The 144179-nt window shown below is 44.6% G+C and overlaps 2 protein-coding genes across 6 annotated transcripts; both read left to right on the top strand.

Annotated features, from left to right (window-relative positions):
- Window positions 1-13804: 13804 nt before the first annotated feature.
- LOC117046477 (translationally-controlled tumor protein homolog) lies at window positions 13805-14527 on the top strand. The gene is given in 2 exon segments (XM_033148359.1): window positions 13805-14252; window positions 14255-14527. Coding segments are annotated over 2 exon segments (519 nt in total). The 5' UTR covers window positions 13805-13853; the 3' UTR covers window positions 14375-14527.
- A 60650-nt stretch (window positions 14528-75177) lies between these two features.
- Window positions 75178-143520, top strand: NTF3 (neurotrophin 3). 5 transcript variants are annotated; one of them, XM_033148358.1, is made up of 2 exons: window positions 75178-75335; window positions 142638-143520. In XM_033148358.1, exon 2 carries the CDS (start codon window positions 142659-142661, stop codon window positions 143433-143435), a length of 777 nt encoding a protein of 258 aa, XP_033004249.1. In that variant the 5' UTR covers window positions 75178-75335; window positions 142638-142658; the 3' UTR covers window positions 143436-143520. The 5 variants fall into 5 exon arrangements, with proteins under 5 accessions (XP_033004249.1, XP_033004247.1, XP_033004246.1 ...); XM_033148356.1 differs by having other exon boundaries at window positions 75178-75339; XM_033148355.1 differs by lacking the exon at window positions 75178-75335 and adding an exon at window positions 77602-77735.
- The last annotated feature ends 659 nt before the right edge of the window (window positions 143521-144179 follow it).

Raw genomic sequence — 144179 nt, 5'->3', positions numbered from 1 at the left:
TTATAATAATTGCAGCAGAGTTAACAGCTTAGAGGCTGGGTCTACCCTATCCGTCCACCAACTGTTACAAGAAATCTGATGGTGTGTGGGGCACAGCACAAAACAAAAATAGCCTGCTCTTCCCCACCCCAAATCAGGGCATGAACTAGGGAATCTTTGATCTGTCTACAGCTGCACCCATGTGAAGAGCACCAGAACAGGCAGGATGGAGCTGCTGCCTTGGCATTTACATAGTATGAGGTCATGGATTGCCCTGCCTGCCCATTCAAACTGCCCACTGGACCCTCTTGCGTGTGAAGAACTACAAAACGGACTAGCCTGAAAAACGGAGTCTTTGTGAGTTCTGGTGTCGTCCTGTGCCCTTCGGTTTCTCATTTGGTTCTGTCTTCTGTCCTTGGATCAGTACCTGATTCAATGGACCACATTCTCTTAGATTGCTCTCTACACAGTAGACCTCGCCAACTGATGCTGAGCAAAACGTTGGACCTCCGGCCTATAACTCTCGAGAAGAAGTCAAATGAGGTTTCTCCTGGAAGATCGAGACAAAGATATCACTGCTTTAGTAGCTTCCTTTTTCGCCACAATTTGACCCGAAAAAGGTTCCCAATATCATCCTTTCAGGGAACAGATAGGGTATAGCAGAATATCTAAGTGCACACAATCACAGTGTGACCTTATGTCAGGAAACCCCCCCCCCTCCCCGCGGCTGGTAGGGTCACGGGAGCGTTTACAGTATAGAGAACCTCCTAAGCTGATTAGCAGTTCGTCCTCCCCCACCAGCACCGGAAGCGACCATTCCTCCAGCGGAGAGGGGGAGTTAGAGGCAGGAAGGCTGTGCAGGAGCTCTGAAAGGATGGCACAGCCTGAGTCCAGAGGGAAAGCGGGGAACGGGGTCAGGTTCCCACACTCCGAGGGCGCAGACGGGAAGGACGTGGCAGGGGGAGGCGTGGGTTTAGAATCCTGCGCCTCTTTTGCTGGACAAAGAACTGGAAGGATTCATTCCTGGACTCTACGGAGGGATGAGATGGACGTTTGATCTTTTGCTCCACTGTAAATAGCTGTGCACAATAAAGAACTTCGTTTTTAGAAGTTCTGCGTCTGGAGCTTTACTCATGAGCAACCTCTGAACGTCCTTACACCTAATAAACCCTGACAGCTTCACCCGTGTCCTTTTAATTATCCCAGTGATCTGAAATGGTTTATACTGTGATGCCAATAAAGGTATTTGATTTGATTTGACTCCTGTTTCACTGTAATTGTGATATGTGTTTTTTATTGGATTGTTTTGCACTCAGTATTTTGTTATAACAAAATAAATTTTTTTAAAAAAATTCCTTCCAGTAGCACCTTAGAGACCAACTAAGTTTGTTATTGGTATGAGCTTTTGTGTGCATGCACACGTCCTTTGTTATCTTAAAGAGATGGTCTCTAGAGACTTTAAATAATCTTCCAAGTGGGGGCAGCTACTTCTTGACTCGAGTCACAGTGGACATGGGTGCAAACATGCCAACACACACTCTCCCTTGTGCATGCACATCCTTCCACATGCACTTTTATCCAGACAGTAAAAGTTGCTGGTTGTGTTCGAGCAGAAACTGTTCTTAATACAAAATAAAATAAAAAATTCCTTCCAGTAGCACCTTAGAGACCAACTAAGTTTGTTCTTGGTATGAGCTTTCGTGTGCATGCACACTTCTTCAGATACCATGCACACAAAAGCTCATACCAAGAATAAACTTAGTTGGTCTCTAAGGTGCTACTGGAAGGATTTTTTTATTTTGTTTTGACTATGGCAGACCAACACGGCTACCTACCTGTTCTTAATACGTACGAGGAGATCTTTTGTGGGGTTAAGCAGTCTATTAAACACCATGTGCTTAAAAAGACAAGAATACTGTTCAGTTTACTAAGGCACTCATCTGCAGAAGCTAGTACTTAGCCATTCGGTCTATAACAAAGTAAACGAAATATACTAGACAGAAAGAAGCGTTTACCAATGTGTAATGGGGAAAGTGTCTGTGATTCTTAGGAAACAAAAGTGTCAGTAAGACTTCTCTCCATATTGACCTGCAAATGGTTGGAGGGTATGCCGAATGGTTTTTTTCCCCTTCCTCTCTTTAAAGAAATGCAGCTATCGAGTTCCAGATTTGGAGCAGTTCTGCCTTTAGCTTCAAATTCCTCAAGTAGCCTCAGAAGTCCGTATGTGTACTAATAGGGAATAAATTTAATGGTTATCAGATAACATGGTCACATTTATTCTCTCCCCCTTTGAAAGTTATTTTTTTTGTTTTTGTCACACGCGCAGATGGCTGAGCAGCAGAGCACCCTTCCAAGCCCAAGCAAAATGGCAAACTACATCTTCCAAAAGATTATTTTGTCCAGATGGAGAAAAGAAAGAATGGAGTGATGGATGCTGCCATGTGTGCCTTCGGATACGTCAAACTTGTAATCGGAGGAAATGATTTTACCATGTCCCCTTTCCTGAGTCATAGAGCTGGAAGGGACCTCAATGGTCATCTAGTTAATGCGTAGGCAAACTAAGGACCAGGGGCCGGATCTGGCCCAATCGCCTTCTAAAATCCGGCCTGCAGATGGTCCGGGAATCAGCATGTTTTTACATGAGTAGAATGTGTCCTTTTATTTAAAATGCATCTCTAGGTTATTTGTGGGGCCTGCCTGGTGTTTTTACATGAGTAGAATGTGTGTTTTTATTTAAAAGGCACCTCTGGGTTATTTTTAGGGCGTTGGAATTCATTCATTATTTTCCGAGCAGCGCACGGAAACGCCGTTTACCTTCCCGCCAGAGCGGTACCTATTTATCTAAAAAGAAACAGGAGCAAAGAGAAGGAAGAAGGGAGAAGGGAGAAAAATGGAAGAAGGAGAAAGAAAAAAAGGGGGGGAGAAAAAGATGAAAAGACTTCTGATTCTCTGTTTGTCAGCTAAATATAACAACTTATTCCAAGTACAGTATTCATTCAAATTGATATCCAACTATTCTATTTTCTATGAATCAATATTTTTTTTCAGTCTTGAAATCCAGATACTACAAGTTCATTTTCTCTTTCATGCAGAAAGTCCCTAAGAAGTTTCCAATCCTTAATCAGTAATGATTTTTCTCTGATTAAACACGTTAACTTTGCCATCTCAGCTAAGCCCAATAATTTTATCAACTGTCCCTCCACAGAAAATAGGACTGTATCTTCCCTTCTTTGTGCCTAGAACGATCTCGGCGCTGTAATCACATATTGAAATAATCTTCCATAGTCATTTTCCAATTGTGTATCCATTAATCCTGAAAGAAAAAAGCTCTGGCTTCAATCAGGTATTAACCTTTTCCTCAACCGTTCTTCATAAGGGAATGATTTAAGATGAAGAAATGGCAAGTGGGAGCAATGTTGCTGTGTAACCCTTTTCCTGGCTGGAGTTCCCTAACTCTTATGGAAAAGCAAATTGCCTTATTGTGTGTGTATGTGGCAAATAGAAGGGGAAGAAATGGAGGCAGTGAGAGATTTCACTTTCTTGGGTTCCATGATCACTGCAGGTGGTGACAGCAGTCACGAAATTAGAAGACGCCTGCTTCTTGGGAGGAAAGCAATGACAAACCTAGACAGCATCTTAAAAAGCAAAGACATCACCTTGCCGACAAAGGTCCGTATAGTTAAAGCTATGGTTTTCCCAGTAGTAATGTACGGAAGTGAGAGCTGGACCATAAAGAAGACTGATCGCTGATGCTTTTGAATTATGGTGCTGGAGGAGACTCTTGAGAGTCCCATGGACTGCAAGAAGATCAAATCTATCCATTCTCAAGGAAATCGGCCCTGGGTGCTCACTAGAAGGACAGATCCTGAAGTTGAGGCTCCAGTACTTTGGCCACCTCATGAGAAGAGAAGACTCCCTAGAAAAGACCCTGATGTTGGGAAAGATGGAGGGCACAAGGAGAAGGGGACGACAGAGGACGAGATGGTTGGTCAGTGTTCTTGAAGCTACTAACATGAGTTTGGCCAAACTGCGAGAGGCAGTGAAGGATAGGCGTGCCTGGCGTGCTCTGGTCCATGGGGTCACGAAGAGTCGGACACGACTGAACGACTGAACAACAACAACCCTTAAGCTGTACTGTGCAACTAGGGAAGCTGTTTTCAAAGCCTTATTGCTGCATGGGGAGTTGGTGAGGCGAGAAGGGAGTGAATGGAAAGGGAAAGGGAAAGAGAGAAGAGGGGAAATTTGGGGTGGCTGGGAGGAACCCCTTCCCCTGCTTCTGATTTACCAGAGAAGGAAACTTTACATATGGCATCTGCTGGGATAGCTCAACCGGTAGAGAATGAGACTCTTAACCTCAGGGTTGTGGGTTCGAGCCCCACGTTGGGCAAAATATTCCTGCAATTTCAGGGGGCTGGACTAGATGACCCTTGTGTTCCCTTCGAATTGTACAGTTGTATGATTCTACCCCATTGAGAGCTAACGTGTTAACTGGATTTAAGTGCTTTGGGTAAAATTTCCCAAAGTGAAAATATTTCAGAGAACCCCCTATTTAAGTAAATTAGTAATCCTTCTATTTTACATTTATATAGCCCTCTAATGTTGAATTACAGTGGCATCCCTAGGGAAAGGAACAGTATGTAAATCAATATTCCTGATTAATGTCATGAAAATGGACGTAAAAAGATGTCATTGGAGTGGGAATATCCCAAGCTAGAAGTGTCCCCGCTCCTCCCACAAGGCTGAATTAGAGCCTTTGGTGTCCATTAACTGACCTGACTAATGCTGAGCTGTAATAAAACATCTGGGAAATAATTTGAAAAAACCCTATTAATGGCCCCATTAATGTAAGTGAATTGGAGCTGCAGTCGTAAGTGCTGAAAGGGCTTTCCAAAAGTTTTCAAACACGCCAAGTGATAACTGTAGTGCGTTCTTTAGAGTTACAATGGAAATGTTTTTACAAAGGTCAAAACTTGTCTCCAAAAAGTTTCTCTTCAACTCCTGTTCCACCGACAGTTTCGTAATGTAGATAAATTAATATAATCAATTTATAACTTGGAGCTGAAGGGTTTATATAATATTAACTGACTACATGCAGTGGTTTGTTTTTTCTAAAAAAAAATGTTTAGGGGTACTCTCATTTTGACTCAAGAAAACCACCATTTTATAGTTCAAGTAGGGAAAAATAAATGCAGTAAATGGACAAAAGTACAAAGATTCACAAAATGTTTAGGGGTATGTGTACCCCTGTGTCCTCCCAGAAAAAAAGCACTGACTACATGTATTAACTAACCTACTTATTGGCACAACATTAAATTGAGGACAAATTAAAGAACAACTTCAAGATATCTTCAGTGCTCAAATGTACAACAAATGTTGCATTTGGGCTGTCTACCTGCCCCGCCAACTGATATGAAAAAAAATAATGATAAAGCCTTACTGTTCTTTTAAGTAGCAGCAGAGGCCTCGAACCAATAATGTACACTTGGGTCAAAATGCAAATACTGGTACACTAGATGTATTAAAGCATGGCAAAATGATATAGAAGAAATACTTAAAAATGAACAATGAGAGTCAATTTGCAACCAAAGATCAATTAAATCAGTATCAGCAAAAACAAAGGAAAACACTAATTGATGGGTGGTATTTAACTCCAAGGAAACTAGGTATAATATGCAACTTGGCTAGGCCATATAAAAGGTAACAGGACCCCTGAGCATTAGGTCCAGTTGCGGACGACTCTGGGGTTGCGGCGCTCATCTCGTATTACTGGCCGAGGGAGCTGGCGTACAGCTTCTGGGTCATGTGGCCAGCATGACTAAGTCACTTCTGGCAAACCAGAGCAGCGCACGGAAACGCCGTTTACCTTCCCGCCGGAGCGGTACCTATTTATCTACTTGCACTTTGATGTGCTTTCAAACTGCTAGGTGGGCAGGAGCTGGGACTGAGCAACGGGAACTCACCCCGTCGCGGGGATTCGAACTGCCGACCTTCTGATCGGCAAGCCCTAGGCTCTGTGGTTTAACCCACAGTGCCACCCACGTCCCTGGCTAGGCCATATAGATGAAGATAAAATTGTTCAGAGGCTGGTATGTATATTCAAATGGGCAGATATTGCCACGTGGTGCAAACCTTTTTGAGAGGTACTGACAGAATGTGACTAAACATTAGGACTCCCCTTCATTGGAGGTTTTTGAACAGAGGTCAGGTGGTCATCTGTTGGGGATTCTTTAGTTTTGCAGGGGGTCAGGCTAGATGACCCCTTGGGATTCCTTCCAGCTCAATGTGTCTATGATTCAATGTTAGAACTGTGGTTTCTGGCAGAATGGAAAGCATCTTTGGAGCAAACCAAAGAACTGCTGTTTTTGGATGGTTTCCCAACCCATCTGCTTCAAAAGTAAACTTTGAAGGGTGAGCTCCCCTTTGGGTTAAGGGTGGCACTATGGGTTAAACCACTGAACCTAGGGCTTGCCGATCAGAAGGTCGGCGGTTCGAATCCCCACAATGGGGTGAGCTCCCATTGCTCGGTCCCTGCTCCTGCCCACCTAGCAGTTCGAAAGCACGTCAAAAGTGCAAGTAGATAAATAGGTACCGCTCCAGCAGGAAGGTAAACGGCATTTCCGTGCGCTGCTCTGGTTCTCCAGAAGCGGCTTAGTCATCCTGGCCACATGACCCGGAAGCTGTACGCCAGCTCTCTCAGCCAGTAACGCGAGATGAGCACCGCAACCCCAGAGTCAGACACGACTGGACCTAACGGTCAGGGGTCCCTTTACCTTTAAAGAACTCTAGGGGGGAAAGTTCACCTGCTTTATGAGAATTGGCACATGCATATTCATCATTCAGTGTGCCTTTTCTCATTTCCTGCTGAGGAATTCTAGTTTGGTTTCACCAGACCTGCATCCACTCGTAGCACCAACCACTGTAGAGAGCCGCTTGCAGCTTCAACCACTCTGCGCAAATGGAGGCTAATAATGGGAGATGCCCTGAGGGTGCTCACAAGCATGACCATGGGGAAAATGGCACCAATCGAGTCCCTGGGGTGAAGAGATGTTCCACTGGGGACTGGAAAGGCTGCAGAGGGCATGGAAGGCATTGCCAATGGAGCGGGTGCGTGGATTTCCTTGAAACGTGCACAAAACCTCAACCCTTTTCAGGTCAAGCTGAAAGACGTCCATGCATCCTTAATGAAAACTCCGTACAATATATGCAAGGGGAGGGGGAAATCAGGAGAATTAATTGACTCGGAGAATATAATCACCAAACACTGCTGCTTGATTTTACAGTCTAGTCATGCAGTTCAAGCACTCAATGAGAAGTTCATCATGAGCAAGCAGTTAACAAGGAAGAACCTCTGATGGTTCACTTGCAAAGCAGTTGGCTTTGTACCTCATGTAGTCTCATAGGGGTCGATGAAGTCATAACCTCCAATATCTCTCTGAAGAAAATAGGGACGTCCCATTCCATAATGTTTATTTTAATATTTATACCCCACACATCTTACTGGGTTGCCTCAGCCACTCTGGGCAGCTTCTAACATATATAAAAACATAATAAAACATTAATTTTTTTTTAACTTCCTGTCAGATCTGCCTGGCGGTTGCCCACGAGTAACCAAGCATGAGTCCCAACTGTCTTTTAACAGTTTATTGGTGCAGACTATTTACAGTGTAGACAAACAGAAAAACATGACCGTCCTAGTCACTAGCAGAATCTGGGAGTGCCAGTTTCCGGCTGTGACCCCAACAAAGGAATTTTGGCATCCCCAGGCACCTCCTCCCCTGTCTCCTTTTGACCCTCCTGCACAACTGGGGCGACGGAAGTGGCATGCTCCCCTCTAAACGAATGTCGTGGAAAGCGCTGGGGGTCTCAGCATTTACCCATGTACTACCTAAAACCAAAGGGGCACATTAGTTGCCAGATGTGAAAGATGGGGGCAGAGCACCCTGGGTGCCAACCTGGGGGGAGGGTGACACTTAGCACCCCCCCACACTCCCAAGCTGCTGCCTGGCACCTGGGGCGCTCCGCCCCCATTGCCCCCCCTCGGCAGGCCACTGTGCCAGTGAATTTCACATCTGTCTGTGCTGCTGCTTGCGCGCTGCAGCCTTAAAAGTTGCCGCCACCGCACAGAAGGGGTGCCGGCTGCTTGCGCCCACGCACTCCACCCAAGATGCCGGGCGTGAGCGGCCGACATCCCTTTTGTGCGGGCGTGGCAGCGGCAACTTTTAAGGCTGCAGCACGCGAGCAGCAGTACAGACGCCTGCCGCCACCGCACGGAAGGAGTGCCGGCCGCTCGCGCCCAGCATCTTGGGTGGAGTGCGCATGTTCGCACATGCACACTCCACCCTGGATGCTGTGCATGCATCATGACATCACAACACATGCGTTGTGACATCAGGGAGCGCGCGCTAGGGAGCAGCGCACCGCCCCCAGGGGGTGCCCCGCGTTTGCTGCTCCGGGCGGCAAAGCGGCTCCCTACGCCACTGCACTGGCATTATTTTCAGCTCTCCTACCCCGCTATAAGGGCTGTTTGCTTACAAAGTTGGCTGGTCAGCTTGAAACACACATGCTTTAATTTGACATTCCAGCAAGAGAAGAGCTTATGAGGATAAGGGTGCCTGAGGATAGCTCTTCAAGCATTACGTAAGACGAGCAAATTTCTATGCTGAACCAGATAATTATGAACTTCTGTGACATTTCTAGAAATAGAAGATGTCTTGTTTTTATTCCCAGTCCTGCTCCAGAGAATCCTTAGAGCATGTTAGGGGGAGATGTGGAGTGGAGCCTAGGAGAAGCTGCCCTTGCTCCCAAGGGTTTCTCATCCAGCAAGATGGGGGTTGTTATTACTTTCCTTTGCTGGAACGGAGCGGATTGAATAAACTTTTCTGGCATTCACAATCAACTCTAGTGCCTTAAAGGGGTTTCCCACAAAAACCCAGTAGGCCAGAACTTGGTGGTTCTATCCATCCCTATCAATTTCTGGCTGCTGTAGGCCAGAAGGGCTGATCTGATGTATATGTTGCAGCATTGCTATCATATTGATAACTCCAGGATTCAAAGAGAGAGAAATAGCTTAAATACAATGAATTCCTTAAAGGAAGAGGAAAAGGAAGAAGTGGTACCTGAAGCTTCAAGCTATGCAGTTCCTTCGTGCCTACATGACCACTAGCCATTGCAACTAGGTTAAGGTAAAGGGACCCCTGACCATTAGGTCCAGTCGTGTCCGACTCTGGGGTTGTGGCACTCATGTTGCATTACTGGCCGAGGGAGCCGGCGTACAGCTTCCGGGTCATGAGGCCAGCATGACAAAGCCGCTTCTGGCGAACCAGAGCAACGCACAGAAACACCGTTTACCTTCCCGCTGGAGCGGTACCTATTTATCTACTTGCACTTTGACGTGCTTTCGAACTGCTAGGTGGGCAGGAGCTGGGACCAAGCAACGGGAGCTCACCCTGTCGTGGGGATTCGAACCGCCGACCTTCTGATCAGCAAGCCCTAGGCTCTGTGGTTTAACCCACATGACCACTAGCCATTGCAACTACAAAGTGCCTAAATCCACAGAGGAAATAAACATAACTCTGGAGGGCTGTTGTCTTTGTGCCCTGCATGCTGGCTTTCCAGCATGCATCAAGCTGACCACTGTCAGAAACTGCATGCTAGGCTAGATGTGCATTTGCTTAGCTTCGGCAAAGCAGTTTTTGTGGTTTTTCATGACTCATCATTGCCCCCTGCCCGATTAAAGGCTAGTTTCCAAATGTCACAACTAGAACATTTCTGAGAGTGAATTGCAGCTCAGCCACGAGGGTTCTCATTTGCATTATTACGTATCATCTGCTCTTGATTTCTGCTCATTTCAGTCCTTTTTAGCTATTCCATTAGTGCTAGATGGAGGTTTGGCATCACGGCTGAAAAATTCTCTCCTGACCTTTGTGCCACCACCAGAAGGTATGTGGTGAGGCCTCCATGCACGACCTCTGCAAGCAGGATGCTCCCTGAGCACATTCTTTATGTAGGCTGAGAGAACCGCTTCCCATCGCTTAAGCCATTCTCACCCACATTTGGCCTTAATATAATGCCTGGAGAGGGTTTTGATGACTCACAGCTGAATGTGTGAACTGATTCGGTTGAAAGGAATGTTTTGCTCCCAACAGTAGAAGATTGGCAGTTGAAGTTAATTGATTACATGGAACTCGCAGAACTGACCGCGAAACTCCGAGACCAGAGGGAGGAGAAGGTGCAAGGAGATTGGAAGAAATTTAAAGATTACCTGAAACAACGTGAAAAGTTGGACATTTGAAGTGCAATCAGTGTATATATTATGGCGATAGCTATACAACGTTAGATTAAAATGGTTTATATGAAGTTAAGATTGTGATTTATATATTAGAAGTTATGATTATGAATAAGTTTATAGAGATAGTAGAAGATGTTAATTGTAGACTAAGAATATTGGTAAATGATTGTTAAAATAGTTACAGAAGTTACTAAAGTAAATTAGAATTGAACGCAGAAGAGAGAACGTGAGGAAGTCCCCTAAGTAAGAATTGAAATAAGGTTATAATAATTAGATTTGTGTTCCGGTGTTTTTGTAGGGTGATAGGTATGTATTAGTGTTATTTGTTATTTGATTGTTGTTGTTTGTTTTATATGTTGGATGTATGTTTTGATTTGTTGTTTTGTGTGAAAACACCAATAAATTTTTATAAAAAAGAAAGAAAGGAATGTTTCTGAAGTAAGGGGAGAAGAAACTTCTGTCTGTGTCGGTGCATTCACACATGCAAACAATTTCCTGATGGCGCAGTAGTTGCGGTATGAATATGTGTGGATGCTAAATCTAAATGCTTGTTTCTTTGGATCTGCAGCCTTCTCATAGGCAGGCTTCCTTTTGCCTTCGAGTCCCTCTCTGTGTGAACATCTAGTTCAGGGGTCAGCAACCTTTTTCAGCTGTGGGCCGGTCCACCATCCGTCAGACTATGTGGTGGGCCGGGCTATATTTTGAAAATAATAATAAAAATGAACTAATTCCTATGCCCCACAAATAACCCAGAGATGCATTTTAAATAAAAAGACACGTTCTACTCATGTAAAAACACACTGATTCCCGGACCGTCCGTGGGCTGGATTGAGAAGGCGATTGGGCCGCATCCGGCCCACGGGCCTTAGGTTGCCTACCCCCGATCTAGTGTAAATGAAGAGGGGAAAGTGGAGGAGAGTCATTGCTAACGCAAACAACATTTCTGGCCAAATTTAGATACTGCATTTCAAAGTAAGTGAAGCAAGGCCTCCTTTAAGCTCCATATGTGGATTTGGGCCGAGAGTGGCAGGAAGAAATCTGCTTAATGGCTACCCTTGGCTTAAATCTCGTCTTGTTCCCTGAGCCTGAGGAGACTGAAGATGTGCTGTTCGGGACAAAAGCTCACACGTTATTCCTTTGTTTAGAAACATGTTCCTGAAGGAAAATACTAATAAAAACCAAGGCTGATGGCATCAACAACTTCCCAGCCAACTTTTGAGAACTATTACTCATGGGTTCTATTTATGCAATGGGTTTGCCTCTGCCTCTCAGCAATGTTTTCAATGTGTTGTTGTTCAGCTGGGACTTTGGAGGGGGCGCTAGTACCTCCTGCCAGCGGGAGGGAGAAACCAGGCTGCCATACAGGCTACGTAGGAAGAGAGGGAATCCGAAAGATGTGTTTGCAATTTGGGCTTAAGTAAGAGCACATTTTAGGATTTCATATGCTCTTAATTAAAACACACACACACACACACACACACCAGTTTAAAAGGGTGCTGTCTATGCTGTCGCCTGAGCAACTTGCCGCTTCGTGGCATATGAGGACAAATTTTGGAGCCAGCAATCAAAACATAACATGACAACATGAAGAATGTCGTCGACATCCAGTTGTACGAAGTAAATGAGAAATGTCCAAGACTTGGACCTTTAGTAAAAACAGGCTCTTTTTGTGGGGAGGTGTTTCCACTTTCCCTTGCCCTATAGTCCTCAGCCAGATCTCCGCCCCCCCTGCCCCCCTCAGTATGCAGGACAAGTACCGGGGATTCTGTGAATCTTGAGTGCAATGTATACAACTATGGGCAGATCCATAACATGCATTTAAAGCACCTTCTACCCATGATGTAAACAAAATCTGCTCCTTTTCCCTTATGGGGTATCCAAGAGCCCGTATAGAGTCCTTAAGTGGGTTCCCTATCGGTAGGAGAAAATAACAGAGGCCAACCAGAGAATATTGAGGAGCAAAGCAGCTAGTAAGCCTGATCTTTATTAAACTGTTGCAACAGGGTCCACCGCTCACCACATGCAGGAGAGAGGAGGGACCCAGAACCATGGTGTGCAAGCCCTTATATAGACTTTTGAAATTGCCCACCCTGTAGCTCAAGACCAAGGGATGCGGGTGGCACTGTGGGTTAAACCACAGGGAGCAGAACATGGTGCTGCTGATGTGACCACACTGTCCAGGGCTCCCTGTGCCTCACTCCCCTTCCCATAGTTTGTTTAGGGTACTGGTAATGGTGGTAATGGTAATGGCACAGTGCAGGTGGTGCTGTGGTCTAAACCACAGAGCCTAGGGCTTGCTGATCAGAAGGTCGGCGGTTCGAATACCCGTGACAGGGTGAGCTCCCATTGCTCGGTCCCAGCTCCTGCCCACCTAGCAGTTCGAAAGCACATCAAAGTGCAAGTAGATAAATAGGTACCGCTCCGGCGGGAAGGTAAATGGCGTTTCCATGCACTGCTCTGGTTCGCCAGAAGCGGCTTTGTCATGCTGGCCACATGACCCGGAAGCTATACGCCGGCTCCCTCGGCCAGTAATGCGAGACGAGCGCTGCAACCCCAGAGTCGGACACAACTGGGTCTAATGGTCAGGGGTCCCTTTACCTTTACCTTTAGCTCAAGACCAACCCCCCCAAACATCATACATACATCACAGAAGGAGGTGGTCTACATAGCTACAATTTCAATTAGGTAAAAGTAAAGGAACCCCTGACCATTAGGTCCAGTCGTGTCCGACTCTGGGGTTGTGGCGCTCATCTCACGTTACTGGCCGAGGGAGCCGGCGTACTGCTTCCGTACAATTACAATTACCAGCAACCAAACAAACTATGGTTCTCAGGATTGTTTTGGGGGGGGGGAGCCATGTGCTGAGTGTGCTTTGAATGTGCGGCATGGACTTGCCCTGTCGTCTGCTCCACATGTTATTCACCCGCTGTGATCTCCCACCGCTCAGAGAAAGTAGCTCAGCTGCAGAGGGAAAAACGGGGACTGAGGAGAAGGTGCTGGAGGAGCCAGCAGGTCAGAGGTCTTGCAGCTCTTCTTCGCTAGATGCTTGCTGTCAACAGAACATATTCTGTTGAAAAGCATGAAATGAATGTGAAAACTTTTTCTGTGGTGGCCCACAGACACCAGAAAGTTATCATCCATTGCTGCAGGTACGAGTAAAAAGAGAATTGGCCCAGCAGAAGGGCTTAGTCGTGGCCCAATACCTTGGTTTTCGAATAGCTTAGTTCTCGAAAGTTTTTGGCTCCCAAACGCCGCAAACCTGGAAGTGATTGTTCCTGTTTGCAAACTATTTTTGGAAGACGCACATCTGATGGGGCTTCTGTGGCTTCCGATTGGCTGTAGGAGCTTCCGGCAGCCAATCAGAAGCCGCGCTTTGGTTTCTGAACGTTTTGGAAGTCGAACGGATTTCCAGAATGGATTCCGTTCGACTTCCAAGGTACGACCGTACTTTGAAAGTGAAAACTGCGCTTTCTCCTCCTCGCTCCTTGCTCTCGCTGGGAGTCACTGCCGAGGCGCTCCGCTCCCCGAGGCCGCCCGCCTGCCCGCCTGCCCGCTTGACCCACCACCGCCCGACGACGCCTCAGCCATGATCATCTACCGGGACTGCATCAGCCAAGACGAGATGTTCTCGGACATCTACAAGGTCAAAGAAGTGGCCAGCGGACTCTGCCTGGAAGTGGAAGGGAAGATGGTGAGCAGGAAAGAAGGTGAAATAGATGATGCTTTAATTGGTGGAAATGCGTCGGCTGAAGGTCCAGATGGTGAAGGGTCAGAGGCTACCGTTGTCACCGGTGTTGACACTGTAATGAACCACCACCTTCAGGAAACAAGTTTCACTAAAGAGTCTTACAAGAAGTACATCAAGGACTACATGAAAGCAATCAAAGCAAGACTTGAGGAAACAAAGCCAGAGAGAGAAAAGCCATTTATGACTGGAGCAGCTGAACAAGTCAAACATATCCTTGCAAACTTCAAAAATTACCAGTTTTTTTTGTAGGCGAGAACATGAATCCAGATGGAATGGTGGCGTTGCTGGATTTCCATGAGGATGGTATCACTCCTTATATGATTTTCTTAAAGGATGGATTAGAAATGGAGAAATGTTAACAAGAGACCAACCCTTCTGGATCATCTATCATCATCATAATTGGCTGCTGTTCTTTATTCATCAACAAAACATCATGACTCAGCATTGTTTGAAAACTGGACTGATGCCATCTTGAGCTTAATTTGATTTATTTTGACCCTGAAATAATTGGAGTGGTGGCATTGGTTTTTAAAAACTTGTCATGTAGGCTGTCTAAAATAATAATTTAAAAACTCATTTAAACCCCCCCAAAAAGGTGAAAACCGCTACGCCTATTTCTTAACAATGACATTGTTGCATGTAAATTGAGCTCCAGACCCACACTCACAGTTATTACAGCTTGAGCTGTCATGGCACAAGTGGCCCTTGGGAAGAGAAGATGACCTTGTCACATGTTTGTAACAGAAGTGCTTGAATGCCCTCATTCACAAATAACAGTAAGAGCTGTTCGACAGTGGGATTTGCTGCCAAGGAGTGTGGTGGAGTCTCCTTCTTTGGAGGTCTTTAAGCAGAGGCTTGACAGCCATCTGTCAGGAATGCTTTGATGGTGTTTCCTGCTTGGCAGGGGGTTGGACTGGATGGCCCTTGTGGTCTCTTCCAACTCTATGATTCTATGATTCTACAAATGCATAAAGGTATTTCAAAGCTATCTGAGGCATGGAAATTCACTCAAAGTTCTTTAATCTCACTTAAATCTTTTTTCTTTTTTTTGCCAATGCAAACATATTTGGAGACGAACAAACAGAGAATGCCCCTTTTGTTGCTCTTAAGAAAAATAGCCAGTCACAACTACCACTAGTTTTTGCTGAGTTCCGGACATTTGGCACCAAGCACTGATTTTTCAGCATACTTTGTGGAGGATAATTTTGTGCCCTCGAGCTGTCACACTGCAAGCAAGCTTTTATTTATTTATTTGTTAGTTATGTATGTTGGGGGCATTGCATGGCAGCCCCCACACCTCACGATGATCCTATGAGGTAGGACAGGTCAAGAGATGTTGAGGGGCTCACAGAGGAAGAAGTGTGCATGCACACGAAAGCTCATACCAAGAACAAACTTAGTTGGTCTCTAAGGTGCTACTGGAAGGAATATTTTTATTTTTATTTTTATTTTATTTTTGACTATGGCAGACCAACACGACTACCTACCTGTAACTGGCTTCCTTAGTGTGTGTGGTCATGCATTGATTGGACACCCGTAAACTAGTTTCCTGTACTGCTTTAGGGTCTTTTATAATATCTATCCTACCAAGCATTTGCCAATTGCTGTGCCAATTGCTTTGAAAATGAATTTCTGCATCAAGGATAGGGAACCTGTGGCCCTCCAGATATTGCTGGATTGCAATATCCCTGACCGTTGCTTACGTTGACTGCGGCTGATGCGAATTGGGAGTCCAATGACACCTGGGGAGCCACAGACTCTCCACCTCGGTTTTAAATGCTTAATATACAGCGCAGGCCACCCGTTGAAATAGTTCTTGTCAGAGTCTTAGAAGGCTGGCCACTGCCTCCATTCTTGGGAGGTGCCATAACAGTTGTCTTAAATACAAGTATTTATTTTAACTGCCACAACAGTCCAGTGTTAATTCCTGAAAAAATAAATTTTCCAGAGGTGTGGAAAATGTGACTCATACACGACTCAGACTATTCAGCTATTTTGAAATTTTGAGATAAATATCAACACAATATAATGTTAAACAAAGCAATGTAATGTAATATAGTCCCGTGAGTATGTTTAGGCATAAATGAGACTTCAAGTATTTTGCCAGGAAAGCGTGCTAAACATCATTTGCGAAGAAGTATCAGCTAATTAAAGCCTAGTATACGAAATTCAAAAAAACTAAGATCATGGCCACTGGTCCCATCAGTTCCTTGCAAATAGAAGAGGAAGAAATGGAGGCAGTGAGAGATTTTACTTTCTTGGGCTCCATGATCACTGCAGATGGTGACAGCAGTCACGAAATTAAAAGACGCCTGCTTCTTGGGAGGAAAGCAATGACAAACCTAGACAGCATCTTAAAAAGCAGAGACATCACCTTGCCAACAAAGGTCCATATAGTTAAAGCTATTGACCTTAAAGAAGGCTGATCACCGAAGAATTGATGCTTTTGAATTATGGTGCTGGAGGAGACTCTTGAGAATCCCATGGACTGCAAAAAGATCAAACCGATCCATTCTCAAATAAATCAGCCCTGAGTGCTCACTGGAAGGACAGATCCTGAAGTTGAGGCTCCAGTACTTTGGCCACCTCATGAGAAGAGAAGACTTCCTGGAAAAGACCCTGATGTTGGGAAAGATGGAGGGCACAAGGAGAAGGGGACGACAGAGGATGAGATGGTTGGACAGTGTTCTCGAAGCGACTGGCATGAGTTTGGCCAAACTGCGGGAAGCAGTAGAGGATAGGGGTGCCTGGCGTGCTCTGGTCCATGGGGTCACGAAGAGTCGGACATGACTGAACGACTGAACAACAACAAAAATACGAAATTCTGGTTTCAAAATCCAAATATGCAATCCACTTGCTGATGTTCTGTGAACAGCTGGGCTTGTTGCGCCAACGTGATCCGCTTTCTGTTTCATTATTTGACTGCTTCTGGTTTGTCTAAAAGGCAAGTTCATTTCAAAATTACAGCTCTGCCTTTATGTGGATTCTTAATCCGATCGGCAAGGAAAGCTTCCATTAATGCTACAGGAGTTCTGGACAGGGTGTACTGTGCGCGAGCAAGATCTTTTATTTCCTTTCCAACCTTCTTTTAATGGGAGCCTAACTTCTCCATAAATGGCCAAAGTTGTTCTGAAGGAGATAAGGATCAAATATTTCCCCGGAGAATAGCCCAGAGAGAATGGACACAAACGGCAAACCTCAAAAGAAACTTACTTCAGAGAAGTCCACTGGCTTTCTGGGAGCCATGTGGAGGTGGCTGGGTTTGAGAGTTGCGACTTCAGAGCATAGATTAGAAAATTCAAAGTTTATAGAATATCTAGACAAGGTGTGTAAAACGTAAAATAATGACGAACACCTCATAGCGTGTAAGAACAGATATGGTACAATGAATAAAATCAAGATGACAGACATTATTAAAGAAAAAGAGAAGATATAAGAACGTGGAAGTGGGATAGTAAAAATTTGTAGAAATGTCAGAGCAAAATAAATTAAAATGAGATGAAATGAATTAAGTGTGAAAAACATAAAGGAATGATATAAGGAAGACATAATATGGAAGAAGGGAAGTCAACGAGATTGTAATTTATCTGTTATCTGTTATGTTTATGTTTGTGTTTAATCAAAATCAATAAAAACCATTAAAAAGAGGGGGGGAGAAAATTCAAGTCATTACTAAGAACAGGGGTAAGCAAGGGTTATTTTGCCTTGGCCGGATCGGTCCCGCGGAGATCCCTCCATGGGCCGGACCACGCTGCACTGGTTTAGCGCAGCGCGCGAGTGGGCAACTTGCTTCGGGGGTGGATTATGGGCTGGTCAGACGACCTCTGTGGGCCACTTCTGGCCCATGTGCCTTAGGTTGCTGACCCCTGTCTAAGAACAAGGGATTGATTAAAGGGTAGGTTCAAAAACTGTCACATTAAGCCTCCCTAAAATACAAAAAGGTGGTTTGACATTCCGAGCAGGTCCGTATCTGAACGAACTGTTTTTCAGGACTGGCATTGCTATCTCTCTCTAGCGTGGATGGGACTTCCAGGAGTAAATGTGCTGTCCAAACTTCTCCTCTAAGTTTGATGTTGATAATAATCAGGTACAAGACTTTCTAAGAAAGTGAAAAAAAATAGCTTGATAGTCTATGGTGGGGTAGGCAACACAGTGCCTTCCAGCCACAAAAGCAGGGCTGGCTGGGGAGCAGGGCTGGATGACCTGCTTCCTGGGGGCCTGCTGTGGAAAAGGAGGAACAGGATGCTCATGTGAGCATGCAAGAATTGCTGCCAATTGATTTCTCCACTCCCTGCATGCCAGCAGTGGAAGAAGAAAGCCTATACTTGTTTACACTTCCAGCAGTTCTTAGGATCCTTCTTAAATGTTTTAGAAAATTTGTTGGGTGTTAATGGCAGTGTTTTCCTAGGTGGAGGAGAACACACAGGAGCAGCCTGAGGTCTGGGTGAGATAAAAACCGCCCATGATTTGCCCCTTGGGTGCCCCAAAATCGGGGTGGCACGGAGCAATAAATCCACCAGCAAAATCTGTGCCTACCAGCCTCTAATTGCTGCTGTAAAAGCATCTGAAGGCCCCAGGTAGAGACCATGACCTCACCCTCATGTCTAATTCATATGATTATTCCGAAGTGTGAGTTTATTGCACAAGAAGAACCTTTATTGTTAAATATGAACACACTGACTAATGTAATACTGCTGTTTGGAACGCGAACCCTGTGATTACATTGTACCAGGCAAATAAAAATCTATTTATTAGATGAGGTATATATGTTTAATGTGCGGTACCATGCAATTATAGCAGATTCTACTTAAATAACTACAAATCATAAAAGCACACATGGCGCATGTAAATGAGGACGGTGTTATGCAGTAACCTGCCAAAATTAATATCCTATCAGGTGAAAAATCTGGGAATGCATTTTTGGCACTGTAATGAAGACATGAGACAATATTATTAAGTTTATTTAAACATATAAGGCTCTGCAACAGCCACAGATGCCACAACAGCATTAGGCTGGCCAGCCCCATGGTGCTCCTTTAGGGCCCCCTCCCAACTCAGCCCCCCCCTTCTCCTCAAGGTGAAACCCCCATGCCACCACCGAATGCTGAACCAACCGAGGCACCTGCAGCTGCTCTGCCACACTCACCTGGACCACATGCTTGAAGCTGCAGGTGGGCATGAAATGGGTTGGTGTCTCCACTCTCTCTCCTATCAAGGGCCCAAAGACACTGTGTGTCTGCATGCTCCTCTCTGCTTGAGTCGATATACAGGGCTCCCACTGTTATTCCTCTTCAGCCTCAATCCTGGTGCTCTCAGGTGAGGTAATTCCACACAGCGCCTCTTTTGAGGGGTTGCTGTTGTCAGGAAACGTCCTACTCACAAGTAGGACCTTGGCAGAGACACATGCCCAACTGGCATGTTCCCTCCCTCCTGGATGATCGTTCGGGAGCTTCTTAAGCATCCCTCAGCCCGAACATCACAACGACCGATGCCAGAAGACATCGGCACACTTTGGGATCCGCAGAGGTTTGCGCAGTTGCGTAACAGAACTCAGCAACTCAGCATTTAGGCTAATGTACTTTATTTACATATAAACACACATGGAGCTCCCTCTCTCTCTAGCATCAGGCAGCAAAGAAAAAGAAGAAAGGACAAAAGTCCCACTTCAGGGAACACAATAAGACAAACATCCTGTCTTCCGTCACTTCCCACTTCCCACTCTGTGGAATGAAAACATCGTCATGTGATAGACAACAAACCCATGACTGCACATGGGGAATGAATCTCCAACACCTGTATCCACTTCTGCCCCATTTTTGAAATGTACTGGAAGACCCTGGGTGAAACTTTCCATGCCATTACCTACCTCCACGCTTGCTTTAGATACCCAGGGAAAGGGCCCTGCATGACTCCTGCCTGCCGCAAGTTAGCTCCAATTTCTCTCCCTTCCTCCCACCACTCTGTCCATAATAATAATAATAATAATAATAATAATAATAATAATAATAATAATAATAATTTATACCCCGCATATCTGGCTGGGTTTCCCCAGCCACTCTGGGCGGCTTCCAACAAAATATTAAAATACAATAGTCCGTCAAACATTAAAAGCTTCCCTAAACTGGGCTGTCTTCAGATGTCTTCTAAAAGTCTGGTAGTTATTGTTCTCTTTGACACCTGGCGGGAGGGCGTTCCACAGGGCGGGTGCCACTACCGAGAAGGCCCTTTGCCTGGTCCCCTGTAACTTGGCTTCTCGCAGCAAGGGAACTGCCAGAAGGCCATCGGTGCTGGACCTCAGTGTCTGGGTGGAACGATGGGGGTGGAGATGCTCCTTCAGGTATACTGGGCCAAAGCCATTTAGGGTTTTAAAGGTCAGCACCAACACTTTGAATTGTGCTCAGAAACGTACTGGGAGCCAATGTAGGCCTCTCAAGACCAGTGTTATGTGGTCTAGGCGGCCGCTCCCAGTCACCAGTCTAGCTGTAGTTTGCGGGTCACCTTCAAAGGTAGCCCCACATAGAGTGCATTGCAGTAGTCCAAGTGGGAGATAACTAGAGCATGCACCACTCTGGCAAGAAAGTCTGCGGGCAGGTCTCAGCCTGCGTACCAGATGGAGCTGATAAACAGCTCCCCTGGACACAGAATTGACCTGCGCCTCCAAAATGACTCCCAGGCTGCACACCTGGTCCTTCAGGGGCACGGTTACCCCATTCAGGACCAGGGAGTCCTCCACACCTGCCCGCCTCCTATCCCCCCAAAATAGTACTTCTGTCTTGTCAGGATTCAACCTCAATCTGTTAGCCACCATCCATCCTCCAACCTTCTCCCAGTCACCAAGATGGGCTATCCTCTCTCTCCATACTTGTGGTTGCTCCTGTTCCTCCCCCTCTGCTGCCTTGCTAAGATTGAAGGCCTCCAAGGCCCCACCTCCTTCCGGGAAGGAATCTGGAAACTGCATCCCATGAGGAAGGAGTGAAACAGCTGGGTATACTTAGCCTGGAGAAGAGAAGATGAAGGGAGCATGTGATAACAATTTTCAAATACTGGTACTGTAATGGAAGAGCTCGTGCAGATGACGCAGACTTGTTTTTGGTTGCTCCAGAGGGCAGGAGCAGGGAGGATGGTTTCAGCCAAACTCTAGGAGAAAATCCCTAAAAATATGAACTGTTCAACAGTGAAACAGACCGTCCTGGGATGTGATAGACTCTCCTTCACTAGAGGTACGTAAGCAGAATCACACCTGACCACTGGTTATGCTGGCTGGGACTGAGGGGAGTTTGAGTCCAACATTTGCAGGTACCTTGTTGGCTACCCCTGCTCCATCGCTACACTTACTAGCAAAAACCAGGGAGTGTGCTTCTTTCTTGGAAAGTGATTGGGCAGAATAGTGCCTGCATACTTTGCTTTGTGTCTCTGTGTGGTATAGTGGTTAAGAGCGGTGGACTCGTTATCTGGGGAACCGGGTTCGCGTCTCCTCTCCTCCACATGCAGCTGCTGGGTGACCTTGGGCTAGTCACACTTCTCTGAAGTCTCTCAGCCCCACTCACCTCACAGAGTGTTTGTTGTGGGGGAGGAAGGGAAAGGAGAATGTGAGTCGCTTTGAGACTCCTTCGGGTAGTGAAAAGCGGGATATCAAATCCAAACTCTTCTTCTGGTTCTTGCAAGGGCAAGAAACATTCACACACACACACACACACACACACACACACACACACACAGCTAATGGTAAGACCTGGCCAACTAGGCAATATCGCAGTTCTAATCACAACTCTGTAAGCTGAACACAGCCCACCAGCTGTGTATTGTGGCCTGCAATGTGTTTGTCATGCTCTCCTCTTTTCGCAGTCCCAAGAAGGCAGTAAGTTTTATCAAATCCCTGGCAGGCTGCCACACATGACTGGTGATCCTGAAGGTATGCAGGCCTGACCTAACAAATCTCTCCCTAAGTCAACGGTGCTGTGAGTAAAGATGGGTGCATTCTTCTGGTTTTGATCTTGAAATAATTGTGGTTTTGCTGGATTAATTTCCCAGATGCCTGCTGAGCATCTGTTTTGCAACTTGTGCTGTCCAAATTGTCCTTCGCTCCAATCCGCTTGTGCTTCCAAGGTAACAGCTTTTGTTAGGCCCACTGCTAGAAGCTGCCTGCCAGTGCAGGACAGCACACCTGTGCACCTTGGTAGCTGCACTTGGCGAGGCATCACTGCTGCCCTGGTTGCCTTGCTAGCTAGAAGAAGGAGAGTATCTGGGCAGGAGGAAGGTATTGGTGCTTTACAGATGTGCTCTGGAACCACAGTGTATCCTTATTTCCCCCAAGGAATCTTCCTCTGAATAACGGAGCTTCAATTTTAACAGCAACTCTTCCTGTTGCCAAGCCACATGAAGTGTGCAGAGGGAATGTCGAAGAAATCTTCATTTCACTTTTTGAAAGAGCTCATTTTAAACCCATTTATCTTCAAGTGGGATAATACCAGACAAGTTTAAAATGCAGAAGCTGTTCATTTAAATAGTTGCGTGTTCAGACCCAGAGACCTCCCCCCTCCCCTAAATAAAGGCACATTTGACTCAAATTTTAGTTTTTGGTTTTTGGCAGAATTTAGGCCACAACTTTATTGATTACAGAAAAGGGAGTGGTTGCATAGGCTCTGGTTCGACTAGCTCCCTACACCCTTGCAGGTAGCGCTGACCCAGAGCTCTATCATTGGTCAACCAAGGGTGAACACCTAGATAGCGGAAAGCCGTGGTCCTGCTCTATCCGCCACCCAAATGTCCGTCCCCCCCCCCCGGACTCAGGCATGGGCACAACCCCCTCTCAGGGGTTGACCAAACCATTTGAGTCCCTGGATTCCTTTAACGGAATACCCTTCACATAGGGATGGCGAGACCGTTCTCCCATCCCTATCACCTGAACCAGAGCCTGTCCGCAACCTTACAAGTTGTGATGATTTGCTACGTTGCAGGCGAAACCCAATTGGCAACAGCCAATCAGCCAAGTGGGGAAAATTCCTGCCGTGCCCCTGTCCCAACGACAGACAACACACGACGCCATAGCTGTCAACTTTCCTTTTTTTTTTTGCAATGGGAAACGGCGCTGGAATAAGGGAATTTCCCACAAAAAATGGAAAGTTGACAGCTATTACGACCACATAGCAAGGTCAAGCACACAAGCCCTAAAAGTAGAGAGAGGTGGGTGGGTGTTCCGATGCACGCATCGAAAAAGAGGAAGCTCTGGGTCACGTGCATGGGCATTTATAGTTCCCCCCAACCTTTTAGCTTGTGTCCCATTGGTCAGATTGAACCCTCCATCAAGGGACCTACTGGTTGGGTGTTGTGGCTGTCAATCACTCCCACCCACAACACGGGGGATTAGGTTGCCAGGTCTCACCGCAATACGTGCCCTCTTTAAGGGAGGACCTGATTTGCCCATTTATCTTTTGTGCTGCCTTTCTTCGTCCATTCATAACATGCCCCTATTTTCATCTGTTCGGAGTTGGAGAGTGTGCTCCATCTGCTGCTACCTGTCTGTCCTCATTTAGGCTGCAAGTGTTTGACGGCAGGACTCTTAACGTTCCACAGAGTATACACGGTGCCTCCAGCACACCAGGGCCTTGCTGCCGTTCGGGGTCTTGTTTGGTTATGTCAGTGCTAGTCAAAATGCGAGCGGAGAGAAAAATATATAAACTTACAGCTTTTCTAAATTAGCAGGAGGTTTATGACATGCACAAGCTTGCAAGAACTCTAGAGGCCACTTATTTAGACATGCAAGGATATGTCAGCCATGGAAAAATTCCTCCGCAACTGAATAGCTAAATTCCTACATTCCGAACAACTTAAGGACATATATTACCTGCTTCTCCGACTTTTCACCCAGGAATTTTTCGGTGCTCCACAATGGGACGCAGACTTTGTTTTTAAAATGTTCAGAAGTTTAGGAGTTCATCTTCCATTAGTCAGCAAAGGTTTGCATAATGTTCAAAGCATGCTTGTTAACAACAAGGTCCTGTTGAATGTGAACAAGTGAGCTCAGAGAGGGATTTTGAAATAACAATTAATTAGGATCTACTTAAATCTGCAGAAGGACATCTAGTTCGAAAAGAAAAATAGGGAAAGAGGCTGAGATGTTCAACTATGGACACAGCTGCTATATCCACAGTGGAATGAGGAAGCTCAAAGGTCTGGGTGCAACCATTGTGGTTTCTTCCCAGTCCAGGAGCTGTGGATGTGTATCATAGAATCATAGAATCATAGAGTTGGAAGAAACCACAAGGGCCATCCAGTCCAACCCCCTGCCAAGCAGGAAACACCATCAAAGCATTCCTGACAGATGGCTGTCAAGCCTCCGCTTAAAGACCTCCAAAGAAGGAGATTTCACCACACTCCTTGGCAGCAAATTCCACTGTTGAACAGCTCTTACTGTCAGGAAGTTCTTCCTAATGTTTAGGTGGAATCTTCTTTCTTGTAGTTTGAATCCATTGCCCCGTGTCCGCTTCTCTGGAGCAGCAGAAAACAACCTTTCTCCCTCCTCTATATGACATCCTTTTATATATTTGAACATGGCTATCATATCACCCCTTAACCTTCTCTTCTCCAGGCTAAACATACCCAGCTCCCTAAGCCGTTCCTCATAAGGCATCGTTTCCAGGCCTTTGACCATTTTGGTTGCCCTCTTCTGGACACGTTCCAGCTTGTCAGTATCCTTCTTGAACTGTGGTGCCCAGAACTGGACACAGTATTCCAGGTGAGGTCTGACCAGAGCAGAATACAGTGGTACTATTACCTTCCTTGATCTAGACACTATACTCCTATTGATGCAGCCCAGAATTGCATTGGCTTTTTTAGCTGCTTCATCACACTGTTGACTCATGTCAAGTTTGTGGTCTACCAAGACTCCTAGATCCTTTTCACATGTACTGCTCTCAAGCCAGGTGATCAGGTCATCAGGCACTATTGTCATCAGGCACTATTGTCAAAAAGTGACAATAGTGCCTGATGACCTCGTAGATGAGGGGGGTGGATTATTCCCCTCACCACCAGGGCTGGATTTAGGTTTGATGAGGCCCTAAGCTACTGAAGGTAATGGGGCCCCTTAGATGTCCAGCTGTCATTTGTCAACAACAAATTGTCACTGCTTTTTGTGTTGAATATATGCTATACCTTATATGGAGACATATCATGCACGAGAATTGGGGTCTTCTGCTCATCACAGTGGGCCATGATACTGTCAGATGGTAAGAAGAGCTCTATGCTGTGGAAAGTCTAACCATGCTGGCTAGCCCAACTGCCATTCGATATGCTTGTCGAGTAGGCAACCCTTCCGTCTCCGTAACGTTATGCTGCAGGAATGTGTGATAAAAAATCCAAAAGCCCAAAGGAAGCTTCGAGTTCCTGTTTACATTTTGCTGGGGGTAGAGGGAATGTTCTTTGTACCAACAGCGCAGCCAAGGAATTCGACCTGGGAGATGCCAAACATGCATTTCTCGTGCATAACTCAACAAAACAGTGCCTCACCCTCCACACCCATATCACAAGCTAGTCAATAGATCTGCCAGCAATCAAGGCATCATTCAGCTATGGTGTGGTTGTGACACTAGGCATTCCCTTAGGAATGATTTCTATTCGATGCTGGAAAATGCCAGGAGCTCTGAACTGGAGTCGTTTTACTCCGAATGCTCCACAATGAATGGTGATGATGTGGGCATCAACGGTGGCATCATCCGTTGACAGCTCCTGATAGGTCTGGGCCGGATCCAACTTGGGAAAAACTTTTCCCTCTGACAGCTATGCCAGGAAATAGCTCGCCCTGAAACTGAATACAGTACTAATGTGAGGGGCTTTATTAATAGCACACTTATAAACACCACAAATATGAATGTTGGCTTTAGTGAGGTGACGGTGGAGCATCTTCCATGTCAGATGTGTCTGACTCAGAGATGCCTTACTCTGAGCAAATTATAGAACTATAGAGTTGGAAGGGACCCTGAGGGTCATCTAGTCCAACCCCCCACCATGGCAGAAACCACAGCTAAAATATCCATGAAGAAGAAGAAGAAGAGTTTGGATTTGATATCCCACTTTTCACTACCCGAAGGAGTCTCAAAGCGGCTAAAATTCTCCTTTCCCTTCCTCCCCCACAACAAACACTTTGTGAGGTGAGTGGGGCTGAGAGACTTCAAAGAAGTGTGACTAGCCCAAGGTCACCCAGCAGCTGCATATGGAGGAGCGGAGACACGAACCCAGTTCCCCAGATTACGAGTCTACCACTCTTAACCGCTACACCACACTGGCTCTCCAACATCTGTTTAAAAAACCTCAAATGGAGTAGAGGCCACCACCTTCCGACATAGTCTGTTGCACTGTCAAACAGTTCTTACCATCAGAAAGTTCTTCCTAGTGTTTAGTCGGAATTTCCTTTCTTGTCATTTGAATCCATGGGTTTGGGTCCTACCTTCTGGAGCAGCAGAAAGCAAGCTTGTACCATCTTCCATGTGACAGACCTTTAGATATTTTTTAAAAAATAAAAAAATAAAAAAATCCTTCCAGTAGCACCTTAGAGACCAACTAAGTTTGTTCTTGGTATGAGCTTTCGTGTGCATTGGCTGATAGGTGTGGAAAACCTGTAGACGATGTGGTAAACCCATTCCCACCACCCTTCTGAGTAATACCCCTCCCCACTCTCTCACTATATATAAGGGTCTGGTGACTTCTGTTTCAGTGTATCTGAAGAAGTGTGCATGCACACGAAAGCTCATACCAAGAACAAACTTAGTTGGTCTCTAAGGTGCTACTGGAAGGAATTTATTTATTTATTATTTTGTTTTGCTGTGTATCAAGACTGCGGTAAGCATATGTGTGCTTCCTTCAGTCTTCTACAGCTCTTCTGAGCTGAGGGATATGGAAGGAAGGAAGGAAGGAAGGAAGGAAGGAAGGAAGGAAGGAAGGAAGGAAGGAAGGAAGGAAGGAAGGGAAAACTGCAAGCAGCAGAATTGCATGTGGTAAATGTGGTAAACCCAGTAAGTCCACAATTTACTTGGGAGTTCTGTTCCAGGATCACACCTAAAGCCAAAATTGTGTGCAGTCAAAACACATTGGGTGCAATAGTTGGTCTCTACGGTGCTACTGGAAGGATTTTTATTTTTATTTTTTTATTTTGTTTTGACTATGGCAGACCAACATGGCTACCTACCTGTAACTAGATATGGTCTGCCACCTCCCAGTCTTCTCTTCTGCAGGTGGAACATGTCCATTTCCCTCAAGTGTTCCTCATTAAGGCTTTGGTTTCCAGATCCTTGACCACCTTGCTCATCCTTCTCTGCACATGTTCCAGCTTGTCAGTATCCTTCTTAAACTGTGGTGCCCAGAACTGGACCCAGTACTCCAGGTGTGATCACCAAGGCAGAACAGCATGTTACTTCTGTCGATCTGAACATTATACTTCTGTTAATGCATTCTAGAACAATATTAGCTTTTTTGGCTGCTGGATCACACTGTTCATAGAGCTGTAGAGTTGGAAGGGACCTCGAGGGTCCAACTGCCTGCAATGCAGGAATCATGTTGACTCATGCTAATTGAATTCAGCATCAATCTTTACTTGAGTACAAATGGGATATGGTGGGATTTCATCTGGATGTGGGCCATAACAGGATCCAGGAACAAATAAAAGAAGGGGCCCTTGTATTTCTCAAGACCCTTATCGAATAGACTTGAGCCCAGAGTGCAGTCAAATAATGTTACAACACTTGGGAACCCCAATACCCAGAGGCCAAACCAAGGAGAACGGGCTCCAGTATGCAATAAAATCCTGTGGAAAGTTTGGTAATAGACATCAGCTTCCCAGATAGATAGATTTGACTGGTACTGGATTTTCCTAGTAGCCAATACTTTTGGAGGGGAAAAGAACAAATTCTGGAAAGCTTTGCCTGCAAATTTTTAATCCTGGTGAAATAAGAGAAATGATAGAGAAATTGGCTTCAACTTCCAAATCTGCAGAGTGCTCAGGATAGTGACCATCACGCTTACTGTTTTTCACATTAGCAAAATACTGCAAAACCCTGGCTGAATGTGGTTTAATAATAATAATAATAATAATAATAATAATAATAATAATAATAATAATTTATACATACATACATACATACATACATACATACATACATACATATATACGACGCCCATCTGGCTGGGTTTCCCCAGCCGCTCTGGGCCACTTCCAGCAAAATATTAAAAATACACCACCTCTGTGTTGTCACATATAAGGTACAAGCAGGGTATATATAGTACTGCCACATATAGGAACAGCAGAGAATTTCCTTCCATCACATTCAAGATTTCACTTGTTCAATATACCCAAATTTCTGACTATTTTCAGCACTCTGGTGCAGCAGCCATGCTGTTCATGGGATCCCCCACAGCACATGGAGTTGCTTGCCTGGATCTGAATCCCCGAAACACCTTCACGGAGTGACAGGGTGTTGCATTGCGCCCTATGGATACCCAACAGCTGCAGACTGGAATTTTTAGCCACCTGGGCAAGGTGGGCTTCCTGCTTTCACGAGTCCTTGCTGCAGCTGCCTCAACAGCCAGAGCTTCTCCTAGTGCTTCTTGCCAGTTGTCTTTTCGAAAGCAGGCACTTGTGCAGGACCTCACCATTCATTCGTTCATTTTATTTGTATGCTGCTTTTCCACACAAACAACAATCACGCTCAAAGTAGCTGACAAGAAAGAATACGGGAAAACAAACACTGCAAGAACACACAGAGGATGGGGTATTCCCCCCCTCTCTCTCTCTCTCTCTCTCACACACACACACACAAACAAACAGAGGACCTGGGCTTGAGATCCTGTAACAAGCAAAAATATTATTACTATTACTACTACTATTTTATATCAATATTGGTCCTGTATACCTGAAGGAGCGTCTCCACCCCCATCTACAGGTGTTGGTCTGCCATAGTCAAAACAAAATAAAAAATTCTTTCCAGTAGCACCTTAGAGACCAACTAAGTTAGTTTTTGGTATGAGCTTTCGTGTGCATGCACACTTCTTAAGACACTCCATTTCAGTATATCTGAAGAAGTGTGCATGCACACGAAAGCTCATACCAAGAACAAACTTAGTTGGTCTCTAAGGTGCTACTGGAAAGAATTTTTTATTTTGTTTCCACCCCCATTGTTCAGCCCAGACACTGAGATCCAGCGCCGAGGGCCTTCTGGCGGTTCCCTCATTGCGAGAGGTGAGGTTACAGGGAACCAGATAGAGGGCCTTTTCGGTAGTGGCACCCACCCTGTGGAACATCCTGCCATCAGATGTCAAGGAAATAAGCAGCTATCCTATTTTTAAGAGACATCTGAAGGCAGCCCTGTTTAGGGACATTTTTAATATTTAATGCTGTATTGTTTTAACATTCATTTGGGAGCTGCCCAGAGTGGCTGGGGAAGCTCAGCCAGATGGGCGGGGTACAAATAATAAATATTATTATTATTATTATTATTATTATTATTATTATTATTACCTCGCCTTTTTCTCTGATGGAACTCAAGGCAAGTTACATATAAAAATGAGAACTGCTAAAAACATGGGGGAAACAATGAAACATTTTAAAAAGTAAAACTATATACACTTACATAAAATCTATTTAACCACATCAATGATTACAATAAAACAGCAGAGCAACAGCCCTTTCTTTAAAAGCAGTCAGTTCCCAAAAGCCTGTTGGAACAAAGAAGTCTTCAGCTGCCTGGCAGAAGGACAACAAGGAGGGAACCAGTCTAGTTTCTCTAGGGAGGGAATGCCAGAGTCTAGTAAATAGAGAAAAAGGCAAGGCCTGCAGACATGTGTTTCCTCTTTGGATTTCTGTTCTTGTTCTCTGAACTGTAATCAGTCCTTCCAAGTGCAACCCATTTCTTATGTGGATTCTTCCAAACTGGCTTTTCCCGGAATCTCTTCTGTTCCACTGGCTCTTCTCCACCATTGGCTTCTCCACCCCATATGGCCTTCTCAAGTTGGTATGGAGAGGGAACTTTTGGAATAGTCACGTAACCTGGTGGACAAAAGTTCTTTCCCATAATGCAGTGCCGGGCCGGGATATTTTGCTGCTATAGGCAAAACCCCCCAGCTCCTCCACCACCTCTTGGGCACTTATTGCTGGAGGTGCTTGCTGTCCCCTGCTTCTCTCTTCGCTCCTGGTCTGCCCCGAAGAGGGTGGCTGTCAGGAATGAGCCAGTTCCGAGCAAAGGTTTGCAGCCAGCTGCAGAAAGCAGCCAGGAACAGAGAAGCTTTGATATTAGTTAGACTGGGGGAGAGCCGACAGCTGCAGACTTCGGCTCTTCCTGACCTTGATGGGCCGGCTGATGAGGCAGTGGCCGAGAGCAGGCTGGAACACAGCCAGAGCTCTCCGGAAGGTCAAATAGGCAGGAACAGACACAGAGAGTTTATCGGAAACGGAAGGGGCTGGAGATGATCCATTCAGTCCAAGGAGTCGGCGAATGGGGGGGGGGGCTTCTAGACAGGAAGTCCAGATTGCTGACATCACAAATCTTGCCAGCTGGCTTATTTGTTCAGCCAAACCTGCTCTTTGCTTCTTAGCCCTGTTTGTAAGCAAAACTCATTCACACACACAAATGTAACGGTTTTGTTCTGGTTGCAATGCCGTAACTAAGGCTTGAACTATTTCTTATCCAAGTTGATAAGTTCTGCTCTGCAAAGCTCATAATTTAAGTTTTCAATCCAAATGGATTAAAAACACAGTTTGATTAACTTTTAAAAAGATAGAATAAAGGGATTCGATACATGTTTTTAAAAGCACAGTTTGTGACTATATCATAAGCATAAATGTCTCTAAGAAACATCAGTGTACTAGGTGGCCAAATGCACAAGTTAGCCCTAGTGCTTCTGCCTATTAGGGTTGCCAACTAAAGCCATGTTTAAAGATACAAGGTGCATTTTAATGGTGACAATAAGATGCACACTCCGAAACAGAACTGCGTTCCAATTTGCTTGTTAGTCTATTTGGTGCAGATCAGAAGAGCTCATTTCAAAATTCAGACAAAAAAAATCCCTCTGTCACCCCTATTAATGCATCTTACTTTTGAAACAGGAGCAGTAATTGAGAACTCAGAAATCTAGGAATAACTTCAGATGGAGAGAAGGCCACCTCCCTGCTTTGTCGCCCAAATACCTGCTGAAGTCAGATTTCAGCTTTTTAAAAGGCTACCTGTTGAATCAAGCTGGGGAAGTTCACAATATTCTGTTCCCATAGACAAAGAGCCTCCGATCAGACCGGGTGGCTGAATACAATTCTGAGAATGTCTGAATAAGTGCTCACTTGTGCAGTGCTTTTCATTGCTTTAGGAGAAAGCTCCAGTGTGTTTACTTACTTTCGAGTAAACATGCACATTATTAGGCAGCACAACATACTTAAATTTCTCCGGATAGTGTTCACTACCAATGCAGCTGACTGGAGCTTTTTCTTTTTATAGTTAGGAGATTCCTTAAAATGTGATTCAATTTATGAAAACTCGTACTAATGAAAAATTCACATTTTTTCCCCCAAATATTAATTAGCTGCTGTTGTTCTTTTTGCTCTCTTAGCCAAGCAATTTGAGAGCAGTCTGTAAAATGGAGGAATTAATTTCGAATATCTCATTGTTGCACTAAATTTGCCTACTCAGGAAGCAATTTCCTGGATGACAGCTTTTATCATGCAATAAAAATATATTAGATAGATTAGATATAGAATAATAAGACCAATGAATAAAGTTAACTAAAGATGCGGCAGTAATTTTTTCCCATGATAAAGGCACTATCAGAAAGGGAAATTCACCCAACCCCATACCAAATTCTGATAAATGGAAGTGAAAAAAAATATAAAAAAATATGCCTTAATATTTTTTCTAATCAAGGCACATTATATCTACATTGCATTGTGGTTGCGACAAGATAGCTGAACTGATGTGATGGTTTAGAATGTTCATAAAGATCCCAACTTCTCAGAAAACAGAATAGTGCAGTTCAGTTTCTACAAGAGAATGGGAATTTGCCAGTTTGGGATTAAAGCTTTCTAGATACAGTAGTTTTCTTTAGGACTAGGAAGGTAGGGAGATTATGGTACAAGGAAGGGTGAAGAAGGGGATATCAGTTAAGAGGAAAGAGCCTTTTAAAGACCTTCAAGGAAGGTCATGCATCTTGGGCAACCTGAGTGCAAGGTGTTAGAATTATTCAATTCTGAATCCCCTGAATTTCCTTGAGACATAGACTGGACTATGTGAACCATTGCCAGCCTAGTGGAATATTTGGTCTCTTCTGATGGAAGACCAGCAACCAGGGCTGGATTTAGGTTTGATGAGGCCCTAAGCTACTGAAGATAATGGGCCCCATTATATGTCCAGCTGTCTTTTGTCAACAACAAATTGTCACTGGTTTTTTTATGTTGAATATATGCTATATGGTAATTTATGGAGCTAATGAAGGGACCCAGGTGGCGCTGTGGGTTAAACCACAGAGTCTAGGGCTTGCTGATCAGAAGGTCGGCGGTTCGAATCCCTGCCACGGGGTGAGCTCCCGTTGCTCGGTCCCAGCTCCTGCCCACCTAGCAGTTTGAAAGCTCGTCAAAGTGCAAGTAGATAAATAGGGACCGCTCCAGCGGGAAGGTAAACGGCGTTTCCGTGCGCTGCTCTGGTTCGCCAGAAGTGGCTTTGTCATGCTGGTCACATGACCCGGAAGCTGTCTGCGGACAAACGCTGGCTCCCTCGGCCTATAGAGCGAGATGAGCGCCGCAATCCCAGAGTCAGACACAACTGGACCTGATGGTCAGGGGCCCCTTTACCTTTACCTTTATGGAGCTAATAGGTATTTAAAGCCATTTGCACATGCAAAATGTGGGCACCCTATATATAGAAATGAGCAAACCAGTGATATTTTAGGGAGCAGGCTAGCAGGCGGGGCAAAAGACTTACATCATAGGAGCCTATGCAACACAAAACACTGTTGCTATATGTAGGTTTTATTTTATTTGCTTTTTATCTTATATTTTGGAAATGTACATCCAATTTTCTTCCTTTAAATTTGGGGGGGGGGCACCCAAGAGAGTGGGGCCCTACGCTATAGCTTGTTTGGTGTGATGGCCTGGGAGTCAGACTCTGATGCTGAACCTGAGGGATCCCAGCCTGCACGGGATTCCCCGCCTCCAGAACCAGCTGAGCCGGGGCCAGGGCCAGGGCTTGAGCCTGAAGGATCCCCACCTGTGCTGGATCCCCAGGTGCAGGCATCAGCAGAGTCTGCTCTGGCTCCTGATGGGAGGGAGGACCCATTGCCTGCAGGTGCTCCACTCCCAGCCTCTTCAGAGGAAGCTGAGGCATCCCCTGGGTCCTGTAACCCACCATCCTCTCCTGAGCTACAGAGGCTCAGGGCAGAGAGGCGAAGGGAGTTAAGTGTCTGCAGGAGGAGTGCTCGCCTCCAGGCCCGGAGGAGAGGCGAGTCTCCGGAGGATCGGGACCGCCCTAAGCATAGGGCCAGATAAAAGCCAGCCAGACCCAGCCCAAGTTGCGTGAGCAACTTTGTTGCAAGCGTGTGCTCAACCTGCAACCTCGTGCCTTGGACTTTGACCTGCTCCCTGCCTTGCTCCCTGCCGGACTGACTTCCTTTGGACCCCTTGACCCAGGACTGGACTTGGACCTCGTTTTACGGACATACCCCTGGGGCCAGCACATTTAGCTTATACTGTACATAAAACCGGCATTGCCAGCAATGCCCTCAATCAAAATGGGTGAAAATAGAAAAAAAAAACTAACTCATAGTAGGGGAGCAGAGACATGGATTACAACCAGCAGAGCCCAAACAGAGACCTCCCTTGCACATTGGACAAGTGGCATTTGGGTACCTCTTGAATACCTTCCATTTTCAACAAGCCTTTTAATGGGGGGGGGGTTTAATCTGTATCTCTATTAGAATATAGATAGATAGATAGATAGATAGATAGATAGATAGATAGATAGATAGAATTGACTTTGATTGTTTTTGTATGTGGAATTGATGTCTATTATTGCAACAACAACAACAACAACAACAACATTTTTATTATTTATATGTTGACCATCCAACTGGGTTGCCCTAGCCACTCTGGGCAGTTGCCAACAAAATATTAAAAACACATGTATGGAATTGTTTTTAATTGTTTTGATTTTGTTGATGTTTCAATTGTGAAATTACTTTGAGATATTTTAATGGGAAGTGATTCATAAATGGAATATAAGAAAAGGGAAGGAAGGAAGGAAGGAAGGAAGGAAGGAAGGAAGGAAGGAAGGAAGGAAGGAAGGGAGACTGCCATTCTAGATCAGGAAGGCGGCAAGAGAATTTCAGGGTTTAGCAGCTGCCATGTGGAGAGATTCTGCTAGTAGATTTTCCCTAGCTCAGAAAGGTGGACTTTAGTGAATAAGATAAACATCAATTGTTTCATGTGAATTTATCTCATAATGCATCAGGGACTTCTTCCTGGATCATGACAAGAAAGTATTTAAAATAAAAAAGCATCTCCTTTTCCCTTCTTGTATCTGAATGGATCCTCTAGAGACATTTAATTAAATTCTGGCTATGACAGAACATTTCTTCACCAACTTTGGCTGGTTCATCTGCTGTAGCCTTTCCGGGATAGCGACAGCCCGGCTACAATGATCTATTCTCCGTTGGCCTCCAAGTTAGATTATTGTAATATATTACACACTGGGCTGCCCTTCAAAACAATTCAGAAGGAGAAGATTCAACTAGTACAGAACATGGCTGCTGGAATTCCGGCTGGTTAGCTCGATGGAGCCACTTTCTGTCAGTTCTGAAGGAATTGCACTGGCTCCTAGTTCACTACCAAGCCCAACTGGAGTTGCTGGTACTTGGTTTTAGAGGCCTAAAATGCCTTGGGGCCCATATTTCTGAAGGAGTGCCACCTCCTGTAACAACCTGACCATGCAATAACATAATCGTGGTGGCCCTTCGGAAGTGCATTCTGCATGTAGAAAAAAGCGAACCTTTTATGTGCTAGCAATGGATCGTGTCTACCATGACATGCCTGCTTCTTGGGAGAAAAGCAATGACAAACCTAGACAGCATCTTAAAAAGCAAAGACATCACCTTGCCGACAAAGGTCCGTATAGTTAAAGCTATGGTTTTCCCAGTAGTAATGTATGGAAGTGAGAGCTGGACCATAAAGAAGGCTGATCGCCGAAGAATTGATGCTTTTGAATTATGGTGCTGGAGGAGACTCTTGAGAGTCCCATGGACTGCAAAAAGATCAAACTTATCCATCCTTAAAGAAATCAGCCCTGAGTGCTCACTGGAAGGACAGATCCTGAAGTTGAGGCTCCAATACTTTGGCCACCTCATGAGAAGAGAAGACTCCCTGGAAAAGACCCTGATGTTGGGAAAGATGGAGGGCACAAGGAGAAGGGGATGACAGAGGATGAGATGGTTGGACAGTGTTCTCAAAGCTACTAACATGAGTTTGGCCAAACTGCAGGAGGCAGTGAAGGATAGGCGTGCCTGGCGTGCTCTGGTCCATGGGGTCACGAAGAGTCAGACACGACTGAATGACTGAACAACAACAACCATGACATGGGAGAACTTCATTCATTTGCTCATGAGTGAGGACACTTACAAATTCCGACATTGTCAAAATCTTTTCTATTTGTCCAGCTGTTTAAAATTATTGTATGATGAAGTAGCCAAGTAGTTCTATTCCTCTCCATTTATGTGCTATTGTCTAATGCTTAATGTAGTGCGTACGAACCCTGAAATAAAATTTTGATGAAAGTTTGATGTGCAATTTTAAAAATATAAATGGGTAACTCGATTCAGGTCCATAGCAGAATGTATAAAGTGAGCTAAAATCTCAGCTGTTCACTGAGGTAGTTCAATAGTACACTGGATCAGCAAACTCCAACATAGAGCAGGTAGGGAGGTGGGACTGTAAATATCATGCGCTTGACTTTTTTTTTTTTAAGAATTTTATTAAATTTTCCAATAATAAAAGTAAAAATAGAAAAAACAGCATTACTCAGTATACATTACAACCCACATTATACATAGAAAAGAAAAGAGAAAGAAAAAAGGAAAAAAACAAAAAAGAAAAATATCTCATCTATATCTTATCTTATTTTATATCCTATAAAGGACCTCCTCCACCCTTTCTTCAGCGTTCCATTCTAATATACTGTAGTAACTTTGTAACTATTACCTTACACTCACCTTAAATTTCCTAATCTGGCAATATTAACATCTCCTCATAAGCTTATCATCATAAACATAATTTCAAAACTCATTACCATTACTAATCCATGACCATTATATCAAAACAAATCATCTTTATCTTGTCTCTATAAGCTTAATTCCATAATCTATCTTCTTACTTTAATACAAAATCTTAATTTCTTCTTTACTATTTTACTCTGACAATCCACTGCTATAGCCTCTTATATTGTCTGATTTCACTTAAATATCTAACTTTTCACGTTGTTTCAAATAGTCTTTGAATTTCTTCCAATCCTCTTGCACCTTCTCCTCCCTCTGGTCACGAAGCTTCGCGGTCAGTTCAGCAAGTTCCATAAAGTCTATCAGTTTCATTTGCCAGTCTTCAACTGTAGGTAACTCTTCACCTTTCCACATTTTTGCTATTAGAATTCTGGCTGCTGTTGTGGCATACATAAATAAAACTTTATCTTTCCTGGGTATCTCATGGTTGGTTATGCCCAAAAGGAAGGCCTCTGGTTTCTTAGAAAAGGTGTACTTAAACACTCTTTTAAGCTCATTATAAATTTTCTCCCAGAAGTCCTTTACTCTCGGGCACGTCCACCACATGTGATAGAAGGTACCTTCTACTTTCTTGCATTTCCAACATTCATTACTCAAACCATGATACATTTTAGCAAGTTTTACTGGAGTTAAATACCATCTATATATCATTTTCATTATATTTTCTCTCAAAACATTAGATGCCGTAAATTTGATACCTTCTTTCCATAACTTCTCCCAATCCTCCATCATTATATTATGACCCACATCTTTCGCCCAGTCAATCATCACCGATTTTACCATTTCATCCTTAGTATGCCATTCTAGCAGCAAATTATACATTCTGGAAAGGTTTTTAGAGTCCTGTTCTATTAATACTGTTTCCAATTTGGATTTTTCTCATTGAAAGCCAATTTTCTTATCTTCTTTAAAAACTTCGTTAATTTGATAATACTGCAACCAGTCCGAGACCCCCTCTTTTACTTGTTCATAGTTTTTCATCTTGAAGGTTTGGCCTTCCTGTTGCAGTATATCCGCATATTTCAGCCATTTTGCAGACATATTTGGTCTCTTATACGCCTTCGCCTCTACTGGAGAGATCCATCTGGGGGTTTTTCTTTCTAGTAAGTCCTTATTTCGAACCCAAACCTGATACAAGGCATTTCTAACAATATGATTTTTAAACGCCTTGTGGGCTTTAACCTTTCCATACCAAAGGTACGCATGCCATCCAAACACATTATCATGTCCTTCCAAGTCTAACACATCTGTATTTTCAAGTTTAAACCAGTCTTTCAACCAACAGAAGGCTGCTGCTTCAAAATAAATCCTCAAGTCTGGCAGGGAGAATCCCCCTCTCTCCTTGGAGTCTATCAAGATTTTATACTTAATTCGGGGTTTCTTCCCTTGCCAGATAAATTTCGATATATCTTTTTGCCATTTCTTAAAGCAGTCCATTCTGTCGATTATTGGTAACACTTGGAATAGAAACAACATCCTTGGCAGTACATTCATCTTTATTGCTGAAATCCTTCCCAACAAGGAAAGTTTCAGTCTTGTCCAAATGTCCAAATCATTTTTAACTTCATTCCACAATTTTTCGTAGTTGTCCTTGAACAAATTTGTGTTCTTTGAAGTCATATTCACCCCCAGATATTTCACCTTTTTGACAAAATTTAGTCCAGTTTGTTCTTGTAATTTTCGTATCTGCATTTGTGACATATTTTTTGTTAACACTTTCGTTTTGGCTTTATTCAATTTAAAACCTGCTACTTTGCCAAATTTATCAATAGTCTCTAACGCCTTTGGAAGGCTATTCTCAGGATCTTGTAGGGATAAAACCACATCATCAGCAAATGCTCTGAGCTTATACTCTTTCTCTCCCACCTTTATTCCTTTTATCGAATTGTCCATTCTAATCACATTCAGGAGGACCTCCAGGACTGTAATAAAAAGTAGAGGGGAGATAGGGCAACCCTGTCTTGTACCTTTTTCAATCCTTATTTCCTCTGATATTACACTATTTACTATTATTTTTGCCTTTTGTTCTGTATAGATGGCATTTATGCCATTCAGAAATTTTTGACCGACTCCCATTCTCTCCAAATTTTTCTTCATAAAATTCCAAGAAATGTTATCAAAGGCTTTCTCCGCGTCAATAAACATTAATGTTGCCTCGGTATTAATCTTCTTTTCCAATCTTTCTAAAATATCCACAATGTTTCTTGTATTACTACTAATATGTCTTCCAGGCAAAAAGCCTGCTTGATCTTTGTGGATATAATCCTTCAGCAGCCTCTTCAATCTCTTAGCCATAACATTAGCAAAAATCTTATAATCCACATTTAGCAATGATATTGGTCGGTAATTTTTCATTTGTGTTTTCTCTGAGTCCGGCTTTAAAATAAGTGTAATATACGCTTCCTTCCATGTATCAGGAGCCCTATCTCCCTCCAATAAACCATTGCATACATCTCTTAACGGCTGGACTAGCCATTCTTTCAATGTTTTATAGTACTTAGCTGTCAAACCGTCTGGTCCTGGGGCCTTCCCTATTTGCATCTCATTTATTGCATCTTCTATTTCCTGTGTTGTTATTGGGTGGTTGAGGATTGATATTTTATCTTCTTCTGGGACTCTACGCAAACCATTATTCTCCAAGTATTGCTCGATCTCTTTCTCCTCTATCGGATCTTTTTTATACAACTTTTTGTAGAATTTCTGAAAACATTTCCTAATTTCCTCCGGACTCTCCAATCATGCGCTTGACTTTTAAAGGGACGTGGGTGGCACTGTGGTCTAAACCACAGAGCCTAGGGCTTGCCGATCAGAAGGTCGGTGGTTCAAATCCCCGCGACGGGGTGAGCGCCCGTTGCTCGGTCCCAGCTCCTGCCAACATAGCAGTTTGAAAGCACTTCAAAGTGCAAGTAGATAAATAGGCACCGCTCCGGCGGGAAGGTAAACGGCATTTCTGTGTGCTGCTTTGGTTCTCCAGAAGCGGCTTAGTCATGATGGCCACATGACTCGGAAGCTGTACGCCGGCTCCCTCGGCCTATAGAGCGAGATGAGTGCCACAACCCCTGAGTTGTCCGCGACTGGACCTAATGGTCAGGGGTCCCTTTACTTTTAGTAATTTAAAACAGGGATGTGGCTTTCCAGATGCCGTTGGAATCGTCTCCAGCTCCCATCAGCCCCAGCCAGCATGGCCATTGACCAGCAATCCTTATTTCAGAGCAAGTGAGGCCACCACCGCTGAGGCCTGGCTCCATGTGATGCACCAGCTGTGAGGGGCAGGCAGAGGGCAGGGTTGCCCTGGGCAGGAAGAAAGGAGGAGCAGAGCAGAGCAGAGTGCAAGGCGTCTTGATTTTGATTTCCCTCGCTGTGAGAAGCCAAGTTATAGGGAACCAGGCAGAGGGCCTTCTCAGTAGTGGCACCTGCCCTGTGGAACACCCTCCCACCAGATGTCAAAGAGAACAACAACTACCAGACTTTTAGAAGACATCTGAAGGCAGCCCTGTTTAGGGAAGCTTTTAATGTTTGATTGATTATTGTATTTTAATATTTTGTTGGAAGTCGCCCAGAGTGGCTGGGGAGGCCCAGCCAGATGGGCGGTGTATAAATAATAAATTATTATTATTATTATTATTATTATTATTATTAGCCGATAACGAAAGTACTGAATCAAAGAGAACTGTTGAAATATTGGACAAAAAAATGAATCACACCCCACCCATCTCAGATAGTGTCAATATTTTTTGATAGGCTGTATGGTCAGGGTCCCACCTGGTTACTGAGGAAGAGAGGCAAGGCATCGGAGAGTTTGCCATGGGGCAGGCACAGCAGAAGAACCCCACCTGACACCCCCAACTGTCTTGAGCTCCCTTCTGCTTCTCCCATGCCCTTCTCCTTCTGGGTAAGTGGCAGCAATGTTTAGGGTTGAGAGCAATGCTGTCCTACCAGCCACAACAGCTGAGGACAATACTTGCATGGAGAAATTTGTTGTAAGGGGCATGTGGCACCCACATGGGGACTCCCTCTCCAACATCCACTGCGGTCAGTCACTGCAGAGAGGGACAGCAGAAGAGCCTAGTTAGGAGGAAGCAGGCCTAGGATCTCACTTGGTTCTTTAATTGAAGCATTTCTCGGTAGACTTAAGTCACACTCGTGTCCCCAGGCACACAATCTGGGAATGACCCTTAAAGAGGAATTCATTAGATTGTCTTCCGGCTTTTTAAGATTTGCTTTATCCTTTGTCCCCACATCACAATAAAGGGGATTTAAGTTCCAGGACTGGCAGGGAGCCAGAGATGTTAAACGGAGCACACAATATATTGCTTCCTGAAAGATGACTTTGGAGGCTGAAAGGGATGGGAGGTGGGAGCTCTCAAAATCTTGGCTAATTGAACACCTAGCGAAGAAGATGGATTATCCCTTGGGGGCAATTAGCAAACTAAACAGAACGGCAACAGAAGGAGATTCATTGCGGAGACCTTCAGCAGAGTTGAAATGCATAAAACAGAACAGCTTGAACACTCTCCATTATCACGGAGGAAAGAAAGAAAGGAGAGACAAGGTGGGAGGGAGCAGGCAATGAACCCTCTACATTTTGGATACCAGTGCTCTTTTTTGTGGATTAAAATTATATATATACACACACACATTTTTGAATTTCCAATTAGGTATTCAATCTTATGGTGTCATGAAGAAGAGGAGGAGGAGGAGGAGGAGGAGGAGGAGGAGTTTGGATTTGATATCCCGCTTTATCACTACCTGAAGGAGTCTCAAAGCGGCTAACATTCTCCTTTCCCTTCCTCCCCCACAACAAACACTCTGTGAGGTGAGGGGGGCTGAGAGACTTCAAAGAAGTGTGACTAGCCCAAGGTCACCCAGCAGCTTCATGTGGAGGAGTGGAGACGCGAACCCGGTTCACCAGATTATGAGTCTACCGCTCTTAACCACTACACCACACTGGCTCTGGACACTGACTGAGGAAGGAGAAGAAGATCCCAGCAAGGGGTATAGCCACAGTCGGTACACACTGGAGCCAGCTGCAGATGGGGAAGGGGAGACTGGGGACTTAGGAGGTACTCAAGGGACATGAAAGGATGTCAGAGGTGCAACTGGCAGTTCACAGGAGCCAGGGGAAGTGGACACATCACCAGGACCAGAGGTACCCCCATCTCTGCGAACATGGCGGGCTCTGAGGCACCAGGAACAGCCGGAGGTGAACTTTTTCCATTAATGGACCATGGCCTGGCTGCTTCAGAAACACCACAGGACTGACCCTAGGATTCAAACCCAGGATCTTCTTTGAAGAGGGGAACCTGGCCTTGTGGTACGACCCTGAACCTATCTCATTGCATTGGACTGGAACCTGTATTTGACCACTGGACTGTCTGACTCCTCTCTAGTGTTGCCCTTGGGACTGTGTGCACTTTCGGGACTTACCTCAAAGTACACCAGGGTTCAGGACACAGAGATAAACATCCAGGTATTTGGTACATCAACAACAAAAAGAAAAAGCAAACATAAACAATGCACCCCCACACCTTATGTAGAAACCACATATTTAGCAGAATACGTAAGAATAGCCTGTTGGATCAGGCCAATCTGGCCCATCTAGTCCAGCATCCTGTTTTTACACTGGCCAACCAGATGCTGGTAAGAAAACAGGGAGCAGAGCATGAGCACAAGAACATTTTTCCCTCCTGTGTTTTCCAGCAGTTGGTATCTGGAAGCATTGCTGCCTCCAACTGTGGAGGTAGAGCATAGTCATAAGGACTAGTAGCCTTGGTGGTTTGAACCTTATCACATGTCCACCACATCTGTGTAATGGTCCCATTTCAGTGCATCTCCACCAGCAGAAAGGAGAAGAACGGAAAAGGTTACAATTTAGTAGCATTGAGTGCCAACGATGAAGCAACTTGAAATAATGTTTTTGGCTTCTCATCTTTAAATTTAGAATCATCAAAATTATCTAAACAAACTTCTTAATATTCAGTTATCGAAGTGGATTGGAATTGGAAACAAAGGAGAGAGGACGGGGGAAGTCACTTAGTAAGATTTGAAACAAGAATTTTTTTTTTTAAGATGAATAAGAAATATTGGTGTTTGTTTTGTTGTATTTGTTGTTGTATTGTTGTTTTGTTTTGTTTGTATTATGTGGAAAACTAATAATTTCTTTGTAAAAAAAAAAAAGAAATAATGTTTTTGGCATTTTGTAGAAACAGACTGCATGAGTTTTGGTTTTTTTATTGGGTTTTTTTTGTTCACCTATTTCACCAGCTGGCCCGTTCTATTCCAGTCTGTCAGGAGTGCGTGCAGGAGCCAGGCCCAGTGACTGGTAGGGCCTCGCATGACTGGGGCCTTCCTGAGTTTGGCTTGGAAGGGCAAGGTGCGGCCGCACAGGTGAGGCTTCACAGATGACTTGTAGCACCTGGTGGCAAGGGCCGGGAGGGGTATATTAGACCAGCATTTCCCTCTGGCTCTTTGTCACAGCAACACACTACCCACCTAGCTGTGCTTCGGTTTCCTGATCCTTGGACCCTTGGCTTCCTGACTCCTGGTTACCTGACTCCTGGACCCTTGGCTTCCTGACTCCTGGTTTCCTGACTGCTGGACCCTTGGCTTCCTGACTCCTGATTTCCTGACTGCTGGACCCTTGGCTTCCTGACTCCTGGTTCCCTGACTCTTGGACCCTTGGCTTCCTGACTCCTGGTTTCCTGACTCTTGGACCCTTGGCTTCCTGACTCCTGGTTTCCTGACCCTTGGACCCTTGGCTTCCTGACTCCTGGTTTCCTGACTCTTGGACCCTTGGCTTCCTGACTCCTGGTTTCCTGACCCTTGGACCCTTGGCTTCCTGACTCCTGGTTTCCTGACTCTTGGACCCTTGGCTTCCTGACTCCTGGTTCCCTGACCCTTGGACCCTTGGCTTCCTGACTCCTGGTTTCCTGACTCTTGGACCCTTGGCTTCCTGACTCCTGGTTTCCTGACTCATGGACCCTTGGCTTCCTGACTCCTGGTTTCCTGACTCCTGGACCCTTGGCTTCCTGACTCCTGGTTTCCTGACTGCTGGACCCTTGGCTTCCTGACTCCTGGTTTCCTGACTCTTGGACCCTTGGCTTCTTGACTCCTGGTTCACTGACCCTTGGACCCTTGGCTTCCTGACTCCTGGATTCCTGATCCTTGGACCCTTGGCTCCCTGACTCCTGGTTTCCTGACCCTTGGACCCTTGGCTTCCTGACTCCTGGTTTCCTGACTCTTGGACCCTTGGCTTCCTGACTCCTGGTTTCCTGACTCCTGGACCCTTGGCTTCCTGACTCCTGGTTTCCTGACTGCTGGACCCTTGGCTTCCTGACTCCTGGTTTCCTGACTCTTGGACCCTTGGCTTCTTGACTCCTGGTTCACTGACCCTTGGACCCTTGGCTTCCTGACTCCTGGATTCCTGATCCTTGGACCCTTGGCTTCCTGACTCCTGGTTTCCTGACCCTTGGACCCTTGGCTTCCTGACTCCTGGTTTCCTGACTCTTGGACCCTTGGCATCCTGACTCCTGGTTTCCTGACTCTTGGACCGTTGGCTTCCTGACTGCTGGACTGCTGCTTCCTGCTTCCCGATCTCTACCCCAGTCCTGATGTACCAAGCCGGAACTCTGACTACATGTAACCTGGACCGTGACACAGTCCTTTGGTCTTCCTCCCATATCTCCTTCAAAGAATCTAGTTTCATTAACTATTATATATATTACAGACAGCATAATTTTAGAATATCAGGTTGTGTTTAATATCATATTTTCAAATGGGGTGTCCTGACTGGAGATTTCGGGCTCTGCTTCTGAGCCACAGCCCTTCCCTAACTGTTTTGCTCATGGAAAGTGAATTATATCCCCACACGTTTAAGACTTTCACAGTAAAATCCTCTTGAAAAGTTCCCAAAGCATGTCAGATCAGCTGTTACCTGTCTCTAATTCATGGCAATCATCTCAGTAACACTTACGTACCTAGCTTCTTGACATAGCTCCATTAGCTCCTCCACTATAATTAACATTATAATGACAACTTGGGCATATTAAACTAAATTTAAATAGCCCTGAAGATTTAACAACTAGCACCATGAGCACAAGGAACAGAAAATGGGAGGAATTTACTGAGGGATTGTGCATGTGTAGGTGGGATTAGTTGCAAAAGGGCAAGTCTTCTTTCTAAGGTGGGAAAGAGCTGAAAAGGCTTGTACTCAAAGCATTCCACAGACATGATCTCAGCTATCTACAAAAAATCTCTTAAAATCTGCCCATATTGCTCCTTCTCCTCCTTTGCCATTTCCCTCCCAAACATAATTGCAGTTTTGATTCTTTTCCCCCCTCCCTGAAGCTCATCATACAGCTATCCCTTTTAGCTGCGCTATCTTCTTTCCTAAATTAAACCTTTCTATTTTTTTTAATATATTGCCTGATGGCTTCGTTTTTTTTATCTTGGTGTTTAGTTCACTATTTCATTGTGTAGCGAAAGGTGGTATACAAATTCCTCAAATGAATGAATCAGAAACAAAATACTGTCCCTACATAATAGGGATGGGCATGGAGAAAATCCAAGTAATTTTAGCCGAAGACTAATAATAATAATAATAATAATAATAATAATAATATATTTGTACCCCGCCCATCTGGCTGGGTTTCCCCAGCCACTCTGGGCTGCTTCCAACAGATATTAGGATGCATTAAAATATCACACATTAAAAACTTCCCTGAACATTCAGATGTCTTCTGAATGTAAGGTACCGGTAGTTGTTTATCTCTTTGACATGAGATGGGAGGGCGTTCCACAGGGCGGGCGCCACTACCGAGAAGGCCCTCTGCCCAGGGGCGTAGCAAGGTAAATTGGTACCCGGGGGCAAAAAAAATTTTGTCACCCCCCCCCCCAGGCATGGGATGGTCAGGTGGTACCAGGTGCAGAAAATTTCTTGTCAACCCCCCATTGATACGTTATTTCATATTTTCTTACAAAGGAATAATAACAAGTAATAAGAAATAAAAACTTATATTTATATCCCACCCTCCCCGGCCGAAGTCGGGCTCAGGGTGGCAAACATCAGATACATAACATTGGTATAAAATCAAACAATAATTAAATTACCTCCTAAAAACATCTCAGAATCAAATTAAAGTCTAATGAGATGGCTTTCCACAGGGTTAGGGTTGGGAACAGTAAGTGCTCCACTGAACTGAAATTTCAGCCTTCACGACATCGGAAAACAGCCAAGTAAACAGCTATTTTGGTGGAGGAGGGTCAAGATATTAACCGATATGCATGAAATTTCATATATAGCTATATAATCCCCAGTATAGTAAGATAAGACCTTTGGAGCAGGCATTTAAAAAAAAAATTCCAAAAAAATATTGATCCCCCCCCCCAAAAAACAAAATTGTTCCTTGATAATTTGTCACCCCCTCCATTATGGAACACAGGGCGGCCGGCCCCCCTCACCCCCTTGCTACGCCCCTGCCTCTGCCTGGTTCCCTGTAGCTTTGCTTCTCACAGTGAGGGAACCGCCAGAAGGCCCTCGGAGCTGGATCTCAGTGTCCGGGCTGAACGATGGGGGTGGAGACGCTCCTTCAGGTATACTGAAATCAACAGCAAACTCACCAAAGGAACTGGGCTCTGACCTTTAGTTTGCAGCGAGTTGTCACAAATGTTTGTCGCTCTATGATATCATCACTCACCAAAGAACACTTTGCTTTGTGGAGAAGGGCCAGACAGCCCTGATAACAGGATGCCCCCACTGTCTGCAAATTATGTGAAGAGATTCTTTTTTTTATGGTATAACAGTGTCACTCCCCCCCCCCAAAAAAAAATTACATGGTCAACTTTGGGAGGAAAGGTTTCCCTTTTTACAAATATGCCATAGTATTTTTGGAAGTGAGCCATGGTGTGATTGTACGTGCTCACTTGCTGTGAGATTGGCTGTCATTTTGTCCCCCAAGCCGCAACGTCAGCTTTTGAGTGAGTCCTTCTGTGCCAAAATCTGTCCAGTGGAAAGAATGTCCCGCATTAAGCGGCACATCGTGCCTCGTGCTTTTTCTTTCTTGCTACTTCTGTGACGGTGAAATCCGTTTTAGCTTTCCTTCTTGGCTCCTGTGTCTCAGCTTCATGGGAAAATGCCTTTGGTCTCATAAAAAAATGCAAGGCATGCATAGTAGGTCTCTGATAAATTCTTATATGAAATTTGCAAGCAATTTCACCTTCCATTATTTTGCTTATTTTTTCCCCTCCATGTTGGAAACTATTCACTGTAAATTCTGCAACCTTACATTTTGCAACCTTAAATTACGCCCTCCACTCAAAGTCTGGCAGTGTTGTTCTTCTTGATATTAAATTTCTATCCCACTTTTCCTTCCAAGGGAGTCCAGGGCAGCAAACAGAAGAGTAGTACTGTAAAAGAATAACATCACAAATAAAATAAAAATCTTTTTAAAAGCATTTTTTTTCAAACATTGTACAACAGGTGCACACTCTTATAGCTAATAATTTCAAGGTTGGCAGGAATATGCCAACTTAATACTTAATAAACTTAATAAACTTAATAAACACTTTTGGAGAAACACCCAGTTACAAGATTAATATTACTAAATCAGACATTTCTTGAATCTATCCAATAACTCAAGTGACAGATACATTCTATAAACTTTGGATCTCAATTAAAAATAATTCAATAAAATACTTAGGAGTTTGGGTGCACTCAGATTCACAAACAATTGTTGATCATAACTGTAATAAAATAAGTACACAGATAGATGAAGATGCTACAACTCTCTTGGATCAGCTACGTCTGTGAATCTTCCACTCAAGCTGTTATTTCTATTCTCTGCTCCACAATTGGAAACAGATTATCTGAAACTTAATTCTTTACAGAGCATCCTTTTATTTGCTGTTCTTTTGGGTTTATTTGACCATATGAGTTGAATTCATATGGCCAAATAAACCAAATAGGACAGCAAATAAAAGCTTATATCAGAAAAATTATGGAGGCATTAGAATATCAAACTTCAATGCTAATTTTTTCTAGAAAAAGTGGTGCTTGAACTTGTTCTCAGATAAGATAAGATAAGATTTCTTTATTGTCATTGTACAAGTACAATGAAATTAGATGCCAACCCATACAAACAACTTGGGGGGGGGGGACACAGTTTCAGCTGCACATACAGGTGAAACTCGAAAAATTAGAATATCGTGGAAAGGTTCATTTCTTTCAGTAATTCAACTTAAAAGGTGAAGCTAATATGTGAGATAGACTCATGACATGCAAAGCGAGATATGTCAATCCTTTATTTGTTTTAATTGTGATGATTATGGTGTACAGCTGATGAGAACCCCAAATTAACAATTTCAACTTTGGGGTTTTCATCAGCTGTATGCCATAATCATCACAATTACAACAAGCAAAGGCTTGGCATATCTCGCTTTGCATGTCCTGAGTCTATCTCACATATTAGTTTCACCTTTTAAGTTGAATTACTGAAAGAAATGAACCTTTCCACGATATTCTAATTTTTCGAGTTTCACCTGTATGTGCAGCTGGTAAAATGTAAAGGGACCCCTGACTGTTAAGTCCAGTAGCGGACGACTCTGGGGTTGTGGTGCTCATCTCACTTTACTAGGCGAGGGAGCCGGCGTTTGTCCGCAGACAGCTTCCAGGTCATGTGGCCAAAATGATTAAGCCACTTCTGGCGAACCAGAGCAGGGCACGGAAACGCCATTTACCTTCCCGCTGGAGTGGTACCTATTTATCTACATGCACTTAACGTGCTTTTGAACTGCTAGGTGGGCAGGAGCAGGGACTGAGCAACGGGAGCTCACCCCATCGCGGGGATTCGAACCGCTGACCTTCTGATCGGCAAGCCCTAGGCTCTGTGGTTTAACCCACAGCGCCACCAGTGTCCCAATCTTGTAGTGACAAGTAAATGTGTGGACCAAAGCCCAGGTGGATGCTCTAAACCAGGGGTCAGCAAACCTTTTTCAGCAGAGGGCTGGTCCACTATCCCTCAGACCTTGTGGGGGGCCGGACTATAGTTTTTTGGGGAAAATGAACAAATTCCTATGCCCCATAAATAATCCAGAAATGCATTTTAAATAAAACACACATTCTACTCGTGTAAAAACACCAGGCAGTCCCCACAAATAACCCAGAGATGCATTTTAAATAAAAGGACACAATCTACTCATGTAAAAACACGCTGATTCCCGGACCGTCCGCAGGCCGGATTTAGAAAGCGATTGGGCCGGATCTGGCCCCCGGACCTTAGTTTGCCTACCCATGCTCTAAACATTGATTCAAAATGCCAGGGACATAGCCATTCACCTAAACAGAATGAATTCTATCCCTTCAAGAGGAATTTCGCCGAGTCCCACTACCACCTAGCCAAGACAACTCGGGAAACTTTCTTCCCCATATGAGACTCTCAAAAATATATAAACTGAGTTTGAGACTTCTTGTGCTGAGCTGCCCAGTCAAGGTAAAAACAAAGATCCCTTATGAACATCTAGTTTATGCCGTACTTTTTCCTGCGCATGAACAGGCTTTGGACAAAGGGATGAAAGAACAATTTGTTGCAATCTATGATCTATGAAAGACTGACTTTATCCCAGGCACGTCCAGGCAGAGAATCATCTCGCCCCAGTGACAAATGCATAGCTCTGTGTTTGAGAACAGAGCACCCATTTCAAAATCTATGAGCTGAAGTAACCATTAGCTGGAAAAGAAGTCTTTGGCATCAGCTGCTGAAGGAGAGCCCTGCGCGAAGGTTCAAAGGGAAGACTTACCAGGGCAGCCAGAGCCCAATTCAAATTACAGTTAGGAAATCAGTGAACCACCAATAAGCTAGTAAGTGTCACACCTTGGGGATGATTAAAAATGGACCTCTTTCCTTCACATTCCAGAATAATGTTGAGTGCCGCTACATGTCTCTTTAACGTGCAAATACTGGGAGAAAAAGTCTGAAGATGCACCTGGCTCCAGCTTTCAACCATTTGTGCGCCACCGCACAAAGGCCTTCCATGTGCCTCCACAGAGTTTGTTAGTACAATATCTTTTGTATGTCAGCAAGGTCCCCCAGCACTATTTTTGAAGGTTCACACTGCCTGAGCCAGAGCCACTCAAACTTCAGGCAGTCAAACTGGAAGATAAGAGTCTGCAGATGAATCACGGGGCCCTGAGAGAGGTCTGTTGTGGGCGATGGCTTCCAGTGTTTCCCGGCAGACAAAGTCCTCAAAATTCAAAACACTATTTTTAAGTACATGGGTACTTGAGAAGAGTTTGGATTTGATATCCCGCTTTTCACTACCCAAAGGAGTCTCAAAGCGGCTAACATTCTCCTTTCCCTTCCTCCCCCACTACAAACACTCTGTGAGGTGAGTGGGGCTGAGAGACTTCAGAGAAGTGTGACTGGCCCAAGGTCACCCAGCAGCTGCATGTGGAGGAGAGGAGACGCGAACCCGGTTCCCCAGATTACTAGTCTAGCACTCTTAACCACTACACCACACTGGCTCTCAACATGGTAGCGTTTACACAGTACCAAAAATGTATACACAGCTTTTTTCTTCTGGCGGATGGATGCAGATGTGGTGCTGTCTGGTTGCTGCCCACCCCATGATTCATCGCACAATTCAGTATCAGTACGGCAGGACAGAGGTGTGCTCTCCCGAGGCCTCATTCCCAGCATGTTCACCCTTCTGTCTCAGCAATGTCTACACTGGCTTGGTCATGCCCACAGAAAGGAAGATGGTAGGGTCCCCAAGGATGTGCTCTATGGGTAGCTGGCTTCAGGCACCAGGCCCGTTGGTACGCCAGCTCTGCAGCAGTATCCAAATTCAGGTGGAGGCACAGATTGCTGGGTGCAACACTGATCAACTGTTCAGAATTCCTTCCAGCTGCTTTTAGGAGTTGTGTGTCGAGGTCCCCAAACCACCCCCCAAATAAACACACACTTCACACAGTAATTTAAGTTTAAGGTTTTTGTGGCATGATTTTGGCCACAACTTTATTAAAATACAAAATATGTGAGTGGTTGCTTAGGCATTGGTTCAGACTATCTGTCCCACCTGGGGACAGAACTGACATCCATCTGCCTGTGGAAGTCAGTAAAGGGAAAACACTTTGGGGAGAGAATGGGAGCCGGGGGTCTGACCCTCGCCTCTCCCCTAATGCTCCCAGGGGCTCTTGCGTGGCCCTGGTCCCTGACCGGGGGATACAGACAAAAGCATGGCGAGCCGCTGGATTCCTTTAACGGAATTCCCTGCGCAGCAGCAGCATTGGAGGGGCAGCCACAGTCAACCCTGCCCCTCCACCAACACATTAATGACCAATGCCTAACCGCCAACCTTACAAGTTGTGAAGAATTGCTACGCAGTAGGCGAAAACCAGATGGCACAAGCCAATCAGCCAAATGGACAAAATTCCTACCAGGCCCCTGCCCCAAAAGCAGACGACCCCATGACAGGCATAGCAAGGTCAACGCAGAAGCCTAATAATAGGGAGGAAGGGCGGGTGATCTGATGCACGCAGCAAAGAGGAATCCCACGCTGTGTGCAAAGAAATATATAGCCTCTGGGCTGTCCATCAACAGTTGCAACATAGAAATCTCCCCAATGACACCCAGAGCCCAATCACAGCAATGGCCATCTATACGATCCTGCCCAGCGACAGAGGGGTGACTTGCTGGACTCCACCACAACACATGCTCTCCATGAAGGAGAACCCGCTCTACCACCAGTTATCTGGTGCCACCCTGGCATTCATGTGCTTGGATCAGGTGCCAGAGGTTCAGGATGAGTCTGTAAAAGCTCTTTCCTGCAGAAAACCTTTGTGTTTGTGTTGCAAACAATCACTCTCCAGCCTAGCACATCGCGGTTCCATTTAAGATCTTAAAGATGGAAGACTTTGCAGCCAAACAACACCCAGTTGTGTTTTGGAACCAATCCCACGAAGCTAACGTCACCTACTGGCAGGTTCACATTAAAAAAAAAAAAATTAATGCGGGGAACGGGACGAAGGCTTCATTATAAATATGTAGTATCTATATGTAAACACACGATTAAAAAGTATATATACATTTGAATGGTTAGGTTAAACAGGCAACAAATGTGGCTTATCTTCAACCCCACATCTTTGACACCTGTAAAGCCACATAAGGGAGTTTTAAGCTGCAGACGGCGACTGTGTTTATGGATCTGATAACTTTATAGGGCAGAGCTGAAAAAGAACAGATTCTTTTTTCAGCTCAGGCCTATTTTTGCAACCTAAGAAATGCAGAATACGATCCCGTGCGCAGCTATGCTGTTGAAAAGCCACAAAAGGCAACGAGGTTTAAGCCACCAAAATGTGTACGAAGTTGCATTCCATATTGCTGCAGTGGTTACAAGTGCATATAGTGTTTTTAAGTGGGCAAAAGCGGAAGAATCAATGCCATGCATCTCTTGCTGACAGATCTTGGGTAGCATCGCTAGGAAAACTCTCTGGTCATCATCCTCTGTCACCCCGTGAGTACTACCTACACCTACCTCTCCTTCCCCATCCCCAGCAGGCCCCCATGTGTCCCAGTCCCAGCTGCAACCCTCGCCAAGATCCTCTTTCTCCTCCCCAAACTCCCGCCAGTTCATGACAGCATCCATCAGGGTTGAGTTTCCTTGAAAACTTGCTCTCTTTTATCAGGACCAACTGAAAGCCACACAGGTCCTAATAAAGGTATTAGCCTCCAGTTAGATTTTATCCCTGCTTCCAAGGAACTGACCAAGCTACCTGCTGTGTTTGTTGTTGTTGTTGTTCAGTCGTTCAGTTGTGTCCGACCCTTCGTGACCCCATGGACCAGAGCACGCCAGGCACGCCTATCCTTCACTGCCTCTCGCAGTTTGGCCAAACTCATGTTAGTAGCTTCATGTATTTATCTCAGCCTGAGCTAAAAGAAAAACGAACAAAGAAAGTCATTGGAGTTGTAAAGCAGGCCAGTTTTATCTAATCTGTTTAGCAATGACTAAACTCATTGCGAGAGGTGAGGTTACAGGAAAGCAGGCAGAGGGCCTTTTCTGTAGTGGCGCCCTCCCTGTGGAAAACCCTTCCATCAGATGTCAAGGAAATAAGCAGTTATCCTATTTTTAAGAGACACCTGAAGGCAACAAAATAATCCAGAGGAAAATTGACTCATGTCACGTACTGATTTTTCCTTCCATTTTAAGATTCTGACAACTCGGGTACAGCAACAGTTTTGTATCTAATCATTTCCACATATAATTTCTGCTTTTGGCACTGTAGTGCTCAAAGGCAATCATTACAGCAACGTCCACTCAGTGGTTGCAAGATGGGGTCAAGATTACTTTTTATTACCTACACATTTGCTCCCTTTTAAACAACAACCATAACAATGACAGTTTGGAATCAGGGCCGCCAGATGGCACTACCTGGGTGTCAGGGATTTGCCTGCTCCTCGCGAGGAGAGCCCGGGGGGAGGTCCTACTCGTGAGGAGAGCCCAGGCAGGAGTACTCCTTGCGGGGAGAGCGGGGAAGGTGATCCTGCTAGTGGGAAGGATCAGGGTAGGGAACCTCCTCGAGAGGAGGTCTTGCTCAGGTACAGGGAGCCCCAGCCACTGTTGTCATCTGACTCCTCTCAAAGCCCATCGCCAGAGCTCTCTCCCGCGGAAGAGGAGGAGGAGCCAAGGGTCAGGGATGATGAGCAGAGACCCAGCAATGCCAGCCAGAGGCGATCAGAGGGGGAATTGCAGCTTCTGGCTCCAGCGCAGCATTGGGGGGGGGGTCAGGGGACACAGAAGACGTCGTTTCAGGGTGCCGAGGCTTTGGTGCTGGGCAGGAAACAGGAGAGGGGCACTTCCGGATTCTGCAAGTGACTGAGTGGTCATGTTTTTAGCTAGCTCTGCACTGTAAATAGTTATGCACAATAAAGTAGTCTTTAGTGTAAGGGGACTCTGTCGTTACTCATGAGCAACACCGTGGTGTACCCTGACACTGGGATTTATGAGTACTCAGGCAAGCTTCTGCACATCCCTGACTATAATGCTTTTAAGAGGTTAAACAAGCAAATTCCTATTTGGGCAATAATAATTCCAGTTAGTTAGAGATCACTGGGTAGAAGTATACTGTGCACATTATGCGGAGGGAGATCTTTGTCAAGCCAGAAGCAAATGAGAGATACTTACCTATTCAAACGGAAAGAGCTGGCGGTTTATTTAAAGGAAGCCGGTTGCGCAGCAGGGCGAAATCTTCAAGTGGTGATTACAAAAACCGCACATTGGTTTCAATTTCTACTCCACATGCCAAGAGCAATAGCATAATTTGCTTCCAGAAACAACTCTGCAAATAAAAGGGGCAAATTAATTCAAGCAACAGGCAATGAGTAGGATGGCTGTCTGCCAACACGGAAGAAGGCAGGCTGCACATTCTTTTCTTCATGGTTCACGCAGTAGCAAAGTAGAGATTAGGGGTCAGTAAAGTTCTGGGCTGGTAAAAGGATCTGCTCAGGAAGTTTACATTCTCTTGGTAGAAGAACCCCCCCCCCCGGCGTACATTAGCATATATTTTATTGAAGCAAAATCTCAATGTCAAGCATAAGGATGGTGGAGAATTCTGTAATAATTGGATGTGAAAGCGAGCTCTGCAGCTGTTCACTCATTTGTTAGCCTGGGAAGACGGTTGCTTTCTATGTGAGCACCAGCCGTCTTTAACAAATATTCATTTTTATTGTTGTTGGAGGTGAACATTGTTTTCAAACCCGGGGTCTATTTAAAGATAGATAGTTCTGTAGATATGTGAAATAAAACAAAACTGTGTCAAAGCCATCATATATATCGCTCCATAAGACGCACCTTTTTCCTCCTGAAAAGTAAGGGGAAATATCTGTGCGTCTTATGGAGCGGATGGTGGTCCCTGGAGCCGAATTGCCCAGGGGCCAAAAGAGGATCGTGCTTTTTATTTTTACAAAGAGAAAAGGGGGTGTTGAAAGGACCCCACTCAGCAGCTGATCAGCAAGAGATCGGGAGAGAGATAAGAGTCCCGGCTCCCTTTCAGCCCCGCCCTCCATTGTTGAATGTGCTGCAGAGGGAGGTTGTTTGTTTCCCCAGCGACATTTGACTGGCTGATTAGATTATCTGTCTGGAAACTGTAGAAATGGCTCCCTTTCCTTAAGAAGCTGTAGAAATGTGAGTTGAACCCCATGAAAACGGGGCTTTTCCTCTTTGCTTTTCCCCCTTTGCAAAAGAAGCTTTGCTTTTCCCCCTTTGCAAAAAAGCTGCACAAATCTGAGCTGATCCTCAAAAAACAGGGCTTTTCCCTTTGCAAAAAAAGCTGCACAAATTTGAGCTGATCCTCAAAAAAACAGGGCTTTTCCCTTTGCAAAAAAAGCTGCACAAATTTGAGCTGATCCTCAAAAAAACCCAGGGCTTTTAGAGGAGGAAAACAAAAAAAATTAATTCTTGTTTCCTCCTCTAAAAACGAGGTGCGCCCTATGGTCCGGTGCGCCCTATGGAGCGAAAAAACATGGGGTGTGGGTGTGGGTGGGTGTGTGTATACACGTTTCATAGCCATCAATCTTCCTGTTAACTTTTCAACTAAAGCAATTTGTCAAATGTTTGTATACCACCCGGATACTGTTAATCCTAGACCAGTTATCCAGTGTTAACTTACCAGCTGACAAGCCACCACTATCAAAAATACGGACAACAACACTGAGAAAGACATTGACACTTGCAATCTACTATTTTACCCATTTCTTCCAAGACTTTTTGCCCAAATTGATTTATTACCACATAATTCCACCACAATATGGTAGGAGGTTCCTTAGTGTCTGCACGTCAATTTGTTGTTGTGGTTCAATGGAACAGGTGTCAAGTATCACCTATAGATCAGTTTTGGTGTGTCTTCATGCGTGCATGCAGAAACAAATTTCCGTAGCTTTTTACTCAATAGGACATTCCATTGCGCATCTGAAATTTTAATATTGAAATCTGTTTCCAAAACTTTTTTAAGAACTGGAATCATTTTGAGTGATTGGTAAGGATCCAGTAGATGAAAGAAGTTGTTCTTTTAAGACTTGAAGAATATTCTGATAATAATGTTTCCATTTTAGTTGGGCTTAGTGCCTTTAGCTTATGTTGTTGTTTGTTGTTGTTGTTTAGTCGTTTTTAGTCGTTTAGTCGTGTCCGACTCTTCGTGACCCCATGGACCAGAGCACGCCAGGCACTCCTGTCTTCCACTGCCTCCCGCAGTTTGGTCACACTCATGTTGGTAGCTTCAAGAACACTGTCTTATTATTGTTAAAATGTAAACGATGATGTAGTTGGAACCGTGACATTTGTGTGTTTTGGAGCTGATGTTTTGGTTCTTTCCCAATTTTAGGAGTCCAACCCATTGACTAGCCCCCTCCCCCTATGAAGGCCTCTAGACTCCCATTGTTTAAATTGCAGTATATTATCCTTTCCATAGAACCAGGGCTTTTTTTTAGCTGGAACTCGCCAGAACTCAGTTCCGGCACCTCTCCGGTGGGTGCCATTGCCATTATAAGAGAACAAGGTGAGTTCATGGTGAGTTCTGGCACCTCTTTTTCTAGAAAAAATAGCACTGCATAGAACAATGGATGGAATATTATAGGTGATAACAGTGATTGTTCTGATGAAATAATTCCCCCCCCCACTTCTGCCATACCTGCAGAGTGTACTTCAAGAAAGGGTTTAAAAACCGAGCTATCCAATTTAATATTTCCTTTTTTAAATGATATGGCTCAAAGACACATAAGGTCTTCACTTGCACATTCCTTTTGTTTGCCTAAATCATTGCAAACAAAGGCATACGCTGCATGCAGTTGAAAAAGCTCTATTTCTCTATTTTTAGATTACTCTCCAATTTTGGAGAGGTTGGTCTCAATAGGGATAGGCAACACCTAGGTAAGTTAAACCAGGTAAGAGATTCATTTTTACAGAGGCCGGGATAGGTTTATTTTCCTCCATCTTTGTAAATCTTTCGAAATACTCTTTAAAAAAATGGTTTGTAATGAAGTTTTTTAAAAACTTTTGTTTTAGAGGACCACACCCAAATATTTATATTTTGGGATGTGAATTGCTATTCTGTGTAAAAGAACAGTAAATGTAAGCAGGAGCCGACACGATCACTCTATGATAAATTGCAGTTTAATAGCAAATAGAAAACATAAAACCAGCCTCAGAGCTGAAACGCTTGCTCCCAAGACTGCTGGTTACAACTAATGATGACTCATCTACTCAGCAGCGTCCTTTCCCTTCCATTTAACACCTGATGAAGGGCCCACCCTCTGACGTCGTTTACATAACTTTAACTTCCCCCTCTGTTGTATTCCACCCTTACGGCCGGCCATTCCTGCAGACTGGTGGGTGGAGCATCACTCTCTGAAGAACTACATTCTTCTATCTCTCAGATTTGCACTTCCCCTCCTTCTCTTTCCTCTGCAACTCCTCCATCATTCCCCCCCAGCAGGTCTGGACTGACACCCATATCAGACAGCTGGGAATCTTCACTGATGTCATCCATCCTGACAATAAAATATATTCTGAAAAAGAGAAAAGAGGCCTGCTTCTTGGGAGGAAAGCAATGACAAACCTAGACAGCATCTTCAAAAGCAAAGACATCACCTTGCCGACAAAGGTCTGTATAGTTAAAGCTATGGTTTTCCCAGTAGTGATGTATGGAAGTGAGAGCTGGACCATAAAGAAGGCTGATCGCCGAAGAATTGATGCTTTCGAATTATGGTGCTGGAGGAGAATCTTGAGAGTCCCATAGACTGCAAGAAGATCAAACCTATCCATCCTTAAAGAAATCAGCCCTGAGTGCTCACTGGAAGGACAGATCCTGAAGCTGAGGCTCCAGTACTTTGGCCACCTCATGAGAAGAGAAGACTCCCTGGAAAAGACCCTGGTGTTGGGAAAGATGGAGGGCACAAGGAGAAGGGGGGCGACAGAGGATGAGATGGTCGGACAGTGTTCTCGAAGCGACTGGCATGAGTTTGGCCAAACTGCGGGAGGCGGGTGGAGGATAGGCGTGCCTGGCGTGCTCTGGTCCATGGGGTCACGAAGAGTCGGACACGACTGAACGACTGAACAACAACATCTCTTGGAGTTGCACTTCCCCTCCTTCTCTTTCCTCTGCAACTCCTCCATCATTCCCAGATGGACAGGGTATAAATAAATTATTATTATTATTATTATTATTATTATTATTATTATTATTATTATTATTATTATTTCCCCCTGCAGGTCCGGACTGACACCCACATCAGACAGCTGGGAATCTTCACTGATGTCCTCCATTCTGACAGTAAAATATATTCTAAAAAGAGAAAAGAAAACCACATGGTGCAGCCCTTTTGGACGACACAGAGTGGCAGCGTAATCTTATGCTTGGTGGGGGGCTATGTTCCCCACGTCAGTTGGGCGTCATTCCACCAAACTCATGTGCCATCTTACCTATCATCTCTCTCTATTTCCAGTCATTGTTTTGCTTTTATCAAACCACGTTTCAATGCGTTCCCTCCGAATACCCTTTTCCATAGATTTTCTAGGGGTCACGTCTCGGTTTTATGTTCCTTCAACATATAGTGCTTATATGTCCTTTATATTGTGCTGTTCGGAAGAACTTATTGTTACCATTAATCCATAAATGGCCTGGGCATCCAGTAGAGACTTTTATCTTGCTTTCTTATTGCAAGATACAGACCAGTATGTAACTCCTCAAACGGCGAAATTTTTAACTTCTGTTCTGACATATAAGCGACGTAATGGACTGCTGTTTGGAAAGTGAAATTTCCTTATAATTCCCATATTTAATTTTTGTATCCTTATTAAGGCTTTTATTGTCATTAATTTTTAAATTTAATGTGTGTATTTGTCTCAGTATTCTTTTATATGAGCTTAAAGCTGAAATAAAGTGATTGATTGATAGATTGATTGATGCAGCCCTTCTAGAGCTGGACCATGTCAAAGTACCACTGGGAGACAGACTAGGAGAGCATTCCGTGTTAAAAAGATGCAGCGCACGGGAGAACATCATAATCGGGAAAAGATTCTGACTTACCGTATTTTTCGCTCCATAAGATGCACTTTTTTCCTCCTAAAAAGTAAGGGGAAATACCTGTGTGTCTTATGGAGTGAATGGTGGTCCCTGGAGCTAAATTGCCCAGGGGCCAAAAGCAGATTGTGCTTTTTATTTTACAAAGAGAAAAGGGGGTGTTGAAAGGACCCCACTCAGCAGCTGATCAGCAAGAGATTGGGAGAGAGATAAGAGTCCTGGCTCCCTTTTAGCCCCGCCCTCCTTTGTTGAATGTGCTGCAGAGGGAGGTTGTTTGTTTCCCCAGGACATGTGACGGGCTGATTAGATTATCTGTCTGGAAACAGTAGAAACTGCTCCCTTTCCTTAAGATTTTTCAGAAATGTGAGTTGAACCCCATAAAAATGGGGCTTTTCCTCTTTGCTTTTCCCCCTTTGCAAAAAAAGCTGCAAAACTTTTAGCTGATCCTCAAAAAAAACCCAAAGCTTTTCCCTTTGCAAAAAAGCTGCAAAACATTTAGTTGATCCTCAAAAAAACAGGGCTTTACCCTTTGCAAAAAAAGCTGCAAAACTTTTAGCTGATCCTCAAAAAAACAGGGCTTTTAGAGGAGGAAAACCAGAAAAATATTTTTTCCCCTTGTTTCCTCCTCTAAAAATGAGGTGCGCCCTATGGTCCAGTGCGTCCTATGGAGCGAAAAAATACGGTAACTTCTCTGACCTAAATCTGCATTCTAAATATTACATCCGTATTATGTGAATTTTCTGAGAATGTTGGTTGGCTTTAAAAAGACATTTAAAGGGACTCTAGCATAGTAATTCCCAAACTGTGTGTCGTGGGAGAACTGCCAGTGTACTGCAAGAAACAGATTAAATCACTGAAGTCTTCCTGTGAGTGCAAAGTACAGGCACATCTCATTTTATTGTGCTTCGCAGATATTGCTCCTTACAAGGAGCCCGGCTGCTTGCAGGGGAAGAAAGCCCCTCACTTGCCACTGCCTCTCTTCTGGCCATGGGAGTGGATCTGGTTTGGGCTGCAGCCGGGTACAGTACAGTGTAAATAGGACTGCGCTGGGAAACAAAATAAATCAATAATGGGTGACTTGCTTTGTTGTGATATTCGCTTTACTGCAGCGGCCTGGAACTGAACCTGCAATATCTCTGAGGTAGGCCTGTACTATCACGCAGAGGAGAAGTATTTGATACTGACTTCTGTGACCTTGCCCGCTTCCATTCAACTTCTGTGGGGAGCAGCAGGCAATTTGGGATGATTCAGTTAACTCTTAATGCAGAGGTGCAGCAAAAATTTCCACCGCATTGAGAAGATGTATATTTTAAAGCATTCTGCATTTCTTCACGGGTCTCTGCATTGGGCTTGCCTTTCTCCAGTCAGGAGGGAAACTCAGAAACGTGACTCACACGGAAACCCAGAGAGTCGGCTCCACTATGTGTGGGTAATTTTTATTCTCACACTGAAAGTAAACATCGTTAGGTATGAAGTGGGCCTCTAATTTTAAACCATTAAAAATAAAACAGCTCCTTTACCTATCGGAAGCTTGGGAACCTGAGTTAAAGCGTTTCTGAAGTGTCTCAGGTCTGGCAACGTGAACAGGTTAATGCTAAAATATTGATCACTACACAACACATGGTGAAGGACGCGGGTGGCGCTGTGGTCTAAACCACTGAGCCTTGGGCTTGCCAATCAGAAGGTCGGCGGTTCAAATCCCCGCGGCGGGGTGAGCTCCCATTGCTCTGTCCCAGCTCCTGCCAACCTAGCAGTTCGAAAGCACACCAGTGCAAATAGATAGATAGGTACCGCTCCGGTGGGAAGGTAACTGGCGTTTCCGTGCGCTGCTCTGGTTCGCCAGAAGCGGCTTAGTCATGCCGGCCACATGACCCGGACAAACTGTCTGTGGAGCAGACAAACACCGGCTCCCAAGGCCAATAAAACGAGATGAGCGCCGCAACCGCAGAGTCGTTCACGACTGGACTTAACTGTCAGGGGTCCTTTACCTTTACCTTTCACGCAACACATGGCTTGTAATTAAGGATTCTTCTTCTGAGTATTCATTCGTATTAATTAGGCGAAAAGGGCAAAGAGAGGAGTTTGCCTTGCCAAGCGCTTCTTTCTAGCAATCCTAAAGCAACAGCAGGAAACTGTCTCAACAGAACCATGGCTGCTTTCCATCCAGGGGTCACATTCTTTCCTTCCTCTGGGACCAAACTGAAGCCTCCTGCTGCTACTGTTTCACTGACCCCCTAATACTGAGAACTAGCATTGCCTGTTTTGTGCATGACATCAGTAGACACAAGGGAGCTGCGGAGAAATTATCAAATTTGGCTTCTTGTGCGAAATGGAATAGGGAAAAAAAAGAAGGAAGTTGAAACATCTTGCAGTTCTTCAGCTGTGTCTAATCCCTGGATTTTTTCCCCCTAATGGGATTATGTTTAACTTCCGCTGTTAAATTCTGTTGGCCCTTAGAGTGATTCAAGCTAAAAATCCAAAACGCAACCATTGCTTTCCATTTTCAGTTCAGGGGAAATTGACGTGGTCATGTTTCGTATCGCCTTAGCGACCACTGCTAGATGGTTCAAATAGATTATTGGCACCGGATGAGTTCTTTTTAACTGATAGATTTATAGCTGGCTTTTTAAGAGGCATATCCTGGTGAAGTGACAAACACTACACAGGGATAAAAACAAAAGAAAAATATAAACTTTTTAATCTCTCAAAAAAATCAAAGTCAAATTAAAATATTCTGTTTTATCATATTTATATGGCCATCCTTCTCGCCTAAACAGATATGAAGATGTGAAGCTCTCTGGTTTCACATGATTATTTTGGAGCTTCAGTGGGTGATCAAAACATTTTCTAAAGCAAATATGTGCTGTATGTTTGCATGTGAAAAAAGGGATTTGAACAGCTTTCAGCCCAAAGCCCCCCCTCTGCCAAATAGCCATATTTGAAGGGCAATTTATAACTGCATCATGTTTGTGTGCAATTCTGAAACAAATAAGCTGCTTTGTCTATTCCAGGTGCCTTACTTAGACAATTAGTATCTGTTTGCATGTAGCCTTACAAATGAAGCAAAACAATTATATTAAAGGGGATTTTCTTCTTGGCGGGATATTAGAAATTTCTTTCCGCGTAGGATTCCACAATCCTGCCATCATATCCATCCATATGAAACCTGGCCCTCCAGATGTTTTGGGACTACAACTCCCATCATCCATAGCTAACGGGACCAGTGGTCAGGGATGATGGGAATTGTAGTCTCAAAACATCTGGAGGGCTGAGTTTGCCTATGCCTGCTGTAGTTTGTTTTAAAGGGCATCAGCAGACCTGATGGTTGCAATTTGCATAGAATCCATGTTTCTGTTAAGTTTGTATTGCATGAATAGGTTGTGTTTGCACTGAATAGACGTCAATCCAGGGAGTTGCAAAAACCCATAATAAGCAGTCTATGACTAGGAGTTAACTGGAGGGCTACGTCTGAGTCAGGAAAGGTAGAAGCTGTGAGGATAAAGTCTACCTAGCCAGTGTAGTGTAGTGGTTAAGAGCGGTAGACTTGTAATTTGGTGAACCGGGTTCGCTTCCCCGCTCCTCCACATGCAGCTGCTGGGTGACCTTGGGCTAGTCACACTTCTCTGAAGTCTCTCAGCCCCACTCACCTCACAGAGTGTTTGTTGTGGGGGAGGAAGGGAAAAGGAGAACGTTAGCCGCTTTGAGACTCCTTCGGGTAGTGATAAAGCGGGATATCAAATCCAAACTCTTCTTCTTCTTCTACCTCGGTCTCATTCCAGTCAAGAGGGGAGGGTTTTTCCTAGGAAAAGACTCCCAAGTCAGTAACAAGGGCTGAGGTGATCCCTTGGGCCTGTTACGGGAATACCTCAGGAGCGGGGTTGCTAAGAGAGAGGGTAACTGACGAATAGTGCCCCTTGCTCTTGAACCAAGCTAATAAACACTGAAGGAAGCTGTACTGTGATTTTAAAAAAAAAGAATTCACGTGAAAACTCTGCCATAACTAAGCAAAAGGACCTAGAGAGAAGTGACAGAAACTGAAGTGTAGCAGCTGATTCCTGAGTAACTAAAGTTTATGAAAAGCTGTACTGTACACACTACTGTGTTTAAGCCCATGACATCTTTATATTTGGTTTAAGTAATAAGTTAACTTCTACCTGAAAGAACGCACCTCCTGACCCAACGTTTGTTCACCAAGCTCTTTTTGTAAATAAAACCTTTATTGTTCAACTCCTGCCTGAGACTCCCCGAATCGAAGTTTCCCTCACACATGACCCCCACCAGATAGCCTGTGGTAAATTGTGGGCATTCCTTTAATTGGCGCACCATGAGGTGGACCCTCTATATATATTAAATTGGGGACAGTTAGCGGGGTGAGTCCCCTGCACCCACCTTGGAAAGTTGCCCAAAAGGGAACGCTGCCCTCAAGCTGAAAACGTTCCTCACCCTGATACAAAGCCGGTCAGGCTTTATAGATGAGCAGCATTTTCTGCTTATGGCATATAGAATCATAGAGTTGGAGGAGACGACAAGGGCCATCCAGTCCAACCCCCTGCCAAGCAGGAAACACCATCAAAGCATTCCTGTCAGGTGGCTGTCAAGCCTCCGCTTAAAGACCTCCAAAGAAGGAGACTCCACCACACTCCTTGGTAGCAAATTCCACTGCTGAACAGCTCTCACTGTCAGGAAGTTCTTCCTAATGTTTAGGTGGAATCTTCTTTCTTGTAGTTTGAATCCATTGCTCCGCGTCCGCTTCTCTGGAGCAGCAGAAAACAACCTTTCTCCCTCCTCTATATGACATCCTTTTATATATTTGAACATGGCTATCATACCACCCCTTAACCTTCTCTTCTCCAGGCTAAACATACCCAGCTCCCTCAGCTGTTCCTCATAAGGCATTGTTTCCAGGCCTTTGACCATTTTGGTTGCCCTCCTCTGGACACGTTACAGCTTGTCAGTATCCTTCTTGAACTGTGGTGCCCAGAACTGGACACAGTATTCCAGGTGAGGTCTGACCAGAGCAAAATACAGTGTTACTATTACTTCCCTTGATGTAGATGCTATACTCCTATTGACGCAGCCCAGAATTGCATTGGCTTTTTTAGCTGCTGCATCACACTGTTGACTCATGTCAAGTTTATGGTCTACCAAGAGATGTGCTGTCTCCCCGGGGCCAAGTTCCAGCTTTCAGGGTCCTTTTGCTGGAGCACACATCCTCAAAAACAAGTTCAGGTTTAGTCTCCCATGGCCCCAGCCTCTCTGAGGAGTGATGCAAGTGATCCATTACGCCCCACTCCATTTAGCATGTCTATCGATTGGGGTATCAGTTTGTAGCAGAGAAGGCTGGCAGCACTGGCATTTCATGAGGAAAAAAGGATTCACATCCGCAGCTTCAGGCTACAATCCTATATTCACGTCCCTGGAAGTAAGTCCCATGGAACTCATCTGGGCTTTCTTCTGAGTGGACATCTATCTATGTTAACAGCTGTGACTACTTTGCTACGATGCATTTCGAAATAAAAAAAGGGAAAGCCAGCTTTGTTTCCTGTTAACGGGAAAAAGAAAATCTCAAAATAACTATTATGGAAAGTCCGTTCAATTAAGACAGCTGTGTGAGCATCAGAGGACCAATACTATTTTCTACTGCTATTTGTTACAAATGTTCATGACTCATGTGTTGGGCTTTGCTACTTGTGAGCAATGCATCACTATCTTGTGCCTGTTGTGTTCAATACCCTGCAGAACTCCACAGCCCTTTCCCATCCCTTCATAAGATGCTAACCTCGGTTACTATTCTGCTCTTCATTATGCTGGATAAAGGAATTAAATAAGCTCACCCAACACGCTCAAAGCAGGGGAAACAGTTCCATGGGTATAGAGGAAAGAGTGAAGCAGTGCTTTGTTAAATATGAAAATCTGGCAGAAGATGCCAAGGAACAGTATCAATATGAGATTTTGTGGAATCCTTGGTAGCAAGTTGTGACATATGTGGAAGACACTTTGAGGATACAGTTGTTGTCATGATTTGGGCTCCATAGATAGTCCATGAAGTCAGTGTCAGCTCCCTGGGTTCCACAAAATTCCCCATGAAGGGGCCCAGCACCATTTCGGCACCAGGGCCATGCATTGCTGAATGGCACCCACGGCCCTGGGCAGTCACGGTTGCGCAGCCAAGCTGGCACTCTTGCATGGAATCCAGCTTTGTTGGATGATTTTGTGTGACTTATGCTCCTCACTTTTGCCTGTCATGGCTTAAATCTAGCGGGGAAGGGAAATTTGGTTGGGTGCAGGCATTGGCGGAGCTTCATGCTCCGGGACCGGGGGGCGGAGAGAGCAGGCGGGGGCAGGGCTGGCGCACGTCCTGGGGGCGTGGTGTGCCCCGCAGGGTCATGGCGTTCAGCGCGGACGGGGAGCCAGCTGCGATGGCACCCCACCAGGATTGCACTACCGGGGGCGGTGTGCTCCCCCTGCACTCCTCTTCCTCTGCCAGTGGGTGCAGGAGGTTGTAAATGCCTCTTTGAGATAGGGTGTGGCTCCGGATTTCTTAAAAGGAATTATAACTTGACCACTCCTGAAGAAACATAACCTGGACTCAGAAGATCTTAACAACCATAGATCAATTGCCAATGCTCCCTTCCGGGGCCAGAGACTCAAAAGAGTGTTGGCCAGGCCATGGTCAACTCCACTTTTAAGGAGGAAACATATTTTGATCAAGTTGCAGGCTTGGTTTTGGGATCAAAACTGCCTAGTGAGCCCTGTGGGAAGGATTTTGATGGAAGAGAGACAGGGAGATGTGACCCTGCTGATTCTAGATTAACCACCATATTCCCTTGAATATGCACTCTGATGGAGATGTGGGAGGCAACACTTGGAGGGTCAACTTCAGAAGGTGATGCTGCGGGCTACTGCTGTACTGTAATCCAGGAACAGCCTGGATGAGGGTGAACAAACTTGACATTCAAGCCAGACCAGCTGGGAATACAATTGGTGGGTGATTCAATCAACTGGTGCAATAACCCCTAACCCTGGAAACCACAGTGTGCAACAGAGGACACTTATGAGGTTCAAACCACCTCCTCAGGGACACAACCATTGGTTCACAGGATCCAGCCCTACCACCATCCTCAGATTGGGACGATGAGTCCTTCCACCTCCTCAGCCTTGCAGAAATCCCACATTGCAAAATCATGTGACAGCCATTTAATAACCCAGCTAGCTCTTCCAGGGAAGTGAAGCTGGAACCAACTGCAATACAGTACAGGTCTCCTCAGCCTTCAGTTGGCTTTGCTTGGAGCTGTCCAAGGTCTTGTTTTTGCCTGACCTCCGCCTAAGGCAGCATCTACTGTAACTGGACTTGTCTTGATATGCCTTCACTTGCCATGACTTGACTGTGCTCCCTGCGACCTGGCTGTATGTGCCTTGCCTTGCCTTGCTTTCACTGGACAAAACCTGCTTCTCCTGAGCCTTGACTGTCCAAAGTCGAGTGGTATTTAACCTGTTGTTGTTGTTGTTCAGTCGTGTCCGACTCTTCGTGACCCCATGGACCAGAGCACGCCAGGCACGTTTTGAACTCCAAGGCCAAACTCTTCATTTTGAACTCCAAGGCCAAATTTAACCTATTATGAAAGGGCCAAATGGAGGTCCAAGTGGCTTCTGTGGCTTAAAATGCCCCTCTGCATACAGCTTTTGCTGATACACCAGCCGTGCCCATACCTGGGTGGCGATAGCTTGGCCTTAGTTGTCCGTGTTACTTGGTATATGGCAACATCTTGTCTATGTGACTGCTTTTAAGGAGGTCTGGACTACAGATGTACCAAAACAGGAATGAATAATTAACTGGGACCATTTCTGGGCATGATTTGAAAGTGCTGGTTTTAACCTTTAATGCCTGTAATGTCTGGGGGCCAGTTTTCCAAAAATATTGCCTTCTCCCGTATATACCCTACTGTCCCAACCAAGTGCAGTAAGGAAATTGAAAGTTGCATGCTGCATACAGTGGTACCTCGGGTTACATACGCTTCAAGTTACATACTCCGCTAACCCAGAAATAACGCTTCAGGTTAAGAACTTTGCTTCAGGATAAGAACAGAAATCGTGCTCTGGCGGCGCAGCGGCAGCGGGAGGTCCCATTAGCTAAAGTGGTGCTTCAGGTTAAGAACAGTTTCAGGTTAAGAACGGACCTCCAGAACAAATGAAGTTCTTAACCCGAGGTACCACTGTATTGTTGTTTTTGTTGATGCATTTAATTATTAGCTTGCATTAATACCCTGTTCCCTGAAAGCCACTCAGTGGTCAAACGTGGCCTGCAGGGGGTGGGGCAGATAATGATCTGGCCCGCCGGCTGCATCCTGCCCCACACAGCATTCAGTATTCAACATGTATTTCTCTTTGGCTGAAACCAGATATGACACTAGCCGCCTTTGGCATTCAAAACACACGATGATTGTGTGAGGCAGGAGAGAGGGACTGCATACTGTACATTCAAATGTAAGGTTCTACCCTAAGGCAGGAAGAACCTGCTGCAGAAATATAAGATGGGGGACACCTGGCTTTCCAGTAGTACATATGGAAAGGATTGAGAGATCTTAGTGGATCACAAGTTTAACGTGAGTCAATGGTGTGATGCAGCAGCAAAAAAAACCAATGCTATTCTAGGCTGCATCAACAGAAGTATAGTGTTCGGATCAAGGGAACTAATAGCACTGCTCTATTCTGCCTTGGTCAGACCCCACCTGGAGTACTGCATCCAGTTCTGGGCAGCACAATTTAAGGAGGATGTTGACAGGCTGGAACCTGTACAGAGGAGGGCAACCAAAATGATCAAGTGTCTGGAAACAAAGCCTTAATGAGGAACGGTGGAAGGGGCTGGGTATGTTTAGCTTGGAAAAGAGGAGACTGAGAGCAGATATCATAGAATCATAGAGTTGGAAGAGACCACAAGGGCCATCCAGTCCAACCCCCTGCCAAGCAGGAAACACCATCAAAGCATTCCTGACAGATGGCTGTCAAGCCTCCGCTTAAAGACCTCCAAAGAAGGAGACTCCACCACACTCCTTGGTAGCAAATTCCACTGCCGAACAGCTCTTACTGTCAGGAAGTTCTTCCTAATGTTTAGGTGGAATCTTCTTTCTTGTAGTTTGAATCCATTGCCCCGTGTCTGCTTCTCTGGAGCAGCAGAAAACAACCTTTCTCCCTCCTCTATATGACATCCTTTTATATATTTGAACATGGCTATCATATCACCCCTTAACCTTCTCTCCATTATCTCCATCTTGAAATATCTCAAGCTCTGTCACATGGACAATGGAGCAAGCTTATTTTCTCCTGCTCTGGAGAGTAGGACCTGTACCAATGGCTTCAAGTTACGAGAAAGGAGATTCTGACTAAGGAGAATGAATGAATCTTTATTTGCGTCAGCCATTGACCATAGCAATAAAACAACAATACGATATACAAATAACAGAAATAAAAAAATCAATCATATAAAATAAATTTAAAGGTTTTGAATCAATAGTCAAATGGTGGATCCCAGCTAAAAACTTTGCAAGATTCTGATTAAACATCAGGAAGAACTTTCTGACAGTAAGAGCTGTTTTGACAGTGGAACAGACTCCCACAAGAGGTTTGTGGACTCTCCTTCTTTGGAGGTATTTAAGCAGAGGTTGGATGGCCACCTGTCTTATGTGACTTAGTTGAGATTCCTGCACTGCAGGGGCTTGGACTAGATGACCCTCAAGTTTCCTTTTGACTCCACAATTCTAAGATTCAACTATTGGATTCGCTTAAATTTAAATCCATCCGGCCTATTGCCCCTAGTTACACGAGATGCACACAGAAGTCTGTGGTCCAAAGCAGTGCATCAAAAACTACTCACATGTGGCCTCCAAGCACAACACCTACTTAAAATGGGTCTTCCCAAGGCAAAAATCCTTATTGACCAGCGCCTGAAAGATATTGAATTGCAGAATAAACTGGCCTCTATCAAGAAATTCAGTGCTTGGTACGCTTATCTGCCCCCCTCCCACTTCGAATATCGGGCACCATACTTGTCCAACCTAACCATCCCAAAATTTTGGCGGGCCTTTACACTGGCCAGACTAAATATGTTACCCTCAGCTGTTCTTGAAGGTAGATATCAAAAAATTCCACTCAAGATCTGGCTATGCCCCTGTGGATCCGGCTATGTAGAGACTGTGTCACACGTACTCTTGTCCTGCCCCCTATATAAAGATCTGAGGGATGAGACCATCACGCCGCTCCTATCTGCCATCCCGGGCCGCTCTTGTGAAGCCAAATTGTTTTCACTTCTAGCTGACCAGAACAGCTCGATAACAGAGAAGGTTGCCAGATTTATCGAGAGAGCAATGAGATTGAGAGCTGCTATCTGAACAACAACAGTGTAGTCATCCAGATTCCCAGCATAGGATTTTATTATTATCATTATTATTATCATTTTACTATTTATGCTAAGTTCCAAGAAGCTCTTACCTTGAGTTTTAATAGGTTATAAGGTTTATTGGTAACCAAATTTGTTGTATTTTTGTTGGTGTTTGTCTTTTGGATGCTATGGCCACTCGGCTACACAAATAAAGTTTGAATTTGAATTCTAAGATTCACCCTGCAGCAACCGCTTTCCAAGGCAGCCAACACATCTGGGAGCATGTTGGCAGTCGGGCAACCTGCCTAGGTTGTCCCTGTGTGCTAGAGCTCTGAGCGCAGAGGGGAGGCCCAGCCCAGGGCATGTTGGTCGGCTGCCCTGCTGCAGATGGCGGGTGGGCAGGACTGGGGATGGGCTGCCATGAGGTGAGCAAGCATGGCCTGCTTTTCTGCCTCATGTGATAATTCTTGCCATTTTGAACGCCGAATAAAGCTACTCAGTTGTAACTTTCCTGCAATGTTTTTTCTATTTAAAGCAAAAGGAGGTTTGGACCTTGAGAGTGTGAGTGGAGGAACAGCCAGGGTAGGAGCTGTTCTTGCTTGCCAAATGTTGTTGTTGTTCAGTCGTGCAATTGTGTCCGACTCTTCGTGACCCCATGGACCAGAGCACGCCAGGCACGCCTATCTTTCACTGCCTCCCGCAGTTTGGCCAAACTCATGCTAGTCACTTCAAGAACACTGTCCAACCATCTCATCCTCTGTCATCCCCTTCTCCTTGTGCCCTCCATCTCTCCCAACATCAGGGTCTTTTCTAGGGAGTCTTCTCTTCTCATGAGGTGGCCAAAGTACTGGAGCCTCAACTTCAGGATCACACAAAATAGCACCTGCCCAAAGCTGCTTTCAGTGAGAAAATGGTCCAAGTGAAACAGCGAAGCACCCCTTTTCCCCACCCTCTCAGTTGTTCTTCCACTCAAAGTAGCGACTTTCTAAGGCTACTTTTGGAATCTGTTTGGGGTTATTAAAAATAGCAACAAAATTGCATGTAACAGCATGTCATGTCCAGTTTGGTCCTAACTCAAGCTCATAAAAATCCCAGCATTCCATCCAGGGATCAGATTCTTTTTTAGATTAAAAATTGGCAACCATAAATACGCACCACCAACCGTGGGAAAACTGCAGTGAAACTGTTTTCCATATAATAACTTTGAAGAGCTGGAAGAGCAGGGCATGGGCATGTTCTTGGCACCTGTAGGAATATAGAAAGCTGCCTGACCGTGAGTGAGGCCATTTCTCCAACTAGTACATGGGCAGCTCTGTAGAGTATGAGACACTTAATCTCAGGGTCGTGGGGTTCGAGCCCCACAATGGGCAAAAAATTTCTGCATTGCAGGGGGTTGGACTAGATGACCCTCGTGGACCCTTCCAACTCTATGCTTCTGTCTCCACTGATTAGCAATCACTTTCCAGGGTTTCAGAGAGTGGCCTCTCCAGCCATATCTGCCCCACAGCCCTCCCCCTGCAGCTACAGCTCTTTTTGTTGTTATTGCTCAATAAACTTATTTTTAGCCGGTTACCTGTAAACAATCTTGGAGAATGGCTTACAGTTTATGGTTACCTTCCTGGGAAACTCTGTCTGCTGAGTAAATGAACTTTGTCTAACTCTTGAGAGGAAATAAATTCATGCATATACCACTTTTTCTAACATGGAGATTAATTGTTGTGCCAGGAAAATAATTTTCTTGTTGCTTGGAATTGGGATCCTCAGCTCTTTAAATCATATGATATTTTTAGGCCCATTGATAAACTTGCTCTTTCCGCTGTATGCAGGGAAAGCAGCTATCTCTTAACAGGGAGACTGAGAGAGCAGGGAGAGCTCAGAGATTTTACCAGTCTTCAGGGGTGCGAATGAACCGGCAGACACCACAACTGAGGATCTCAGATTCGGATTATTATTGAATGCAAGTCCCAAGCACCTCAAATCTATTTCCTATGCAGAATGTAGCTAATTTGGGATTTGAGGGGATGTATTTGAGGGGATTTGAGGTGCTGTGGGTTAAACCACAGAGCCTACGGCTTGCTGATCAGAAGGTCGGCGGTTCGAATCCCCGCGACGGGGTGAGTTCCCATTGCTTGGTCCCAGCTCCTGCCCACCTAGCAGTTCGAAAGCACGTCAAAGTGCAGGTAGATAAATAGGTACCGCTCTGGTGGGAAGGTAAACAGCATTTCCGTGCACTGCTCTGGTTCGCCAGAAGCGGCTTTGTCATGCTGGCCACATGACCCGGAAGCTGTACGCCGGCTCCCTCGGCCATTAACGCGAGATGAGCGCCGCAACCCCAGAGTCATCCACGACTGGACCTAACGGTCAGGGGCCCCTTTACCTTTACCTTTACCCATCCCTCTGAGTTAAAAGTAGTGGAAAGTTCAACCCCTGTATTTGTTTTCAGTACTAAGATCCCACACTGCAACGTATGTAATAAGAATGTAAGAAAACATCCCTGAACAAATGCAGAGTACATTTGCCTTGCCACTAAATTAACACAAAAAAATCCCACATCCAGGATGACAAAGGTCTCTTAGGTTAGAGGATTAGAGTTCCTAGACAGACTTGACCCAGGTATATCTTCAACTAAAAATTAACCATGGAATGTGGTTAGATACCTTCATGGAGCAATTATCCTTGGTTAATTTACAAATTATGGTGCCGGAGGAGATTCTTGAGAGTCCCATGGACTGCAAGAAGATCAAACCTATCCATTCTTAAAGAAATCAGCCCCGAGTGCTCACTGGAAGGGCAGATCCTGAAGTTGAGGCTCCAGTACTTTGGCCACCTCATGAGAAGGGAAGACTCCCTAGAAAAGACCCCAATGTTGGGAAAGATGGAGGGCACAAGGCGAAGGGGACGACAGAGGATGAGATGGTTGGACAGTGTTCTCGAAGCTACTAACATGAGTTTGGCCAAACTGCGAGAGGCAGTGAAGGATAGGCGTGCCTGGCGTGCTCTGGTCCATGGGGTCACGAAGAGTTGGACACGACTGAACGACTGAACAATTTACAAAGGTTCATCGTTAACTTACTATTTTTCATTTTTTACTTTTAAGCTTCTGCAAGGGTTTCTGTTTCTTCTGTCAGTGTTTGAGAGCCATCCTTCAAACTGATTGTGATTGAAGAGCCAAAAAAAACTGTTCCTGGACTCTTCTCTCCTCCTCTCCTCTCCTTCCCCAGTCAGTCACAATCATCACACTTTTCTTCTGTTTGTTCATCATTCAGCAGCCCGCTTCTCATGAAAGAATTTCCATTGCAGCTGTGTATGTTCTGCCTGCTTGTCTGTTTCAGTGCCAGCCGCCATGGAAACACAACAGAGTTGCTGAACTTGTACTCATAACATGCTCACAACACCCAGATCATTCCCCCCTTTTCAGTTTCTATGCAATATTTCAACCACAAAGCGGTGCTATTGTGAAAGCTAACAATTACCAAAAAGAGAATTGTGATTATTCTTGTTGGCATCAGGGCTGCACATATAAACCTAAATAGTTTCATTCACCACCTCAACACGTCAGACACCTAGTGTTACATTGCGACATTGCCACATCACATTATTTCAACAACTTTTAATTACCAATTAATTTAAATACTTGGTGGTGTCCATTTTCCTCACCTCAAATTATCACTATCTGATCCTCTATCATTTAGGGAAGCTTTTAATGTTTAATAGACTATTGTATTTTAATATTCTGTTGGAAGCTGCCCAGAGTGCCTGGGGAAACCCAGCCAGATGGGCGGGGTATAAATAAATAAATTATTATTATTATTATTATTATTATTATTATTATTATTATTATTATTATTAATGCTGTTTAGATTTCCAGTTCGTTCAATATCAGGGGCAAATCTCTGGCAACTGCCTTCAAGATTTATATTTATACTATTTCTCCTGTATGTCCTCGTCTTAAGTCATACATATGATTTTATATATATACAGGTGAAACTCGAAAAATTAGAATATCGTGGAAAAGTCCATTTATGTAAGCAATTGTTTTCATTAGCTACTGGAGTTTAATATATGAGATAGACTCATGACATGCAAAGCGAGATATGAAAAACCTTTGCTTGTTATAATTGTGAGGTTTATGGCATACAGCTGATGAAAACCCTAAAATTGAAATTGTTGATTTGAGGTTCTCATCATCTGTACGCCATAATCATCACAATTATAACAAATAAAGGCTTGGCATATCTCGCTTTGCATGTCACGAGTCTATCTCATATATTAAACTCCAGTAGCTAATGAAAACAATTGCTTACATAAATGGACTTTTCCAAGATATTCTAATTTTTCGAGTTTCATCTGTATGTCATGAGTCTATCTCATATATAAGTTTCACCTTTTAAGTTGAATTACTGAAAGAAATGAACCTTTCCACGATATTCTAATTTTTCGAGTTTCACAATCAGATGACAGTGTATCAAAATCAATAGTTATAACAGAAGATGTGGCAGTTATTTCTTACAATTCACTATCCAGGAAAAAATTGAAATGCAAACAAAAGCCCACCAAATTTCAGGGCAAGAAGAATGGAGGGATGGCGAGGCTTTGTTGTTTTCCTAAAGCAATTCCCCACCTGAAATGAGTACCCCAAACCACCCAACCCTATCTGCCTTCAGAAGGGGAAAGATGAACACAGCTCGGTACATAAGTTTCATGGTCATTGGAGGCTGGGTCACCTATTAAGAGGAGTTGTGGGCAAGTTTTGCCCTCACTGCAACAGCGCCAAGAGCAGCACTTTACTCCTCCCGCCTGAAGTCAATGACAACTATTCAATTTTATGGGTGAATTTGAAACAGGTGCATCTAGGGACTCCATGTGTGGAAGCGACGATTCTTCAACATCAGCTTCATTGGTCCGGTCATGTTGTGCGGATGCCTGATGATCGTCTTCCAAAGCAACGACTCTATTCCAAAATTAAAAATGGAAAGCGTAATGCTGGTGGTCAACAAAATAGGTTTTAAAGACTGTCTCAGGGCAAATCTAAAAAAATGTAGTATAAACACCGACAACTGGGAAACACTGGCCTGCGAGTGCTCCAGTTGGAGAACAGCCTTTACCAAAGGTGTCCTGGACTTTGAAGACACTCGAACTCAGAACACAAGGGAGAAAGAAGAAGACGAGTTTGGATTTGATATCCCGCTTTATCACTACCCGAAGGAGTCTCAAAGCGGCTGACATGCTCCTTTCCCTTCCTCCCCCACAACAAACACTCTGTGAGGTGAGTGGGGAAGAGAGACTTCAAAGAAGTGTGACTAGCCCAAGGTCACCCAGCAGCTGCATGTGGAGGAGCGGAGACGCGAACCCGGTTCACCGGATTGCGAGTCTACCGCTCTTAACCACTACACCACACTGGCTCTCATGCTAAGAGGAAGGCACGCTTGGCAAATCCACACCGTGATCAACTCCCACCCGGGAACCAATGTTCCCACTGTGGAAGGACGTGTAGATCCAGAATTGGCCTCCACGGTCACTTACGGACTCATTGTTAAAACCGTGTTTATGAAAGACAATCTTACTCGGCTACGAGTGATCACCAAAGAAGAAGCAGCCTGCCGGTAGGTACCAAAACAGTGGAGTCTGCTCCTATCTGTAGATCCCTGTCTTGGCTTCTACGCGGCAGAATTTTGCAAAATGAGATATGTAAACACCGCCCCCCCCCCCAAATTCTTGCAATTGATTTTTTTTTACCATCTTATTAAAATGTTGGTCTTGCTTCAAATATTTATGCAGCTTGCAGACAAATCTTTCAAAATGTCGTAGACCCACACCTTTCAAAACTGTAAGAAAAGAAGAAGAAAAAAACCAAGATTCTTAGTGTGAGAAACATTTTTGGGAGGAACCCAAGCAGTAAGCCTTTTCTTTTCATTTATAGCTGAGGAAACGGGGGAAACACGGGTTGCCTCCCTTTTGCAGAGTTGTGAAGAGAGACCCTGCCTCCCCCACCCCCAGGCAGGGATGCATATTTGGCAAGATTAGGTGTTGCGTCTCAAATTACAAGGCGTTGATCTCAGGAGGCCACAGGCACCAGTGGAGAATGGCAGGAAGCTTTCCAGTTGCGAACAATGCAAGTTGCTGGTAGTAGCCAGCCTCTCTGCAGGCTCATTGATTTAGGGGCTTCTCCTTTCTGCCTTTCCTTATGCTTGGACTGAGAGTGCACTGACGGCCACAGTTTCCCAGGCTGTGAGCACGTGTCAAATGGCTAACCCTTTGGCTGTCCATATTTCTCAGGACAAGCCCTGCTTTTAATTCTAGCATTTTCTGCAGGAGACTAAATGCAGGAGTGAGCTGTTGAAAGCATCACATTTTTGCTCCAAGTGAAACATACATTATTATTTTTTTTTAAAGTTGTTATTACTTTTATTATTATTATTACTACTACTACTACATTCTGGATGGAAGATGCAAAGTGTTGAGTGGATAAATTTCCGTACAGACTGGAGGCTAAGCAGAGAACGACAGAAGAATAAGTTTACTTAAGAAGCATCAGCGAAGGAAGATTTCCTCCTCGGTGAAAGCCAACCCAAGCAGTGAAAATGATGATGAGGCAGGTACAATGTGTAAAAATATGGAGCGTAAATATTAATTCATTAATAGGGGGAATATATATATATATATATATATATATATATATATATATATATACACACACTAGATATATGCATGATTACATTTATTATATGTGTGTGCAATTTCTGATTGATATATGAATTATATTCAATGTGTGTTTTGCAAAGTCTGAAAGACGGTGATTGTCAGAGTGTGATCTTCATTTTCAAAGGACATTTGTCACACTTTGGGCTGTAGGAATGAGAAATAACTCTTGTGACAGAGTCATTTCTGACACTGGGCACCCTAAAACCTTAAGAATGAACCCAAATCCACCTGTTTGATATCCATACGAGGGTGGGTGAGGTGTAGAATGAGCTATGGTGTCATACTATAGGTTTGGGGTGGCATTTTCAAATGTTCCCTATATAAAATTTCCCCCCCGACAATAGAAAACTGGCATAAAGCTTTTAGCACAGATGTTTGCCTGCTGTGCTGGTGTTTGTTTCCATGGTGTTTGTAGCATAGGGAAACAATAAAAAAAAATTATCCTCCATCTGAACTGGTGGAGGTCCTTTTTACCATCTCATTCGCCTGCATGTGCAGATGTGAACAACCACCTAAGCGAAACTATTTTAAGCCTGTTGCTTATGAAAAGTGCAGAAGTATAGATAAGGAAATAAAACGGAAGGGTAGACAGAAAAGTTGTACCGACGACGGTTTGCTTAGACAACATATTACAGTATTGCAATAACCATAGCACTCTCAAGTGTCCTTGAAAGACTGATCTCTATCCTGAGGAGCCTACAATCTAAATGGTAAAGAAATGGATAAAACTTGTTCATGGAAGATGGAAGGAAAGTACGCTGATCCCACATTATTCTGTAAGGATGCAAACTGCACAAACTTTCTGTAGCATCAACATTTGGGTGGGAAAGTTTGCTCGGAACAAATCGTCCTCTGTGACCTCAAAGATGTTGGTTGTTGTAACTTGCTCTTCACGTTCTATTTTAATCTGGCTGAGGAAAGAGCACACACACACACACACACACTCATACCCGATGATTTAAGCATGTAAATTTAGAGGGAGAATTAAAGAGGCATGCAAGCTAAAATTAACATCTCCATTCTTAGTGAGCTAGTGAGATAAATTCAAGGGGAAATGAGGTGGCAAGTGGCCTTTGCTACTGGTGCAGAGGAATTCACTAGTTTTGCACACACCATTTTCATAATGGGTTCGCCTACTTATAAAACCTTGAACATTTGCCCAGTTTTGCAAATGTTATCGGTGAAACATGTACCCGTAGAATTCATTTCACTTACAGGCATTAACAAAAGAGGAGAAGAAGCAAGCCACCAGAAGCTGAAATCTGATTTGTGAAAGAGAATGAGAAAGTTTCCAGTATTCTTCTCACCCCTCACCCCCTATTTTGAATGACTTTATATGATATGTACAGAATCTACCAATTTGCAGCCTCCATGTGCATTTTTTTTGTAGATCCAGGCAGCTCACTGTCAATATAGAGATGTTAAGGCTGCAATCCTATAGGCCACCCATTAAATGGGACGTAAACTCCATTTAATCTGATGGGACCGTTTTGAGTAGACGTGGTATATAGATAGGACTGTCAGTGGCATCTCTTCTGAGAATTGGCAGTGCAAATCCAAGCATGTCTACTGAGAATTCGGTAGGGCTTGCTCCCAGGTATATGGGCTCAGGATTGCAGCCTCAACGTTTGCAAGCCATTGCTAATAATTCCAGGCTGCAGTGCAAGTCAGTTCCGGGTAGCCTTGCACGCAAGGGAGATGGGCCTCCAGGCTGCCATCCTGCACGCACTTACCTAGGTGCAAGTCTCCTGGAACACAGTGGGGATTGCTTCCGAGGAAACGCACCGCACCTTTATTCCGGCCAAGCTTTGCTCATGCCAACTCCCCATCCTTCCAAAACATGCCAGTCGAGGGCTTGAAATTACTTTTAATGCCCGGGAGCGCAAGAGGAGCATCCAAATGCTGCCTCTCCCTCCCTCCCTCTCTCACCCCCCCCAAGCCTCCCGAGAAAGAAAACTTCGCCCCGAGAGTTTCTTGCTGGTGTTTCCCCGGCCAGGATTTGCAAGGGGCCGGCGCCGGAGGAGAGCGCGGCAGCCAAGGGGTTAAGGCGGCGAGCCATCTGGCGGAGCGGGTTTCTTATAGCCGCGCAGATTCAGGTTCGCGGGCGCAGAGTTTGCAGCTCGTCTGGCGGCGCGGAGCCGAGCAAGTGGGGGGCCCTGCTGTTTGCTGCCGGCGGGCGAGCGAGCGAGCGCGCCTCTTCCAAGGGCCGGATCCTGCGCAGCCAGCTCGTTCTCTTCATGTCGGCTTCCCTGCAAACGTCCCCGCGGATGCCATGGTCACTTCTGCCACGGTAAGGGGACGGGGGTCGCGGGAGGGGGCCGAAACACCCACACCCCACACCCCACCCCATTCCCTCGACCCGATGAGGTTGGGCCTCAGACACCGGGCTTGCTTACTCGCGAGTAAAAACCACGCCGGACTCGTAGCCGCCGCGCGCGGGGCTGCCCAGGTTGGAGAGGTCGGTCCTCTTCCGAGGGAACGCGGGATGTGCGCGAGGAAGTCGGGGGGGGGTCCCCTGGATTCTCTCCCCCACCCCAAGCTTTGGAGGAGACATCGAGCAAGCTGGGTTCCTAACAAAAGCAGGCGGGGAAGACGCGCGCGGGGGATTTCCCCCCGGCCACCCCCCCCGTCTCTGTTACTCCAGGTAACTCCGATGCACGCGGCCCGTTCAAGGTGTGGGTCGTCTCCTCACTCCCCTTTCCCGAAGGCGGAGACACCCCCCAAAAAAGTCCCGCATGGCCAAATAATTCTCCTCCGAGCCGGGAGATCAAAGGCAAGCTTTGCGCGGCCGCGTGTCGGCGGAGAGCGCCCCGTCCTCTGCGCGGGTGCGGAGGGGGAAAGAGCCCCCCTCGGGGCGCCCGACGGAAAGCGCGCGAGAGAGGAGCCTCCGCCTTCCTCCTCCTCCTCCTCCTCCTCCTGCAAGTCGCCGAGTTTCTCGGGAGCTTCTTCGGGAGACGCTCGGCCCGATGGCTTGCGGGCAGGGAGAGGCGGCGAGAGGCGAGCGCAATCCTGACATGGTTTGGATACTTTTCAGATCCAGCCCTTAATCCTCCCCCGTTAAAATAAAACTAGGAAAGGGCGAAAGTTGGTCTTGATCTCGAAATAGCCGGTAGATGGAGGGGGGGGGGACGACGACGTGGGACGGACGGGACGGCGAGGAGAGAGGCAGGATTTGGGTTTGAATGAAGTTTGCTGGCGGGCGGTCACTTTGCGGCGCAGCTATTTCGAGAGGCGAGCAGGATTCCGAGCGCCTGCGAAGCGGAGCGGTATAGCAGGGGCTAGGCGCGTGCGGGAGAGTCGGACTCGATGGGTGATCTTAGGTAGGCTGTATCTCCAGAGAAGTCTTCCACCCCCCACCCCCTTTCACCGCCCCCAGCATCCAGGCAGTTGAGAAACCACGTGCGTGCAAGAAAATGCAAGCTTTGCAAAAACAATTATTATTTTATTATTAAAAAAAAAATTCCAGGGATCCGGCAGCTGCATTGTTGCAAAACCACAATAATGCAACACAATCTGTAATCTCTAAACACGCCTTTTAGGGAAGAAGCGGCAATTTAGAAAAGCAGTAAACCCTTTTATAGCCTGAAGTATTTCAGGGTGTATTTGTGTGCGTCTGTATGTTGAATCTCTCTCTCTCTCTCTCCCCCCCCCAAATAAAATAAAATAAAACAAAATTCTCTGTACATAAATAAATGGCACACCTGGGAAAAGATTAGGCTGAATCCTTTCCCTTCACCTGCTCATTTTCTTTCTCTCCCACACACATTTTTGTGTGTGTGTACAGGTCTGGTTTTCTTGTTTCTGGCAACCTTTCCCTTCCTGTCTGGAGCGGTGCTGTCCCGGGGAAGCTATGCCACTGGAGTCTACTGACCTCATTATCATTATACTACCTGCAGAAAGTAAATATGGTTGGGTTGTGGTGTCTGCCGCAGTTGATGGTAGCCTAAAGACAGGAGGAGGACAGTGGCAGGAAGCTACAGGTGGCACCGATTCTAGATGGAGTTGGGGCTGACAGGGAAGCAAAGTGAAATTGGAGAGGTATGGTGCAAATCTGGTCTGGAGGTGAAAGTGAGGAGGTGTGCTCACTGGCATCCAGCATACAGGAGGAACACACTTTGAGACACGAATGTTTTGACACTGCATCAGGTCATGGCACTTCCAAGAGGTGCTGGGGCTCAGGCCTCCGCAGAGCATTGTTGTCGTTCAATCATTCTGTCGTGTCCGACTCTTCGTGACCCCATGGACCCGAGCACGCCAGGCACACCTATCTTTCACTGCCTCCCGCAGTTTGGCCAAACTTATGCTAGTCGCTTGGAGAACACTGTCCAACCATCTCATCCTCTGTCGTCCCCTTCTCCTTGTGCCCTCCATCTTCCCCAACATCAGGGTCTTTTCCAGGGAGTCTTCTCCTCTCATGAGGTGGCCAAAGTACTGGAGCCTCAACTTCAGGATCTGTTCTTCCAGTGAGCACTCAGGGCTGATTTCTTTAAGGATGGATAAGTTTGATCTTTTTGCAGTCCATGGGACTCTCAAGAGTCTCCTCCAGCACCATAATTCAAAAGCATGAATTCTTCGCAGAGCATACGGTATCTTAATGTCCCTCCTTAAGACAAGCCACAGTTGTTTGCTCATGAGGGACAGCTTTCCCTGGGCATTAGTTCTGAGAGCAGGAGGGAAGGTGGGGGTGTGGGAACGCTAGGACACGGAGGAAGGGTGGTCTTCTTTGTAGTAAAAGCACTTAAAAGATCTGTGCAAAATTTCCCATAGGCGTGGGGAAAGAACAATGAAAGGAATGGTCCACGCTTGTAATAAAGAGTGGAAGAAAACATTGAATGGAAACAGGTAAAGGCAACTGGGGAACAAAGGTTGCTTGCAGAGAGAGAGAGTGTGTGTGTGTTAGGTTCTAGTACTGAAAAGACCTTTTTTATTTATAAACACTCGCTAATCCTTTGTTCCCCACTAATATGCAGAGTAATCTCCCCTTGTTCCTTGAGTATGCCCTGGAAGCATACTTTCTGGGGCCACATAGGCATATTACCATTTGGATATTAACTTGAATTTTAAGTTTCTTGCATGTCTGTAACTATATATGCACACAATAATATAAATACACAAATAATAAGTTATTTTTTACTATGTAAATAAGATGACGGCTTTTAGTAGCCATCAAAAAGAAAGCCTTCAAGACCCGATTTATGTTTACAGAAAAACCCAGTGTAGCCTTCTGGGACTGCAGCACTGTGTGTGTGTGGCCCCATCTTCACACAAAGCTAGTTAAAAAGAGGAAGATTGCACTAGATAAATTGACAGACTGTCATGTCTCCCTGACATACCATTAGTTTTCCAGAAGCAGGGCATTATTTTTGACGCAGGGGGACGTTCATTCTTGTGATTCTCTCACTTAAGTTCTGAAGTGGCATAGTCTTTTGGAGGATCTGGAATTCTGAAGTGGCATAGTCTTTTTCCTGAGGATCTGGAAAACCCTGGGGGGAAAGTGGCATGGCACCTTGGAAAATGATAGGCATATTGTGTTCTTGCATGCAGTGACCTATTTCATCAGGTAATCACATTATATTGAAATTGCAGTGAATTGATTAGCAGGCTTGAGTTGGGGTTTGCTGGAGGATGAAACCAGTTGAGGAGTAACCTTGAAGTTAGAGGCCTGCAATGCACCTCACTGCTAATCCTAGTGGCAACATTGCTGCATCGGTCTGAGAGCCCGTGTGGTATGGTGTCTAAAGACTTGAATGGCAGAGACCTGGGTCCAAATTTCCAGTTAGCTACCAAGCTTACTGGGTGACCTTAGGTAGGTTGCTATTTCTCAGGCTAGCCTACCTCATAATATTGTTATACAGCCGTACCTCGGGTTACAAACGCTGTGGGTTGCGCTTTTCGGGTTGCGGACCGCGTCGAACCCGGAAGTACCGTAATGGGTTACTTCCGGGTTTCGGCGCATGCGGAGAAGCGCCAAATCTTGTCACAGGTGTGCGCTTCAGGCTGCGAACGCTGCGGGTTGCGAACGTGCCTCCCGCACGGATCACGTTCGCAACCAGAGGTATGACTGTAATGGATTCTCTGGAGAAACGATGGACAAGAGGCTGTTTGCAGGTGACCTGTGTTCAGAGGGACATGCAAGGCTGCAAATAGCATTGTGTTGTGAGATCCTTGTGGTAATAATACAGAGCATAATGAAAGGAGATGGTGGTGCTGTGGTTGATATCTGAGGGCATAGGCCAGGTTGTAGAGATGATGAACTCTGGCAAAGTGTGGTAATAGAACAAGAAATAATGTATTGCTTCACCATGGAAGTATACTTTAATATATTTGCGAAGGAAGTTTGTTTGGTGATAAACAAACACTAGTACTGGAGAAGAAGGAACAAAAGGCCAAATGGGGAACTTGGGCTGGTATTTAATAAGGAAGAAAACATGAGGTAAACTGGCTATGATGTCAGAATATTTCCAGTCAAAATATGAAGGTATAGAAAACTGTGATGCAAAGAACTGCTTTGATGGAACAGACTGTCCATTTAGTTCAGGATCCTGTTTCTAACCCTGAACAGCCAGATGCTTCAGGAAGATGATTGCCATTTTACCCCCTGCGTCTGGAACTCAAAAGAAGGCCACTGCTTCTGAACATGGAGGTTCTATTTAGGTATCAGATTTATCAATGAAAGTTGCATCTTCCGTGAATTTTGTCCGGTTCTTTTTGTAAGGCCATTCAAAGCAGAAATCATCTGTCAGACAGTTAAGATGCTAAGGAACCATTATTCCCAACAGGATTACTAGTGTGGGAAGAAGCCATCATTGTAGATCATCATAGAATTGTAGATTTGGGAGGGACCCCTCTGGGTCGCCTAGTCCAACCTTCTGCAATGCAGGAATCCGGTCCACAGCTGCCCCTGGGTGGGCTCAAACCACCAACTTTCTGGTTAACAGCCAGACCCACTGACCCATTGCACCACAGAGGTCTGAATGGAAGAAGCTTGTTCGCTGTTGTTGGTAACATATGAATTGCCCCAAATCTAGTCTTCCTCATGATAGATTTGTGTGAGTGATAAAGTATAATATTAAAATTTCACTGCAGTGCGCTTCATTGAGCATTTAGCAAATAATAATAATAATAATAATAATAATAATAATAATAATAATAATAATTAATTTGTTATTTATACCCCGCCCATCTGGCTGGGTTTCCCCAGCCGCTCTGGGTGGCTTCCAACAAAATATTAAAATGCTATTAAACATCGAAAGCTTCCCTAAACAGGGCTGCCTTCAGATGTCTTCTAAAAGTCTGGTAGTTGTTTTTCTTTTTGACATCTATCACCTGTACAACAAAATAGCGATTTGTGTGTTGGACTAGGACTGGGGAGACACAGTTCAAATTTCCAATGTCAAGTGATTCTCACAGGGTGTGAGTATGAGTCTGTTACTCTCTCTGTCAGCTTCATCTACCTCCAAGGGTTGTTTTTGTGAAGATAAACTATAGAGGTAGGGACAACCATGTATGCTGCATACAAATGTAATAAAACAAATCTGGCAGTTGTTAGCCTGGATAGTAGATGGTGAATTAGAAGCTAATAGCTAGACGATTTATTTACTATCTCAGCCAGCTGAAATTGGAGGGACAGGAATGTTTTGTAGGCAAAGGGAGTCAAATTTCATGGAAAGATGCACAAAGCCCACTTGAGAAGTTTTGCTCATCCTGTTGAAATGCTCCACGCTCCCCTCAAAATCCCTTCAATTGCTTTGCTTGAATCCACCCCCTGCAGTTCACATCAGAACTTGCTTCATTGGCAGCCATGGTTCTGTTCAGGAGGAGCAGGTACTGGGTTTGAGGCACGGAGCTAAGACAGTGTGATAGGGCGGACAGTAATAACTGAAGGGTCTGTCCTGAAGGTCTGCCGCCATCTTGCATCTTTCCACTGTGCTGCTGGTCAGAATGGGGAACCCCAGAGCAGCATTGATCCTCGCTCTCCTTGCAAGTGATGTTTTTCCCAAGGGAGCCATGGTATTCTGTGAGGCAGCTTGCGTTGCTGCTGACTGGCGCAGCGGAGTCCCAGAAGCATCATCAGTTTCCCAAAAAGCACTTGAGCTTGGATTGAATGGAAGGGAGGGCAGGACATTAAGAGGCAGTGTTACGTGAGCTGTCTTGAAGATGCAAGGATAATGCCTGTCTATTTCCAGGGTGGGGTGGGGTTGGAGCAGAGCATAATACCGTTGTACCTCGGGTTAAGAACTTAATTCGTTCCGGAGGTCCGTTCTCAAGCTGAAACTGTTCTTAACCTGAGGTACCACTTTAGTTAATGGGGCCTCCTGCTGCCGCCGCACGATTTCTGTTCTCATCCTGAAGCAAAGTTCTTAACCTGAAGCGTTATTTCTGGGTTAGCAGAGTCTGTAACCTGAAGCGTCTGTAACCTGAAGCGTCTGTAACCCGAGGTACCACTGTACAGTAAGAGTCCACCATGTGTTATCAGGAACAAGAATCCAAACCACCAAGTGCAACTCCATTTTCCTGATGAGCCCGCAGATTTATGCTTGGAACCTGCTAGTTCAGACCAGCGTGGCATTATTAACAACAGACCACTCTATAGGCTGCTGGGAGAGATTTGCCGTGTATTTTGAGGGCAAAATCCCCCAGACCTGTGCCAAACTGGAAGCCACTGCTAATAGACGTCCTTGGAGCACTGACTAGTTACAGTCTGTGGTATCAGTTTCGGTTGTTGTGGATGCTTGCAGAAGTCAGGTCAGATAGAAGCCCTCTTGATCCCTTCCCATAATGGTAGATGAAATCTAGTAGGAGTTGATTGATTGGATGGGTCTGTGGTTTAGTTCAGGCATAGGCACTTCCAGATGTTTTGGTACTACAATACCCATCATCCCTGACCACTGGTCCTGTTAGCTAGGGATGATGGGAGTTGTAGTCCCAAAACATCTGGAATAATAATAATTAATATTATTATTTGTTTATACCCCGCCCATCTGGCTGGGTTTCCCCAGCCACTCTGTGCGGCTTCCAACAGAACGTTAAAATGCAATAATCTATTAAACATTAAAAGCCTCCCTAAACAGGGCTGCCTTCAGATGTCTTCTAAAGGTCTGGTAGTTGGTTTTCTCTTTGACATCTGGTGGGAGGGCGTTCCACAGGGCGGGTGCCACTACCGAGAAGGCCCTCTGCCTGGTTCCCTGTAACTTGGCTTCTCGTAGTGAGGGAACCGCCAGAAGGCCCTCGGCACTGGACCTCAATGTCTGGGCTGAATGATGGGGGTGGAGACGCTCCTTCAGATATACAAGACCGAAGCCATTTAGGGCTTTAATGGTCAGCACCAACACTTTGAATTGTGCTCGGAAACATACTGGGAGCCAATGTAGGTCTGGAGGGCCGAGTTTGCCTCTGCCTTGTTTAGTTAATGCCTTTTTATGGGAGAGATTTATGCCCACCCCTCCCTGGGCCCAGAGGTTTTAGAAAACTACTACCCAGTCTTTAATATTCCCTTCCTGGGTAAAATGAGGGGGTGGGTGTTGGGTAGCCAGCTGGAGGTGTGCATGGAGGAAACAGTTAATCCAGACTCATCATCACTTGGTTTCAGGTCTAGTTTTAGCGCCAAAACAGCTTTGGTTACCCTGATTGATGACCTTTACCGGAAGAGAGATGCAAGGAGTGGAACCCTGTTGGTTTCCCTTGATATCTCAGCAACTTTTGTCACCGTTGACAGTGGTTGAGGTATGATACAATAGTGGTTCCACTCCTACCAGCCCCATCACTACAGGAAAGGGGCATGGCCGGATTAGAATGGTTCATTAGGAGGAATTCTACCAAAACCCACATCTGCAAGCGGCCCCAGATGCTTAGCTTTTTTTTAAAAAAGTTTCTAACACCACTTTGAGGTGTTTACAATCATGTGAAAGAATAAATAACATTCCCCCGAATCATGTCCACTTGCTGTCATGGCTGGTAATGTCAGCTTCTCCTGTAAACAGGCAGGTGAGAGGACAAAGTAGTCTGTATAATGCAAGCTTCTTCTTCCTTCCTTCCTTCCTTCCTTCCTTCCTTTCTTCCTTCCCTCCCTCCCTCCCCACCACCCGCTTAAAGCAGAAGCCTGGAGCTGCTTCAGATAGCCCTTTTGCAAAGCGCTTTAAGATAGCCCCATTGCTCAGATGAGAGTGAGTAGGTTGTCTTTAAAGTGCTTTGCAGAAGCACTCTTTGAAGCAGCCCGTCTTCTTTAAACATCACTTGAGGAGGGAGGGGGAGGCTGCTTCAACAGTGATTTTGCAAAGGGCTTTCAGGCGGCCCCCTGCACTCCCACTCCTGTTTGAAGCTCCAGAGGCTCACACACGAGTGCGAGCGCTGTCTAACTTTGAAGGAACTGCAGGTTCCCAAGCGCCCAAAAGCCAGCTGTGAAACCTGCACAAGGGATTTTGAGAGGTGGGTGGGGCCTCCCACCTGTCAAATTTGGCCTGAGAGGCCAGTCCTGATAAGGATCTGGTCTGTGGAGCCAAAAAGGATCCCCACCCCTGTTATAAAACAAAATGTGCAGGCAGCTATGAGATGAGTCAGCCTGGCTGTTCCCCACCCACCCCTTTCGGTGCTTTCGGCCAATGAGTGAGAGCAGAGTTGTGATTGACAAGTGAGTTGTTTAGACACTGGGCTATAGGAATCCCTCCCTGAGGCGCTAAAGAGTTGCTATTTCTTCCTTCCTTCCTTTTAGTGCATTCTTCTTTCCTGCTTCCAATTCCTTTTATAACCCTTGGAAAATCTGTAGTTTGTCCTCCCTCCCTTGCTAGCAACCAAGATTTGTCTTTCCTGTGGTGGGCTTGTCTGAAATCAGGTGCTCACTAGAAGATATTTTCTGCAGAAACTACTACACATTAAATTATTATTATTATTATTATTATTATTATTATTATTATTATTATTATTATTATTATTATTTTATACCCCCACACATCTGGATGTTAAAGGACCTCCCCACTCAAAAGCAAATCAAAGTGTGAACTATCTGCCAGAGATTTACACATGTTCCCTGTTGTGGAGGAGCTAAAGTTCAGGTGCTCATTAAGAATTCAATGTGTACAATAAAATAAAAACATTTCATAGCATTTAAAAATCCTGATAATGACCTCCCGTTAATGGTTTTGCTCCACAAGTACCCTTGCCTGGCAGGGATGTGTTCTTGAACGATGAAAATGACTCTAGCTTGCCTAGATGGAGATGGGTGAATATGTCTGGGTTTCAGAAACTTTTAAAACCTTTGTCCTGTATATAGGTACTGTACAAACGTAAGACTCGCACCTGTTGCTCTCCCCAGTTTTGACTTTGGCTCCACCTACCCCAGACATGTGATTCCCACCCAACTGGAAGGTTGGCCATGCGGGAATGCAGTCCTCAGGATGAAAAAAAGTTCCCATATCCCTGCTGTAGCAAAACAGTAAGGTCTGGAGGTTCCATAAGGAACTACAGGACCAGGATAATATTGGGGCATCTCTGCTAGTCCCAGACACTTCGTCCCCAGATAGATTTGGCCCTGAAAGACCGAGGGAAAGGTGAGCCCATGGAGGGTAGAAGCATCTGCTTGGCTTCCAGTTTTCCAGCGTTGTGGAAAGAATTGGCTTGAGCCAACACGAGAGACTCTTAACCAGGGGTAGGCAACCTAAGGCCCGGGGGCCAGATGTGGCCCAATCGCCTTCTCAATCCGGCCCACGGACGGTCTGGGAATCAGCGTGTTTTTACATGAGTAGAATGTGTCCTTTTATTTAAAATGCATCTCTGGGTTATTTGTGGGGCATAGGAATTCGTTCATTATTACTTTTTTTCCAAAATATAGTCCGGCCCACCACATGGTCTGAGGGACGGTGGACCGGCCAAAGGTTGCTGACCCCTGCTCTTAACGCTCATCCTAAATTGGCAGTGTTTCTGTTTGTTGGGTTTCTTAGTGGGTTTTTTTTGAAAGGAAATTTATGGAAATACTAGGCTTTGTTTAGTGTGGGGGGCGGGGGGAGCTCAGTTTGGAACAGGTTGGGTGGGGTGTTTTGGGGTGCAGATTTTATTGTGTAGTTTCCAAATTTGCTTGTATTCCTCAAACGTTTGGTGAGCTGCTGCACCCCGCTATCCTATTGCTAAAGGAGTACACATTTTATTCAGCATCCAGTAAGTGCTCTCTCTCCCTCCGAAGATTGTAATCCTGGAGGGGGAAAAAGAAATCAAATATTGATCTGTGATTGTGCCGCCTTATTTTGTCAATAGTTTCCACCCACCCTCACCTTTGATAAGGTCTAAAATGTGTATCATTAGAAAGCTTATTATTCTTCAGATTGTGCAATAGGGTTGGGAGAGACTGGATGGTAAACAAATCTCATGTTCATATTTCTTCTGCCATGTGCTCACAAGGTGACATTAGGCATGTTAGCACTCCTTCAGCCTCAGTCCTACATCTGCAGGGTTTTGTAACTATTGACGCTACCGTGTGAAGTGCTTTGGATCGTCTAGGGAAGTTTTTAATGATTGATGTTTTAATGTATTTTTAGCCTTCGTTGGAGTGGCTGGGGAAACCCAGCCAGATGGGCAGGGTAGAGATTAATAATAATAATAATAATAATAATTAAAATATTAGATATCATTATTGATCTGGACATTTTCTCCTTATGAGATGCTCTTCTTTCCTACCGGCAAAACAGCATTTTGGTTAGTCATTTTAGATTAAACCTGCAGATCTGGAAATAGTTACAGGTGGGTAGCCGTGTTGGTCTGCCATAGTCAAAACAAAATCAAAAATTCTTTCCAGTAGCACCTTAGAGACCAACTGAGTTTGTTCCTGGTATGAGCTTTCGTGTGCATGCACACTTCTTCAGATATCCTTCTTCTTCAGGAACAAACTCAGTTGGTCTCTAAGGTGCTACTGGAAAGAATTTTTGATTTTGTTTTGATCTGGAAATAGTTCAGTAGGACTTCAATATGCCAAATGGCGTACAGCAGGGATGTCCAACCAGTAGATCGCGATCTACCGGTAGATCCCCAGCTGATCCTGGTAGATAGCGGGATCCTTATCGTGTACAAAAATCAATGGGGGTGGGGGAAGCTAGAAAAACTCTCTGCAATTGTCCCCCCAAAAAGCTCAACAACTCTGGGCAATCCACCCACCGCATACACACTCCTCCTCCCTCCAATGACGATGGGTAGATCCCTGCCAGTTTGTTTTATACTGGGAGTAGATCACAGACTCTTGGGAGTTGGACATGCCCGGCGTAGAGGATTGCACCCTTAAACTTTGCTGTAAATTAAATTCATTTGCTTGCCTGTTAATCAGAACTAACCACTTCCTTAGTGCCGTCAAAATACTCACCTTTGGTATGTGCTTTTTTTTTAAATTTTTGGTAAGTCTTGTTCTATATTTTGTCAGCTCTGTCCAATCCTTAGGTCCCCTGATGCTCAGCAAATGCATGGAGGGAAAGCAGAGGCACAGAGCCAGTGTGGTGTAGTGGTTAAGAGCGGTAGACTCGTAATCTGGGGAACCGGGTTCGCTTCCCCGCTCCTCCACATGCAGCTGCTGGGTGACCTTGGGCTAGTCACACTTCTCTGAAGTCTCTCAGCCCCGCTCACCCCACAGAGTGTTTGTTGTGGGGGAGGAAGGGAAAGGAGAATGTTAGCCGCTTTGAGACTCTTCCGGGTAGTGAAAAGCGGGATAACAAATCCAAACTCTTCTTCTCTTCTTCTTCTGCTTCCTTGCCGCAAACATTCCCATTGGCTCCACTTCAGATCTCTGCATACTGAATGTGAAGACCTGAAGGGATATTCGAAGCACTGAAGATGTTCAGAATCCCTCCTTAGACCTTTGTGCTGAGCGTGCAAAGATTGGGAGCGGAGCATGTTATGTATTGAAGTTCTCACCCTAGGCCACTAGGGGTGTGTGTATATAGTTCATCCTGCTGCAGTTTTCACTCAGGTCAGCATATGCAAATGAGGGATTGAAAACTGACGTTCAGGGATTGGGTAACTACAGAAAGTTGTTACTGTTGCTTTGTAGCTGAGTTCTATATAAGTAGGCTGCTGAGGCCTTCAGCTCACTTCTGTTCCAGCCTGAGAATAAACAAGAGCTGCTTGGAAATCACTGTGTCGTCTGCTGTGTCCACCCACAACTTAAACAGAGCAGGCTCTTGTGGCCTCGCTTGCTTTATGTGATCTTTAAATACAAGTAGACCTAATAGCTTAAGTAGGGTTTTTTCTCAGAGCAACAGAATTTAGTTTGACTTTCTTCTTCGTGGTGCACCATAGGGCTCTACTGAGGAAGCGACCCACAATTCTATGCTAGGTAAAATGGCTGTTCTTCCCTAGAGCCCTTTAGTGTAGCTGGAGCATCCCTATCCCATAATTTGACCAGGATGCTCTCTTCGTCTCCACCAGGAGCCATGAGTTGAGTATTGTGGGCCAAGGTAAGGTTAAACAGGTGCCCTCACTACTAAAAAGGTAAAGGGACCCCTGACCATTAGGTCCAGTCGCGGACAACTCTGGGGTTGCGGCACTCATCTCGCTTTACTGGCTGAGGGAGCCGGCGTACAGCTTCCGGGTCATGTGGCCACCATGACTAAGCTGCTTCTGGAGAACCAGAGCAGTGCACGGAAACACCATTTACCTTCCTGCCGGAGCGGTACCTATTTATCTACTTGCACTTTGCTGTGCTTTCGAACTGCTAGGTGGGCAGGAGCAGGGACCGAGCAACAGGAGCTCACTCTGCCGTGGGGATTCGAACCGCTGACCTTCTGACAAAAATCAGATACAAAAATATCACACATTAAAAACATTAAAAACTTCCCTAATAAGGGCTGCCTTCAGGTATTTTCTGAATGTCAGGTAGTTGTTTATCTCCTTTACCTGTGATGGGAGGGCGTTCCACAGGGCGGGCGCCACCACCGAGAAGGCCCTCTGCCTGGTTCCCTGTAGCTTTGCTTCTCGCAGTGAGGGAACCGCCAGAAGGCCCTCGGCGCTGGACCTCAATGTCCGGGCTGAGATGCTTTAGCTGAGATCCCTGCATTGCAAGGGGGGGTTGGATGACCTTCAAGATCCCCTCCAACTCTCCAGTTCTATGATCCGCTCCTCAAGATGATGCAGCAAATGTTAACCTTCCCCTCCCACTTCTCTGCATGGACACACCCCGAAACTGCCCTCACAATGCAATTAGGCTTGGGGAAGGGAAAGTCATCCGCTGGTTCCGAATCTAATTTGCCCACACCTAACTGTGGGGGTGGGTGGAATGTTCTTCCTGGAAAGCGCAGCTGGAGGGGGAAGGAATCACCCTCCTTCCCCAGCTGCAAACTCCAGGAAGATCGCATGCCACCAAGCCAGCAAATAGGCTTAAAAATGTTAAATATGTTTTTCAGTCCTAAGTGCTTGGGGTGGGGAGTGCATGTTTGTGCACATGTGTGCATGCAGTATATGGTTTGTGGGTTAAACCACAGAGCCTAGGGCTTGCTGATCGGAAGGTTGGTGGTTCGAATCCCCACAATGGGGTGAGCTTCCGTTGCTCGGTCCCTGCTCCTGCCAGCCTAGCAGTTCGAAAGCACGTCAAAGTGCAAGTAGATAAATAGGTACCGCTCTGGCGGGAAGGTAAACAGTGTTTCCGTGCGCTGCTCTGGTTTGCCAGAAGCGGCTTTGTCATGCTGGCCACATGACCCAGAAGCTGTACGCCGGCCATTAACGCGAGATGAGCGCCGCAACCCCAGAGTCGGACACGACTGGACCTAATGGTCACAGGTCCCTTTACTTTACTTTACTAATTAATATTTGCATATTACTAAAAATGCTCTCTTTTTTGCAACTCTTAATTATTTCAGCATTTGTTATTAGATTTTCACCCACTATCCCTTCTGAAATAAATGAGCATTTGTTTAATCAACAGCGGCCTTGTTACTTCATGTAGCTTACTAGTTATCCTAAACAGTTTATTTCCTACATTAGTGTTTACTATTTTGCAACAGTTCTCCTCTCTGATTATCCATGTTTAGTCATACATATTTTTCTGGGTTCTAAGTTATTCAGTACCCATCTAATTTTTCCTTATAAGCCATTCCCTCTTGATTTCTCTTCTAGGAAATGCCTGCAATCTACATTTGTTAAAGTCAATATTTAAGCATTGCACTTTCAATATCTCATCTTTACTGTGCATCTGCAATGCTCTATTGAGCACATTGAGTAAAATCCATTTGGGAAGTTGTTCTGTGCAAGATTTGTTGCCATGAACAACAGCTGCACAAGAGGCCGGGTTCAGCAATATTTATTTCTAGAATGTTTAAATTTTGTTGCTTTTGATTTTTATGTCACTTGAATATTGCCTAATTGATATAATGATAGGCTACTTTGAGAGCTTCCTAAGAAGCAGGGACAAAATGTTGTTAGGTAAATATGCAATGTTGGAGAACTTCGTGGGGGATCGAGTCTATTAAGATCCTTTGAACAGTAAATAGATTTGCAACTTTCAGTTCTAATGGCACCTGTGCATTTATCATAATGTGCAGTTTGAGCCAGAGGTTTTTTCCCCTCCAAACCATTGTCACATTACAAACTCATTTCTAGTATTCATTTTCCAGAATCATATCCAGGATATATATTTTTTCCTTTTGCCATACTGCCTTACAGATTTCTGCTGCTTCTGTTTTCTATTATTTTCTCTCATATGTATTTGTTTGGAATTTTCCAGCCTAGAATGTTTGATTCTTAGCCATATTTTTTTAACCTTCCCTGATCCGTTTGTCTTGTTGTTCTTCTGGTTACTGCCCGATTGTTTATGACGTGTCCCAGATTAATGCAGCCTGTAAATTTTAGCTATGTTCCATTGACCTTCGTCACATTGAAGTAATTCAGCATCTTGTTAAAACAAATACCAGTGCAACTTCTGATACTTGTGGTATACCCCCAACCACTCTCTCTGCCTTGGTACGTTATTGTTTTTCATTACTGTGAATGCTTTAGTGCTGCCTATCATTTGAGTGCTGAGTGGGTGGGTGGGTACATTGCAGCATTAGAGAAATTGTGTCTGGTGTTGCATTTGTCTGAGGGCTGCATTTTATTACTTTAACAGTTTCCATGCACTCACATTGCCTCCTCTTCCCTCCAGACAAACGCTGTTGTAAATCTTTTTTTCCCTTGCCTTTGGGTATGGTCATGTCATTTTCCCTTTTTGAATCCCTCCACCAGCTCTACTGCCTCAGACCTCATGCCACAAGCTTGTAATAATTCAGGCTTCTATGCTTGGCGCAGATGTTAACACTTCTGTATCTTTGTAAGCCTCTAGACATGGCTGTCCCCTTCGTTGCTCTGTTGCCCATGTGTGCAATTGTTGTTGTTGTTGTTCAGTCGTTCAGTCGTGTCTGACTCTTCGTGACCCCATGGACCAGAGCACACCAGGCACCCCTATCCTCCACTGCGTCCCGCAGTTTGGACAAACTCATGCCACTCACTTCGAGAACACTGTCCAACCATCTCATCCTCTGTCGTCCCCTTCTCCTTGTGCCCTCCATCTTTCCCAACATCAGGGTCTTTTCCAGGGAGTCTTCTCTTCTCATGAGGTGGCCAAAGTACTGGAGCCTCAACTTCAGGATCTGTCCTTCCAGTGAGCACTCAGGGCTGATTTCTTTAAGGATGGATATGTTTGATCTTCTTGCAGTCCATGGGACTCTCAAGAGTCTCCTCCAGCACCATAATTCAAATGCATCAATTCTTCGGCGATCAGCCTTCTTTATGGTCCAATGTGTGCAATGGGTGTGTTCTTTATGGTCTTTATGTGCGCAATGGGTGTGTTTAAATAACCGTTCTATAAAATGCCCTCTTTCAGTTTGGGAAAGTATGTTTTGAGAGGTGGTGTGTAAGTAAATAACTTATATTTATTTTATTAATTTTTCAAACTTAATACTTCACCACCATGACTTAGTGGACTTTTAGTAGACTTCTTGCCTGGAAAGGTGGTGTGTGTGTATGTGTGTGTGTGTGTGTACACACACACATACGCTAGCTCACAAGGCTTCATCCCTATATAGCATTATCAAGAGACTCAATATTCCAGGCATGTCCAACAGGTAGATCATGATCTACCGGTAGATCACTGGACGTCTGTGGTAGATCACCGGTAGATCAGTGGCTCCCCTCAAAGAAGCTAAAAAACTTTGGCTCTCCTAAAAAACCTCAACATCTTTGCCCTGCACCCCTAAAATGACCTTAACCACCAAAAACAGGGCTTTCCTTCCTTCATAAAAAAAGAAGAAGCTCAATGTCGCTTTCCTCTTCCCTAAAAAAAGCACAACAACCTTTATGCAAACCCCCCAAAACAGGACTTTCCTTCCTCAAAAAAGCTCAACAACTTTGACCTGAACCCCCCATAAGGGGGTAGATCACTGCCAGTTTTAAACTCTGGTGCAAAATAAGCAGAGGCAAGAGTCCAAGGCACTCAAGCCCAAAGAGGTCAAGGCCAAGGAAGTAAAAAAGAAGCCGAAGGTAAAGAAAGAGAAGAACAAGCCAGAAAAGAATAAGCCAGAGAAGCTGAAGGAGAAGGCAAAGCTGAAAGAAAAAGTGAAGCCCAAGGAAAAAAAGCTGCCAGTACCAGCCAAGGTTCCCCGAAAGGTGGATAAGAATCTTCTAGCTCGGCGTCAGGAAGAACGACAGCGGCAGCAAATGATTCTGGAGGAAATGAAGAAGCCCACTGAAGATATGTGTCTAGGGGACCACCAGCCTCTTCCAGAATTTTCTCGCATCCCTGGATTGGTTTTGCCCAACCATGCTTTCTCAGACTGCTTGGCCATTGTGGAATTCCTACACAACTATGGCAAGGTGCTGAGTTTTAAACTCTGTGAGTCAATCGCAGTCTCTTGGGAGTTGGCCACCACTGCAATATACGATGCAGCTGTAATGGCTCTGCACACATTGCATTGCAGAGGGTTGGGCTAGATGGTCCTGGAGGTCCCTTTAAACTCTACAGTTCTATGATTCTGTAATTCTATGAACAGAATAACTTTCTGGATAACACTCAATAGCTGGATCCACTTCAGTCTGGGTTCAGGATTGGTTTCAGGACTGAATCAGCCTTGGTGGCTCTGGTTAGTGGCCTTCATTGAGAGAGGGATGAGGAATTGTCACCTATCACTCTTTCTCATTCTCTTAATGGCCTTTGACCATGGAATAATAATAATAATAATAATAATAATAATAATAATAATTTTATTTATTTATTTATTTTAATGAATTTATTAAATTTTAATAATACAACAAAACACTACAAAAATTTTCAAAACAAACAAAAACAAAAATAAAATACAAAAAACAAAAATAAAAACAAAATGTTACAATCCATTTATTGTAAGGATCGTAACAATATTTTTTTTATTTATACCCCACCCTTCCTGGTTTAAAATCCGGGCTCAGGGCAGCTAACAGCAAATATAAAACATTGATTAAAATGCAACTTAAAAACAGCCTAAAATACAACATAAAATGCAGCATCAATATCAATAAAATTTAAAAAAATTCAGGGATCATTTTTTTTTTGGGGGGGAACCCCAGTCAGTAGAACCAAATGATCACCAGGGCTAACTGGCCAAGTTGGTCCTGCAAGGAGACCCAGAAACGGTTTCTTCATAGAAGAGGGAAGGGAAAGGGGAATAGAGGATCAGGCTAATTCAAATTGAAGGCCAGGTGGAATAGCTCTGTCTTACAGGCCCGGCGGAAGGAGATCTTCCGCAGGGCCCTATTCTCGTGGGACAGAGCATTCCACCAGGTCGGAGCCATCACTGAAAAAGCCCTGGCCCTGGCCCTGGTGGAGGATAGTCTGGGTTCCTTAGGGCCCGGTACCTTTAAGCTATTATTATTCATGGACCTTAGGGTCCTCTGCAGGACATAACAGGAGAGGTGGTCCCGTAAGTACGAGGTTCCTAGGTTTGCCTGGGTGAAGGCTCAACATTCTGGTGGTTCTGTTCTTGCAATTGAATCTAGACAGCAGCACTAGTGGAGTGGAGTGTTCTGTTCCCCTTGGCATTTGTGCCATGATGTTCCACAAGGACCATTTCATCCCCAGTGCCATAAAGCCCATTGGGAGTGGTCCTTAGGAGTTTTCCAGCACTCTGTTTCTCTATAACATCTGAACCAGGAGGGGTTGCAAGCCATGGACCAGGGCTTCACTGCTGTGGCGAACCCTTATGCACCATATTGGTCACCACGATTACCTGGAAGCGTGCTGCCAGCTGTCCCTCATGTCACAGTGGCCCAACTGGCCTCAACTGGAAGCCAGGCAGTTAGCATTGATGGTCCCATGTTGTGGAGCAGTCTTCCAGCAGAGGTTTGGCAGGCTACTGACTTTCACATGTTTCTTGAAGACCTTTTGAGAGCCAGTGTGGTGTAGTGGTTAAGAGCGGTAGACTCGTAATCTGGTGAACCATGTTCGCATCCCCGCTCCTCCACATGCAGCTGCTGGGTGACCTTGGGCTAGTCACACTTCTTTGAAGTCTCTCAGCCCCACTCACCTCACAGAGTGTTTGTTGTGGGGGAGGAATCAGGGAAAGGAGAATGTTAGCCGCTTTGAGACTCCTTCGGGTAGTGATAAAGCGGGATATCAAAACCAAAAAGGGACCCCTGACCATTAGGTCCAGTCGTGTCTGACTCTGGGGTTGCGGCGCTCATCTTGCTTTACTGGCCGAGGGAGCTGCCGTACAGCTTCCGGGTCACGTGGCCAGCATGACTAAGCCGCTTCTGGCGAACCAGAGCAGCACACAGAAATGCCGTTTACCTTCCCGCTGGAGCGGTACCTATTTACCTACTTGCACTTTGACATGCTTTCAAACTGCTAGGTGGGCAGGAGCTTGGACCGAGCAACGGGAGCTCGCCCCTTTGTGGGGATTCAAACCCCCGACCTTCTGATAAGCAAGCCCTAGGCTCTGTGGTTTAACCCACCGCGCCACCTGCGTCCCTTTTACATAAGTTAGTAGTATGCAAATACTTCTGTCAATAATAAAATTAACAAGTCTTTCATGGAGTTGGAAGGGACCCTGACAATCGTCTAGTCCAAACCCCTGCAATGTAGGAATATGCAGCTGCCCCAGATGGGGATTCGAACCTGCAACTTTGGTGTTATTAGCACCACATTCTAACCAACTGAGCTATCCAGTCTGAGCTTAGTTGACTGCATTCCTGCAAGTGTAGGGAAGGCCATGACATTACTGGAAAACAGCCCCCTTCCCCCCCCCCCGACTGAGGCTGATAGTACAGTAGTTACAGCCCAGCAGCTGGCTTTAATATCTTCCTAACTTGTAAGCCACACACGTGTGCAATATTCAACCTGCTATGTTGTTTTCGTTCTGCTTTTCTGTTTTTGCGCATGTGATTGCAGTGTGAACAAGTAATATGCCACGGTTACCTTTGAACATGGGAGTGGTGGTGGTAGCCGGATGGACCAGTTTGGTGATGTTCCTTTTTGCCTTTAGGGGGAGAAGCAGGTGACTCCCCCCCTCCCGTCTCTCAACCAGCCTTTTAAATGGTCAGCCCTTTATTTTGAAAACAGTCTCCCTTATTTCTGATGCTTGCACGTAAGAACTAAGGTGAGCAACTGCAAAGACTTGAAAAATGTGGGACGTGTGCATAGCCATGCAGAACTTTGGAGAAGGCCCAGGCGGGACTTGCAGAGATCAAGCTGTGCCATGGAGACACCGGGAGACGGTTTGTGCATTTGGAAGACCCGAAAGAACAGAGTTCAAGAGCGAGCCCCAGACCTCAGTATCTCATGGCGCTGCAATAGAATCATAGAATCATAGAGTTGGAAGAGACCACAAGGGCCATCCAGTCCAACCCCCTGCCAAGCAGGAAACACCATCAAAGCATTCCTGACAGATGGCTGTCAAGCCTCTGCTTAAAGACCTCCAAAGAAGGAGACTCCACCACACTCCTTGGTAGCAAATTCCACTGTCGAACAGCTCTCACTGTCAGGAAGTTCTTCCTAATGTTGAGGTGGAATCTTCTTTCTTGTAGTTTGAATCCATTGCCCCATGTCCGCTTCTCTGGAGCAGCAGAAAACAACCTTTCTCCCTCCTCTATATGACATCCTTTGATATATTTGAACATGGCTATCATATCACCCCTTAACCTTCTCTTCTCCAGGCTAAAATACTCAGCTCCCTAAGCCATTCCTCATAAGGCATCGTTTCCAGGCCTTTGACCATTTTGGTTGCCCTCCTCTGGACATGTTCCAGCTTGTCAGTATCCTTCTTGAACTGTGGTGCCCAGAACTGGACACAGTATTCCAGGTGAGGTCTGACCAGCGGAATACAGTGGTACTATTACCTCCCTTGATCTAGACGCTATACTCCTATTGATGCAGCCCAGATATAAGGGGGAAGGGAGAGGCTGCTCCTGGAAGAGGCTGTAGGGACACCAACTTCGCAATGCCCTGTGGAGGGAACCACCTGCACAGGTGTCCGTGGTCACCTGTATTTACACGAGGGAAGGAGAGAAGGTGTGCAACCACATCACCCTTCTGCAGCGCTCATGGTCACAGTGGCCGCATGGCATGGAATCATGCAGTGACTAAGCACAATACTAATCGCCAAATGGGCATGAGGGACAATTTCATTTAAAACTAATAGAGGTGCAGTGATGGAAGAGTTGGAAAGGACCCCTTGGTCATCTAGTCTGACCCCCAGCAATGAAATCTCAACTGAAGTTACTATTCACTTCTGTGTCAAAAAGTAAAATGCTTCACTTGGGGACACTGTTGAGGTAATAATAATAATAAAAAAAATAATATTGCTTACAACAAAATATTAAAATACAGTACAGTGGTACCTCTGGTTACGTACTTAATTCGTTCCGGAGGTCGGTTCTTAACCTGAAACTGTTCTTAACCTGAAGTACCACTTTAGCTAATGGGGCCTCCCACTGCCGCTGTGCCGCCAGAGCACGATTTCTGTTCTTATCTTGAAGCAAAGTTCTTAACCTGAAGCGTTATTTCTGGGTTAGCGGAGTATGTAACCTGAAGTGTATGTAACCTGAGGTACCACTGTAATCCATCAAACATCAAACATCTGGTGGGAGGACGTTCCACAGAGCGGGTGCCACTACCGAGAAGGCCCTCTGCCTGGTTCCCTGATGACAATTTTCCCCAGCTTAAGGTCTGTCATACTCTCAAGATATCCTTGAAATATACAGAGTGGCTGCCGAGACCATGTAACACCAGTTCTGAAAGACCTACGTTGGCTCCCAGTACGTTTCCGAGCACAATTCAACGTGTTGGTGCTGACCTTTCAAGCCCTAAACGGCCTTGGCCCAGTATACCTGAAGGAGTGTCTCCACCCTCATTGTTCTGCCTGGACACTGAGATCCAGAGCCGAGGTCCTTCTGGCATTTCCCCCACTGCGGGATGTGAGGTTACAGGGAACCAGGCAGAGGGCCTTCTTGGTGGTGGCACCTGCCCTGTGGAACGCTTTCAAAGAAAACAACTACCTGACTTTTACAAGACATCTGAAGGCAGCCCTGTTGAGGGAAGTTTTTAATGTTTGATGAATTATTGTATTTTAATATTTTGCTGGAAGCCGCCCAGAGTGGCTGGGGAAACCCAGCCAGATAGGCGGGGTATAAATAATAATAATAATAATAATAATAATAATAATAATTACACACAGGTCCTCCCTACAGAGAAACCTGGCCTGTCACAATCAAGGGGAATTTAAATAGTTTAAAGCACCCGAGTCGTAAGATCTAGCAGTCAGCTTTGTGTCCCTGAAGTCCTCTGGATTTTAAAAAAAAGAGGACTCCACTTCATCATCATCAACCTTTTATTGGCATCAAACAAACAAACAAACATACAAAACAAAAACGAATTAATACTTTCACAGTGGGGCAAACTATATTAGAAGAGAAAAGAAACAAGACTCGGCTGTCCACGATCACATCTCTGGGACTCCTGATAACTCAGACGACTGCAGAATATTACGACGAGAAAAGAGCAAATGTAGGTATCGAGCTACCAATTTGGTGAGCTCCTGGTCAGTCCCCGTTAGTAGGAAATGCAAGACTTCCCGCTCTGGTCTTCTTCTAGGAATACAGAGCTGGTCCAGGAATTGCTGGCGGAGATTGTCGTAAAGTTTGCAGTGAAAAACCATATGAACAAGGCTTTCCACCTGGTGGTCATCGCATGGACAAATCCTCTCACCCTCCACCCTGCCTGAGAACCTTCCCTATAGGAGGTTCGATGGATTTGCATTAAACCTGGCCAACGAAAAAGCCCTTCTTTCTGGGGGGGTTCAGTAGAAAATCAAGATAATTACAATTTGTTTCATGTGCCCACGGAAGATGAAAATAAAGAGGGGAACATGTTTTGCCTGCTGCCTCTATGAGTTCTTGCCGCTCGATGTCCCACAACCTAGTTTGTGTCAGCTTTGTGTCCCTGAAGTCCTCTGGATTTAAAAAAGAGGACTCCGCTTTATTCCATGCAAACAGGCATGGCGAGACTTTCCCTCTCTAGGCAGTGAGTCCCACAGAGTGGATGCTAGCAACTGGAAAATCCCTGCTTCTTGCACACACCAGACCCTCTTTGGGAGGGTGGCAGGCTCTGCGCTGAACCTTGTTTGATGCAGAGGGGACGGAAAACATTTTACTGCCTGCAGCATAACATGCATTATGCCCTCCTTAGTAAAAATATAATAATAAACCATATAATTTGCATTTTGCTGCTCTTTATTTCTATTCACAGTATCCTCTGCCTGAGGTGAATGGCCTTGCTTTGCCTAACTCTGATGTTTTCATCCTTTCGGTGTGATTGGTGGGCTACTTAAAAACTGAGGCTGCAGTTTAGATTTAATTTTAAATTGTATTTTAATCTGTATTTTAATGAATTGTTTTATGTTTTTTTGTTGTGATTTTATTGGTGTTAGCTGCTCTGAGCCTGGTTTGGCGGGGAAGGGCGAGGTATAAATAAAAATTTATTATTATTATTATTATTATTATTATTATTATTAATTATTATAGTGCTGACTCTGGTTTAATGAAGGGAAGTTGTCTCTAAGGTATTCTGCACCCAGACGAAATTTGTCGCAGCATTTAGATGTTGCCACTGAATGATCAGTATTTTGTGTGTTGTTTTAGTTATTTAGAAATATTTATAACTTGTCTGATGTCAAATTGAGCTCAAGAATTTATTTAAAACAGTAATTTCATTAACAACAATAAATAAACAACAGGAAAACAAACAAACAACAACATTAAAGCAAAGAGGAGCTGACTGTCATTTTATTACATTGCAGAGTTAATTCATAAATCCCTAAGGAACATGACCAGGTCTTACCTAGTGTTGAAAAAGAGCCAAGGTTGGTGCCAGCTAAACATTTTAGGGGAGGATATTTAACATTCAGGGATGCGGGTGGTGCCGTGGGCTAAACCACAGAGCCTAGGGCTTGCCGATCAGAAGGTTGGCGGTTCGAATCCCCGCGACAAGGTGAGCTCCCGTTGCTCAGTCCCAGCTCCTGCCCACCTAGCAGTTCGAAAGCATGTCAAAGTGCAAGTAGATAAATAGGTACCACTCCGGCGGGAAGGTAAACGGCGTTTCCGTGCGCTGCTCTGGTTCGCCAGAAGCGGCTTTGTCATGCTGGCCACATGACCCGGAAGCTGTACGCCAGCTCCCTCGGCCAGTAACGCGAGATGAGCGCCACAACCCCAGAGTCGGACATGACTGGACCTAATGGTCAGGGGTCCCTTTACCTTTTTTTTAACATCCAGGGTACCACCATAGAAAATATATATCCAAGAATTTTAAAAATGAGTTCTGTGCAAATATTTTTTATTCACATTCATAGTTTTCCCTTGGATAGTGAATGCTGCATTGGAATGTATTTTTTTGGGGGGGGGGCAATCATTTTTCTCTCCTTTTCACATCCAGAATACTCTGCATATGTGGGTCTTTACAGGTAAATTGTAGGGGCTGCCTTGGAGAAGCCTGTGAAGAGGGGGATTCCCTCAGAACTGTTGTTGTCCGGAGCTGAGGAACGGTCACTTCATTGTGTCTGATAAAATAATGTGAATGGGGAATGGGTCTTGGAATGCAGGGGGCAGAGCGGATGCCATGGGAATGTGTATCCAATTATGTTCTATGGACTGTGCCGTGGTCTGGAATAGGGGTCCTTTCTTGTGATGCAAAACATCTGGCATCCATAAAGTGCTTTCTTTTTCTTTGTCACACATGCGCATGCAGTCATGCTTCTCAGTACTGTGGTGCAAAATAATCGGTCAGGAGTTTCTGTGAGAAATGGATTTGGGAGACGGGGAGGGGGAGGGGGAGGGGGGACGCCCCCTTCCGCAGCCAGGAGCTAAGTTACCGAGGATTTTCGAGAACTGAAAAGGAGATGGGTTTCTGCTGGAGTTTAATATCAGCATACTTTTGAGTGTCTGTGGAGTAGGGTGACTGGATGGAGGACAGAGGAGGAATCCTCTTGGAGGAAAGAGAGCAACGCAGGAAACTGGTCTGTCCTTTTCCACACTGTTTCACAGAGCAAAAATTCAACTGCTACAGCTCCCTGATGTTTTTGCATGGCTATGGCACGCACTGTTGTTTGTTGCTGTTCAGTCGTTCAGTCGTGTCCGACTCTTCGTGACCGCATGGACCAGAGCACGCCAGGCACGCCTATCCTTCACTGCCTCTCGCAGTTTGGCCAAACTCATGCCAGTCGCTTCGAGAACACTGTCCAACCATCTCATCCTCTGTCGTCCCCTTCTTGCTTCGAGAACACTGTCCAACCATGTCATCCTCTGTCGTCCCCTTCTCCTTGTGCCCTCCATCTTTCCCAACATCAGGGTCTTTTCCAGGGAGTCTTCTCTTCTCATGAGGAGGCCAAAGTATTAGAGCCTCATCTTCAAGATCTGTCCTTCCAGTGAGCACTCAGGGCTGATTTCTTTAAGGATGGATATCTTCGATCTTTTTGCAGTCCATGGGACTCTCAAGAGTCTCCTCCAGCACCATAATTCAAAATTCATCCTTCAGTTGCTCTTCACAGACAGCAACAGTAAGTGGACAGATCTTTGCATTGGTGCACATTTATCCCCATATTTCCTGCCCCCTTTTCTTGCATTTATATTTCACTTTTTTCCTGTCAGGCCTGAATCCAAGGTGATGTGCACATGGTTCCTGGGCAGTCACCCATCTAGACTTCAGGCCATACCCTCATAGTGTTCGAAACTCCCATTGTTCCAGGCGCATTTTGTGACAGGGAATTTCATTAAGGCGAGCAGTTTCTGAGCTCTGGTCGCAGTACTGCGCCTAAGATTTCAGATTAAAACAGCAGAGTGGAAGGAAAGGAGGACCTTTTTCTGCCTCCCCACTTCTAGCTACTCTCTGAAGACTGGAGAAGAGACCCTCTTAAGAATATTAGTGGAGTGGGCAGGGGGAGGACTAGGCGGTCTAGACCATGTGAAAAACGAACATAATATTTCAGCTGCAGTTCATACATTTTCAGCTTTGTATTCTTGCCATAAAAAAGCACACCTAGACATTCAGCTGTTGTGCCCCTAACCTAGGTTTTAAGGTGCCATTTCGCTCCTAGCTTTCCTACCTCAGTTTCTGACGCTGTTCCCTCAGATCCCCTAGGATAAATGTGCTCTGTCCATATGTGAAATCTACTGAGCCATCCCCACCATCTGCATCGGGAGAATTAAGACTGGCAAACTCTGGGCTGCTCTGTGTTTTTATTAATTTAAAGGATTTTTGCTCTGTTCTTTAGAGTGGCTTGCAGAAACCAGTAGTCCCTATCGCCAGACTTAATGGCCTAAAAAAAATGACGTTTAAAAGAGATGGGAAGGAAGGAGTTGGGGTGGGAAGCTCAGGCGCCAGTTCTTAAAAGTTACCATTCTTGCAATGCAGCTAAAATACAGGCAACACCCAATCAATGCTCATTTAGCATGTCTGCGACCACGGATGCGTGCATTATGTTCAACACCGGAAGGAGGGCGGGGCAGAACAGAATGGGGCAGGTTTATGCGTCTCCTGCTGGTGCCTTGGAACTTAACCCCTGTGTATCTGGGGACTAGCCTGTAGTTATGTCTAGTTATGGTTTGGAGAGTGGACCCTCCCCTGGAGAGCCGCCATTGTCCCTGATCAGATCCGGGAGCAGAGCAGGTGACAACGTCCAGGCCAAGAAGGCAGGGCAAATCCAGCCACACCATTCTTCCCTCAGGCAGCCGATGGATCAATTTTTTTCTGCCCCTCGTATGGCATTTATCCATAGCTCAAATTTGTAGTTAGGGTTCTGGTGTAGTGGGTGGAATTAGAGAAATCTGAAGAAGGAGCTCTTCTTCCATTTTGTTCTCCTGCACATGGCCTTGAGCAGGGGTAGGCAACCGAAAGATGCGGCCCAATCGCCTTCTCAATCCGGCCCATGGACGGTCCAGGAATCAACGTGTTTTTACATGAGTAGAACGTGTCCTTTTATTTACAATGCATCTCTGGGTTATTTGTGGGGCCTGCCTGGTGTTTTTACATGAGTAGAATGTGTGCTTTTATTTAAAATGCACCTCTGGGTTATTTGTGGGGCATAGGAATTCGTTCATTTTATCCCCCAAAATATAGTCCGCCTCACCACATGGTCCGAGGGATGGTGGACCGGCCCACAGCTGAAAAAGGTTGTTGACCCCTGGTCTTGAGCATCAGGAGTGGTGAGCAAATAGCACATTTAGCCAAAGCTCTGCCAAAGGTTTCTTACCAATATTTTCCAGTAGTTCAGTGGGGTGGGGGCAAATAGAAGTGCCCTGGAAAGAGGCCAGTGGGGTGAGGGGAGAACTTTGAAGGTTTTTTTGTGGGGTGGGGGCAATGCTTGCATTCTTAAATTTTAGGAGGTGGCAGAGTGCTCTTTTTCCCTTCCTTTTCACAATGCTGAGAAACTCCCCAGACACATACCCTGTGGCACAAAGCATTACCTCCTGGCTGTGTTTCTGTAATGACCGTGTGACTACACGACGTTGCCTGGTCATATAGTCATTACAGAAAGTGTAGAAAATGCTGCCAACAGGTAATCCTTTGTGAGAAAATCCCTGAACCACAGAGAGGTCGTGCAGGGACTTTTAAAAAAGGGAGACACACAATTCTTCCATCCGTATTTAAGAATAAAAGTACAACCTCCTCCCTCCCTCCCTCCTGCAATTTCACCAAATTTTCTGTAGCCTCCTTGAAAGTATGGGGAGCAAAGGTTTATTTTGAAAGTTGAGGATGGGGATCTGCACTGTAATTCTGCTGAATTATTGGGGGGGGAGGAGATAATTTGGCTTCTGAAAACTCAGCATTGTCTTGAAAAAATAAGCCAGAAACTTTCTTGCATCTGTAGGTTTTTTTTAAAAAAAATATGTTTGATGAAATTTCAGAAGCTTAGAGGACTTGCTAAGTAAGATTTCCATTTCCAGATTTCAGTGCCCCACCTCTTTCCATGAGCAGCACAACCAGAAACAAAATATAAAAGGGAAGGTGTTTTTTTTTAAAAAAGGCGTGCATATAAATGTGTATTAATTCATATAATCCAACTTTTCCTGCTGCAAAGGTTGTTGCTCTTTTCTGTTTCTTGTATTGCTTTTTTATTTGGATACAGTGTGTCCATACTATTGGTTACTTTGGAGCACTCAATAAAAGGCAGGTTTCATTTCTATCTATAGCAATAAGCCCTTGAGTGTTACAGAATTAATCTTATTGGTGATTCCCTCATATTAGTGGCAAGTAAGCCCTCTTTATTTTAAGCTCTTCCCACCAGTGTCACTTACCCCAGGCGCGGTGAAAACACTTGATCCCACATGCAGTAGCAGCTGTTGTTAATATGCCCGTGTAGTTTTTTGACTTTATAAACTGCCTAAAACTGGAAGTTAATAGCGCTTCTGTATATCAGCGCTGTTAATTTTCCTATTTAAAAATGGAATGCAAGTTCCAATTGTATTATCTTGTGCTACGCTTATCATACATAGTTATGCTATGATTGTTTCCCGGAAGAATACCAGCACAGTTCGCTTCATTGACTGTGTGTGTGTGTGTGTGTGTGTGTAAGTCCACTGATAAGACTAAGGCACACAGTTGTTGTTCAGTCATTCAGTCATGTCCGACTCTTCGTGACCCCATAGACCAGAGCACGCCAGGCACCCCTATCCTCCACTGCCTCCCGCAGTTTGGCCAAACTCATGCCAGATGCTTCGAAGACACTGTCCAACCATCTCATCCTCTGTCGTCCCCTTCTCCTTGTGCCCTCCATCTTTCCCAACATCAGGGTCTTTTCCAGGGAGTTTTCTCTTCTCATGAGGTTGCCAAAGTACTGGAGTCTCAGCTTCAGGATCTGCCCTTCCAGTGAGCACTCAGGGCTGATTTCTTTAAGGATGGATAAGTTTGATCTTTTTGCAGTCCATTGGACTCTCAAGAGTCTCCTCCAGCACCATAATTCAAAAGCATCCATTCTTCGGCGATCAGCCTTCTTTATGGTCCAGCTCTCACTTCCATACATCACTACTGGGAAAACCATAGCTTTAACAATACGGACCTTTGTTGGCAAGGTGATGTCTCTGCTTTTTAAGATGCTGTCTAGGTTTGTCATTGCTTTCCTCCCAAGAAGCAGGCGTCTTTTAATTTCATGACTGCTGTCACCATCTGCAGTGATCATGGAGCCCAAGAAAGTAAAATCTCTCACTGCCTCCATTTCTTCCCCTTCTATTTGCCAGGAGGTAATGGGACCAGTGGCCATGATCTTAGTTTTTTTGATGTTGAGCTTCAGAAGCTCAACATCAAAAAAATGGAGAAGGAACTGGCAAGCCACTCCAGTATCCCTGCCAAGAAAACTCCATGAACAAAGACAAAGGTACACAGAACAGTCCTTAATATTATTAAAGCCTAGTTCTGAGGATGTAAGCCTGTGTTGTTGGAGCTACATCAGTTCAGACGGCAGGTGGAGGCTGACATGCCTGAATCTCAGGTAGGAGATGAGAAAGAGCACAGATATCTGTCCATGCATGCCTTCTCCTGCATGGATGGACAGATGGCTTCAGAGCCAAATTGCAATGCGCAAGGTATGTCAGACCCATGTTCTGCTCCAAGAGGCGACTTAATGCTCTAACAATGCACACTTATTATTTCTTAATTGCTACGTTCTTCTGAAAAGAGAGAACCCTGTTAGGCTATTGGGGTACCGTATTTTCCCGTGTATGAGACAATATTTTCCCCTTAGAAATAACAGGCAAAAATTCTGGCTCATCTTATGCATGGATAGCAGAGGGCGGACGGGCGATTCGTGGCAGCAGCCAGCAGGAGAAAGTCAGTGGCGAGCATGCAGACGATTGGTGGATGCTGCGAAGTGTGCGATTTCCATTGGTGTGCTGGTGACCCTCCCCCCCCAATAAAAGCTCAACAACTCTGGGCAACCCCCCCCCCCCCGCAAAAGCTCTCAACTTTGGGCAAATCTTTGTTGCGTTCCAAAAAAAAAATAGAGCCAGTGTGGTGTAGTGGTTAAGAGCGGTAGACTCGTAATCTGGTGAATCGGGTTCGCGTCTCCGCTCCTCCACATGCAGCTGCTGGGTGACCTTGGGCTAGTCACACTTCTTTGAAGTCTCTCAGCCCCACTCACCTCACAGTGTTTGTTGTGAGAGAGAGGAAGGGAAAGGAGAATGTTAGCCGCTTTGAGACTCCTCAGGGTAGTGATAAAGCGGGATATCAAATCCAAACTCTTCTTATACACGACCCCCCAAAATAGGGGTCGTCTTATACACAGAAAAAATACAGTATATTGGATCCCTTCCAGTATTTGCTATGAGCCCAGTATTTTATCTAGGTTGTTTTTGGTTCCTGATTTATTTCACCCCCTCTGGACTCCTTGATAACCCAGTGAAATTTTCCAGATTGATGGATTGTATCTTTTCTGCAGCCACCTGCAGCCACAGATTTGTTTGCCTCCAGTAGGCACTCTGATATATAGTGACAGAAATGCTCAGCACACAAGGCTCTCTTGTATGTGCCCTTTTGGGACTGAAATAACTTACTGGGATCCAATAATAGTTTTGATGTTGGACTGTTTTTTGGGAATGTTTTTAAGTTAGTTTTTGTTCCTTACATTTTATGTCAAAATCAATCATATTCTTACTTCTAAGCATAAGGACAGTGAGGTAGTGTGCATAGAAACCAGGGGGGAAACCCCCATATTTAAATTAAGAGGAATTGCATTTATTTGTTTGTTTGGAATATTTACATCTTGCCTTTCCAGCAAAATATTGCTCAAGGTGGCTATAGAAACATCAATTAAAATGTAGCGTAAACATCACAACCAAGGAAACAAAGCAAAATAAAGACAGCCTCTCGTCATATCTTTAAGCAGCAGAAAACATAGAATTAAAATCAGTCAGATACTCGAATGCCATCAGAAGCTGTGAGGCCAAGCAGCGAAGGTGAAGAATTCCAAAATCTGGGTGTGACCACTTCAGAAGGCTCTTTTGTGTTCCCACCAAACTCACTTTTGACATCTGCGGCACTCAGATAAACGATCTGTCTTCCTAACCAGAACTTTTTTAAAAAGAAAAAGAAAAAAAGGTGCTGGTACAGTATACCCTTGAATACCCACCCCCCAAAAAAACCCACACTGCTCCCTTCCCATCCAAATGAGCTACACAGGACCCTAGGTTTGTAAACTTCTGTCTGTAGCTCCTAGAAGGGACTTTTAAAAATTTGCAATCACCATCTCGGAAACGAATCTATAAATGGACATCAGTTTATAGTTTTGGTTACAGGTGGGTAGCCGTGTTGGTCTGCCATAGTCGAAACAAAATAGAAAATTCTTTCCAGTAGCACCTTAGAGACCAACTGAGTTTGTTCTTGGTATGAGCTTTCGTGTGCATGCACACGGAAGCTCATACCAAGAACAAACTCAGTTGGTCTCTAAGGTGCTACTGGAAAGAATTTTCTATTTTATAGTTTTATTCAGTCATACTTCTTCTTGCGAACACTTCATGTTGCGTTTTTTCTGGGGGGGTTAAGAACGTGGCAAACCCAGAAGTGTTTACTTCTGGGTTTTACCGCGCACGTGCAGAAGCATTCTGCACGGTTCATGCATGTGCAGAAGCTCCGCTCTGGTTACGGACTTTTCGGGGTGCGAACGGCAGCCCAGAACGGATCGTGTCTGCAACCAGTGGTACCACTGTAACTGTATAAAAATACAGTTTTTGTACTTTTAAACATTTCCCCTTTGTCTCTTTTACCCCCTGCTTTGTGATCGTTTAGATCCTATTATTGATATTGGGGAAATTGTCTTTTATAAATACAGTGGTATCTTGACTTACGAATTACTCGACATACGAATTTTTCGACTTATGAATAAAAAAAGTGCCTACACGCCTACAAATTTTTCGACATCTGAAGGACATCCGTTGGTGGTTTTAGATGGGGTTTACTCGACTTACGAATTTTAGATGCGGTTTACTCGACTTAAGAATTTTTCTGAATTTTTCATTTCCAATGCATTCCTATGGGGAAATCGCTTTTTTCGACTTACAAATTTTTCTACCTACGAATGTGCATTCGGAACGGATTAAATTCGTAAGTCGAGGTACCATTGTATATAGGTCAAAAAAGGGAAGGGAGTGTGCTGCCACTATATGAGTTTTTGTAAATGTTGGCATATGTAGAAATCAGAATAGCACATATGGGTAGACTGTATGTCTAGATGAAAGTGGGATGTTTGTTCCTTTTTCTTTTCATCCAGTTTAGGAAACCAGTCAAATAAGGGTTGAAAGGGGTGGTTGTGTCATCCAATCCCCCCCCCTTGATTTCTGGCCTGAATAAATGTCTTAACTGCAATTGCACTTCCACCACAAATGACTTAACAGTCAGCTTCTACTTCATAGTAGCTAAGCAGCATTGAGTTCTACTTTGACCACATCAGCTAGCGCTTCACTCCCCTTTCTGTGTTCATTCTAGTGTGCAACTGTAAAAAAGAAAAGAAACAAAAGGAGAAAATATAAAAGTTGCCCTTTTAGTGCATTATATAATTTTCAAATATTACATACAATTGCTGGCAGTTCCCCTTTTCAAAACGTCTCCAAGAAATGTTGGGCAAATTTTAAAATTTAGTTGATCCGTTACATTTTTACACAGTTGAAAGCGAGGTCAACTATTATATATCCTGCCTGGAAAGCTCAACATAGATATAGTGGAACCTTCGTTCTCGAACTTTATTCATTTTGGAAGTCCGTTCGACTCCCGAAACCGTTCGAAAACCGAGGCGCGGCTTCCGATTGGCTGCAGGAGCTTCCTGTACTCAAGCGTCGGACGTTCAGCTTCTGAAAAATGTTCGGAAACCGAACACTTACTTCCGGGTTTTCGGCGTTCAGGAGCCGATTGGTTCGACAACTAAGCCGTTTGAGAACCAAGGTATGACTGTACATCATCTGGAGTGTGAAGGCGCTCTGGGATGGAGGAGGGAAGCAAGACGTCTCTGTGTGCACGTGAGGCATGCTGTGCCATCATAAATGTTGTGTTGGATTGTAACAGGGTGCTTCAAGGGAGGAGACGCATACATTAAATGAATAATAAAATGTGTGATGGTCCCTAATGTGGGCTGGACTGCCAAATCACTGGGGTTGCCTGGGCCGGTTCACTGCCGCAGAACCCCCTCCACTGGAGAGCCAGTGTGGTGTAGTGGTTAAGAGCGGTAGGCTCATAATCTGGTGAACCGGGTTCGCGTCTCCGCTCCTCCACATGCAGCTGCTGGGTGACCTTGGGCTAGTCACACTTCTCTGAAGTCTCTCAGCCCCACTCACCTCACAGAGTGTTTGTTGTGGGGGAGGAAGGGAAAGGAGAATGTTAGCCGCTTTGAGACTCCTTCGGGTAGTGAAAAGCGGGGTATCAAATCCAAACTCCTCCTCCTCCTCCACGGGCTGGATTTTGGGTGTGTGTGAGCACGATTTCCAGAATCTGCATCTGCACAGATGCAATTTCCAATGCCTGTGTCTGCGCAGACGTGATTTTTGGCACTTGCGCATACACCATTTCCAGCGCTGCGGAAGTGAATTTGCCACGCTGCGCCAGTTTAGTACAGTGCGTGGGGACACGCTTGTGGCCCATGGGCCTTAGGTTGCCTACCCCTGGGTTAGGCAGTTGACTGTGTGGACAAGTGCAGTATTTTACTTCTCCATTCCCTTTCTTGGGAGACCTGCTCACTCCTGGACATTCCTAGGGCAGGAGCTCAACATGCGACCAATTAATACAGTAACTAGAATCCTGTAAGGCCCAGAATATTTTGCTTAAAAGTCCTAATCTTGGAGTATCAATCAGATACGGGGGGGGGGGATACTTTTAAAATGGCCACATGCACTGTAACATTTGCCCTCAAGTTGCTGGCCCACTGAGGAATAGAAGTCCTTTTCTCTTATTTATTTGCTTTTTATTACATGTATGTCCCACATTTTCTCCAAGGAGCTGAACATGGCATGCACGCTCCTCCGACTTTCCATTTTATCCTCACAACTCTGTGACATAGGTTATGCTGAGAGATGGCGGCTGACTGACCCAAGCTGACCCAGGGAGCCTTGAACCCAGGTCTCTAAGGTCCTAGTCCACTGCACCACACATTTCCATGAACAAATATTCCGATTTCTTGCCCTGATTTGCCAACCTAAGTCTGTATTCCAACTATTGATGTTCCCTGTTATGAGCATGTTCCATTAACAATTTTAGCTACAATTTTAGCCCCATATTCTCTCTTAATTCCCCACACTGTTTTTTCTCTCAGAATAATTACTTGTAGAAATGTGTCGTTTTTTTCCAGTGAAAATACTGGAAGAGTTGCGGTCTCAGGCATTGGCTCCCAATGGCTTCTATATAAAGTTCTTCAACTTTTCCAGTTTAGGCACCTGAGTCATGCTAGAATGTGGACAAAAAAAGTTTGTATGGCAAGGTTGCCATACGTCCGGAATTTCCTGGACACATATGGGGTAAAAGCTCAAGTTAGGGCAAAAATTTAAAAACCCTCAACAACTTTGCCAAAACAACAACAACAACTTTTCACTGTTGGGAATATGGCAACTCATCTGGGTTGTATGGAATATTGAAAACTGGCTTTTATATCTTGCATTAGATAAATGTGTAGTTGTGTCATCATGATGCAGTTTGCTTGGCCGCAGACAGGTGGTGCTGCTGCTGCTGACCTCAGTGGGGTGAGAGGCAGTGGGTGGGCAGACTAGGCAAGCTGTGGAGGGTCAGCCAGAACAGGCTGCAGCAACCCCAAGAGTGAGTCAAAAAGGGAACCCCTGCGTTGCAACTCGAACGCGAATCAAAAAACAGAGCAATGCGAGGCCAAACAATGTAATATGAACTCTAAAGAGCTTTAGTGATGCCAGTGATCAATATAAACATTCAAAGGGAATTACATCCTGATAATATGACAAAATATAATGCGTGTAAATCAATAGAGTCGCTCCATCACATATTATCTAAATGCCCATTATACACCTTACCCCGGACCAGAATTTTGAACCCAGTTATTTTGGAAATTGCTGATAATCCTTCTGAAACACAATTGGCTTGCTTGTTGCAAGATACGACCCCCCAAAGAACATTACAGGTTGCTAGATTCTTGATTTCAGTTATTTCATATAAAAGACGCCATGGAACACTCCAAGAATATTGATACAGTGGTGCCCCGCTAGACGAAAAGAATTCGTTCTACGAGTTTTTTCGTAGAGTGAATTTTTTGTCTAGCGAAGCGGCAATGGAGCGCGGAGGTTTTCACGCTAAAAAAATAATAATTTCGTCTTGCGAAGCAGCCCCATTGACTTTTTCGTCTTGCGGGGCAGCTTCCGCTAGACGAATGCCATCCGTCTAGCGAGTTTTTCGTCTAGCAAGGCATTCGTCTAGCAGGGCACCACTGTATTAATCAATAATTCCAGCTTAAATGACCTTGTAATATTATTGTCATCATTTTACCTGTAAAATTGAGAAGACTGGGTGTATTACTCTTTTAATTGCTGTGTCGGTGTTCATTATGTGTTTGCTTTTGTAATCTGAATGTTTTGGTTTTTTTTTACTCCTGTTGTGGGTTTATAGCCGAAAGAATAAAGAATCTGAATGTGTGTAAATAGTTTCTATATATGGCACAATAAATGTAGTATTCCAGCAAAGCCGAAGTGGTAAAGAAACTAGTGAATGTGATCTTCCAACGGACAACGTTTCCGGATAAAGTTCACTGTTTCGATGTTACCTCTTCAGCAGGCGTATGATAAATTTAAGGCTATAAAACAATAAACGCGACAATACAGTATATACGCTAACAAAGGACTAAATAACACAATGAATATAAATAAATACAAATGCAACTATAAATAATGAAAACGTACCCCATCTTGTGGCATAGAAAGCATGCTAAGGGACAGTGCTCATAATAATATGTAGACACTGCCAACGCTTAGAAAGCTAACACAGAGTTATAAAGCCGTATGCAGGTGTAGCCAATAACAGTACAATAAAGCTGTGTAAAAACTTAAAGCTACAGAGTTGGGAAACGCCCAAAGCTGAGGTACAGGTGAAACTCGAAAAATTAGAATATCATGGAAAAGTCCATTTATGTAAGCAATTCTTTTCATTAGCTACTGGAGTTTAATATATGAGATAGACTCATGACATGCAAAGCGAGATATGTCAAGCCTTTGCTTGTTATAATTGTGATGGTTATGGCGCACAGCTGATGAAAACCCCAAAGGTGAGATTGTGAATTTGGGGTTTTCATCAGCTGATGAAAACCCCAAAGGTGAGATTGTGAATTTGGGGTTTTCATCAGCTGTACGCCAAAATCGTCACAATTATAACAAATAATAACCTTTTAAGTTGAATTACTGAAAGAAATTAACCTCTCCACGATATTCTGATTTTTCGAGTTCACCTGTATATACAAATACAATACAACACAACACCAATACAATACAACACAGCATGGATACATAACATAAAAATATAATCAACTAACCCCAAGAGTAGCTGCTCCGCTTCCAGCCCTGGAGTCCCCAGGCCCAGGATCCAGAGTACCAAGCTGACTGGTGCTGGTTTCTAGCCACCTTCCTCCTCCTCAGCTGCTGCTTCCGTCACCACATCCCAGGCAGATGCAGGATGAGGAGGAGGACAGTGATGGGGAATTCAGCTGCCGCCACGACCCAGGATAAGGGAGCACGCTTTGGGAGTGGCGATTGGGCCCCAAACGACACCCCCAGAGTCCTTAGGCTGTGCTTCACCCACTCCCCTTCCAAGTACCTTCCCCACTGGCCGGAAAACTCCCCTGGAACGAGAGCAACGTCTTTCTTTGTACAAATACTGATTTGCACAGAAGAAGTCACTTCATTAGATGCGGTGCTGATAGAACTGCAATGTGCTTGACAGGCTTTGTTCCCACAGGTTTTATCATTTCAGGTGGTAGCGGGGAACATCTCCTCTGTGTGCCTCCTGATATGATGTGTGCTCTGCAGCCTGGCCCCTGAAGCGATCTGTCCGTGCAGGAAAAATCCTGGGTGGGCAGATCCATGGTTTTGCTTTCCGTGCCCTTTTTCAGTGCGGAAGGAAAAATATGTGACCCGTCCCTGTAAGATGTTTGCGAATGAGAAGTGTATGTTGTGATAAATTGTGTATGTAAGAATGGGTGTGTGTGTGTGTGTGTGATTTGGCCCCCGGCCTGTTTGGGGCTGGCCTTGGCCACTTGGGGCTTGTGGTCCCGACTGCTTTCCTCTGAAGGAATTCTGTCCTCAATGGGGGAAAAGGTTCCCTGTTCTAAGAGCTGCCCATTTTTCACCCTATAGCATCATTTCATTGCTCAGTTTCCCTCCAAAAGACTTCATTGCATGTATTCAAGTTTGCATCTGATACGTTTGTTTCCTGCTTTTTCTTTCCTCCCTTGCATTGTTTACTCATTCCCATTTCTTTCTTTTGCTCTGCGTTTTTGAATTCCTTCTCATTTGTCCTCATGTGTTCCAAATTAATGCGATTCCCCTCCCCCCCGACATTTCTGTCTTCAATATTTTTTCTCATGTGGACCGAGTTTATTATTTTGCTTTCACAAATGTTGACCGTAATCCTCAAACCACTTTGGTATAATGGCACTGAAAAATCAATGAAGCAAGCTGCCAATTTTAAAACAAACAAAACAGATATAAAATATGGTTTTGGTTGGCAGACCAGTTTCCTGTAGAATCCATTCTCACATGCAAGGATTACAGTGGTACCTCGGGTTAAGAACTTAATTCGTTCTGGAGGTCCGTTCTTAACCTGAAAATGTTCTTAACCTGAAGCACCACTTTAGCTAATGGGGCCTCCCGCTGCCGCTGCACCGCCAGAGCTCGATTTTCGATTTCTGTTCTTATCCTGAAGCAAAGTTCTTAACCTGAAGCGTTATTTCTGGGGTAGCTGTGTCTGTAACCTGAAGCGTATGTAACCCGAGGTACCACTGTACTTGCTGAAATGGCCTTCTCTACACAACTATTAAAAGTGCTAGCACCCTGGCCTCTTGTAGGTCTGGCCTCCCTAAGAGCGAAAGACAGTTTGTTTTGAGTTCAGATATTGATTGATGGAGTTGTTGCTCTGCCTAGACAGGAATGGCAGGATGGTTAAGAGCACAATGCTATATATCTCAATATATTCCCGTTGAGTTCAGTAGGGAGTTGCTCTTTCATTATCATTTTGGATGCCCTTACCTGAAGCTTTCCCACCCCATCAGTATCCTTCACGGGAGGCAACCACAGCTGTACATAGCATTCCAAGTGTGGTTACACCATAGATTTGTATCATGGCAGTACAATACTGACAGTTTTATTTTAAATTCCTTTCCTAACGATCCCTAGCATGGAATTTGCCTTTTGGGTGGCTGCTACATGCTGGGTAAAGCTCTGCATTAAGCTATCCATTATGACCCCAAGGTCTTGTTCCTTTGGGAGGGAAGGGAAACGAGGCAAGAAGAGAAGCGAGTAACAGGCAGTGACTTGCACAGATGCAGCTACATATGCTTAGCCATTTCTTGTTTGAGGAATAAGGGATTCATTTCCTTTCCTTTTCCAAGACACAGACCAGTAGGAGCATTCTTCTTCTTCTTCTTCTTCTTCTTCTTCTTCTTCTTCTTCTTCTTCTTCTTCTCCTCCTCCTCCTCCTCCTCCTCCTCCTCCTCCTCCTCCTCCTCCTCTTCTTCATCTTCCTGTCCTCCTCCTCCCCCTCCTCCTCCTCTTCTTCTTCTTCTTCTTCCTCCTCCTCCTCCTCCTTCTCCTCTTCCTCTTCTTCCTCTTCTTGTTCTTCTTCTTCTCCTCTTCCTCCTCCTCCTCCTCCTCCTCCTCCTCCTCTTCCTCTTCTTCTTCATCTTCTTGTTCTTCTTCTCCTCTTCTTCTTCTTCTTCCTCCTCCTCCTCCTCTTCTTCTTCTTCTTCCTCCTCCTCTTCTTCATCTTCCTCTTCTTCATCTTCCTCTCCTCCTCCTCCTCCTCTTCTTCTCTTCTTCAATAGTTTAATGGTGATTTCATTTTCTACCAACCTAAGTCCTTTCCCCCCTTTCAGATTTTACTATACAATAGGAAACTATGATTCTTTTTAACATCACAAACATTTGGGGCTGAATTACTGAGCATGAAATAGCGACCCTTCCCTGATTAGATACGTGTTCAACTCTTTCTGATAAGGATATCAAGGTTGCCCTGGAACAAGTCACTTAGAGCAGGTATCTTCAACCTTTTCAGATCCAGGACCCATTTTTAATCCAAACCTGCATTTCTTATTACCATACATTTTCATGGTGGCCATGCCTCTGTAATGACCCACTTTGGATCAGGCCGCAACCCGCTAGTGAGTCCTGACCAACCGGTTGAAAACCAGTGACTTAGAGGTCATCCCCTGTCACTTGGCGACTTCAATGAGTTGATAAGGCTGGGTTTTAAAATATATATTTTTTGCATTATTTTCAGAATCATCACATATACATTTTGGAAATAAAGGTAACCGATAGCCAACAAAACCAATGAAATCTCCCCAGGGACCCCAGAAAATACACTCACCACAACTTGTAACAATATACATCAGTAAAACACATTCTTAGTAAGTGATTCTCCTCTGGAACTGATACACCATACTCTCTTGTACCAAGTGTTCAAGTTCGCACCTTTAAGTCTTTCCAGAGTGTATCTATAACAAAAATGCTGCCGCTAGGAGAAATCCAAGCACAGTGGTACCTTGGTTTTCGAACAGAATGCGTACCCGGAACCGTTAGAAAATCAAAGTGTGGCTTCCGATTGGCTGCAGGAGCGTCCTGCAGTCAATCGGAAGCCACGCCGGACGTTCAGCTTCCGAAAATCCTTCGAAAACCGGAACACTCACTTCCGGGTTTCGATCGTTCGGGAGCCGATTTGTTCGGGAGCCAAGGCGTTTGGCTTCCAATGTATGACTGGAGTGGTTTATCCCCCAAGTCCCAATTCTCATTTAAATACAGATTCAGTAATGCAAGCTCTGGAGGCTTTTTGATATTGTTGTTGTTGTTGTTCAGTTGTTCAGTCGTGTCCGACTCTTCGTGACCCCATGGACCAGAGCACGCCAGACACGCCTATCCTTCACTGCCTCTCGCAGTTTGGCCAAACTCATGTTAGTCGCTTCGAGAACACTGTCCAACCATCTCATCCTCTGTCGTCCCCTTCTCCTTGTGCCCTCCATCTTTCCCAACATCAGGGTCTTTTCTAGGGAGTCTTCTCTTCTCATGAGGTGGCCAAAGTACATTTTGATATACAGATGAGTGATTTTACTTATCTCATTAAACGCTTGTTCCCTCAAATTTGCCACCGCCAGTCATGTCCACCACAAGTGCCTAGAGATGCCTGTGTCCCACACCATTGGGCAGCACACTGATGTTTATGCAGATACAAAAGTTTAAGTTAAGCACCATTTCTACAGTTGTGAGAGCAGTGTTTAAGTTGGTGAGGCTGTTAGTTAATACCGCATACGAGACTAAAATTGCCTTTGAGCCTATCTGGTGGTATTTTACGTTATGTATGATTTCCAAGGGAGAGCACAAGTAAGAAACCCGATGAGCAAACAGAAGCAGCCCAAAGGGAGTGGTGGAAGAGGCAAAGAGTGTGTGTGTGTGTGTGTGTGTGTGTGTGTGCTGCTTGAACTGAGTCACAGACCTAGCTGGGGTTGAGCCAGCTGCTACGCAGCTCCTGTCAGTAGCCTGCCACTGTCAGGCACAATAAAATCTTATTTTGCAGACTTTTCAACACTCTCGTTTTGCTTGACACCCTCTTTTTCCTCTTGTGTGTTTTCCAGAAATATATCCAATGTGTGAAACTTCTGCCTTAGAGTTTGTGTCATTTGTAGTATAGCACCACAGGCAGCTCCTTCAGTGCTGGTTTCAACAAGAGTATATAGGTATATACTTATTTTTCAGCTGCTTTCTGTGTGCAAAGGTATTTCAGGAAGAATTCTTGCTTTGCTTGCTCCATAAGCCTTTTCTGCCTTTTGTCTGCGGCGCTGAGCTCCAGATGGTCACTTTTTAATCAGCCGTAGCTCACTAGAAAAAAGAATACATTTTCTAAATAAGATTAAGGTGTGACTGTAAGATTTAAAATTAAGTGCATTTTCACTTGGAGTGTGTGTGTGTGTGTGTGTGTGTGTCAATTATACGGTCCATATTTCATATATAGGTAAAGGTAAAGGGACCCCTGACCATTAGGTCCATTCGTGGACGACTCTGGGGTTGCGGCGCTCATCTCGCTTTACTGGCCGAGGGAGCTGGCGTACAGCTTCCGGGTCATGTGGTCATCATGACAAAGCCGCTTCTGGCGAACCAGAGCAGCGCGCGTAAACACCGTTTACCTTCCTGCCAGAGCGGTACCTATTTATCTACTTGCACTTTGACATGCTTTCAAACTGCTAGGTGGGCAGGAGCAATGAACGAGCAACGGGAGCTCACCCCGTTGTGGGGATTCGAACTGCCCACCTTCTGATCAGCAAGCTCTAGGCTCTGTGGTTTAACCCACAACGCCACCCGCGTCCCTTTTATATACCGGTACTTTAAAAACAATGCTAATGTATTAATTATTTCAAAATGATAAAATTATTCAAAATAATAAAAGTCAAGTATTATAACAAATTTATAAGACATAGCAAACGCTGGTAGGGCTGCTGGGGCTGCATTTGTTCCCATATATCTCACTGAGAGCCAGTGTGGTATAGTGGTTAAGAGCGGTGGACTCGTTATCTGGTGAACTGGGTTCGCGTCTCCTCTCCTCCACATGCAGCTGCTGGGTGACCTTGGGCTAGTCACACTTCTCTGAAGTCTCTCAGCCCCACTCACCTCACAGAGTGTTTGTTGTGAGAGAGAGGAAGGGAAAGGAGAATGTTAGCCGCTTTGAGACTCCTTCGGGTAGTGAAAAGCGGGATATCAAATCCAAACTCTTCTTCTTCTTCTTCTTCTTCTTCTTCTTCTTCTTCTTCTTCTTCTGGAAGGCATAATGGTTAAGGGGAAGTTTGGTCTGAAAGCAATATAGTATAAAATCAGGTGTGGAGCTCTGCAAGTTCCTGCTTGGTTTTCCACACTGCACGCTTTCTTACAGACCTAATGTAAGAGGTGATATTTAATCTTATGGTATCAGACAGTGATGATATATTTGATGAACACCCCCTCAGTTCCTTTGACCAAGCAGTTTATAAAGACGTTGAACAACAACGGGCCCAGCTGAAGTCAGACAGAAATTCCTTGTGGAATTCCCAGTGTTCGCGGAAGATGTTTTTATCCTCCAAGCATTTGAATCGCAGCTTGGAGTTTTGTAGCTTTAACCAGTTTTTACCTTTCCTGCGTCTTATTTCTTGTACACCGCTTAGAGATGATAGTTAAGTCATGTATAAATTGTTTAAACAACAACAACAACAACAACAACAACAACTTCAAGGTTCTGGTATGAATGTGAGATCTGGTGATAAAAAGGGAGCAAGCAAGATCTTGCCAAGACGTCTCTACGGTTGCTGTCCGTCACTTGTTGCACTGATGCGAATCTGCATGTGTTTCTGTTTTTCTTGGTTTCTGTCGAGTACAATATCGGCTCACTTGAGCGCTGATCCTGCATGTTGGCGAAATCCTCAAATGTTTGCTTCTCTACCGGCCTTGTAAACCTTCATGCTGTCGAATGTCCCTGTCGGCCTGCATTGATTTCTTCATTATCTTCAGCAGTTTTACTTTATTCAAGTTTCCGAGACTAAAAGCTGAAGGCTTCCTTTCATTTGCTGGCTTTAGTTTTTCCATCTTCTATCAACAGAAGGATTACCAGTGGTTCTGTCCTAATAAACTCAATAACACAAATATGGTTAGATAAATACTTTATAGTGATGTGATTCCTTGAAATTCTCCTTAGGCCTCATATTTACCCATTCAGAGCTCCCTCAGAAGTTGGACCCAATGCCTCAGTTCCCCCTTGCTTTTTCTCTTTGATTCCAATATAGGACTCTTCTTTGAGAGTGGTTTTCTTTTTATTCAGGCCAGAACTCAGTTGTTTGACTGTGCAGCCATAGAAATCATTAGTTCAAGACACCAACTTGGTCGCCATCTTGACTTATGAGCAAAACAAAATAAAAAATAAACAAATTTCTTCCAGTAGCACCTTGGAGACCAACTAAGTTTGTTCTTGGTATGAGCTTTCGTGTGCATGCGCACTTCTTGAATTATGGGGTTTCTTTGAAATGAAAGCCCTTCATGATATTTTGTTAGGCAAACTCGGCCCTCCAGATGTTTTGGGACTACAACTCCCATCATCCCAAGCTAACAGGACCAGTGGTGAGGGATGATGGGAGTTGTAGTCCTAAAACATCTAGAGGGCCTAGTTTGCCTATGCCTGGGATAGGCGATAGTACCACCAGGTGAATTCACTTTTGGTTGGAAAACTGCACACGGACTGGTCATTAATGGCTCATCTTCATACTGCAGGCAGGTTTTGAGTCATACTGCAACGCTCTGTCATGCCTGGTGTTGTTTAACATTTTTATCTTAGATGAAGAGGTGGAAGGAATCTTCATAAAGTCTCCAGATGGCGCAAACTTTTGCAGGTGGCATAAAGCTTGGAGGACAAATTTGGCACCTCGGAAGAACAGAAATATATTTCCAAAAGGAAGTTAACAGGATGGAAAACTTAGATGAATGACCAAATGGCATTCAGCAGAGACAAATGCAAAGTTCTGCATGTATAACATTAGGAGAGCCCTCTCGACAGAGCAGCTAGGCAGTGGAACCAGTTCGCTTAATGGTGATGTGCTGGTGGTCTTCAAGCAGAGGCTGGGCAACCATCTGTTGGAGGTGCCTTAGGTCTGGATTTTCTGTATTGATCATAGATAGCTTATAATGCATTCTTCGGTTCTGTGATTTTGTGACCAAAAAATCCAGCATTCTGTCTCCTTTGGTGGTCAACAATATACAGGTGAAACTCGAAAAATTAGAATATTGTGGAAAAGTCCATTTATGTAAGCAATTGTTTTCATTAGCTACTGGAGTTTCATATACAGTGGTGCCCCGCTAGACGAAAATAATTCGTTCTGCGGAAATTTTCGTCTAGCGGGTTTTTCGTCTTGCGGAGCGGCAATGACAGCCGCGCTCCGCAAAACGGAAAAAAAAGACGAAAATTTTTCGTCTTGCGAGGCAGCCCCATAGACTTTTTCGTCTTGCGGGGCAGCCTTCCGCTAGACGAATGCCTTCGTCTAGCGAGTTTTTCGTCTTGCGAGGCATTCGTCTAGCGGGGTACCACTGTATGACATAGACTCATGACATGCAAAGCGAGATATGTCAAGACTTTATTTGTTGTGATGATTATGGCGTACAGCTGATGAAAACCCCAAAATTGAAATTGTTAATTTGGGGTTCTCATCAGCTGTACACCATAATCATCACAATTATAACAGATAAAGGCTTGACATATCTCGCTTTGCATGTCATGAGTCTATCTCATATATTATTTTCACCTTTTAAGTTGAATTACTGAAAGAAATGAACCTTTCCACGATATTCTAATTTTTCGAGTTTCACCTGTAACTCTGGGAAGCCCATGAGCCACAACATGGATTTCATGGCCTTTGTCTGTTGGTTGCTTCCAATAAGTTCCGTGTTGCTATCATAGCTATTACTTGTTCATTGAGCCGCCCTCCGCGAGGGAAGGAAGGATAATTGTGGTGGTTGAGGGTATGGCTCCTTGCGCGCCATTTTTCCTTCATCCTCATGCCTCTGGTTGCTCTTCCACTGTGCCCCTTGACTTTTGTGGTATTGTTATTGAATGCAGGTTGGTCCATAATAAGGCCTGGTTGGATGAGGAGGCCAACCTGGTGTGCTTTACCCTCACAGAGCTACAATTCTCAGTGGTTTAGCAATCTTCCCTCGTCCCAGGCAACTCTAAGAATTGAAGATCTCGGAGGGTTTCTGTTATGTATTGAAGTTCAACTTAACAGTTTCCTTAACAACTCTCAGCACCCTTAAGAGACTACAGTTCCCAGGATTCTTTGGGGAAGCCGTGACTGTGGTGTGTGATACAGTGGTGCCCCGCTAGACGAATGCCTCGCTAGACGAAAAACTCGCTAGACGAACGGCATTCGCTAGCGGAAGGCTGCCCCGCAAGACGAAAATGTCAATGGGGCTGCCTCGCAAGACGGAAAAAAAAAAAATTTCGTCGCGAAAACCTCCGCTCTGCATTGCCACTTCGCTAGACGAAAAATTCGCTCTACGAAGACACTCGTAGAATGAATTATTTTCGTCTAGCGGGGCACCACTGTACCTTTAAAAACATATAATGCAAAAGGGGCCTCTCACAGATGCCTCAAATTGGTTTCGTTTGTCCACGAACCAAGGCTTTTAGGGTTAATGCACCAGTAATTTGGAACACTGGAAATCAAACAAGCACTTAAAATCCTAAAAATTGCATTGTAAGAAGCAATCTGTTTGGTCATTTATTCTGTATTTTATCATTGTATGGTTTAATGATTTCATTGTACACTGCCTTGATTTTTTTAATGAGTTGACAGTTTATATAAAAAAACATTACATGTCAAAATCATTACCCCCCCACCTCCCATTATGGTCATTTATTCTTATAAGTAATTTGTCTGCTCTTCTTCTAGTAATTTAAACCAGTGGCCATCACCGCATGTTGTAGCACTGAATTACAAAACTTAACTATGTATTGCATAAGGAAATACTTCATTTTGTCTGCCCAGAACCCATTGCCAGTATGTTTAATTTGGTGACCCCGAGTTCAAGTGTTTTCAGGAGAGGTAGTAAAAATTTCTTTATACACTCTCCTCGCGACATTAATAATTTTATAAGCGTATCCTGTTTCGACCGAAGAAGACACCTTAGCCTCCTTTCCTCCATCCCAAATTGAAAAGCCCCCGAGCTGTGTTTCCTAGTAGGAAACAAGACACATTCCTGAATTTGGCATTGTGTTTCAAACCCAACATTTTCTGCCTGAGACGTAATGTGCACTGACACCCATGATTGATGGACAACAGCGCCGTGCATGGCATTGATTGGATCTTGATTGTGAATGAGACTTTGTGCTATCATTAGCCAGAGCTCATGAAACTGTGCATGAAGAGCAATAAAATAGGCTGAACTAGGTGGCCGGCCACAGAGAGAGAGGGAGAAGGGCTTTCTTAGCAGTGGGCAGGGTGGATTTGATTTCAATCAAACTGATTTAAATCACTAGTCAGTAAGGCTTGATTTAAATCACAGTTTTCTACATAAAGACTAATTCTTGCTGGTATAACTTTAATATGCAAGTAGATGAAGATTTTTAGAATAACAACTTTTCATATTAGTTTTTTTTTCATCCCCAGTTTAATAGGTTAATCATTCATATTTGGACAACTTTTCTGTTGTACTTAGGAAGGAGAAAAATAATCATTACCTTAATAATAGCAATTTAAATAGTTTTATTAGATCCATTCCACTCCAAACAATCAGAAAAATACTGTTTCTATTCTATTCACTGAACTTCTTGAAACTTAACACTGAAGGGGTTGATTCTGTATTCATAGGTTTGTAGAACAATAGGATTAAGGTCTTTTTCTCAACTCTGTTCATGTTATAACATTTTTGCTGTGAAGAAGAGGCATGTGATCTCTGCTGAGTCAAATTCAGTTTTGAGAACTGCAAAAGTAAACCAAGCATCTGTGATAATATCTTGTAGGCAGAGAAACTGCCCAATAATTTTACAAAAACCTCTGCAAGAGCATAAATGACATTGTGAATGGATTAATGGAATTTATTTACCAAAAAATTAAACATATACAGCCTTATTCTACATAATTAAAAAACTAATCTTTATTTCATGATTGAATAACCTTTGGATGGTAATATATTTTCCTCAAAAAGCATTTTATTTTTAAAAATCCAATTTAAATAAAAAAAAATCCGATTTAAATAATTTTTTTTTTTTAATCATTGATTTTTATCCACCCTGGCAGCGGGTGAATGGAAAGTCCCAAGGAAATTTGAATGGGATTGCCGTGCGGAGAAGTCTTCTCTCCCCTGTGACAAGGTGTCCGTCCAGCCGTTCTGTGCGTTTCCGCTTACATAAGCAGATCAGATCTTAAAGCGCAGTCTGAGCTCAGGCCTCTTCAGGTTTCAGTAATGTGGTTGCAGGTTCAAAATCTCAATCCCCCCAGAACCAAATGAAAAATGCGCAGTCTTGAAGCTTGGCTGGGAGCCAAATGTGGAAAAGGGTGAATTATCCAGTTACTGAACTCTCACAGGAGCAGCTGTTCCTCTCCGAGAGCTTTCGACTCAACATGGTGGGAATGTTTTGAATGCACAAACGTATAAAATAATCTGGCAAAATTTCAGTCACTTTTCAAAGGCAGAATGAAAACTTGAAGGAAAGCCACAGTGCTTTGGAAGCGTGTAGAAGATTTATAGGCCCCTGACAAGCAAACAAGTCGGTGGGTGTGTGTGTCTAAATTCCAGTTGCTGTTTCTCTGTGGAGGCTGCAGCTAGGAATGGAGGATAAATTTGATTCAGTTTGCGTTTAAAGGCAAACATACCCAACTCACACTTTCTTAAACGATATTCGAACCGTAACAAATTTCACACATCTCTTCATTTTGCAGTGCAGTTTTCCAGCCAAGTAATGTGTGCAAATATGCATGTAGCAGGGGGAAGAGTGCATATAAATATGTATATTAGTGGAAATAAGAACAAAAATACACCAAATTTGGAAAAAAATTGCATACAAAACTGTGTATATTTAAAAGTTGCACTAAAATCTTGCTGAATTTTCATGAGAACTTTTTGATACCAGTTTGTGATGGTGATGATAATGATTTATTTAATGTGGAGAATGGAACTTTGGAAAGACTGGAAAATGAGAAACCTTTAAAAAAATTAGCTGTTTATTTTTACTTAAAGGGGTAGACATTTTTTTTAAAAGAAAAAAAATACAAATAAATAAGAAAGCAGATTTGACAGATAATGCCCACCGCTAGTTGCAGTATGGTTGCAGCTGAAAGCTTTGTTCTTGTAATAGGGTGCTGAAATAGCTGGTTCAGCTGTGCTGCCAAATGAGGTTGTGTGCACCTTGCACACTCGGAGAGCAGAATTGGGGTGTCTCAAAGAAATCCCTCCCTCTGAAGCTGCTGCCACATGTGTTTGCCCCTGCTGTCCCAATCCTGTGATCCAACACGGCCACCTGTCAGGGACGTTTTAGCTGTGATTCCTGCATTGCAGGAAGTGGACTCTCTGGGTCCATTCTATAAGATCTTCCTAATCATTTTGATCAGGGGGATGATGGCACATTCCCAGTATTAAATTACTCCTGGGTCCTGGCACCAGTGCCCACAAGAGCCAGTGTGGTGTAGTGGATAAGAGCGGTAGACACGTAATCTGGTGAACCGGGTTCGCGTCTCCTCTCCTCCACCTGCAGCTGCTGGGTGACCTTGGGCTAGTCACACTTCTCTGAAGTCTGTCAGCCCCACTCACCTCACAGAGTGTTTGTTGTGGGGGAGGAAGGGAAAGGAGAATGTTAGCCGCTTTGAGACTCCTTCAGGTAGTGATAAAGCGGGATATCAAATCCAAACTCCTCCTCCTCTTCCTCCTCCTCCTCCTCTTCTTCTCTTCTTCTTCTCCTCCTCCTTCACAACGATTATGTGGAGTCGTTTGCCCCTTTGGGGGTTTCCAGCTAGTTGGGCTCACTGCTCTCTTTGAGGTACAGTGACACCACCTCCAGTAGGCCCTTCCAATAGATTTTGTGTCCATAGGTAACTGTGTCCCACTGGTTCTCTCTGTTCCACCATGTTCCCATTGTTCCCATTAGGTACCATCCCATAAGACCAAGCACTCTAGTTCACCTATCATGGTTCTGAGGCTTTTAGCATTAGTGTATAAGCACTTGCCTGCAGCACTTGTGTTTTTACCTGCAGTGGTCTCTCAGTTGCTCTCCTTTTACTCGCAGTGCCTAGTTCTATACCTCCTGTAATTAAGTGTACACCAGCTTTATCACCTTCACCCCCAGGGGAAGATTTGTTCTGACCCTTCTCAGCTCCTGTCGGATTGTCCCGCTCGATTCCCGGAGAGCCAGCATGGCATAATGTTTAGTAGGAACAGGGCCGTCTTATCCATAGGGGCTACTGGCACGGTGCGTCAGGGTGCCAGCCTCCCCAGGGATGCCCTCACAAGCCGTGTGCCCCCTCCCCAACCCACCCCTCCCCCCACGGGCAGACGGGCACTCGCGTGCCACCGGCACAGCCGCTGCCGCCCATGCCGCTCCCGGGCAGGCTGCAAGCCGGCTGCCCTCGCCTCCCATCCCACGTGGGGAGCCCCAGCTGGAGCGCTGGAAGGGCACGCAGAGCCCCGCACCGCTCCAGCGCCATGCCCCTCATCCCCCGCTCGCCCACCCCCTCTCCCGAGGGGTGGCCAGCACGGGAGGGAGGGGGCCCCAGAGGCGGAGAGGCGGCACGTCGGGGGCGCCAGAGGGATCGCTGCGCCACGGCAGCCAATCTGCCTAGTAGGAACATGGGTGGCACTGTGGTCTATGTTATGGTAGAGGCCCGTAGAAGGAACTTCATACTCTGCTTTCCAAGTTTGGCCTTTTGTTTTTCCCATCCAAAGTAACAGTTCATTATAATAGCTACAGAAAAGATGTGAGATGTAGGGTTTTCAGAGTGAGTCCCCATGGCTGCTGTGACTCAGCCCAGGATCTCCATGGTATGATGATCGTACAAACATAATGAAGATGTTTCAGGTGAAAGGAGGCTTTCCCTGCTTGTGTTGTTGTTGTTGTTGTTCAGTCGTGTCCGACTCTTTGTGACCCCATGGACCTGAGCACTCCAGGCACCCCTATCCTTCACTGCCTCTCGCAGTTTGGCCAAACTCATGCTAGTCGCTTCGAGAACACTGTCCAACCATCTCGTCCTCTGTTGTCCCCTTCTCCTTGTGCCCTCCATCTTTCCCAACATCAGGGTCTTTCCTAGGGAGTCTTCTCTTCTCATGAGGTGGCCAAAGTACTGGAGCCTCAACTTCAGGATCTGTCCTTCCAGTGAGCACTCAGGGCTGATTTCTTTAAGAATGGATAGGTTTGATCTTCTTGCAGTCCATGGGACTCTCAAGCGTCTCCTCAAATCTGTCACCATTCTTCAAAGTTTTAACAACTCAGGCAATGTTAGATCTGTTGCTAGAAGGGGAAAGATATATTCTGCTTAGTGAAGAATGTGATGTTTAAGAAAAATTAAACCCAAATTGGTGGCATTGTTGCTGTGTTGGAAAATCAATGAACTAGCATAATTTCCACCTTTTTAAAGAGCCTCGTTTGTATTGTCCTTGTTATTAATTATATAGCATTTCACCAAACAAATATTATCCCCCCCCCTTTAAAAACAGTTGCAGTGAGGTGAAGTGTGCTACTTAGCCTTAGTGATAAACTAGGCACTAACCAATAGGTGCTAACAACAACAACTACTTCATAATATAATATAATATAATATAATATAATATAATATAATATAATATAATATAATATAATATAATATACTGCCTTTCATCCAAGGATCACAGGGTGTGTGTGTGTGTGTGTGTGTGAGTTTGGGGCTTATTTCTCCTTGGGGATGAATAGTGATGAAACTCATGGCTTTTCTTAACTGGGTTTGCGTTCCAAGTTTGTGTCACAGTTGCTCAGTCCACGATGACGCTAAGCTTGTTGCACCAGTATGGCCTCATTCCTCAGCCTGGAATGTCAACAGTGAACTCAATTCTGGTGTTGATTTTTAGAATTCCAGCCAAAAAGATCTCCCTGCAAATGCGAATTGTGTGCCCTCAGGGCCCACAAAAAAACGACTCCCATCCTTGGATCCTGTTTTCGGGTGCAAGCACCATAAAACGCAGCAAAACTCACTTCTGTGAGTAAACAGATATATATAAGATGGGTGGTGCCTCTGTGATCCCTTGAGGCAGTTGCTGTTCTGCCTTCTCCAGGGTTCCTATGATCTGGGGTTTCTCCCAAGCTTTTGAATACCTCCTCCCACTTTCTAAAAGGTGTGGTGCTTTCTGGGGCTCAGTGCACTCTTCAGTGGTGGGCAAAGGTTCTTGCACAAAATTATTTCACCTGCTGCTGTTTCATGCTAGGATTGGTGGGGTGATATAATGTGTCCCAGAATTGACATTAGATGTGTAGCAGAAGAAAGTACAGTTGTGTCCTGCTAGATGAAAATAATTCATTCTACGAGTGTCTTCGTAGCGCGAATTTTTCGTCTAGCGAAGTGGCAATGCAGCGCGGAGGTTTTTGTGCAAAAAAAAAAAATTCGTCTCGCGAGGCAGCCCCATTGACTTTTTCGTCTTGTGGGGCAGCCTTCCGCTAGCGAATGCCGTTCGTCTAGTGAGTTTTTCGTCTAGTGAGGTATTCGTCTAGCAGGGCACCACTGTACTATTGAATTCAGTGACACTTGCTCTCAGCTAAGCAGAGTTTGGATTGTTGCAGAGTTCTGTATTTTTCCGTATATAAGACGATGTTTTTTTATTGTAAAAAGGTAAAGGTAAAGGACCCCTGGCAGTTAAGTCCAGTCACGAACAACTCTGGGGTTGCGACGCTCATCTTGCTTTACAAGCCGAGGGAGCCGGCGTTTGTCCGCAGACAGTTTTTTTCAGGTCACGTGGCCAGCATGACTAAGCCGCTTCTGGTGAACCAGAGCAGCGCACAGAAACGCCATTTACCTTCCCGCCGGAGCCGTACCTATTTATCTACTTGCACTGGCATGCTTTCGAACTGCTAGGTTGGCAGGAGCTGGGACCGAACAACAGGAGCTCACCCCATTGCAGGGATTCAAACCGCTGACCTTCCGATCGGCAAGCCCCAAGAGGCTCAGTGGTTTAGACCACAGCGCCAGCTGGGTCCCCTTTTATTGTAAAGAAATGTACAAAATAGGGAGTCGTCTTATACACGGATAGTGCATAGGGGGAATGGGTGATTGGTGGCAGCCGTGAGCAGGAGATTGTCAGTGGCGATTGGGCGAGCGATTGGTGACTGTGGCAAGGCCTGCTGACGATTGGCTGCTGCTGCGGCAATTGGGCGGGCGATTGGCGGCTGCTGACAGTGAGTGGGCAGGCGATTGGTGGCTTTGGCGAGGCATGCGGTTGGCAGCGGCGGCCAGGTGGGTGAGCAATTGGCGGCAATCCCCACCCCCCAAAAAAGCTGAAAAACTGTGGGCAACCCCCTCCCATTTCCTTAATTTGGTGTCCCCCCCAAAATAGGGGCCGTCTTATACACAGGGGCACGGAAAAATACGGTAAGCAGCAATCCAAAGCCCATCCTAAGGCCAGACGTGGTGCTGCCGGTGTCTTTAAAATACTTTTTCATTAAAAGTGAAGTTAATGGCTGTGAATGGGATGTGGCAACCTATGTTCTTGTGCCTTTAATAGCTAAACAGAAGACACCGAATGCTGCTGCTAAGGTCAGAGGTGTGGCACCTTAGTTTGTATATCTGAGTTTCCAACCCTGGCTGCAACCTCTGTTGCTGCTATTTGTTCTTTAATTGTGTTTATGCAATTTCTTCCTTCCCTTCAAGGCTTTTCTTAAAATTCATCCTCCATTAATCTAATGTTTTGGATACTCAATAAAATTACCGCAAATGTTCCGACACACTGGGGTACAGCCTTGTTCACCGATGTTTAATTAATTAAACAACATAGTTTTATTTGGGTTTTGAACAAATGTGCAATTAATTGTTACTGTTTTGAAGTTTATTGTGTTATAATCTTCCTTAGTGGGTCATGCAAACGACTGTTCAAAACAATGTTGTTGTTTTTAGGGTGGGGCGGGGGGCAAGTTTATGTAACCAGGTCCAGTGGCGGCCTGAAAAAGTTTGGGAACGACTGGATTAGACTGTTTAGACATTTGGATGGCATGGAAAATCAATATGCCAAACTTTTTCATTATTGTTTACAGCAACATATAAAATATTTCTAAACTCCACATAAAAGTAAGCCAAATTTAGTTTATTAAAACAGCTAAAACAACTTAAATCAGTGATGGCCAAACTTGGCCCTCCAGCTGTTTTGGGACTACAACTCCCATCATCCCTAGCTAACAGGACCGGTTTGTCAGGGATGATGGGAATTGTAGTCCCAAAACAGCTGGAGTTTGGCCATCACTGACTTAAATGGTTTACTTGCTAAATCTAAATCAGCTCTCCTTATATGGTCAAGACCAGCACTTTGAATTTGGAACAGAAATTGATTGGCAACAAGTGCAGTTGGGTGAGGACTGGCACTACATGCTCAAACCGTCTTGCCCCAATGAGTAACCTGGCTGCTGAATCTTGCAGCAACTGAAGTTTCTGAAATGTCTTCTGTGGCAGCCCCATGTCTAATCTAACCTGGGACGCAGGTGGCACTGTGGGGTTGGCGGTTCGAATCCCCACGACGGGGTGAGCTTCCGTTGCTCGGTCCCAGCTCCTGCCCACCTAGCAGTTCGAAAGCACGTCCAAGTGCAAGTTGATAAATAGGTGCCACTCCGGCAGGTAGGTAAACGGTGTTTCCCTGCGCTGCTCTGGTTCGCCAGAAGCGGCTTTGTCATGCTGGCCACATGACCCGGAAGCTGTACGCCGGCTCCCTTGGCCAGTAACACAAGATGAGCGCCGCAACCCCAGAGTCCGACACGACCGGACCTAATGGTCAGGGGTCCCATTACCTTTACCTTGCCTCGGGTTAAGAACTTAATTCGTTCCGGAGGTCCGTTCTTAACCTGAAACTGTTCTTAACCTGAAGCACTACTTTAGCTAATGGGGCCTCCCGCTGCCGCTGCGCCGCCAGAGCACGATTTCTGTTCTTATCCTGTAGCAAAGTTCTTAACCTGAAGCGTTATTTCTGGGTTAGCGGAGTCTGTAAGCTGAAGCATATGTAACCCGAGGTACCACTGTATAGGGGATAAAACAGAACCATGGGGAGCCCCACATTGAAGGCTTCAGGGGGTCTGAAGCATCACCCTTTGGAATGAGCACCCAAGTAGAACCAGAACCACCGCAAAGCCGTGCCACACACCCCTAACTTGGACAGCTGCTCCAGAAGGATACCGTGGTTGGTGGTGTCAAAAGCCACTAAGAGGTCAAGGAGAATTAAGGGGGACACATTTCCCCTGTTTCTCTCCTGGCAGAGGTAATCATACAGGGCAACCAAAGCGGTTTTGGTGCCAAAGCTGGGCCTAAACCCCCATTGAAATGGCTCATTAGTTGTGTCATTAGTTACTATGTGTGCAGGCTGTCTTTGGGAGTTTGGTAATTATGTATTGCTGTTTTTACCTTTCTGCTTTTTTATATGTGTCCTCATTTTTGCCTAAATGGCAATTCACCCACCAAGCATAATTTGCCTTTGTTTTAATAGTCGAGCAGTATATAAATTTTATGAAAAATATAATTCATTGTGTTTCCCTTTGCCGCCCGGATCTTCCCCCACATCTTGGGACCTGAGTTTACAACTTGAATGCCATACAGTGGTACCTCGGGTTACAGACGCTTCAGGTTACAGACTCCGCTAACCCAGAAATAGTACCTCGGGTTAAGAACTTTGCTTAAGGATGAGAAAAAAAATCGCACGGCGGCAGCGGGAGGCCCCATTGGCTAAAGTGGTACCTCAGGTTAAGAACAGTTTCAGGTTAAGAACGGACCTCCAGAACGAATTAAGTACGTAACCAGAGATACCACTTTATTGATCTCCACTGGCTGCAGTTGCTTGACTGAATTTGAGTGATTTTCCCAGAGGACATTAACAGAGTTCTTAGGCGTCTCTAGCCAGTTTCACACACACTTGGCTGACTGTAGCCAGTCAAGTTGATCTACTCAGTTTGGTTCATTCTGTGATGGTTTCCTCTCTTCGGGAGGGACTCCTATCCTCCTCTCTTGAAGGAGGCAATTGTGTGTTTTCTACTTTAGACGTTATCCTTAGATTCCCCTGAATCTGACTAATCTGGTCAGTTGCCAGCATACTTTTTATGGGCAAAGTTTGTTGATTTGTTTGTTAAATTCCTACGTTACCCTTCCTCTGAAAGGATGGTAGCGGTATGGCTCTGGGACATTCAGGAGGGAAATGATCATATTGGTCGTTATCAACCTGACATCAGGCTAAGTTTTGGTTCGCAACTGCGTTCGTTAACTGGTGGATCTATGTAGTGCTTTTTTCTGGGGGGACGCAGGGGTGCGCATACCCCTAAACATTTTGTGAATATAAGTTTGGCTTCATTGAGGGGCAGTATTTCAATATGAGTAGCAAAATGAGAGTACCCCTAAACATTTATTTTTATTTTTAAAAAGCACTGAATCTATGACAAGAGATAAAAAGGGGCCTATCCAAGCAGACCGATTTTTTAGATCTCCGTTGCGTGTCGAGGTCCCCAAGCCACCCCCCAAATAAATTCACACTTCAGACATAATTTTTGTTTGGGTTTTCGGCAATAATTTAGGCCACAACTTTATTAAAATACAAATTATGTGAGTGGTTGCGCAGGCATTGGTTCTGACTAGCTGTCCGACGGGACAGAGCTGACCACCGGTAAGCAATGGGAGATCCCATCTGGGGAGAGATATGGAGGCTGGGGGCAGAGCCCTCCCTCTCCCCGGATGTTCCCAGGAGCTCCTGCATGGCCCTGTCCCCCTACCGGGGGTTCGGACAAAAGCATGTCGAGCCCCTGGATTCCTTTAATGGAATTCCCTACACACCATCATCATTTGGAGGGGCGACCACCCCTCCAATAACAATCACAATGAACCAATGCCTAACCGCCAACCTTACAAGTTGTGACTAGTTGCTACTGCAGTAGGCGAAAACCAGATGGCCACAGCCAATCAGCCAAATGGAAAAATTCCTCCTTGGCCCCTGCCCCAAAAGCAGATGACCCCGTGATAGGCATAGCAAGGTGAACGCAGAAGCCTAAATTATCTCAAAGTAGCTGTCTTAATACAAAGGAATTTCAGAAACAGACTGGAAAGAGAAGTGGCTGAATTGCAACTAATCACCAAACTTAAAACCATGGAGAAACCTGGTCTGAACAAAGACATTGGATTCTTATCTCATTATACATGACAAAGCTATCCTTAGCCATCTCACCCCTTGCCTTTCCCTCCAAGACCTATTGCAGTCGTTAACAGTCGTCAACAGGTTTTCCACACCTATCAGCTGATCCTCCATTCCCACCACCCTTCTGAGTAATACCCCTCCCCACTCTCTCACTATATTTAAGGGTCTGGTGACTTCCGTTTCAGTGTATCTGAAGAAGTGTGCATGCACATGAAAGCTCATACCAAGAACAAACTTAGTTGGTCTCTAAGGTGCTACTGGAATGAATTTTTTATTTTGTTTTGTTTTGATTATAGGGAGGGAGGGAGGGTGATCCAAAGCACGCAGCCAAGAGAAGGATCACCCAGCGTGCGAGAAAATATAAAGGACGCTGGGCTGTCCATCACAAATGGCAACATATAGTTCTCCCCAGCAACACCCCAAGGTCCCATCGAAGCCGTGGCCAGCCAACTATCCCGCCCAGCTGCAAGGGAGGTGGCTTGCCAGCCCCACTGCAACACGTGCTCTCCCTGAGGAGAACCCGATTTGCTACCATTGTGACCTTCTGAGGCATTGCACTGTGCAGTCTCCTTGTTAGGAAGATCCCAGAAAGTAAATGTTGGTGCATTTATGCTTTGCACTGCTTTGTGGAATTTGTCTAGTGGAGCTCCTCAAGATCTGATCTTGTCCACCACATTCTTCAGTATCTACATGAAACTTCTAGTTGTTGTTGTTGTTCAGTCGTTCAGTCGTGTCCGACTCTTCGTGACCCCATGGACCAGAGCACGCCAGGCACGCCTATCCTTCACTGCCTCCCGCAGTTTGGCCAAACTCATGCCAGTCGCTTCAAGAACACTCTCCAACCATCTCATCCTCTGTCGTCTCCTTCTCCTTGTGCCCTCCATCTTTCCCAACATCAGGGTCTTTTCCAGGGAGTCTTCTCTTCTCATGAGGTGGCCAAAGTACTGGAGCCTCAACTTCAGGATCTGTCCTTCTAGTGAGCACTCAGGGCCGATTTCCTTGAGAATGGATAGGTTTGATCTTCTTGCAGTCCATGGGACTCTCAAGAGTCTCCTCCAGCACCATAATTCAAAAGCATCAATTCTTCGGCGATCAGCCTTCTTGATGGTCCAGCTCTTGCTTCCGTACATTACTACTGGGAAAACCATAGCTTTAACTATACTGACCTTTGTCAGCAAGGTGGTGTCTTTGCTTTTTAAGATGCTGTCTAGGTTTGTCATTGCTTTTCTCCCAAGAAGCAGGCGTCTTCTAATTTCGTGACTGCTGTCACCATCTGCAGTGATCATGGAACCCAAGAAAGTGAAATCTCTCACTGCCTCCATTTCTTCCCCTTCTATTTTCCAGGAGGTGATGGGACCAGTGGCCATGATCTTAGTTTTTTTGATGTTGAGCTTCAGACCATATTTTGCGCTTTCCTCCTTCACCCTCATTTAAAGGTTCTTCAATTCCTCCTCACTTTCTGCCATCAAGGTTGTATCATCAGCATATCTGAGGTTGTTGATATTTTTTCCGGCAATCTTAAATCCGGTTTGGGATTCATCCAGCCCAGCCTTTCGGATGATGAATTCTGCATATAAGTTAAATAAGCAGGGAGACAATATACAGCCTTGTCGTACTCCTTTCCCAATTTTGAACCAATCAGTTATTCCATATCCAGTTCTAACTGTAGCTTCTTGTCCCACATACAGATTTCTCAGGAGACGGATGAGGTGATCAGGCACTCCCATTTCTTTAAGAACTTGCCATAGTTTGCTGTGGTCGACACAGTCAAATGCTTTTGCGTAGTCAATGAAGCAGAACTCTCTAGCTTTCTCCATAATCCAGTGCATGTTTGCAATTTGGTCTCTGGTTCCTCTGCCCCTTCGAAATCCAGCTTGCACTTCTGGGAGTTCTCGGTCCACATACTGCTTAAGCCTGCCTTGTAGAATTTTAAGCATAACCTAGTAGAATTTTAGAATTTTAGAATTCTGCCTTGTAGAATTTTAAGCATAACTTCTAGTAGGAGCAGTGTATTTGGAGATCTGGAGTGATCTTACCACCACTTGGGTGGCAAAAAGCTTCCTATAAATAAAATGGCACCAATAAGCTGATTACACCCAGCTCTACTTCCCCCCCCCCTAACATGCCTGGGTGAGGAAGTGGTAATTTAGAACAGATGTCTGGTGGCAGTAATAGACTACAGGAAGAAGAATAAAATGAAACCCATACGCTGAGATCTTTAGAAGGATACCTGCTCCAATTAAAAACCCTATATAAGTTTGGGAGTGGCATGAAGGTCCAATGGGATCTGCTGTTCAGAATGCACTCCCCAGGGAAGCTTGCCATGCTGGGTGATATACAACTAGAAGTCATATTTGGAGCAGCCCCATTGAAATTTGCTGAGAATGATTAAACATTGCCCGCTGTTTCTTCTGTAGTGCTTTGTTTCTTTCATTTATAAAAAGTATTTATATGCCACCAGATCGTAAAACATCAGTGTGCTGTGCAACAATAAAACATAAAACTGCATTTAAAATAGTACAACATAATCGGGAAAATGACTTGCTAATTCAGGATGTGTTAAGCAGTTTCAGGCGGAATAAAAAAAGTAATCAAAAATCTGAGAGACGCCTCAACGTCAAAATCAAGAATGCCTGCCGGATTTCTGCTGAGAAAGTATTCTATAGCAAGGGAGCAACAAAATTAAATACCTGGTGTCTATTTGAGGCCAGTTTAGCTTCTGTGACATGGGGGAAATCTGGATGCTCTCAGATTTCAATTGGTCTTTAAGATATGTGGGACCCAAATTCTTCAGGGCTTTATATACCAACCTGAGCCACTAGCATACGGGAGCCGGTGCATATATTCTAGCAGAGATGTCTCATACCGTTGGTTGTCTGCCCACACCAGCAGTCAGTAGCTTGCTGAGACCCTTAAAGCCAGAACTGTTTTATCATTTCCTGGGTGAATTCATGCAGTCTCCTTTCCAAGAATCTTGGTCCCTACTCAGACTAAGACAGACAGTTTCATAACTTCATCCCACCCTCTTGCTGGTATGATTTGATCTCTCAAATGGCCAGCGATTTCCCGTAAATTAGCATTCATTGTTAATTGCAAAGTCATACAGTGTTAGAAGTACTTGGAATTCAGGCGTGGTAGCCCATAACAGAATTTTGAAATCTACGCAATCGCATAAATCAGTGTTGTTACTGTTGCAATGCAGTGCCGTTTGTGCCGTTTTCCTAGTGTGAGACTCGATTCCTATTCACTAGCTAAGTTTTTCTTCCAGCCAGGTGCAGGTTAACAAGAGGCTTGCCATTGTGAACAGCTCTGAATCTTGAGATAGGGTAAGAAATTCTGATGTTTGAATATGTTAAGGTTGTATTCTTTTAATCCATTTAAAATATTTATATGCCGACTTTGAGAAAACTCTTCCAAGAAGGCTTATCATGGAACACTATTTTATTTTCGTTTTTGCTCACTGGTTTTACACTCCATGATATGTCTGCATGAGCAAAAGAGTGCTGCTGTTTGCAGGATTCTTTGGATTTCCACGGGCTGCTGCCTGGCCGCTGTGGGAACAGGATACCCCTTAGTTCTCCAAAGGCATCGATATGATGACAAGAGAACCGTTATTAGACCTAGTTGTGTGGCAATGCACTGTGCAATTACAGCAATCTCCTTTCAGCACTAATCCGTGCGATGGTGACGGGATCCCCGCTGAAGTCTCTGCGGAGGAGAACATGCTGCCAAAGTGTGGATAGGCACCGACCGTTTGATACGGAAACAGAGGTTACTTAGGTAAACTGCTTCACATGGAGGGTCCCGTTCAGCTGATAGTCATCGAAGGACTTTCCTCCCAAATATTCTCTCTCCTACATGAATGAGTCTGATCTTTTTAAAAGAGTTACCTACATTAAGTAGTATGTCTTACGGCAGTGAATTCCATAACAATGGGTTGTTTGTAGCACTTTTGTCCTCCTTCAGCCTGATGTCCATTAACTTCATTGGCCCTGTTTACAAATCATCTCCAACCATACAGGTGAAACTCGAAAAATTAGAATATCGTGGAAAGGTTCATTTCTTTCAATAATTCAACTTAAAAGGTGAAACTAATATATGAGATAGACTCGCGACATGCAAAGCGAGATATGTCAAACCTTTGTTTGTTATAATTGTGATGATTATGGCGTACAGCTGGTGAGAACCCCAAATTAACGATTTCAACTTTGGGGTTTTCATCAGTTGTACACCATAATCATCACAATTATAACAAACAAAGGCTTGACATATCTCGCTGTGCATGTCATGAGTTTATCTCATATATTAAGCTCCAGTAGCCAATGAAAACAATTGCTTACATAAATGGACTTTTCCACGACATTCTAATTTTTTGAGTTTCACCTGTAGTTAAACTACGGCATTTCATTAGTATTTAGCAAGAAGCAGTTGTGTGCCATGGCTCACAGTAAATATTGCAGTTACATGTAGGTAGCCGTGTTGGTCTGCCGTAGTAAAAAAAATAATAATAATTCGTGTGCACACGAAACTCATACCAAGAACAAACTTAGTTGGTCTCTAAGGTGCTACTGGAAGTAAATATTGCATCTGCAAAGTATGGGGCAATGTTCAGCTATTAACTGAATTTCATGCAAAGCAGAGAATGAAGCATAGCAGGGACATTTTGTGTACAATGCAGGGGGTGGGAGGGATATTTGATAGTTTCTATTTGGAAAGAAGGTTTTTCTAAAAGAAGACTTTACCCAAATAAGTCATTGGACGTGTCTGGAAGCGTGCAGAGTATTGTTTTCCTTTTGATAGCTGAGGCAGACTTTTTAGCAGTTACATTTGGAGACGCACCATTCTGAAATATACTCGGAGTCAAGTGTGAATTTCATGCTCTTTATTCAGCTCATAGTAGCAAGGAATGAGTCTTTTCCCCAAAACGTCTGCTATATATACATTATTTACACAATGGGCCCCACGTGATTGGCTAATTCCGTGCTACTCCTGTAGGCCAATCAGGTTGCGGATTCACTTCCTCCAGGAGCCTGATTTGCTGCTCTTGCAGGCCAGTCAGGTCGCTGATTCACTTCCACCTGGAGCTGGATTGGGTGGCTCCTGCGGACCAATCAGACTGCTGCATTCTGGATCCTATTGTTCTCGGACCAATCAGGCTTCTGCATTCTGGATCCTATTGTTCTAGGATTCAGCTCAGTACATAACAGCCCCAAAGTTTGCTCTTACACAGTAGAAGAGTAAGAATTGTCTGCTTTCTTTGTATCCACCCTGTTCACTGATCTGAGTATTCCTCTTGATTGGAAGGAGGTGATTCAAGCAGAGACACAACAGCAGCTTCCTCTTCACGTGGCTCTGCTGCATCTCTGCATTGGGAATAACTGAATCAATCAATCAGTCACACCTGATGCAGGTGAATGATCAGTCTCCAGAAGAGGTTGATTGGAAGACAAATGAATCATGCAAAAATATGGTAGGATAAGAAACCTCTCCCCCAAATGGATAAGAACCTTGGGTGTGTTTAATTATTTGTTTCTTGTGTTCACACAGTTTGAGAATTGTTCATGGAGAGAGGAGAGCACTTCCTATCTCTCTGTATGCAATTTTGCATTTTGGAACATTTCCTTTTTCAGGTTCATATCCGTTTCCCACCCAATATATGTTTGTTTAACTTTAATAAAATGTGTGTAAGCAAAGGTTTTAGATCCCCAGGGGTCTGGTTAGATATCACTACTTCCTAACATTCTCCCTTCCTTTTAATATCTCAAGCTCAGGATAATAATTCTCCAGATGCACCAGCTTTCAGTGTTTAAGTTGAGTCTCGCTTAGTAGACTCTCACTTTATTTTCTGCCAAAGGCCTTAGCCTTTTCCAGGCTCTTAATATTGTCTCACTCTGGACCTACTGGCCTGTGCAGATGGTCCTTAATCAGCTGCCAACTTGCAGTTTGGACGTTGTGCTCCTAAAGGACCATTTTTAAGGAAGCACAAGAAATGCCTGGTGCTAAATCAAAATGGCGATACTGCAGTCAGTAAGTGGCTTTTGCGACAGGCTTTTTACTTTCCTTATTGCAATTTGCGTTTGATTGGAAAACATTGGTTTGTGTTAAACACTAAACCAAACTGGGGCTTACTGGGGCTGCACAAATGTGACGGCTCCTGAAGAGGAGCTTTCAGCTGTAGTGTGAGCAGGAACTAACGTGATTTAGAAATGGTTGTATTGGGGGTGGGGGGAGGCAGGAATCAGTTCTGGGTGTCACCAGCGGGGAAAGAAAGCTAAATTTGCTAGCAGCACACCGCTAAGTAAAGTTTGTTCCTTCTTCCTTTTTAAAATATATTTTTATTATGCAGATTTCCTTTTTTAAAAAAAACAACAAAAACAAATTATCAATCGATATACCCAATTACATTTCCCCCCTTTTATTCCCTCCCTCTCTCGCCCTCCACAGACTTCCCTCAGCTTCCCTCTCTGGTTTGTTTATACCAGGCATCTCCAAACTCGGCCCTTCAGATGTTTTGGGACTACAATTCCCATCATCCCTTACCACCCGGTTCACCAGATTACAGGTCTACTGCTCTTAACCACTACACCACATGTCCATACTTGTTGGAAAGTAGCATTAAAATTTTAATAACTTAATTTATAGTAGAAAAGAGAAGGTTATTCACACACACACACCCAAAAGTAGCGAAATGCAGCAATAGCAGCATTTTCTCTGTAATGTGGGGTGGGGGGGCGACAAAGTATCCTCCCAATCTTTTGAGCCTGTGGCCAATTCACAGGCTTCCATCCAGCCAAGAGTGGAAAAGTCTGACCTCTACTACTGGACTATTGAACTCATCCCTAATTAGTTATTTGCATTCACTTATCTGTGGAGCGCAAAGATTTGAGAAATATGAAGAGAGGCCGCAGGCAGGGGTAGAAGCCGTGAAACTGACCCTGGGCTTGACCGCATGGGGAAATGGTTCACCACAGGGAAAAAGAAAATAACATTCGTGTACATAGAAAGCATCAGACTGCAGCTTGGAATAAGGAGAAACTTGGTCCACTTTGCATTTCACCTAATTCAAGCTTCCTGAGGCAGGCTGCAATGCAAACTGAAATTTGCACTTCTCCAAATTTTGTGAAAGCCAAAAACTGCACAAAAGCATATATTTCAGGGGGGTATTCTTATTAGAAAATCAGAATTTTGTCAGATGTATAATGAGACAACTAGAGACCAGGACAGGGCCCCGTTTTGGCGTAGACGCCTTCTTCAGCTAGTTTTTTTTTTTTTTTTTTGAGAGAGAGAGAAGTGTATAAAATATATATGGTTTCTATTTCTTTGATTCTTGAGATGTCCTGGTCTCCAGTTGTCTCATTATACATCTGACACGCACCGTAGAAGCCCTCACATCAACTTCTAAAAGACTTTCAAGGGATTTTTCAAGGTGAAACTATTTCTTCATTTAAGACTGTAATTCTTAACAGGATTGATACTATATTTGCATTTACTCACGAGTAAATGCATCTTTTTGGTTGAAACCTCCGGACACAGTTCTTAATTATATTTTTTTCAGTATATTTTAGGGGGGAGCATTCATAAAAAAGGGAAATGTGCACAAATGCCTTTTTAAAAGGACTTCTTTTTTAAAAAAAATGCAATCTGATAAGTTTGATGTTGTATAGTTGAGGAACAGTTTTACTCCTACCAAAGCCTGGTCACCTGACCTGTTTCTACAACACTGATATAACTGTTGATACCTGATGGTTCCATGCCTTCTGCTGGACAAGCTTAGTTCGGTGGAGTGCTGCAGCTGGACAATTTTTGTTCTCCAGTTGATATCAGCCATGCTAGAAGCTCTAAGCACCCTTTCCTCCCACCTTTGTGAGATCTGGGTTACCATTTCACAAGCAGCTTGCTTCAGCAAGAGTGCCGGTCCTTCCGTTCCAGTGATCTACTGTTGGGAACCCCGATGTTTTCTCCGCAGACTTCTGTTTTTACAGGACAGCAAGAAATTGTCATTTAAGTATTAAGGAAAACGTAGTCTAGACTTAGGTGAGCTCATTTCATAACAAAATATGGGAATGAGGAAAACACATTTCTTGACCATAAAAGGGCAGCCTGCACGTTGACAGAGTCATTTCTCCCTCCCCTATCCAGAGCAGAAAGCTGCTGCTAACTTGTCCGGAGATGCAAGTTGCAAAAAGCTAACACATTAAGGCTGAAATTCTCAACACACTTGACAGGGAATAAGTTCTATGGAGCTCAGTATGACTGACATCTGAATAAGTATACTTGAGGTTGCACTGTTACTATACTGTATTGTACAGTTTTGTGGACCAGAGTCTACAACTAAAAGTAGTGATGCTACTAAAAACATTAGGGCAACTGTGGGCTAACAGGCTACTTTCTTCTTCTTCTTTTCTTTTGCTAGAAAGAAAAAGAGTTTTATATTTACAGAGCAAAAGTGCATAGTAAGGGTCTCTGCACTCTTAAGGCATAACTAATACGTGGTATGGGATCTTGAGATGTTCAACTTAGAACATCTGCTGTGCCAGAAGTGGCCAGTCTACTAGTCTCTGACTTCTTTGCAAGATCCCAGCAACTAGCAGTCTCTAGCTGCTGGTCCACTAGTGTCCCACCAGTGGTTTTATCTTCTGCTCACTCCCAATGTTGAAATACTTAATGTGTTATATTCTCCCACTCCACTTCATTGGCTGCTATTTGCAGGAGTGAGAAACTTGCATGAAGTTACAAAGGCAGAATGGAAGAAGATGGTTTGGGGTTCTTGTTTTTAGTGGTAGTCACAAGTCTGCTGTAACATTTGATTCCGACCATACACTTAGTATAAACGCACACATCTTTGCTCTTCTCCATGGCCAACACGAATGAATACTATGAATACACAGGCTTCCGGATGATGCATGGATTCAGATTTGCCATGTAAAAATTCAGCTGGTATCTATGGAATGTATGTGTGAATTAGAACCTCACGTCAAGAACTCCTGAGATCAGTGTGCAGGTCAGATTTTTCTGAGAGTTTAAAAAATAGGAATTATATGCTTGCCATAGGATAGCGGTAGGGTACATTTCTTTGTCTACAGCAGTGTTCCCCAACCTTGGGCCTCCAGCTGTTTCTGGCCTACAACTCCCATCATCCCTGACCACTGGCCTTGCTAGCTAGGGATGATGGGAACTGTAGTCCAAAAACAGCTGGAGGCCCAAGGTTGGGGAACACTGGTCTACAGGATGTCCCTGGCCGCTCCAGTTAAATGAATCTCAGACAGTAGGGGTATGAGAGATTTCCATGTGAGATTCTGCAGAGCTCCTGCCACTCTTAGCAGATAATATGATCTTAATCAGTATAAGGCAGATTCATAGATTTTTCCTAGCTCAATGAGAAAGCGTACAGAAAGCCCAGTGTTAATTCCTGGCACCTCCAGCTATAGGGGTCCGGAACAGCTGGGCTGGAACAGTAGAAGCTTCATATGACCATATGAATTTGGGGGAAAGCTTGCATGAATTTATTGGCCTTTTGGTATTGCACACACAGTTTGTAAAACTTTGCATCTGCAAAATATTGAAAAGAAAATGATGGAAAGAAAAACCACCACCACCAACCAGTTGACTATGTAAGCTCATTTCTTTGTCTCCAAGTTGACTCTTGGTTCTTTTTCAGATCTTACACGTGAACAAGGTGATGTCCATCTTGTTTTATGTGATATTCCTTGCTTATCTCCGTGGCATCCAGTCTACCAACATGGACCAAAGGAGTTTACCAGAAGATTCAATAAATTCTCTCATCATAAAACTCATTCAAGCAGACATCTTAAGAAATAAGATCTCCAAGCAAATCACAGATATTAAGGATAGCGTTCAAGACACAATGAAGAAAACAGAGACTGATGAGCCTGATATGGATAGCAATGAAAGTGTGAAACTGGATTTCCAGCCGGTTATCTCAATGGATACAGAACTACTAAAACATCAGAAACGCTACAGCTCCCCCAGGGTCCTCCTGAGTGACAATACCCCATTGGAACCCCCACCATTATACATCACGGAGGATTACATTGGCAGTTCTGTGGCGGCAAACCAAACGTCTCGGCAGAAGAGGTTTGCCGAAAACAAGAGTCACCGTGGGGAGTATTCCGTGTGTGACAGTGAGAGCCGATGGGTCACAGACAAATCTTCTGCTATTGACATTAGAGGACACCAGGTTACTGTGCTGGGAGAAATCAGAACAGGGCCTTCCCCAGTCAAACAATATTTTTATGAAACAAAGTGTAAACAAGCCAAGCCTGCCAAAAGCGGCTGCCGTGGTATAGATGATAAGCACTGGAACTCCCAGTGCAAAACATCCCAAACATTTGTACGAGCATTGACTTCAGAAAACAATAAACTTGTAGCCTGGCGATGGATAAGAATAGACACTTCTTGTGTGTGTGCATTATCCAGAAAAATTGGACGAACATAGGTCTCTGCCTCTCCGTCGTATAAATTATTATGTCTAAATTATATGATATGCATGTAGCATATAAATGTTTATATTGTTTTATATATTATAAGTTGTCCTTATTTATTAAATTCCAGCAAACTGCCATGTGTGTATGTATATGTGTATGTATGTATATATATACATATACATATATATATATATATATATATATATATATATATATATATATATATATATATATATATATATATATCTATGCATGCACACAAACAACACCAATTAAAAAACAGTAAAGTATGGATATCTACAATTGGCTACCCCAGTTTTCATGACTGCTTGTGACTTCTGTTCCTCTTCAGCCTTCCATAAGTTGCCTGTAAAATCTTTGTGTAACATTGGTATTTTTTCGCCCAGAACTGTCGATCCACTGACTTTCATGGAGTAAACCTGTTAAAAGAAATTAGATCAAGTTGCCGGCAATTCTGTACATGCATTTTTCCATTCCTTGATGATAAGATTAAATATATAGTGTTTAACTGTATCCCTTCATCCCATAAACGAAATTAATCAATGTAGGCTATAGCCAGCATTGACTAGTAATAATATTCATTTTCTGTATGTTCTGCCAGCTTAACCATTAGAGTTACCATTTACCAAATCCTGTCCCTGTGTCACTGTTCCAGATCCACTGCTAATAAGCAATTTAAGTTTAGGTTTGTTTTTCTTTTTTTAAAAAAATACATTTGTTTTGTAACTGTTTTT

This window comes from Lacerta agilis, chromosome 5, assembly GCF_009819535.1.
Source record: "Lacerta agilis isolate rLacAgi1 chromosome 5, rLacAgi1.pri, whole genome shotgun sequence".
In the NCBI taxonomy this organism is placed as follows: domain Eukaryota; kingdom Metazoa; phylum Chordata; class Lepidosauria; order Squamata; family Lacertidae; genus Lacerta; species Lacerta agilis.
This window is presented reverse-complemented; position numbering and strand designations above follow the sequence as displayed.

What these genes read in the sequence shown, in the direction of transcription:
- NTF3 (XM_033148354.1), top strand. Translation starts at nt 78,412, where the DNA reads ATGGCTTGCGGGCAGGGAGAGGCGGCGAGAGGCGAGCGCAATCCTGAC. An exon ending in GCGAGCGCAATCCTGACATG is followed by an intron (nt 78,463 to 142,637) that starts GTTTGGATACTT and finishes GTTCTTTTTCAG; the next exon opens with ATCTTACACGTGAACAAGGT.